The 123823-nt window shown below is 39.8% G+C and overlaps 5 protein-coding genes and 1 long non-coding RNA gene across 13 annotated transcripts; 3 read left to right on the top strand and 3 right to left on the bottom strand.

Annotated features, from left to right (window-relative positions):
* The first annotated feature begins 1209 nt into the window (after nucleotides 1–1209).
* Nucleotides 1210–26327, top strand: col9a1a (collagen, type IX, alpha 1a). The gene is made up of 32 exons (XM_031299910.2): nucleotides 1210–1431; nucleotides 2332–2406; nucleotides 3269–3307; nucleotides 3412–3474; nucleotides 6998–7051; nucleotides 7254–7289; nucleotides 7695–7718; nucleotides 8396–8449; nucleotides 8802–8855; nucleotides 9009–9041; nucleotides 10099–10155; nucleotides 10288–10341; nucleotides 10558–10611; nucleotides 10742–10795; nucleotides 11783–11836; nucleotides 11921–11974; nucleotides 12215–12268; nucleotides 12467–12520; nucleotides 12676–12729; nucleotides 12819–12863; nucleotides 13002–13055; nucleotides 13312–13365; nucleotides 14626–14679; nucleotides 17692–17763; nucleotides 19626–19661; nucleotides 19763–19807; nucleotides 20485–20517; nucleotides 22475–22621; nucleotides 22958–23012; nucleotides 23256–23444; nucleotides 24710–24787; nucleotides 25486–26327. The coding sequence occupies exons 1-32, from the start codon at nucleotides 1357–1359 to the stop codon at nucleotides 25689–25691; spliced, it is 2064 nt and encodes a 687-aa protein (XP_031155770.2). The 5' UTR covers nucleotides 1210–1356; the 3' UTR covers nucleotides 25692–26327.
* A 4645-nt stretch (nucleotides 26328–30972) lies between these two features.
* On the bottom strand, nucleotides 30973–46350 carry ptp4a1 (protein tyrosine phosphatase 4A1). Its single transcript, XM_031299914.2, has 6 exons — nucleotides 46149–46350; nucleotides 38822–39492; nucleotides 38421–38513; nucleotides 37235–37365; nucleotides 34388–34462; nucleotides 30973–32163 (listed from the first exon to the last, which is right to left on the bottom strand). Exons 2-6 carry the CDS (start codon nucleotides 38924–38926, stop codon nucleotides 32046–32048), a joined length of 522 nt encoding a protein of 173 aa, XP_031155774.1. The 5' UTR covers nucleotides 38927–39492; nucleotides 46149–46350; the 3' UTR covers nucleotides 30973–32045.
* Nucleotides 46351–52357: 6007 nt separating this feature from the next.
* On the top strand, nucleotides 52358–58128 carry lgsn (lengsin, lens protein with glutamine synthetase domain). Its single transcript, XM_031299912.2, has 4 exons — nucleotides 52358–52616; nucleotides 54016–54706; nucleotides 55435–55601; nucleotides 56868–58128. The coding sequence occupies exons 1-4, from the start codon at nucleotides 52593–52595 to the stop codon at nucleotides 58059–58061; spliced, it is 2076 nt and encodes a 691-aa protein (XP_031155772.1). The 5' UTR covers nucleotides 52358–52592; the 3' UTR covers nucleotides 58062–58128.
* A 595-nt stretch (nucleotides 58129–58723) lies between these two features.
* Nucleotides 58724–77353, bottom strand: LOC116049875 (protein FAM83B-like). 2 transcript variants are annotated; one of them, XM_031299921.2, is made up of 6 exons: nucleotides 77107–77353; nucleotides 76365–76860; nucleotides 69796–69960; nucleotides 64964–65088; nucleotides 58977–62880; nucleotides 58724–58780 (listed from the first exon to the last, which is right to left on the bottom strand). In XM_031299921.2, the coding sequence occupies exons 2-5, from the start codon at nucleotides 76806–76808 to the stop codon at nucleotides 60723–60725; spliced, it is 2892 nt and encodes a 963-aa protein (XP_031155781.2). In that variant the 5' UTR covers nucleotides 76809–76860; nucleotides 77107–77353; the 3' UTR covers nucleotides 58724–58780; nucleotides 58977–60722. The 2 variants fall into 2 exon arrangements, with proteins under 2 accessions (XP_031155781.2, XP_035856349.1); XM_036000456.1 differs by having other exon boundaries at nucleotides 76365–77353.
* On the top strand, nucleotides 63875–87176 carry LOC118494865. 2 transcript variants are annotated; one of them, XR_004897072.1, is made up of 3 exons: nucleotides 63875–64194; nucleotides 74464–74467; nucleotides 87166–87176. It is a non-coding gene; the product is annotated as an uncharacterized LOC118494865 (long non-coding RNA). The 2 variants fall into 2 exon arrangements; XR_004897071.1 differs by lacking the exon at nucleotides 87166–87176 and adding an exon at nucleotides 83184–83193.
* Nucleotides 78272–116694, bottom strand: myom2a (myomesin 2a). Of its 6 annotated transcripts, XM_031299915.2 has the most exons (39): nucleotides 116561–116694; nucleotides 115503–115625; nucleotides 113182–113274; nucleotides 112021–112159; nucleotides 110273–110427; nucleotides 109641–109733; nucleotides 107313–107401; nucleotides 107163–107201; nucleotides 103698–103862; nucleotides 103192–103353; nucleotides 100906–101047; nucleotides 99675–99874; nucleotides 99536–99589; nucleotides 97021–97148; nucleotides 95675–95858; nucleotides 94775–94792; nucleotides 93510–93684; nucleotides 92676–92797; nucleotides 92452–92469; nucleotides 91839–92026; nucleotides 91297–91423; nucleotides 90277–90455; nucleotides 90016–90130; nucleotides 89614–89773; nucleotides 87586–87692; nucleotides 87456–87500; nucleotides 87223–87359; nucleotides 86419–86563; nucleotides 85281–85340; nucleotides 84674–84741; nucleotides 84476–84589; nucleotides 83561–83648; nucleotides 83420–83458; nucleotides 82368–82473; nucleotides 81592–81755; nucleotides 81378–81414; nucleotides 81262–81284; nucleotides 80878–80933; nucleotides 78272–80036 (listed from the first exon to the last, which is right to left on the bottom strand). In XM_031299915.2, the coding sequence occupies exons 1-39, from the start codon at nucleotides 116677–116679 to the stop codon at nucleotides 79515–79517; spliced, it is 4698 nt and encodes a 1565-aa protein (XP_031155775.2). In that variant the 5' UTR covers nucleotides 116680–116694; the 3' UTR covers nucleotides 78272–79514. The 6 variants fall into 6 exon arrangements, with proteins under 6 accessions (XP_031155775.2, XP_031155776.2, XP_031155777.2 ...); XM_031299916.2 differs by lacking the exon at nucleotides 92452–92469; XM_031299917.2 differs by lacking the exon at nucleotides 94775–94792 and having other exon boundaries at nucleotides 79515–80036.
* Between the last annotated feature and the right edge of the window lie 7129 nt (nucleotides 116695–123823).

Here is a 123823-nt window from a genome sequence, read left to right as displayed (position 1 = left end):
TTCCCTCCAACTTGAGACTTGACTTATGGCGCTGACACACCAACCTGATAATCGGCCGTCGGACAGTCTGGCGAGGTCGGTGACTCAAGTCGGTTCGGTGTGTTCCGTGCCGTCATCCGTTGGAGCCGTCGGCCTTCATTTGGGCCGATTTGACATGTTGAATCGTAAGGCGGGCAGTCGGACTCAATGACCAATCTGATTGGTAGAGCGCTAACCTGGAAATGACGAGCGGGATTAGCCTAACGCCTTTCAAAATCTGATGAAAATCTTTTAAACTGACCTTTGTCGATCTGAAATGAAGACAGATTCAGCAACTGCATGGCCTATTTCTCGCTTAAAATGTTTTCAGAAACACGTTTTGAAAACGTGAACTATCTTTGTAAAATATGAGATAATATTCCGAACGAAGCCGCCATTATGCCCATTGTAAAATCTGGGAGCAGCTAGACCCATGTGAAGCGTTCGTCCAATCAGCTGCCGGTTTTAATTTTTTGAGCGACAATAAAGATTAGTGCCGCCGGCTGTTATGGAGACGTATTAAGTCTTACACACACGCAGAACGTACGCTCAAGTCTGCGTCGCTTCGGTGCGTTCCGAGGCACCTTTTAGACCTCGGGGAGCCGACTGATCAGTCCGACTGCCTTTCCTGCTAACGGTTGGCCGTCGGGTTGGTGTGTCAGAGCCTTTAGTAACATCTCTGTGATCTTGTCTGAACTACAGCTCCCATGAGGTTTTGACACCATGTATCTCCAGATGTGTTGATGTTGAATGTTTGTGATAAACTGAAGGATGAAGTGTTCCTTTATGTGTTGAGAAAACCCTCCACTTCTTAAGCTAAATAAAGTCTTTAAAAAGCCTCTTGGACCAACTGGAATTCTAAAAAAAATAGACTTAAAATGACTGAATACGCTAAATTGTACTATTGAATATAAACTCCCTAGCCCTCCTTTTCTCTTTTAACTCCCTTTTCTAAACATTTAAAGAGCAAAAATATGTTTTACAAAAAAAAAACCTAAGGTTTACATCCTGAAGCCAGGTAAAGAACAATATCAAACAATGTTCTGTCATGGTCAATATCCACTGTACTGACATGAATCATCAACATCAAACTTGATTTAATTTCACAGTAAAGGTTATTAGGCCTACACTCCACCCTGTTTGTGCAGAGGTACCCTCCTCCTCCTGCTGCAGCGGAGCCTCAGCTTCTCATGAATAATCAGGACTTTCTAACATCCTCCCCTTCCAGCAGGCGGTGGGGTTTCAGTCAGGGGGGAGACTGACAGGTGGACCGTCCGTGAGCCCCGTCTAATCTGGGAAAAAAGGACTTTTAGCGTCTTCCTCGGCCCTGGGAAGACCATGGCTCTCTTCAGGATCGGTCGATTGTCTCTGCTGGCGATTTTACTGCAAATTGTTCTGATTTGCTCGGCTCAGGTGAGAAATAGGTGCTCTTTCTTTCACTAGTATATTCCAGGAAACATTCCTATAGATGCTAGGTCCTATAGGTATTGATAGAGAAGTTAATGTACTTAACAGTTATGTATTTTCTATGTATCCTTATAATATACTAAATATAGAATTAGAGGTGTCTGTGTGGTCCTTAAAAGTAAGTTTATATGTAAACTTTATGTGATATTAATATGAATCTCTTATGGTATCATATTGTATATTCTTATTGGCACTTTAAGTTTATTTGTGTTGCTCAGTAATGAGTAGACTTCACTATACTTTTAGCACTGATTTTTCACCACATTATCTCTATGAAAACTCAGTGTGTGTTGCTGTAGTAGGACACTTGTACTTTTTCTAGGGACTCAAATATACTTAACTATATACTAAACAATTTATAGTTTCAGTATTTCATTTTCTTAGTATCTGATTACACATTGTTATTGTTAGAGCTATTTCTAAAGTCAGTATGGGGCATGTGAATGTTGAAATTGGGTAAATTAAAGGTGTTTTTTTCAGCAACATGTTTAAATATATGCATTCAAAAACAACATAATTTACAAACGACTTCAATTCTTTTATGAAGTTGATCTAAAACTGATCCAAACTGGGTTCCCGTGCACACACCTGGCACCAATAAGGTCCAGTCAGCAGCAGTCATCCGAACACATGCGGTTACTTAGGCGGTATAATGGGACGATAATAAGAAACCAGGTTTCATTTCATGACCTTTCCCCTCACATCGTCCTAACAATGAGACTCTGTGTGAGCTGCCCTTCACACCACCACCACCACCACCTCCAGCAGCCACAGCACGGGATGATATTTAGAGATGAATTTCAGTGAGAAAAAAAACTGATTTTTTTGTGTGTGTTTGTTTTACAGAGGGGCCCGGTCGGTCCCAGAGGCCCCCAGGGGCCGCCCGGAGCAGCAGGCGTGCCCGGAGTGGATGGCATTGATGTGAGTCGCCGTTTCAGTCATAAAATTCAGTCTTCAGATGGCGTTCAAAGCTGCTACGTCCGGGTTAATCAGCTCAGTAAAGCAGGTTTTTCATTGGTTGGCACGAGGAGTTTTAACAATGAAGTCCTTTGGAAATAAAAAGGTTGTTATGTAACTTTAATCCTGACGACGTACAGGTGTGTTACACTCCCAAAAACTGTTAATGAGTGAGCAAAAAGCTGTAACAGAGCAGCTGTTATTTAAACTACAGTAAGGTCATTTTCATGTTTTAATAAAATTGGTTTCCTGCAGCACTATGGGGATTAAAAACATTCTACAACTTCTTCAAGTTTACGAAATTCTTCCAAAACCTCACCCAACAAACTCAAATAAGTATCAAGATCACACAGAAATAAGGGCTGTTTTTCTTGGTCCCTGAATATGTAACAGCCAGGATTACTAAAATCATGAGTTCAAGTCCCCCCCTCCCCCAATGAACCAAAAACAAAAAGTTAGTTGTTCAATTCTGTGTTCTACATTTCCCCCCCTCAACATTAAGGTCTAAATGCTGCTTCAAAGCCCTCTTCACACATCTAGGAATACAATTTCAGTGGGGAATATCCTGAACCATTTAAAAAATAAAAAGATGTTGAGTAAAAAAAATATTGGAATCAGGTTATTTAAATTGTAGAATTTGTAGAAAAACCCCCCAAATTCCCAGAAAAACATACAAAGGGACTTGACCTGAGTGTCCTCAACGCGAGCTAACGCCCTGTGCAACAACTAAATAATCTTATGAAAATAAATAGATTTTTCCGTTAATGGATTAAGAAAAATTGGAAATGAATATCCTCATCTGAACACGTTCTTCATGTATCTTCAGGGCGACAGAGGAGAAGACTCCACAGTGACCGGCGCACCAGTGAGTGGGCTTTTAATTTCCCCTTTCACATGCAGAAATGTGTAATGGATGCTGACTTTGTACCCAAATCAACAGTGTTAAGTGAAGTGAACTTTTGCTTCCAGGGCGCTGATGGTGATAACGGCAAAGACGGAGTTCCTGGAGCTGCAGGCCTTCCAGGCGCAGATGTAAGTGAAACAACATGTTAGGCACAGACTGGTAGGTTTTGGCATGTGGCTGGTCGAGTGTTCATCCACCAGACACATTTTAGTGGCTCGTCTCTTTTCAAGAAACTGCTAAACAAAAGGTTCTGTTGAATTTTGAATCCACCAGCTGCTTCAATCCAGTGGCTGAGAGTCTTTTTCTTCCCTGCAGGTTAAACTCTCCAACAGGAGGATGTATTGAATCTCTGTAAGATCTGAGCTATTCAGATCTGCTGCTGTGTGAGCAGTTTGTCTTAGCTTCCACTGAGTGAAAAAAAACAACATGTTCCTTGGTTAAATCAATCTGGCTATTTAGGGGAGAGTCTCGAGTGGCTTCCTGACAGAAACAGGGGTCTTTTTGTGTGAGATGGAGGGGTGTGCAGAAAGGGATCAGCTGCCCAGGGACGGCTGACAGGAGAGAACCGTATGCAGGGAAAGGTGGTGCAGAATGGACTCAGTGTGTTTGCCGTCTGGCTGTGGTGACGGTGCTGAGAACAGACGGGCAGATTCAGAGCTTCATGTGGATTGAAACTGAGAATAAGGACCAGAATTTGTACCCAGCTTGCACAAGCATGCTTTGAGGGAAGAGATGGAGAGAGTTTGTACACTATACAGTAACATAACATACACCAGAATGCAAAGCAGTGAGGAGATTGTTCTGTTTTGGGTGTGAAAGGAGAAATCCACATGGCATCTACCATACTATCTGAGGGGTATGCTTTTTGGGGTTTTTTGTTATCATTTTTTGATTGTTTAGTTTTAGGTATGTTTGATTCCCTTTGCTTTCTGATTCCTTTGACCAGGTGGATCATTTTTGGGGGTTATTTATGGAGGAGGCAGATGAGGGGAGGAGCTAATGGAAGGAAGGCCACGCCTCCTACTGATATTGAGGAAGCAGTCAGAAAACATTCAGTGTTACAAATTTGGCCTTGCTTTAGAGTTAGAGACAAAAAAAACAAACCAACAAGTAATCCAAACCATACGACGACATGGATTGTTTTATTCCTACCCGATAATACGCCCCACGTTTTACGTCCAGAGAACGTAACGGTGGCGGTTTTAAACACATCGTTAACATTGTGAAATGGATGTTTGGTTATGTTTAGGCACAAAAAACTACTTGGTTATGTTTAGAAAAAGACTGTGGTTTGGGTTACAATCAGACTTTTATTCACATTCGGTTACGCAGGTGACTGGAACGTGGCGTAGCTCCTTTTGTTCCATAAAGTTTTTTCAACCTGGACCCCATCTCCCCATACATTTGTGTCTAATAGACGATGTGACCAAAAAATCCTTGAGATTGGTCCAGTATTGAGCGAGAACGCAGTCACCCAGCTAGCGCGAGCCGCGCTGCAATGCAACCTGATAGGGCAATTGTGCACCCTTGATTTTTGTCCACTAAAAGTGATTGTTTTTGCCACTGACAGGCTCGGATTGTTATTAAAAGTGTCTGACAGCATTATTGATCTCAGGAGGTGACTTCTTGAGAGGTGACAAACAACTTATGTGAGCGTTTTTTGGGGGAGGACAGTCATGTAAAGAAATGCACACAACTATCGCCTTATCCCACCCTCCTCCCCAGACTTCACATCATGTCACTCTAAAGTTATCAATGTATTGGAGAAAGGGATGCCAAATCCTGTTTATTAGCGAGAACCATAGTCTCTCTAAGTGAGAAAGTTTTACGATGAATGCAGTTGTTGTTGAGCAGGGAAAACTGATCAGAGACTCAAAGCACCACAAGAAATGGGTCAGGTTCTATTACTGTATGCAACATATTTGATCAAATTTGGAATACAATAGTCCAAAATGGAGTTAATTTAGGACATAACTGTGGAGAAGAGAAGAGTTGTTTCTTCAGTTTGGCATTTGGTAGGTAGATACATCTGGACAGATTTGATGTATGTATGTGTGACGATTTGGCGTAATGAAGTCTGTGGATGATCTTAAATTGAGACAGTGCCTAGAGTTGGTGGTAGCATTTGTGAATTATGGGTTATCCCAAAGATAACGATCTATCTCCGTATCTAGCTTGTGTTCCCATATTTCACATTTGTCCCATAGATGAACGCAGGCAAAGGAAAGTTTCATAACTTTATTAGAAGCATCATTCCAATCATTCATGTCTTGGTTTAAGAGGATAATTCTGTTTTCTTGTTTATGACTTATTTTCATAGTTTTGGCCATCATTTCAATCAGTAATTATGACATTCTTCTTACCAAATTAAATGCAGAGATCTGGGGATAAGAGCCATCAGACATGTTGTAATGAAACCTCCAGGTTAGCCAAACATATTTGCAAGAGAAAACAAAGTCTGTGGTAAACATCCATCCCAGTTTACAGACTGACCGGTATCATTGTACACACACAGTTTTGTGGCGTAACTTGGAATTATTAATAATGTTCTTTGTGCATGACATTTTTAGGTTTATTAGCAAAGTACAAACTGAGACCCGAACCAGGCCCATACCCAGGTCTTTAAGACCGGACCCGACTAAACCTTACTGCTGTTGTTAAACCCAAAGCCAACCTGAGATAAAAAAACTATATATTTCCTTTAATTCCTTTTATTACTGATTGGTAGTTTCCTATTACAGTTACACTCACGCTCTTCGTACTTCACATTCTATAATTGTGACACATGGACACAGAGGATTGCCTCAGTGAGAGAGACATTTTCTTATAAAATTACATTTGAACATAAACAAACAGAACCCGGCCAAAGCCTGGAGCTTTACCGGAACATGACCCAAAACCCAATACTTTGTCAGGATCTGTCAGCTTCAAGTCAAATAAGCGGTTTAGATAATCTGGCTAAACTGTTGGCTTGTTTACAACCTGTGTGATCGTTTGTGTTTCTTGCCCCATGGCTTTGTTGTAGCTTGTTTATTGCAGTGTCTCTAGAAATTAATTTGATGAGTACAATAATCAAAACCGACAGAAACAAAAAGGCCAAAACTACGAAAATAACACCCAATTTGTGATAAACAGAAGTTGTCCTATAATTTGCTGATGACATGTCAGGTCAGTTTAATGGTGACCTCATCATTCCCACTCGGTCCCTGATGTTTGGTTGTTTGGTTTTAACCCTTTGCAGGCAGAATGATAAGCTATATCCCGAGGGAAATTGCTATGCAGTAGTTGCGATACAAAGTGGGAAGAGTGCAAACAGTCTAATGTATTGTAGTGGGTATACTGTACTATATATATATATATATATATATACACATATATTGGCCAGAATCGGCCTTTGGGGGAGGGGGGACCCTTATCATAGTGGGGGGTCTGGGTGTCCTCCCCGAGGGAAGTTTTGAGCATCAATGACTTCATTTCCTGTATTCGGATACACTTTTATGCACCAAATAATACCTTTATTTAGCCTATGTGAAGAAGGAAAACACACAAAAACACAATTTAAAATATATCAAAAATATAGTTAGTTATTAGAATTTGTTTACATCATAATGTGTTGGATGTTTTGTAAATGATGATGTGTCATCTTTGTAGGGACCTGTTGGACCTCCTGGAGATGCAGGCTCAGTGGGCCCAAAAGGACCAAAAGTGAGTTTAATATCGCAACATTTTATTATATTAATCTTTCTGTTGAAATGTGAGCGCTAATTCTGACACTCTGTCGGCTGAGCTGCTGGCTAAATCTTTTGGCCAACCTATAAGCACATATATTGTTTTATATATTTACTTCCTGTTGTACTCCAATATTCTTTATGTCAGATTGAACATTTCTGCTCTTGTTTGTTTTCAGGGAGACCCTGGGGCACCTGGGCCTGCTGGAGAGCCCGTAAGTTATATATTAGCTTTATATTTATGTTTTAACAATACCCAGATTACATTGATCAGTAGCGCAGATTCTGTACAGAACTTTATCCACAGAGTTGTGTATAAATTAGCTACTTAGGTGTTAGGATACATAGTTAAGGATCAAATGCACAATAATATAATCTGTATTGATAATAAACTGCTCAGTAAAGAACTGATATGATCTGTAAAAAGCAGTCTTTGTTACATAAATCTGTATATATTGTAATACTGCTGACTATATAAGTCTATTTTGTTCATCTTATGCAACCACTTACACTACTTATACACTATGTTATTACAGCTGCGGTTTAAATAATAATACATGTATATCTAGGTTTGATCAGTCTCAGTCTGACGCTGTCAATGAATGATTTCTCTCTCACAGGGTGAAGGACCTGATGGGCTGGATGTGAGTATAAACACAATATCACACTTTATACACTATGCTGGTAACTGCATGCAACATTAATCCTATAAAAATAAATCATTATTTATTTGTTGATTATAATGTGAGTGTACATTTCTGTAATTTCAAATCCACGACTAAAGTTAAAGCTTCTATAGACATAACAATAGTAATACGTTTCCTCAGGGTTGTGTTTGGGCTGTCACATTAATACTAAACATTATGAATGTAGGACTTTTACTTGATTTCTACACTGCAGTACTGCTACTTTTACTTAAGTAAAAGATCTAAGTACTTCTTCCACCACTGAATATGGCTGTATTTATTACAAGTGTCACAGCACATGGACGAGTATTACATGCTTAATAAAGTCCTGGTTATGAAGATTTTTGAAAAGGTCATAAAAGATATAGTGATCTTCCTTGTAGATGGCAAACTGGACCTCTTACAACATGTTTCCTTCCTCTTTAACATTTTTTTTAAAAAACATTTTTAACTATTGTTTGGTGAGTGTTTGTTGGATCTGACTGTATGGACTTGGAAAATGCAATTGAATGGCCCATTGAGGTAAAAAAGTGTCTGAATCTGAAAAAAATGTAATATGTATAGGTTCAAAGGATACATTTGCTACAGCGTCAGAGGCTTTATTGCAACAGATTTTTTGGGCTGTTTGTTAACAGGGTCTTCCCGGTACAGACGGGCTTCCAGGTGAACTGGGCAAAGTTGGAGCACCAGTGAGTACACTTATCATTTTAATTATGTAAAGTTTGTCATCTTTATTTATACATATTCAAGTAAACAAATTTTAGCAATAACTCTGTTTCTAGATGTCCTGAGAACGTCAGCAAAAGAACAAAGATACAGATTTTTTTTCTGTTTGGGGTCGAGATGTCTAACATTCTAAATTTTATTTACATTTTTCTAATTTGTTTAAAATCTGCGGAAAATTGGCTGAAAATCTGCGGAAAATTCTGCATAATTCTGTGTCCACAGATTCCTTGTGGCCTTGTTGATAATGATAGCTGTTGATGCTGCATTACGATTTAGTATTGTCCATACTAATAAAGACTCTTTAATCTCTCACAGGGAGCGAGAGGCAAGAGAGGTCAAGTGGGTCTTCCTGGTGTTGCTGGGCCGCGGGTAAATATCACAGCTTCTGTAACATAAGTATTATTTTACTTTCATGGTGGCAGGGGCAGCTCTCGATAAGAACCGTTAGATGCATTAATGTAAAGGTCGGAATGGAGAAGAAAAGTTTATTTAGGCTCAACACACATTGTGTTTTTCTTCTAGGGTCCTCCAGGCGTGTATCAAGGCGAGGACCTGGTAAGTTTGATCCCAAAGTAGATTAATTTACCGTATTTCCACTAGGTTGACTGCTTTAGCCTGGCGGATGGGTCTGCGAGGGGGACTCTATCACCACCACAGCAAATTCCATTCTCAATTTAACACTTTCAAGTTTCAAATCCACATGAACCACTCTTTATGTACATCGTCGTGAATTGGACTGACCGCACAGCACTTACTTAAAAAGAAAATATGTCATTTTTAAAGCTAGTTAACCTGTTACTCCAGTTATTTCCTTATACAAGCAATGTAGCATTTAAAAGGCTATTGTGCTCACTCCACATACAACGCTATAGTACATAACTTCCAGCAAACTTCATGGAGAACAATGAGGGCAAAACAGCATCACCGATCTAGCCTGGAAATCCAGACCCAAATCTGAAAGATTAAGGGTCTGGCATTGAGTAATGAAAATGGCCCAACTCGAGGGGCGGCACCAAGCATGCATTTGAAAATATGACTGCACGCAATTAGGTAACACTACGACCAATCACAACAATACACGGGGTGACGTATCCAGAGCCCCATACGCTTAACTACCAGAGGCTCTGGCCCGCCTATATCAGATACACCGATGTGATTGGTGCAGCTCGGCTACAAGGGCATGGTTAATGAGCATCATTACTCAATGCCAGAGTGACTCGCTGAGCAAATTCAAATTGTGCTCTCGTGAGCACTCTGGATTTCCAGGGTATCACCAATCTGTTTTAACCGAATATTCTCGGTAATATATCTGCCTGTTTTACTGTCTCTGACCAACCGGTGGTATCGTGAGCATATGAAGCCTCGAGAAATGAACTCTTTTGGGAACCAATTTGCTGGAAAGCTTCAACGTTTCACGAGGCTTCATCTCACTATCACTGCCTTTTAGAAAAAAATAAATTTCATAATTATCAGTGATCAATTTGTTGTAAAGAGGCAAAACAAATACATTTATTCATTTGCTCTTAATGCTAGCTCAGAGGGTCACTGGACAGTGGAGCCCCCTGGTGGCAGGGCTCTTCCATGACCTCAAATAGGCTGTTGTGTTTTTCAGTGTCCTAACGCCTGCCCTGCTGGTCTCAATGGACATCCTGGTCTCTCCGGCATGAAAGTGAGTAAAATGTCACTGATGCTGCTATTGTTTTCTCTCACTTCAGCTGCTCGGTAACACTTTTTGCATGTTTTGCTAAATGCATTTTATAGATAAATTTAACTGTACATGTTCCTACCTGTCTGTCTGTAGGGCCACAAAGGAGCTAAAGGTGAATCTGGTGAGCCCGGAAGACAAGGACACAAGGTAACATCCTTTCCTCTCACACTGTGCAGCCGCTATATCTATTCCTGCAACAGATAACATGCAAAGACATTTTTTTCTATATTCTAAGTGTCTAGAATAAAATCTTTTAATTTAAATATATACAATATATATATATATATATATATATATATATATATATATATATATATATATTGTATATATAACAGGATGACAAAACTTACGGTTTTCTTTCAGGGAGAGGAGGGCGAACAAGGGCCCCTGGGTGAAGTTGGATCTCAAGGACTACCAGTAAACTATTTCACCATTCTCTCTCAACTCGCTGTCACAATAAAAGTTCTATCGACATGCTTCAAGCGAGTCAAACATATTAACATGGGACATTTCTGTCTCTTCTCCTCTGTCCGCTGAGTAATTTTAGGGCCCAGGTGGACCAAGAGGCCTCCAAGGAATAATTGGCTCCAAAGGTGACAGGGTAAGAGCTCACACGGTCAATCACACCGCAGACGAGTCTCATCGAGTCGTAAACAAAATAAATAAAGAAATGTCCATTATGTTTAAACCCACAAGAGATTTTTACAGAGTAAATAAAAACACAGCTATATATATATACACACTCCACAAAATGGCTAACTATCAATTATCCAATCAGGACAAGACACATTATGGCCGACCTAACAAACTTCCAACAAAGTCATTTCAAAATAAAAGCTCATTAAAACAATGCAACCATGCAGTCACGAAATATAGTCAGAGCGCATTAAAACCTAAGGAAATGTGAAAAAACTCATGAAACAGATACATAACTCTGTATTAATAGGTTACTGTAAAACTCTAATGCTCAACACTTATTCATTCTCTTCTGATGTAGTCATCAACAGTTACCAACTCTCTAATCTAATGACTGCATCTGCACTGAAATAAAAAACATGTACACATACTCTTTTGGATTGAGGTTGAATGTGTGTCTTGACGTACATTGACTACATTTTTATATCATTTAATTAAAATATGTTATAAAAAATAAGACTTCACTCGCTCAACTCACATAGAAAGTTAGAAAACTTTGAAGACTGGGCGCTGGATCCTTAATGTGGATGATGATATATAAAGGTGCTTTTTTATTGCCACACGGACGTTTCGGGCAGCACCCTTCCTCAGCGTGTCAAATTGAAAAATATCAATACACACTCAAAAATTGAGGTACGAGACCAGAACATTTTTTAATAGGCCAGAAATGGACCTTTTGACTAATCTGAGGGTACAAAATAAAAGAGAAGGGTATACAATTATCTTTCAAAAGGGTACATCTCCTGCGACAAGCATTTGTACTCTTTCAGGTACACAAGTATGAGTGTGTAGAAGTACTGTCCTAAGTACCTTTTATAATTTAAATATGCTAAAAATTCTTGAATTGATTCAACTTTTACTGACTACAACGATTTCCCGTCTCCACAAAAAGGGACCTCGTGGGAAACCTGGTGATGGAGGTCCTCAGGGAATCCAGGGACATCCAGTAAGTCTGCATCTATGTCTCACCTCTGTTGACCCCCTTCTTGTTATTTAGACATAAATACTGATAATATGACATTTATTTTAGGGTGATATGGGTCAAAGAGGAGCCATAGGTGAGCTCGGGCCAGCGGGAGCGCAGGTAAGATTTTTCAGATACACAAACCAGACCAAAAGTAACAACAGTGACACAATTTAGCAGCTGTAAACTTATGACTTGTGTACCAGTTTTTGCTGTTAAAATCCTGGAAATAAATCAACAGACTTAATGAAATTACTTGTTTTTAATGTCACTGGTCCTTTTGTTTCTCCGTCCAATGTTTTCTTTAGTATGTGTTATAAATTTAACTTGTTTCTGTTTCCTTCTTTGTTTTATTTAAAGGGCGATCGGGGTCCACCTGGAATCCGAGGAGTGCCAGGGCCAAAAGGAGAGCCTGTGAGCACCGCTTCATCTTATCAATCAATCAATCAATAAATACATCCCTCTTCCAACCTAACTACTGTCCTCCTGCGTTATACCTATCTCCAGATCCAGCCAACACATCTTATTCTTGTTTGAAGTGCTTCCTTCATTTAAAGAGAGACATATTTGTGTAATTATCTACGATAACCCCTTCATGTATCTGGCCAACAGGGCCTCCCTGGTCCAGATGGCCGTGAGGGAATACCCGGGCTGCCAGGATCAATTGTAACTATAATATCTATTTTTATTTTACATTTTTCACAGAAGTGTGATTTTTAGTTTTGATTGTGAAGTGTGCTTTTAGATAGAAAGTCCTCAGTCTAAATCTAAAGACAAGTCCTTAAAAAGAACTTGACAGTTTGTTTCTGTGGTTTTTTTAGGGTCTTACAGGGAAAAATGGGGCTCCAGGTGATGCTGGCCTACAAGGACTTCCTGTAAGTGTGACCTCTGAGCCCAAAGCGTCTCTGATTCATCATTAACAGCGTGAGATTTGTTGATGTTTGATATAATTTTCTTCATGTAGGGTTTGCCAGGCGCTTATGGCCATAAAGGAGTCAGTGGTGCAGTGGTATGATTACAATTTTATTCAGTAACACTATAAATAACGGATATTTCCACTACTACTACTATTACTACTATTACTGATGGCCAGATTGTACATTTCAAAATAAAATACACTGCACTGTTTTTCTCTTTTTGTCACCAGGGTAACCCAGGTGATCCAGGTGTTGTAGGAGTGATGGGGTCTCCAGGGAAACAAGTAAGTTTGAAGCAAGTTCAGACACATCTTTTGTGTTACAATAAAGTTAATTTAATTGTAAAACAAGAGCCTCGGAGTGAGTATGTTAAAGTACATTAAACTAACTGAGAAACACCAACCAGTTAACTGGTTTGAGGTATTTTAAGAACTGAGAAATTTCCTCAACTCATAAAATAATCAACAAAGCTTTTCTTGAAGTACAAGACAAAAGCCGATGCCATTGACTGAAATTATTTGATGTCTTATTTGTTTCCAGGGCGAGCGTGGCGAGCAGGGAGAGGTGGGACCAGTCGGACCCAGAGGAGGACCAGTGAGTCACCTGCATCTACATTTCACTTAAAGCTGAGAGACACAGTTTTCTCCCTGAGACAGGAAATATATGAGTCCCACCTTCCTTTTCTTGCACTTCCTGCCCCAGCACTTGTCACTCATCCCAAAAGCTTCCAAGGCAGATCTCTGTGTCCAGTAGGCCAAACATGGCACACTCACAGGACATGGCACAAGCCTTCCAAAAAAAATTAAATCACAGGCAGATTGTTAAACAAATGCACAGACTGATACTCGTTGCAGTTAGTTGTCATTATTGAATGTCAAAGGGTTGCATATTGTAGCCTGTGTAAACCTGGTCAAAGTCTGATTGAAGGAGGTTTCTAAGACCATGCAAAACATTTTTCTGAAGGGCCAAAGTGAAGGCTGAGTCAGATTCAATCACATCATTTATCTTTCATTTCCAAGATTGAAAGTAAAACCGACTTAAGCAGGAGGATCAACCAGATCAGTGAAAGAAGTACTCCACCTTCGTCTAATTCATTTTTACCCCTCCTGAACATCGACCAGAACACGTACAGTCTGCTGCACAGTTCAGTGTTTTACATCATGCATATTGCAGTTTTTTACATTTCTGCATCATCTAATACATAAAATATGAACGGAGTAACAAATTATGATGCCTATAACTGCCACAGAACGAAATTTAGCACACCTAGCACAGAAAACAGTGTGACATAAAAACTGCCACATAAAAGCCATAAAACATACTTACAGTTGCTCATAATGTGGCAAAGCTGTTTTTAAAATAATTTCCTGGTTATTGTCTACAATTAATTATTACATTACGGAAAATACTATTTAATATGGAATAAAACTATGTTTTACTAGTATGAAAATGAACAAAAAAGTCAAACTGCATTAGCACCTCAAAATCGCAAAATACTTCTTTACATTTTGCGGCATTTTACAGTGATGCCACACAACAAAAGAAACATTCTCCTTTCCTTCATCCCTTTATCCTGTCATCCCGTAATCCCTCACCCTTTGTCCCTCAAACCTCATCCTTTCATCCAGACCCTTAATCCAATTCTCTTACATCATCTTTTGTCTATTGTTATTGCCGTAGTCTTTGTTAGTGAAAATAACATTAAACATTCATATCTTCACAAAATTCATCAGCCATTTGTCTGGGCAGCGTAGTAAAGTTAAACAAAATATTTCTTTCCATTGAGCTATTATGCATTTAGGCATCTATTTGTGCTTTCTATCCAGATTTTACCTTTTTTTCTCTCTCTTTTAGGGTGCAAGAGGAGAGAGAGGGCCTGACGGGCCTGCAGGATCACCAGGACCCAGGGTAAGACCTGAGAGAGAGGCTGTTTAACATCAGGGATAAAATGTCATCCAAACCTTAACGATCCATCTCACCAAGTTTCTTCAGACTACATTTGTTTTTGCTGCATTAAAAGTTACAGTGGGAGAATGATGAACCTTCAACATCAGCTGGAAACACAGATAATAGAGTGTGATTCCCAGGAAAACAAAGTGAGAAAGAGTCAAACAGTGTTCAGTGTGATTATCCCAACAGTTTGTTGTGATGTGTACAGAATTAGGGAAAGGTCAGACCAGAATAGGAAGTTTGGGGTGTGTTTGTATGTCACAGGTCAAGTTTAGTTTGAGCGAGGCAAGATCAATTCCCGACTACCTGTGTGTCTTCAGTCCACGTGGCAGTAACACATAATAATACACACAATAATTATGGTGGATGGTGAGCAAGACAAAGAAAAACAGGCAACTTAAAGGAGAAGATAATTAGAAGAGGAGGTGCTCTGCATGAAAGGAAGCTTTCATTTCAGATGTATTTTAAAACCAGGTGTGAATATATAAAGCTGCTTCTTTTTTATCAAGTCGCAGTCTAGATAAAAACACTAACTATATTAAAAACTGTTAGTTAGCCTTTTGTTCATTTTGAATAAACAGAACACTTCCGATTCAAAATAACATTTTCCATAAAAAGAGAAACTTAAATAGCATAATATTAAATATAAATAAGTAAGTAATTATATTATAGACAGTAAAATAAAATAAATGTAATATATATATATATATATATTATTATTATAATTTTTTTTTTTCTCCATTTTAAAGCAATTACATGTTTGGCTTTTAACAGAGAAATTAATTAGGGTTATGTTTCCTTACATTTACAGGAAAATATTCAGGGTATATGCTGTATGTAATAGATAAAAGCCACATGTTAATGCTCAGTATTAAATAAATGGTTCCATATATAGCCTATTAAATCATCAGTCACAAGTGCATACTGTATGCTACATATCAACATTTTAAAAGTGCTGTAGGTAGGAATGCAAAGATCCAGGACTTAGCCAAAAAATGTGAACATCGACAACTTCTCAGTCCATTCCCCCTTTCTGCTAAAGCCCAAAACGGTCTCCTAAGCCCCTCTCCAAGGGAGAATGAATGCGTGTGCATGAGCAGTGATTGACACGCAGTTAAACAACGCCCCTGGCCCTGATTGGTGCATCTGAACAGGGAGATGTAGATTTTTGCTAATTGCATTACAGGATGTAGGTGGTGCCAGTGGAGCCTGATTTTTTTTTAAATTACCTGCTTCATGTAGTTCTACTCGAACATAGGGGCAGTTTCAGCAAATATGACAGAAAGTTAGTTTTATAAGTCTTACCTACTGCATCTTTAAGTACATCCTTCAATTTCCAGAACAAATAAAGAACAATAGGTTTAACCGTAATTTGATGCAAAGAAAAGTCTCAAAAACCTCTCAGAAAGAGCATGGCCCCAGTACAGAACCCTGTGGTACTCCAAACATTAAGTCACACATCTCTGTTAATTAGGTTTATGTTATGTTGAAAGAAAAAAAGTAAGAAAAATCAACAAATCAATTAAAAATTGTTGATTTTGAAGAAGGTGTGTGGTCAACATTTTGTAGACTAGTGATACTTCATGATGCTCATGAAGCCAAGACAAATGTGATTATTTACTGTAAAACCTTAAAAATAAGGGCTGTATGGACTGGAAACAGCTAATCAAAATTTTACATTCAATAAGTATGATCCTTTGCTAGATATAAAGAATTCTCAAACTTTCTGTTACACCTGCAGACATCAATCCTGACACGATTGTGTAAGAAAATTGTATATCTTAAGACCGCAAACACCAAATTTCTTTTCCCAGTGAAACCATAGCTAACAATTAATTATTATGACCTCAACGTTGGGTGAAAATTTCGCCGTTATTTTGTATTTAAAGCAGAAAAGGGGAACAACATCAGACCGTATTTGGTATTGAGGTAATCCAAAAGTAACTGTAATCAAGTAACGCTACTTTAATATTGTGATACTTGGACTAGGTTACTGATTACATTTTTTAACAGGTAATTAGTAATTTTATCGGAATACATTTTTTAAAGTAACCCTCCCAACCCTGGTCAAATCTATCCATAATGGTTTCTGAGTTTCTACTACCAAAGTTAAAAACCTTCTCTTATATTTGTGCTAATTAACTGTGAAGAAAACAACAGGATTATAGTAATACTCTTATGGGAATAGAAGAGAGCACGGATGAATCGAGAAACACTGAAAGATATATTTTGATGAAACTAATTTCAAAAGATAGTAATCTCTACGTGATTGACAGTCCAGGGCCGAAGTGCCAGTTGAACCTTTCTGCTTAGCTCTGCGCTGCTGTATAACTTGTCTCTATCAAACTAAGAGATCAGGGCTCTGAAATACAAAGCGAGCAATCAGTGTTCATAAATACTATCTCCTATCCTGAATGTATTATTCAACACGAGGATCATTCACCAACATAAACCTTGTATCTGGAAACTGAAGTCTCGTGCTAGGCTTTTATTAAAGAGTGGCAAATCTTTATGAACTTCTGTCCCTGCAGTTAAGTCTCTAATTCGCCGGTGAGCGGGTATGAATGGCCTCTTGTTACAGAAATCCGAAGGCCCAAGGGGTTTTTCTGCAGCTCAGGGGGGGATTCAGGGCAGGAAAAGAAGCTGAGAAGCCTTGAAAGAGCTCTCTGTTCCCCAGGAATGCCTGAAACCCATCGCCCACTGTACACTACAATCAGTACCACCACACACACCCAAAAACATGTGAGGGAGGGTGGATGGTTGGATGATTGGGTGGGGGGGGGGTCCTTCCAGCCTTACTGTTCAGATGATGTGAAGCTGAAAATGTTTTCATTTCTTCTGTGGATGTGGTCAGGTTAAGGTGGGGGAGGGGAGTTTTTAAGCCTCACATAGTCGGTCTTGTGTTATGATTCTGAGTCTACATTCTGTGCATTTAACAGTTTATTTTTTTGTGTGTATGTGTTTTAACAGGGAGTCAAAGGAGACCCAGGATTTCCTGGGCTTCCTGGCCCTGCTGGTTATCGTGGGGAGAAGGGCGACAGGGTGAGAGACACAAAATGACAGAAACACACAGATTAACTTTAACAGTGAAGCCAAAAAATCCGGAGTGAATACGTGCTTAGTCTCACATTGTGCCAGACCTATCTCCACAGTGCTGTGGAGTAAAGTCTGGCCACACCACAGATATTTTGGGGTAGGAGAAAAAATGCTCTGGGTTGTTTGCCTTTCTTTAAACCAATCGTCTTGGGCGGTGTTAAGCTTCGGATGGAGCGACGGTGGTTCTGCAAAATAGTCTCGGGAAGGAACTTTGGACCCTGCAAAAGAAAATGCCACATAAAATATTAAATGAAGTTAACTGTTCACACAATACAGTAATGTGAGCTATTTAAATTAGCTGGATACATGGTTAAACCTCATTAGCTCTTACCAGTGTATCACCGTGTATACTTTGTCCACAGCAATCATACCAATCGGTCCCAAAATGTCTCAGTTAGAGAGGAAATGCCGCAAACATATTCTATATATATTCTATATAAATCTTTACAATCATTCCCCAAAAGAACCAAACAGGCCTGTCTTGTTGCACAATCCAAATTTTCTTCAAAACTTGCCATTTTCAGTGTGTAGCTTGCTAGCTTGAAGTTTGTTGTTGCATTTTGTCAGTTCTATATAATGAGCTTGTTTTCAAATGTACCTTGGCTCAGATCACAGAAATACAGTTGACAACAAGAGGGTGTCGGGGAGGGTTGGGTGGAGATCACTGTTGTTGTGTGCTTGTTATCTATTAAATAGCAATAAAAAAGGTAGTTTTAGTCGTATGTATTGTTAAGCTTAAAGCGGCTACAAGTGATTTCATAATAGTTTCACAATAAAAAACAATTTATCGAAATATAATGTGAAAACAATGTGACAATGTAAAGTAGGCACTAGTAGTGATTAACCTACAGAGAATTATTAGCTGCAGCTCCTATCAGCTTTATGCAGCTTTAACATGAGTTTCAGCTCATTCTTTATCTGTCCGGTTCCAACTCTCACCTTTCTCAATAGCGTCGTTTTCAGAGAAAAAAAGCTGTAAAAAGCCAGTGTACTCTACCTGCTCAGCAGCAAACCGCGGAACAGAAAATAAAATCTGATTCATGGTTCTGCGGAGGCTCCATGAAGAGCTTTCGCCGTAGCCTACGTAAGTGGCCTGAAGTTTATACTTGTGCATTGGTGACATGTAGTTACATTTTTTGAGAGGTGCACGTCAGGCTTTGATTTAGGGTTGGTATATCCACGTACCTACATACGTACCCACTGCGTCGATTTAATGCAGAAGCATAAATTGGCATTAACTGGTGAATAAAGTGGAGCATTTAGAAACTAAAGAAACAGATACTTCTCTTTGTTGGTAGAGAGCAAAAACATCTAAAAGAGCTAAAATATAGGATTTTAGATCACGTGGACACAAACAGAAAGACTCCTAATAAATCATCGTTTTGCTCTGTAACAGCTGGATATGTAAAGAAGCAACTGTTTGCTAACATGTTCAACATATCAACTCAAAAGTTGATGACATGCCAATGTTGTGTTCACTACTTGTTTCTGCTGCCCCCATGTGGCCAAAAAAAAACAGTTTAAAGAATGAATTTGTCATTCCAAATATTGACACAAAACATCAGCCGTTTTCGAGTGTGAGGAGCCCAAAATGATCGAATCCAAGTGAGCAGTCTCATTTCTGAATGTATGAAATAAAAATTGAATCAGTTGGAACATGGCCAGATCAAATCTACACCAAAGTTATCACCAATTTTCTTTGACTTAACTGAATATTTAGAACATGTGAAAATGCCGTAATAGTTGTACTGTAAAAAAAATATGAAGTAGTTTCAGATAATCATTATTATTATCAACTTTTTTCTCAGGGTGCAGTAGGTCTCAATGGTCCAAAGGGAGACCAGGTATGTTACATGAATTGTAATATTACATCTAGCTATTAAAACTCAGATTACAGTGTGTTGAACATTAAGTGCCAAAAATCTGTCATGCATTTTTATTTCAGGGAGGTGCAGGTGCTGAAGGAACACCAGGAGATGCCGGAGACCTGGTGAGTGATTGACGACTGAAACACCTGCTTTTGACTGAAAGAAATCAGCCTATCAGTGTGAAACCTAGATCTGGAAAGTCTGAAAAAGTCTGGAGAAGTGAAGCCTCAAATGTGTTGTGAGCAATCATGTAACAACAACAATATCAATACAATATCAAATTATTAAGAGCTATATGCTGGTACTAAGATAAGATAGGATAGGATAGGATACAATACGATACGATACGATACGATACGATACGATACAATACGATCAGATATGATACGATACGATACAATACAATACGATACGATACGATACGATACGATACGATACGATACGATACGATACAATACGATACGATAACATAAACTTTATTGCTCCACAGACTGGAGAATTCTGCTTGGGCTAACACCCATTTTACAGCCATTACCAGTTAAAACATCCATACAAACATCCATACAGAGATGTTTTTGAACATACGACACATTCCTAAAAACACCACTAGGCAAAGACAGGGAAAACATACACACTTAAAAAAACACCAATCCTTCAGTAAATTAAGTAAATGAATTTATAGAAATAAAACCAAAGAGATCCTCACAATTCCGTCCTGACTGTGAGATGGAGAAAAAGTGTAGGAACATATCCATTTCCATGTTCATGTACAATTATTGACCTATCTTTTCCCTCACAGGGTGAACAAGGAGAACCAGGAGAGAAAGGATCGGTATGTTCACCTACACAAAACATCATATGTCTCAGAAGGTCCTTATTGTTTTACTGATATAATTCCCATTATTGTTTACGTCCTGCAACTGTTTAAGGAGCATAATCAGTTTCTTTACTGCAGTTTGTACTAGAGCCCGACCGATATATCGGCCGGCCGATATTAGGCATTTTCCAAACCATCGGTATTGGCATTTATAATGGCCAATAAAAAATAAATAAATAAATAAATTTAAATATTCATTCATCAGAATCATTTATAATGACAAATGATTGTGATATTTGAATATAAAAAAAAAAAAAAACGTGTTCTGAGTATTGGCATTGCATAGTTTGTCCATCAGAGGGCGCTCTACAATGTCCCTGTTGGCAATACACTTGATTTTTTTGTTGTTATTGTCTTTCTGTTCAAAGGACTTTAAGTTTCATATCTTAAGTTACACATTTCTGGATTTTTTTTTAAATATATATCGGCCGATATATCGTAATATCGGATTTTTGCAACTGTTTAAGGAGCATAATCAGTTTCTTTACTGCAGTTTGTACGTGAGCTTTAACAGTGAAGCGGCTGCAAGACATTTTGAGTCTGCCAAAAAAAGCTGATGCATCTTAATAAATGTATTGTCTGGATTTGGTAATTGTTTGGCAGCCAAACAAAAAAAAACAATTTCAAACAGCAGTAACTCCTAATCGACACATTTTCCTTCTGGTTTACAATCCCTCCTCTCCCTTCGACTTTTATATAAATAACTGCTGACTTTGTTGCTTTCTTACATGTTGTCCCTTATCGCACGAATAAATCAGATGTTTAAATTAGTTTCCCCACCTTTAAAAGGTGTTCTTGAGTTACCAGTGTGTACCCTACGTGTTGTAATAATCCTAAATAGAGGAATGCCAACTACGTCATGCCCTATGGTCCTGTGATAAGGTCCATGATAACCTATGTCGGATTGCAGGGACCAGGTTCCATTCAGCCCAAGATTATTTGTTCTAGGAGATGGATCAATCCTAAGTGGAATAGATAAGCACATAAGAAGTTGGGCCCAAAATGGGGCGACGCCTGCGAGCTAGTTCAGGCAGCCAACTCGAGCTGCACTGAGTACACACACGTGACATGCTTCACTCTCTGTATCATTTACCAAACACACCTCCTCAATTTGTCTATTTAAGCTGCACAAATTCCCCATCTCTGCCTTGTCAATGCTGCTGCTGCCTTGCACCTGTTTCGCTGCCCGCTGTTAGCCACCCCACCACCCCCCAGCATCCACCTGCAGGCTCCAGCCCGGGGGAAGCTACTTTGTTATCACTTCCCAATATCTCATGTAAACCCATACTGCGGGGAGTGATGAGGTCAGAGTCTGGCCGCCAAACACAATGTTCTGCTGTTATAATAAACATTTCAAACGTGAGTTGTCTGACTGAATTAGTTTAATGATAGCCAGACAGATTCTTTTAAGAGGATGGAAGAATGAAGGGCTGCCGTCAATCCAGGAGTGGGCTTGTGAGATGGCTAGGGTGGTGGTGTTTGAAAATATGTCATATAAACGGTTTGCCAGATTAGATGTCAATACTACAAAATGGGGAAAGTACTTGAGCTTTTCTGGAGGGCTCCTAAGAAGCTTTGTACTGTGGAGAAACGTGTATGATGGTCGCATGGTGTTGCCATTTATACATATGTTTATTTGGTTTATGGTTTATTGTCTATTGTGTTACTATTTTGTTGAATGGTCTTGAATCTTGTAGTTACTGTGTCATCTTTTCTTGCTTTTTGTCTGGGTGGGTGGTGATGACGAGGGCGGGGTTGTGCATGTTCGAGTTGTATGTTTTGTATGTTATATATATTTACATATATATATATATATATATATATATATATATCATAGTTAATATATAGTATAGGACATAAAAAAAAACAATCACTCTAAATATTAGTATCTACCTGCTGCTGCTGATTACAGACAGGCCCACCAGGAGAGACAGGAAATAAAGGACCAGAGGGCGGCCGAGGACAGCAGGGGAAAGAGGGCAAGGCTGGCCAACCGGGACCACGCGGCATGCAGGGCGACATGGGCGTACCAGGCCTGCCGGGGACGCAGGGACCAGCGGTGAGATGTTTCAGCTACGAACTATTGGGAGACCGTTTTTTTGCTGCTTATTGTCCAGCTTGTTCCCTCTACTGAAGGACAATCGCGGTTATTTTGAACCATCAAGTTATGGTAAAAGTAGGAAAATAAAGTGTTCAAAATGATCCTTCCTGCTGTTATTCGACAAAATTAGAGTTTTTTATGGGTGGTTTTTCCATAAGCATTAGTTTTATGGAATTAAATATATTTGGTGTGCTGAGGCAACACCCCAGGGCCACGTTTGCATGTGATGTTTGCTCATAAAATTGCTGCATGGACAAATGGCTCATCGCTATCAACAATCTTTGTTTTTTTCAGGGGAAATCACCAACAGATACACACATTAAACAAGTCTGCATGAGGGTAATGCAAGGTAAGTGTTTGTCACCTTCTTACCAAACTCATTCTGTTCGTGTTCTATCCTTTATACTGTTTTTAAATCTTTTTTTGACTGATGCTCACCTACTTTATCACTTAATATAAGTAGTAGGCAAAGTAAAGCAGTAGCTCCTTTAAAAGGTGTAAACAGCACGGACTGAATCTTTAAAGTTGCTCTGGACTGGAGTGTCAGCTTCTAAATATAAATGTCAAACATGTCCTCCTGTGTCTGTCACAGAGCAGCTGGCCCAGCTAGCAGCTAGCCTGAGCAGGCCTGACTCAGGCATCTCTGGGCTACAGGGTCCCCCCGGCCCACCTGGACCTCCAGGTCCCTCCGGAGAGAACGGTTTCCCCGGACACACCGGATCACGAGGCCTTCCCGGTCTGAAGGGTCCAGCTGGGCTTATGGGTCGCAAAGGACCCAAAGGTGAGACTCAGATCAGCAGTTCTACGACCGTATGGTTATGTGACTATAAGGTTATTAGAATGAATCCCCCCCACTGTCTTGGAACACCAAGAATAAATAAATCAACCAATGATAATTTACTGTTTAGGAGCAATATTTGTTTTCTTTTCTCCACCAAGTCACACACACAGAAGAAATTAAATGTATTATTGATTTCTTTGTCACAGTCTTCATAGTCTATATCGAATTATCGTGTGTAGTAGTAAGTGAGTGAGTAGCCCCAGAATTCAAGTTTGACTCCTCCCCTGACCCATATTCAAGAGGGAAATAGGAGGCTGTTGGTATGAAGGAGTACTTCTATCTGTATCTAAATGCTTGCTCTTGGGGGAATTGTTGGGTCTTAGTAAATTATAGAGTGTGGTATATACCTAATCCATCTGTAAAGTGTCCTGAAAGAACTCTTGTTATGATTTGATACTATAAATAATATTGAATTGAAATTGAAATTGAATTGTTACTCCTGACACGTGGACATCTGAGACGAGAGCCTGAGGGCAAGAACTGAAATTCAACCCTGATGTTAATGACAAAAATCATCGCAAATGTGAGATATACAGATTTTATATCTGTACTCAGATGATGTGATGTGAGAGATTGGTCCTGGGAGGGAAAAAGTTAATCTGCAGATAGAATGTGCAGATCTGATTCTGTGAAAGTCAAAACTGTACATCTGTTAGGTACATCTGTTAGGATTGCTCGAATATGGAAAATAATCATAATCACTATATATTGATAAAATCAATCATGTTGCATTTATTGAACTTAAAAAAACAAACAGTGAAACAGTTAAACAATTTAACAGTGAAAACACTTTTTTTTCCTCATTCCTAACACAAGACAAAATAAGAGTTTACTTGCAAAACGTAATGTGCAAATAATCGTTTTTCCTGTTTTTTGCGATCATTAGGAGCCCAAATCGTAACATTTTGATTAATTACACAGCCTTAACATCTGTAGACTAATCATCTGTAAATACTTGAATAAATTAATAATCTAAATTGTGTGGCTTTCTTCTGGCCAGGAGCTAAAGATGTCATGTTTTTTTATTTCATGTGTTCTTATTTATATCCTGTTCTGACCCACTTCCCCCTCAGGGACCAATCAGGTTCCTCTTAATGTTAATGAACGAACAGATGAGGTGTGAAGTCTGAGCTTGAACTCTAGCTAAATATGCCAACTTCAATTATGTGTAGACTCTTGGTGATGATTATGTTTTCTCTCTGCAGGTGACCAGGGCGACAAAGGGGACAGAGGACCCACAGCTAGAGGAGATAAAGGAGCACCAGGTGCCCCCGGTCTACCAGGTAAATGACTCAGTATGACTAAGAAATCTGGGAAACACTATACAATAAGGGTACATTAATTAGCATTACTTAATGCATTAATAAGCATTAATTAACCGTTAATTACAGTTAAATAAGTGCGCGATCACGGAAGGCTTGTATCATGTGGACGTGCTGACAGTGTTGTCGTTTCTTAGAATTCCTCATGGGGGAGACAGAAACTACGCACTATAGCTTTAACATGAATTAGTAAATATAAATCAGCCTATTTGTGAAAAAACCCACTGAGGATAGGCTTACTTGCCTAAAGGTAAGTTAGTCACTAAGGTAGCCATCCACAGATACAGTTCATAAGGATTCATTCTGCTAGATTTAAGTTTACCATTAAAACATGATTTATAAAAACATGCAAACAATTATTTAATAGCTTAGTATTCTGTACACTAAAAAGGTATGTATAAATGCTTTAGGCCGCAAACACGATAATGTAGGCCCAGTTTAATAGGCAACTCAATTTTATACAATATATGTAGTAAGGGGTCCCTGCTCCATCTCTCTTTCAGTTAAGGGGTCCTTGGCTTAAAAAACATTGAAGACCCCTGCACTAGTGTGAAAGAAGACATGTTATGGAAGAAAAATAGCCCTAAATCTCCCCAAAAATGGGGTTTTTTTTATGTCTCGCATTAACTTGTATTTTTTTCCTTTGACTCTTCTCTCAGGTGAACCCGGTCGACCGGCTTACGGCCAAAACGGTCGTGACGGAGAAAGGGGACCTCGTGGTGTTCCCGGTCTAGTCGGCAATCCCGGGCCCTCCGGTCCCGCCGGCATGACTGGTTACTGTGAGTCGTCACAGTGCGTCCTGTCCATTGTGGAGTCGCCAGTTTCTGTAAAGGACTCCAGCATGAAGGGCCCCAGTGACATGTGAAGAGGGCCCGAGCAGAAAACTGAGAGACTGGAAGAGAAACCATCACTCCATGGAAGATCTGTCCATGTTTGTTTTTTTGTTTGTTTTTAATTTGGTGAGCTCGTTTGGAAAGTCATTTTGGTCTCTTGAAGCCATCTTTGTGGTTATAAATTGACATGAAGGTGGACACTGAGCAGCAAACATCAGCTTTTGAAACTCCTTTACATAAAAAGTTTCATTTTACCTCACTTTTTGCCATCTCTGTACTATCAAATTAGAGGAATTAAGAACTCACTGTGTTTGTGCAAACCTACAGTACCAGCCACATTTCTATCCAAGCAACAAGACGAGTCTGAAAGTTATTCTGTATGTTTATGTAAATGTGTCAATATGCAAATTATACAGCTGGATGACGTACATTTTGTTTGTGAGTATCTTTGTTGTGTACCCACTTTAATCCACCCCGCTGTGCCTTTTCCTCCAAATGTAGGATATGTTTGATAATTTCATGTCATGACGACTGTTGTTTTTGTGATTGGAGGGTGGCGATGTGTGAAAACCTCTATGGCAGTTTTATATGACTTCTTATTTATTATATCAAGGTTCAAGGTGACATCTTCGAGTTGTACAAAGGAGGAAATAAACACATTTTGATAACCTCTTGCATGTTTTGTATGGACGAGCAAGGCCAAAAAAAAATCAACAGCTTTAAGACATTAACTAATGCATTCATTTTTTAAGGGCCAATGCCAAAATAAGTTGTCTTCAGACTTAAGTGGTCTTTAAATTTGACCATTTCCTTGGCAGTCAAGTATTAAAGCTTTAGTGCGTAACTTTTTTATAATAATGAACGTCCGTTACATTCAAGCCATTGCCAAATGAGTTGATACAAAGCTAATTAAGACTATCAGCTCCACACAACTCTCTCTATCTCTCAGTATGGCTCAGTATGTTCAGAAGATTGGGTAATCTGGTGACTTTCCAGAAGCTCGAATGAAGATAATTACCTCTTCTGAAGAGTGCGTGATCACGGAAGGTTTGCGTGATGTGTGTCATGTGGATGCAACGACAGTTTTGTTGTCATTACTTAGAATTCCTCATGAGGGCGACAGAAACTACGCACTATAGCTTAAAAGGTGCAATATGTAATACTGACAGCTAGCGTTTAAAATAGTTACTGCAGTCCCAATTCAAAATACTGGAGAGAGTCGTCTCCCCCGCCCCCTCCTCCCCAGACTTGAAGTCTACGGAGATTGCCAGGTTGAGAACGCAGCATCCATCAATGTTGCTAGACGCTTGTCTCACATAGCCAGACATTACTCCACAGCGCAGCGGAGTAGCTAACGTTAGATACTGGATATGTTGACAGTGATAAAAGCCCCTGCTCACGCGGAGCTCTGTACCCGACTGACAGCCACCCTATCTCGGCTTAAAAATACGGCAAAATCCGCTAAAAAGCACCACAGCCTCGCCGTCCTCTCTGCTGCCCGACTGACAGACACCCTTTCCTCACTATGAAGTCATATACAAAATATATTTTTTTTGTGTAATAATTTAATACAACAGCAATTCAATTTAATATATTTCATTAGATTTGATTCTCTCAAAAGATTCACATTCTGCCCACAATTTAATTTAATTGTAATCTTCCAAAATATATAAAAGAAAGAAAGTTAACTGATTCAGTCTGCAATAAATTATTAAATACATTTAAACCACTGCTTTAAAGGTTTAGTGCGTAACTTTTTGATATTAATAAACATCTGTTACATTCAAGCCACTGCCAAATGAGTTGCTACAAAGCTAATTAAGACTATCAGCTCCACACAACTCTGTCTGTATTTCTCAGTATGACTGTTCAGAAGATTGTGTCGTCCGGCGACTTTTGCGCGCAGAAACTCAAGTGAAGATAATTACCTCTTCTGAAGAGTCCATCATGTTTTTTTAATCCTCCGTGTCCTCCTTGGCTACTAGCAACTGTGTGGAGGAGGGCTGTCTTTCATATTTTTTAAGGGGGACAAATCTACCTCTTCTAAATATTGCTGAGGGACATATCCTCTGCATCCCCTTCCGAAATCTACGCCTATGGTCAGGGGCGGACTGGGACAAAATTCGGCCCTGGCAATTCCGTCCCTTACCGGCCCAATTTTAGACGGGGACATTATTTGCTTTGTAATTGCAAAAACCAGGCTCCCGTGAGATTATGGCACCAGCAGCATGAGGCGCACTTACAGGCTTTCATAATTAAATAATAGACACACTGGAGCAATTCATAAAACCTTCAAATAAACTACCATGGCACCATCTTAGAATAGAATGGAAATGCTTGCATATTTACATACAGTGCCTGACAAAAGTCTTGTCGCTTATCTAAGTTGTAGGAACAACAAATAATAACTTGACTTGTAGTTGATCAATTTGAATCAGAAATGGCTTACATGAAAGGCAGAGGCTTCTGGATTATGCTTATTATACCAAAATAAAGTTTTGTATCATTCATTGAGTTTTATCATTGAATTAGGACAGAAAGGTCAGACTTGGCTTGGACAAAAGTCTTGTCGTGTCTTTATATGATTCAACCAATCACAGATTAGAGTTTCACCTGTGACAAATACTGTAATTAACACATTCCTGGGTGTGTATAAAAAGAACTCCAGCACACCAGACCTTCATGTGAAGTGCAACCTGACCTCTCACAACATGCCAAAGATTTAACCACAGACCAAAGTGCTGATCATCAAGAGCCTGAAGACCAAGTCTGCTGCTGAGGTGGCAGACATCTTCAATGTATCCAAACGTCAAGTGGAAAGGATAAGAAAAAGATTTGAAGAAACTGGTGAAGTTCATGACAAGTCCAGGTCAGGCAGACACCGTAAGACAACTGTTCGAGAGGACCGTTTGTTGCTTCGACAGTCCAGGGCCAGCCCTTTTTCTGGGCTGGCCACCAGAAACCCCTGTATCTATAACAACAGTTTGTCGAATTCTCTCACGCAGTGGTCTCCATGGCCGAATTAGTGCTCACAAACCAGCATTAAACAGAAGACAACTAAAAAAGTGTGTTGCATTTGCAAAGGCCCACAGCTTGGTGAAAGGATGGACAGTGGAAAGTGGCAGAAGGTTGATTTTTCTGATGAATCATCCATTGAACTGCATCCCAATTGATGCAAATACTGCAGAAGACCTGTTGGAACCCGCATGGACCCAAGATTCACCCAGAAAACAGTCAAGTTTGGTGGAGGAAAAATCATGGTTTGGGGTTACATGCAGTATGGGGGTGTGCAAGAGATCTGCAGAGGGGATGGCAACATCAACAGCCTGAAGTATCAACAAATTATTGCTGCCCATTACATTCCAAACCACAAGAGAGGGCAAATTCTTCAGCAGGATGGCGCTCCTTGTCATACTTCAGCCTCCACATCAAAGTTCCTGAAAGCGAAGAAGGTCAAGGTGCTCCAGGATTGGCCAGCCCAGTCACCAGACATGAACATTATTGAGCATGTCTGGGGTAAGATAAAGGAGGAGGCTTGGAAGATGAAACCAACGAATCTTGATGAACTCTGGGAGTCCTGCAAGACTGCTTTCTTTGCTATTCCAGATGACTTCATCAATACGTTATTTGAGTCATTGCCGAGACGTATGGCTGTAGTCCTCCAAGCTCATTTTCTTTTTCCCAAGGCACCATGACTTTACGTATGCTCTGATGTTATTGTAGCATGTTTGTGTATTCACAAACAAGTATAATTTCTACCGTACATTACTGTATTTTTGTATGCGACAAGACTTTTGTCCAAGCCAAGTCTGACCTTTCTGTCCTAATTCAATGATAAAACTCAATGAATGATACAAAACTTTATTTTGGTATAATAAGCATAATCCAGAAGCCTTTGCCTTTCATGTAAGCCATTTCTGATTCTAATTGATCAACTACAAGTCAAGTTATTATTTGTTGTTCCTACAACTTAGATAAGAGACAAGACTTTTGTCAGGCACTGTACTTCAACCCCCAAAAAAAACAAACTACGAAGACATAGCGGACCAGACGCGAGCGTTTATACAGTCTGTTTATACAGTACAGTCTTATATATCGTTGTCAAACTAGTGTGAAAGGACAGTGTTGCCGCATTTTTTTCAGCGGCCCAAATCGGCCCAAGAGTGCATTGGCCCGTCTGGCATTTGCCAGTCCGCCTACGCCTACCAGGTTCATTAGATTGTCAGCTCACAGTTAGGGGGAAGCTGCTGCAGACTCTGTCACCAGAAAGTCATCAGGTCAAACTATACATCAGGATGCACAACAAGAAGAAGATAAAGGAGAAGAAAATGATGACTTTGGGGATGAAAATGCTGGAGGCTGTATGTAAAAAAATGACCACAGGGTGGCAGCCATACCTTTATTAAACTCAATTTAAATGTCATGATTTAAATGTCTCATTTTTGGTAGCCTGACATCGTCATACTCAGATTCTAGTCAGAATGTGAACATCCCGACCTCGCATGTTGTGGGCGGGGCTAAGTTCGGCTGGCATCCAGGCTACATTTTTGGTATCTTTTTACAAGAATCTTGACCTTTGAGCGGTTACCCTCATTTGTTTCTAACACTATTTTTTTTTTTATTTTCTGAATAAAACGTCTTGTTAATCCGATCTTGAGGCACATTTTAAAACCACAATGTGGATCAAACACCTGACACAAACAATGCCTGCTGTTCAAACCTGGTTTTAAAACATATTTTACCACAGGATGTCAGGAAGCTGATGTTTGAAGAGGTTTTTTTGTTTACTTATAAAACACATTACAAAGAAGATAGAGCACCGGGGTGAAAACAATGCACCACAGTGATTTATAGTATCTAAATGTGTGACTTGACAGAAATTACTCTTTAGGGTTTAACAACTGTGTGACTTCTACTTGTATTTTGACTAAACAAAAAGACGTAAAGAAAACTACATAAACTCTTTCATCTGTTGACATTAATCTCCCAAAATTCAATTTATTCAGTCTGGAAAAATCTTTTTCTTTTCTTCAGAATCTATTCAATTACAACGCTAAACCATTTACATGTTTTGCTTCCTATCATTTTGCAAAAGTACAGATTACTTTTTAAAAATGACATTTAAAAAGTGACAGCTGAGCAAACTTGACTGAGTCGATGCAGTTTAAAGCTCTGGGAAAAGATGGTAAGTGGACTTTGAATCAAGATTTTCTTTTTGTCCCAACTACTTATTTCCACAGTGAAGAATGAACTTCCATTCAGACATAACATAATGCATAACCCTTGAAAAATAACCACCCATTAACTCTTTTCTGTTGTTTTTCAGTGTATCATTTAATGTACTCTCACAAGTTGGTGAACAGGTACAACTTTGTCGCTCACGGTACTAAATCACACATCCATTGATAGTATAAATAGCCAACCTAATAATAATAGTACACATTTTCAAATACATAAAATCATCAAGTATCCAAGTCTTAAGTTACAGACATCAAATAAAAGGCATACAAAATATCGCTGACGTTGGAAGTCCAGTTTGAAGCAAAAAAAACTTAAAAAAAAAAAAAAAAAAATCACATTTTGGACATGGCAGTTAATTAGTAAACAGAAGGTTTAATAGAGAAAATAAGAAAAAGTAAAAAGTACGAGTTCCTAGACTTTCAATTGACAAATATTGCAACAATTAAGCATTTTATATTAAAAAATTGTTACTGAAAGGGCTTATGTGAGTGTAAGACTTCCTGCACAAGACAAAGGCAACGATTTTTTTGTTGTTCCGAGTAGAAAAATGAAAGACCTTTTCCAAATGCCAGCGGGGGTCGACTCCCGCCTCCATTGCCTTTGTTCCACTTCGATTGTAAGGCATTTATGGATGAACCATCTGATTTGAAGGAAGGCATACCTCTTTCTAGTCAGTCTTGAAACGGAACACTAAAATTGAAGGGGGTACATAATTTGCTCACGTGGAATTAAAAATGCTTTTTTTGTTTGTTTGCTTTTAGAACATTCTCAGGCGATGTTAACGCACTTGCCAATCCAAAATCTTTGGGCTTTTTGCAGAAAAACAATTAATCCAACATCTTACAATGATACACGACTCAGCGCTGCCCTTCCTAACGGTTTTTTTCTTTTTCTTTTTTCGGGCACATGAAGAGAAAACACGGTGATTCCGGTTCACACAACTCATTTTTCTTTTCTTTTCTTTTTTTTGACACTTGATATTGAATCTGGAAAGGGAAGAGGGCAGTTGAATTACTGAGCATGGTTTTCCAAAGTAAAGAACTTCAACACAATGACTTAGAAAACAAGCCTGCCAGGTAATAAGCTAGCGAGGTTGGATTGAACGGGAGGGGGGGGGGGGGGCTGGCGCGGCTCAGGGCTTGGCTCTACTGGATGCAGCAGTTATTGCGATGGCCGTTGGAATCTTTGAAGCGCAGGCGCATCTTAGGACGATATTTCTCCAGGTAGAACAGCTGTTTGCTGTTGAACGCTCCTCGACGCTTCCTGGAAGAAACAACGGGACACTCGTTCAGCTCAGGTCGACAAATCAGATCACAAGATCATTTAGTATCTCTGTAGCACTGTGACAAGTTACTTAATTAAAATGTAATGTGAGATACGAAAAGTATATAGTTATCCACCTTTTTTAGCCATTTTCTACATCATGATTATTGGTGTAAATAATGAGACAATATACATTTGTCTACTGTCAGAAATTATGTCCTGCCATTTTTTTAATCTATTGAGATATTATTACTTACATAATGACACAAAAAAGACACATTTTTAAACATTTGGACAATATTGCAAATCACTAAGCAGGACAACTTTGGCTATTTATATTATTGCTGAAGTACTTTGGTTTGTCAGGTTTTTAATTGCCTGAATTGGTCAAAAACAGACATTTTCATGTGGTTATTTAACCCATTTACAATACCTCAGTTGATTTCCCAGAATATGTAGTATATCAAGATATACTTCGCAAAATATCAAATTATATAAACTAGTGCAGAGCTCGTTGAAAACAGGCCGACTGCTTGGTATTACTGTTTGCAGCTTTCTCAAGAACCGCCCATCTAAACAACTTCACACTCGACACATGCCATGACATAGTTCCTAGCAATGCAAGAGAATATGCATAATTTTCTAACAGCTAGCTATTTGGGACCAGGCTATTTCCGAGATCAAAAGCGTGCAGAAAGTTACATCGCTGTTGCTGGAAATGCTTCGAGTTTGCTACAATGTGACATCTCCGCTTTCTCTTTCTTAATCTGTTCTTGAATGTTCTGTAGTGAGCGACGGAGAGCGAGCTGTACCCAGCATGCCGTTGGGCGGTTTAACAGTTAATAGGGGCCCCCCTCTGAAAAGATAATCCTTTGTTTTGATTACCAGAGGAGAAATTCAGGTGTTGAATACAGTGAAAGTGGTGGTAAACTGGTGGTGAAATACAGTGTGCACATAACGAGTCTGACCCTGACCCTTTTTAGTTAGATTGCAACATAAGAGGTTACCCATATCACTATCTTCTAATCCTAATATGTAGCCAGTTAACATTAAAATGCCCAAACGTCTGCATTTTCAACCTTACTCATGTAACTTTCTATGAACATCCAAAAATTACTTCAAAGCCAACATGTGGGACCTCAAACTATTTTGAGCTATGACGCATCACATACTTTAAAAGAGCACTATGTCCACTCCTCCTCCTACAGAATCACTCTCTGATATCTCAGCTATTTAAAGTGAGGATGACTCATCCCTCCCTGCTTCATGTACCACGCAAACCTTCAGTTTCTGTCAGAAATATGTCTTACAGAAAAGCAGGAAGATCTTGTTAAGTTAGTGGTCGGACAGAACACTGGTACGGCCAAATATTATCAGGCAGGTTGAGCTTTTCACAGGTATACTGGTATGTGTGCATGTGGCGCCAACAATACTGCGTGTCTGAGGGAGTGTAGGGTCTTTAATATGTAGTATGTCCACTAGTGAGCACTGACACAAGTTCATTTTTTTCAACTGTTACATGTACAGCTCAGTACACGTCCTGGTCACAATAACCAAATCCAATCGAATTTGAGAAATGTTTGTGTGTTTATGTTAAAAAACAAGAAGAATTTTGGGGCAATGTCCACGGTTGGATTGCAGCTAAGGACTTGTGTCTATTTGTTTTCTGTCTACCTCTAAACTGCCATATCTAGGAGGTGGAAGTTTCCCAAAAACAATCTTATAAATAATATAATATTTCCTGTCTTTTATTCTTTTAAAACTGTTCTTTTCTACGCTGTACAGGATTTTATACATCAAATAGTTTTATTTGCTGTTTGAAAAACCTGATGTTTTTTGTGGGGGTGTTCAGAAAAATCAAGCTCTACCGATTCAAAATCGATTCATAGAATTCCAAAAATCAATTCATATTTTTTTTATTGTATGTCTAGTGCTATCACATGGGAAAAGTAACTACATTTACATACTGTGAATCGTTTTTGAATCGAAAATCGATATCGAATCGTGACATTTTCTGAAACGTGCACAACTAGTTTTTTTATGACTGGCTTGTTTTGTTTGTTTTGTGCAGCACTTTGTAACATGGAGTTTGAAAAGTGCTCTATAAATAAAGATTATATATTATAAATAAATACAAAGAGTATTTGCAGGAATATCATCAGCCAGTATCAGCATTTTTAAATCATTCTGTTGAAAGCTTTTCACAGTCACGTGTCCCACTTACTGTCGAATGAACTGGACAGCATCTTCATATTTCATCCCACATTCAATCAAAGCGAGCGCGACCAGAACAGGAGCTCTGCAGGGAAGGACAAAGGAACCGAGTATGTCAGTTAAAAAATAACTTGCATTTTATTTACATTGCCTTGTTCATTTAAAAACTACTGTTCAGTGCTACTGGGAAGAGGAGAGAGGGACTTCTCTGCATAATCTGTCTGCCTCTCCTCCCTCTCCACCACTTCCACTACCTCCTACTACAACAGTTATGTACTGACTGTCCACTGGCCCACTGTTTACTGGCTATATTAGCCCATATGCACAACCCCTCCCTCCCTCCTTCCCCCAGCATGGACTGAGGTCTAACTTAATACTTGAACAATGGCTGTAACCCTATTACTTCAAAACTCTAACATTGACTGTTGACTTGTGTCTATCCTACTGTCTACTTTATTCCCTTATAATACCCATATTTAAGGCTTAATGCTTATAATGCCCATATTTAATGCTGTCTTTTTTAAACTTTATCCTTGCACTGCTATAGTTTTTATATTACCATGTTTACATTATTGTCTTATATTGTCCATATTTTATTTAATTTAATGCTGGTGTCTACACTTTATCCTTGCACTATTGGACCTATTTGCACTACCACCATGACACACACCCTCATACTGAATCACAGTCTCTGCCTCATGCTTATACATCTCTTAGTACATTCATGTGGATTTTTTATTTTATCATCCTGTTTATGATGTATGTGTATGTTGTGTGTGATGTCTTTAAGCTACTGGGACCTTGAATTTCCCCTTGGGGATCAATAAAGTATCTATCTATCTATCTTATCTATCTACTGTCTGGTTTCATCTATTATCAGAAAGAAATTTTAAGTTTTAAAACCTTCATATTTGTGATTAAAAGCCAGTATTTAAAACCGAGCTGTACGTTAGTTTGGGGAGTGCATATTCAGCTATTTCTGAACCTGAGGTCAGTTGAAAGCCGACGGGATGAAAACAGAACCTGTTTGGCAGGTTGTCTAAACTAAGCAAACACACGGGACACAATGAGAGTGAGTTCATGTTCGGCAACATAAAAGAAAATCTACTCGACGGCTGCTTTGTTTCATATTTTTTTGGTTTGTTTTTGATGACATACTTTGTTTTTCACAATTTTGAAACTCTGACTCAACAAAATATCACTGAATGAAGCAATCTACCAACTTCTTATCTAATCTTGACCATCTAATTTTACATGTCCTCTACATGTCTTCAAAATGACATTTGTGTTAAAGTAATGGCTTCTAATAACTGCATGAAACAGGCTTTTTTTCAAAATGGTATAGTATTCTAAGTATAAATTCTCTGATTCCAGCTTCATAAATGTGAATATTGTTCTAGTTTCTTCTCTCCTCTGTGACAGTAAACTGAATATCTTTGAGTTGTGGACAAAACGAGACATTTGAGGACGTCATCTTGGACTTTGGGAAACACTGATCCACAATTTTCTGACATTTTATAGACCAAACAACTAATCGATTAATCGAGAAAAATAATCTCAGAAAGATATTCAGTTTACAATGATATAAAACATGTTCATACTGTATATATCTACCATATTCATGAATCACTTTCAGATGAGATTTTAACACTATTTTAAAGAAAACTTCAATTAAGAAATATGACTGGAAAAATAGTCTTTCCTCAGAGGACCAAGGTTACAACGTAACCAAGCGCTTCATTGCAGCAGTAATCAAGGAAGCAGGCTGCTCTTGTATCCATTTATGACCATTTTAAGACGAGGGGAGAACATTTCTCCTCGCTTTAATATCATTAAAAGTAAAGTTAGGTTTTGCTTGCTGCTTCCGACTCATTTAAAAAAAGAGAGAAAGAGAGCGATCTACGCGAGTCAGCGCCACACTGAACTGCACGCTGCAGTCCGTGTGTGTGTGTGTGTGTGTCGGTGCGACACACACACACACACACACACACACACACACACACACACATTTCAGCAACAGGGCAATTCAAAGTGCTTTACATAAAACATTAAAGAGCAGATTTAAAAAAGAACATTAAAGAGCAGTTCAAAAATACCACTAGATAAAACGAGAATAAAATTGACAGTGCAGTATAAGAAATTAACAATTATTTAAAGAAAGGCAACATCAAAAAGAAAGGTCTTCAGCCTTAATTTGAAAGAGCTGAGAGTTGCAGCAGACTTCGTTCCAGATATGTGGAGCATAAAAACTGAACGCTGCTTCCCCCTGTTTAGTTCGGACTCTGGGGACAACAAGCAGACCTGTCCCAGACCACCTGAGAGGTCTGACCAACCAGGTCAGATTCCGTCTACTGTGCTGCTGCTCTGCACTTGTGACCGACATCACGAGACAATTTTTACCTCGACAAGAAGTCTCTTCACATTTTAATCTTGCAAGATCTCGTCACACCTCTATTATTTATGTATATCACCACTATGCATATGTACATTACTCTGTGCCTTACTGCTTTTTTGCATTCCTGGTTAGATGCTAAACTGCATTTTGTTGTCTCACAAAGTTGAATCTAATATAATCTAATGAGCAGCAAATTCTCACATTTGAGAAGCTGGAAAAATAATCTTTGACGTTTATTAATTGATAAATGACAAACAATTGATCATCAAAAGTGTAATTTATTCTCAATCCCCTACAAATTACTGGTTTCGGCACCGACTGGTTCAGTATCAGAGAATGTACAGAGCGGAGGAAATGTCAGAGTTTTATCTGCCACATCCCGACCAACAGAAATCACGTGTAAAATATGATCCCATATGATAAGAACATAATACTTTAATCCCTGTGACAGCGAGCGCTCACCTCCCTAGCCCTGCCACACAGTGGACAGCGATGCAGCAGCCAGGCTCCTCCCTGAACTTCAGCTTCAGCAGGTTCAGCCAATCATCCACGATCTGGTTGGAGGGAGGAGCTCCATCGTCAAACGGCCAATCCTGGAAGAGAAGAGGGGGGAAATGACGTCGCCTGCCCAGTTTCTTGGAAACCAAAACAAAAGAAGTGTGAGGGCGAAACGAGCTGCAGGGAAACAAAAATGTTGTCGTGGGGGGGGGGGGAGGAGTGGTCGGAAGGGGGTTTCTGTCTGTGTCAGTGTGTCGTTTGACAGTTTATGGATTTCTTTTAGTAGCTACACATTAGGCTATTGATAGAATTAGTTTCTGTAAAATATTAAACAAAACCTCTGGTTCGTGTGCCATTAAATTAATCTGTGAACAAAACAGTGGGGTGTTGCTGACTCTCTTAAAAAAAAAAGCAAAAAGCCACTGGTTGGACTATAATTCAATTTGTGCTGCAACAATTTGTTAATTCATCGTTTAATCAATCAACAGAAAATCATTTGACAACTGTTTTGATACTTGATTAGTCGTTTAGGGCATTTATGAAGCAAAACTGCAGAAACTTTGTAAAGATTTAGGATTTTTATCATTGTAAATTGAATATATTTTGATTTTTTTAATTGTTCATGGAACAAAACAAATGATCTGAAGAGGCCACACATATAGTCCAATAGTGCCAAATAATGCGTGCACTGAAATCAGCTGTACTGTTTCCCACACATAGACTAATTTGTGGCGGTGCGCCACACAATCAACACTGGCCGCCACATACTGCGTTTCGTTGTTAATTTTTTTTTTTTTACACAAATTGCTTTCTAATCTGTGGGAAACACTGGATTTACCACTAATGTTTTGAAATCCATTCACACTGGTCTCCCTTGGCTGCTCGTTGTTTTTAAAGCAAGGTTTTTGGCATTGTAAGTGTTAAAAAAAATCGGAGGATAAAGTCACAATGTTGGCAACAGGGAAAAGTTCTGTTATGCATCTTTATTAATGGAACATTTTACATAACACTGTAAGAAAACAGAAGGATAAAACTGAACAGGCGTGTTCAGGAAACACCGAGCTGAGAGGAAAAAGGGCACAAAAAAAAAAACACATTCAGTTTGGTTCGATGCACCAACAGTTAGGAAGGTTTTAGAGCTTGAACTCACCAGAACTTGGATTCCCTCTTTGACCACCAGGGTGGCATCATAGGTGGCCTCACAAACTCTCACGACGGTGGTAACTCCATATTTCTTCAGCTCCTGTAAAAATGCATTGCAGGATTTATTAGAAAGCTACTTCAAAATAAGCAAGCAATAACACTTGATTTAAAGTCTCAAATGTGACCTAAATTACAGTTTCTCTTCTGCCGAAACATTTCATTCCAGGACCTCTTATGTTTTTATTATCTTCCATTATTCAAAAATATTTCCCATCACATTATCTTTGTCTGATTGTGTCCCTAACATGAACATGCAGTTCAATTTTAAACTTGTCAACTAAACTTGTAAATGCCCCTTGGATCTGGCTGAGCAAATTTTAACTTTCAACCAATGACACTGAGGCTCACCTCGATGAACTTGTTCAGGGTGGCGTTGGTGGGATTGTGGGTAATGAGGAACCTCATGTTTTTGTAGGTGATCTCCACGGGGGCTGGTCTGTTCATACGAGCCATTGTGACAACGTAAAAAATGTTTATAACAAAACCAAAAAGTCTTTTGAGGAGAAAAACACTAATGTAAACAGTTAAACTCGGAGGGAATGTCAAACAAAAATGTCCAACGAGATTTTAGAAGCGGAAATCCTCTGTTCTTCTTCGAGGTTGGCAAAAAAAAAAAAAAATGAAGGCTGCGACAGGCAAATGTGGAAATTTAGGGAGTTGGCGGCCGAAAAAAAGGGCGGACAATCAGAAAACAACTCAAAACCCTTTCCTTTGGAATAAAAGAAAAGAAAAGGAAGAAAAAAACAAGGCTGGTTCCACCTTGATTCGGGCCAGGCGGAAGCCGACGAGGGCAGTGTGCAGCGAGTGGAGTTACCCCATCCAGGCCGAGTTGTCGCTGGTTCTGGGAGGCGTCCCGGTCCTGCCAACTTTCCGGGGTCCCTCCTGTGGCTCAAGTGCGTCGGATCGATGGCGAGTTTGGCTGTTCACTCGTCTGCATAGGCAGCGTGCTGAGCCTGGCAGTAGTCCCCACTGCCCTTCAGAAACTCCATAAATGTGTGACCCAGAACACCACAGAACTGCTGCAGGACACAGAGGGAGACAAGCAGGATGAAGAGGTTTTTATAAACACTGGTTTTAAAAAAGGGACACACAACACAAAGGGCTTCTGTTGAGGCTTGATGTGTTAACAACAAAGAACAGCCAATGGCATGCCTTGCATTTATTTTTCTTTTTTTCTCCACGTATATTTCTTGTTCCCATGAAAAACTATTAAGTTTGATGGCAGAAAGTGTTTTGGCAATCTCTGACTTTTTTGATAATCTATTAATTGGTTTGAGTGAAAATTCTCTGATTCCAGCTTTTTTAAATGTGAATATTTTCTAGTTTCTTCTCTCCTCTGTGACAGTAAACTAAATATATTTAAGTTGTGGACAAAACAAGACATTTGAGGACGTCACGTTGGACTCTGATTGACACTTTTCTCCATTTCTGTTATTTTATGGACCAAACAACTAATCGATTAATCAAGAAATAACGACAGATCAAACGATAATGAAAAGGATTGTTAAAGTGCCCATATTATGAAAAAATCACTTTTTCTGGGATTTGGGGTGTTATGTTGTGTCTCTGGTGCTTCCACACACATACAAACTTTGAAAAAAATCCATCCATGCTGTTTAGAGTGAGATACGGTTTCTGAATGTGTCCTGCCTTCAGTCTCTGGGTGAGCTGTTCAAAATCGGCACGGCTTGTGACGTCACAAGCCGAAACGAGCAGGCTAACCGCAACCATTAGCTCGTAGCGTTAGCATGCTAACGCTAGCATGCTACCTCGTTCTCAGTAGCAAAGCACTGCTACAACACCACACAAGTTCACCATAATCTACAAAAGAACTACTTACATGTGCGCCCTCATTTAGAAGTCTCCCAGCTAATCCTGCCTTGTAACTGACTGAAGTTGTAGAAACAGCCTTTCTTTTACTGTCTATGGAGCTAGCTAGCTGACATGATCTACATCTGAGCTACTGCACATGTGCAGTGCAATCAAAGATGGTACAGAAGAAGAAGAAGAAGAAAAGAGGTCTCACTCTGTAGCTAAAACAGAGACCAGCTGAAAAGAGGATCTGCAGCAGTGAGAGAGCACTGCAGTACAACAAAAATATGGTGTTTTTTGAAAATTAAACCATGTAAACCTATTCTGGTGCAACATTAAAATACAATAAAGAACCTGAAAATGAGCATAATATGGCTGCTTTAATTGCAGCCTAAGTCACAAGTTCCCGAAACTCATGGTGACATTTTCAAAATGTCTTATTTTGTTCGACCGACAGTCCCAAACCCAAAGATCATCCGTTTACCATCATAGACAAGTGAGAAAACCAGAAAATATTCACATTTGAGAACCTGGAACAAAGGGATTTTTGACGTTTAAAAATGTAATCAATATTGTTGCTGATCTGTTCATCAATCAGTCGACTTATTAGTGAGTCAGTTATCAACCGAAATACTAAAAATGGTCTTGTTACAGCTTTCTCAAACTCATGTCATAACAGACACACATATATGTGTGTGTGTGTGTATATATATATATATATATATATATCACACACACCGCAGACACCTTCCTGCAGACGTATGACTAACTGTAATCACTGTAACTGTAAATATTTGCCAGGATACTGAAACTGCATCTCCGGTCATATTTCAGACTCGAAGAATCTTTCCAGAGCTGCAACCGCGGCTTGTTGGCAGCGCGTGTTGGCTGCGTTGCCAACACGCGCACACAAATGACATCATCGCGTGTGTAACGCTCGGGAATGGTGTGCTATGTGTTTTCTAAGAGATTTGCCGCACGGTTTTCACGAAATCGGCAAAAAACTGCGCAAAATTGTCCCATAGACTTGAATGGGAAATCGTCGGGAAATCGCTTAACATCGCTCAAAACAAGCCCCCTTTGGGACAATGCTGTATCGCCATACTTTAATGTAGAAAAAAGATTAAAAGTTTAAACCGAAGACAAGACTTTGGCGTTTATTGGGCTGAATGGGCATTCTGATATCAAGCACGGTTTCTATGAAAACACAGTTTACGTATCGTCCTCTTTTCAGACCGTTTCAGATTTTCCAATGTGTGTGTATGGGGACGGAATCTTCATAGTTAGAGTGGACGACAGAGTGGGGAGCTGTGGTACGATTCTCTGAATTTTCTCCAAACAAATTGCTCTCTCCCCTACAGTTTTCATTCTTCATACATCATTGTTGGTCAAAATGTAGGAAATTTTGTGCCGGTCGCAGACATGTAACTATGGAATCCACCGGACCTAACCTTTTGGCTCTCCTTAAATCAACTGCCGATAGAAACAATGAAAAAAAATGGATCTGCAGTAATATACTCCGAATTATTTTCCAAACAAATTGCTCTCTCACATACAGTTTTCACTCTTCATGAATCATTTTTGGTCAAAATGTAGGAAATTTTGTGGCGGTCGCAGGCATGTAAGTATGGAATCCATCGGACGTCAACTTTTGGCTCTGTTCATACCAACTGCCAATAGAAACAATGAAAAAATTAATTATTTTGCTGGTTTCCTAGACATTTGCTTGGCAACCGTGATCTCCACCAATCAGAGACGTTGCTGTTACGCTTAGGATTGTGGGTAGTGTAGTACTTTAAAACACATACACACACACACACACACACACACACACATTTTCACGCACACACACGAAGACACGCACAGACACACACACACACAACACGCACACAAACACATTATCACACACGCACACACAGACACACACTCTCACACGCACACACACACACACACACACTCACACGCACACACACATACGCACACATTCTCTCTCTCACTCACACACACACACACACACACACACACACTCCGATTTTCCAATGTGTGTGTATGGGGCTGGAATGTTGAAGACCAGAAGGGGGGATACTGTCTCCCCCTCCCTCCTCTACTCCCGCACTGTGGAAATCAACATAGCAACAAGTTCTGACACACACACCTCTTATCATGGAGACTTCTGGAAGGGAGGGAGGGAGGGAAGAAGTAAGGGAGGGAGGGAGGAAGGGAAGGAGGGAGAGAGGGATGGATGGAGAGAGAGGGAGGGAGGAAGGAAGGAAGGAAAGAAGGATGGGAGGGAGGAAGGGAAAGAGGGAGAGAGAGGGAGGGAGAGAGAGAGTGAGGGAGGGAGGGAGAGAGAGGGAGAGAGCGGGAGGGAGGGAGAGAGAGGGAGAGAGAGAGAGAGGGAGGGAAGGACGGAGAGAGTGAGGGGGAGAGGGAGAGAGAGGGAGGGAAGGAGTGAGAGAGAGGAAGAGAGAGGCAGAGGAAGGGAGGGAGAGAGAGGGAAGGAGGGAGGGATGGAAGGAGGGAGAGAGAGGGAGAGACTATCACAAATTCTCAGTTTTTGAATTAAGAAAGGAACTTCAGAGGTATCATCATTAAATGGACATTTTTCACCTGTCAATCAAATTTGTGTCTCCCCCTCCCTCCTCTAAAACACACAGAAAAAAGAGAGGAGGAGAAGAGGAGAGGAAGAAAGGAAGTGAGGAGAGGAAAAAAGAAGAGAGGAGGAGAGGAAGGAAGGAAAAGCATTATTTGTCAGCTAACATGATGTCATGAATGACTAAATGACCAACTGACTGACTCCTAACTGACTTCAGGCCTCAACACCAAAAGCTGTTTTCCACCTGACTCCATGTAAATAATCAGTTATTTAAGCATTGTAAAACACACTTCATTCAAAGTCGACAGAAACCAAATGAATGATTGAAAAGCCGTTTTTGGTCTTCTCTACACTTTTCCAACCATCACAACTCAAGTGTTGGTTGAAATAAACACATAGTTTACCAATTTACATGTGAAAATATGTTGGCTCTATACACGCTAAAAGTACTGTTTTTGAAATGGAGTCTGGTGGGTTAAGCGCTAGCTACTTCATAGCTGTTTCTGGTAAACAGAAAGGTCTTAAATAGGTTTTAAAAAGGTCTATCTCTGAAGGGTTAAGACACTTAACACTTCACCGTTTAAACAAGCTATCGTCGCTAAACCCACCAGACTCCATGTAAATAAGCAGTCATTTTAGCATCGTAAACCCACCAGACTCCATGTAAATAATCAGTGCTTTAAGCATCCTGAACCCACCAGAATCCATGTAAATAATCAGTAATTTAAGCATTTGTGGTGTCTTGTAAGCCCATCCATCCATTCCCTATTGCTATTGTTAAACAATTGTATTCTCTCTCTCAGTGACAGTGTGACCTATGTATCTACTTAGCTAGTGTTATTCGGATGTGCACCAAGTAGGAGGCACACTGTCAAAATTTCTTTCTACACTTATATTTGTGTAAATGCTGATTCAGCGGCATTCACAATATTGTTATCCGATTTTTCCGTACGATTTCCGCTCGCCTACTACTTCTGCATACTTTAAGCTACAAAAACCATTCAAATATCAAAATGTTCAGCTCTTTAAGGACATTTGTGTTTGTATTCAACTTTTTCCTACCATTTATAGTTTTTAAAATATTAAGCTATTTATTTATTTATTTATATATATTTTTTTTTTTTCTTTTTACATTGAAAGTCAGTGGAGCAATCTTCAAATCCTCCTCAGGCTTCTTCCACTTCTAAATGCTACTCCTCCTACATACTTTCACCTTCAGATGTCTTTCAAACTTTAAACTAGTCACAAAACCTTCAGCTAATAGAACATTTTATTCAACTTTTTGATATATTTTACAGTTCAACCAGCAATTCAGTGTAGCAACAGCTTTAAAAAAAAACAAAAACTTAATTCACTAATTCCACTTTAGTTTGATACATTATTGCCACTATTCACATTTCAATGAATTTCATACTAAAACCATTCCAACTATTCTCACTACTTCACCTGCACAATTATGCCAGCAATCCAGTTTAGCTTTAGCAATTCAGCATTCACAAGCACTTTCTGGAGGAAATGCATTTCCTAGTAACACAAATCACACTGAAAATAGATGCAATTCACAGTGGTTTAGAACAATTTATGACATGAAGTCATATACTGCTGTGTGCAAAATTAGCATGTAAGCAAGGGCTTGGCGATATGACAATGTGCATCATCAAAATGATATAAAAATGTCCATCGCATTATATTTTTCAATATTGTGTCTATCGCAATGTTGAAAAACCAGTGGCTTAACTGCATTATTACAATATTTACTTAATTTGGACGCCACTTTACGTTCTGATTCTTGCATCTTATGTTCATTTCGCACTAAAGTTCTTAATAAAATATGAAAACACTTAATACTTTTTATTTGTCAAGTATCTAATTCACACAGGAACATACAAAACATATGCTTTATCATGTGGTTATTTCATATAGGCTAGTATTCCTTCTTTTTTTTAACTACCAGAAAACATGCTATATTGTGCTATATCGCGGTATGAAGTGACCTATATCGGGATAGAAGAGTTTGGCCATATCAAGGCCTGGCACTATCCACTGCTAGGGTGTGAGGGGTTTGATTCCTATACTAAAGAGGTGTAGAGGTGTTTTTGAAAAGAGCTTCCAACGAAATATGAGGGACTGGGATGAAAATGAAAAAATAAAAAGGGCAAAAATGAGTATGTTATATAAAGTCAAACTGCAGCCCCGTGTAATATCTTACCTAATGGCTGCTGCCGGTGTACAATAGGAAGGATGTGTCATTTCTGACATCTAGGTCATATCTGTGAAAGCTGAGCTTACCATGAGGCCCTCAGCGCAGCGGGGCTTTAACATACACTCTGTTATTATCACCATCATCATCATAAATCTGACTCACTGCCATTTAGATCCTAATGTTTTTGCCCTTTACACCCTTAAGAAGGATGTGCTTGAAAATGCCTACTTACTGGACATGTTCTTTTTTTTTTTTTTTTTTCAGTTTATGCTCCAAATACTAAAAACACTAAGCTGTTCAAGTAGGCTATGCTTTGTTAATCCGGTGGGTTTTTTTGGCTGAAAAACAGCATTTGGTAGAAAATCATTACATATAGTGAACAAAAGGGAGCGACTGAATGACAAAGAGGGATATGATATAAAAAGACAAAAGAGGTGAGAGGCATAAAAGTAGTCATTTAAATGGATGACATGTTGCATTATAGTATAAAGGCTTTAAAGTGTCCTTTGTGTGAGGTGAGTTGGGCGCCATCATTTAACGTTAGAGGCCTATAGGCACTGTCAGAAGCTGGGAGATGGACAATATATACATTGCTTTAAGGTGACAAATACGACGCCTCGTTAACGCTGCAGACAGGTACTCTGCGTGAGAAATCACAAAGAAAATGTCATTTATATTTTTGACTTATTTCACGTAAAAATGCGTCGATTTTATCCGAGAAAAACTTCCCAGTGACTAACGTTAGCCAGGACCAGCCTGTGCTGCGCATCCCGGCAGACAGCCGCTTCCTAGCCATGACGAACATCATGCAAACCGTTAACTACGCTTAAGTAACTGGGACAAATACCCGTTCAGTCAGTTCATGTTACAGTTAAGTAAAATATTTAATGTTAATCGTCTGAGTCAAGGAAATATTAAACCGGGTTTTGTGCCGAGAAGGCCGTGATTTTCACCGAAGAAAAACGTGAAGGCCAGTTGGTAACGTTAACGATATAACGTTCTGATTTACAACACAAACCGTTGGAATAAGAACAAAATGGCAGCCACAAAAACACGTTACTTACTGGGATATGCTTACTCATTGAAGATTGTAGCTTAATCATACAGCCGGTCCCCAGAAAAAGGTAAAAATATGAAACGGTTCTCCACCATACAGTGCGGTGCTGTTTCTCCGAGCGGAGCCGAAGTCTCCTGATCTGCTGCGACGACACCGTCAGGCTGGAGGGAAAGACGAAGCCGACTTCCTGTCAGAACTTTCAAAATAAAACACCGCCAGTGCAACAGTCTGCAAACTATCCTACTACTATCCACTACAACTAGCCTACTACCTGTGGTGGAAAGTAACTAGTTTCGACCCCACAGGGTTAAGTTAAAACTCGGAATACTTCTTCCACCACTGGCTGGGCTCCTATTAATTATGTTGACACATCAGCCATCTTCAAGAATCAAATTACCCATAACCAATTAAGAGTTTAACAGGTGTTTTATAGCCCTAACCCTAACCTTAACCATAACCATAACCACCATCATTTGGGACACTCAGTTTTTGGAAAATAATTTGGGACACTAAACTGCACGTAAACCCTCTATGTGTAGGTTGGGCCACAGTTTGAAAAGCACGGCCACCTCAAGTTTTATAGTGGGTTCGAGGGACATCCAGTAAATTTAGCTCAGATGATCTAAGAGCCCACTTTGACATAGGCCTATAAGGTTCGGAGGAGGTCAATGATATACTGGGGAGTTAAGTTATGCAGGGCTCTAAAAGTTAGCACCAGTACTTTAAAATGAACACAACATTTAATAGGAAGCCAGTGAAGTAAGGATATTGGTTCCCTGGCCAAAATGTGGACATTGCTGTCCTCAAATGTGTTTTGCCTTGCCCTTCAGATGCAGGTGTACTGCTGAGTCCTGACCTGAGGAGCTGGCTCTTCTATGTTGGGCCATGCACTTGTGGAGCGGTTGATTTGTTTCCACAATGTTTCAGCAACAAACATCTGTAGGACTAGGGTCAGTAGCAGCAGATCAACAAATGGGTAGTATATATCCAGGACGTTCCACTTCCGTGATTGCTCCGGTGCCGCCACAAAATTCCACCGGATGCAAGTCTTTTCGGCCGTATGTCCATTACCTTCCACTTTCTTTGTGTTGGAATTTTAACCTCTGGTGTATTTGTGAGGACTATGGTTAACAGCTCCTCAGATCTCTGCAGGGTAAATCCAGACAGCTAGCTAGACTATCTGTCCAATCTGAGTTTTCTGTTGCACGACTAAAACAACTTTTGAACGTACAATTGTTCCACCAAAACAAGTTCCTTCCCGAGGCTATTTTGCAGAGGCACCGGGGCTCCGTCCGGTGCTTAGCGCCACCCATGACAATTATGATTGGTTTAAAGTCATGCTAACAAACCAGAGGACGGAATGCTGTGTGGACTAGCCAGACCGTCCTCCGCAGTGCTGTGGGGAATGTTTGGCAATGCGAGAGCAACAAATGGGTAACCCAGGCAAGAGCAGCAAAGCACACACAGGGTGTAGAGAATAAGCTAAATAAAAATAAATATACAACAATAAAACCAACTTAAGAAATACATGAATCAAAGCATTACGCTTCCCTAAGATTACAATCTGTAATAATTGTCATAACAACATTGTACAAATGCTGGTAAGGCGCAGCCATTCACCGATTCTGCCCCCTGAAGAAAAGACAGCAGGGCAATGTCACCAGAAAGGTTTACAAGGTAGCTGCCCTCTTGGAAAGTCCTGCAGCTGTCTGTGTACATAATAAAAAGCAAAGGGGAAAGTACACAGCCCTGAGGAGAGCCTGCATTTAAGGTGATAATGTTGGACATGTGACCATTTACAAAAACTTGCTAAACTCTGTCGAAAAGTTTTAAAACAACTATAAAATCTGATCAGGTAAGTTAAAATAAGAGGCAAGTCGCTCAATTAAAATATGAGGCTGCATCTTATTAAAAGCTGAAGAAAAATCAGCAAATTAAAGTCTGGCATGGGATTTGGGGTTTTCACGACACACCTTAAGCCTTATTTTGAAGAGAACCCCATATAACTTCCGGTTCTTCCTGTAGTGAATTGTCACCAGCTTGACGCAGCTCTTTAAAACCCCACCCTGAAAATGTGAGGGGTTCTGCCGAGACATCTCTCTGCCTCCATGCTGCACAGGGCAGATGGTGGGGACTGCTGAGGCCCCCCTGCTCTTTAATATCCTGGAAACACACGTGGACTCCAGGAAACATCCAGAATTATAAAGAGATAACTGAAACAATGGCTCAAATTGTTTATCAATAAAATTTAAGTGGGCTTTTGCATCCACTTTGGCCAATCTAAATTTTAAATTGATAGAGTTTGATGAAAAATAGGGTGAAAAATAATGATAAGGCTTGTTGTGTTTTCAGCGTTTAAAGCGTCAGTTCACCCAATAATAAAATAAATAAAATTATAACCTTGTTGTACGCATCTGGTTAAGTTTTTATGATGTCATTTTTTACTGTTTTAGGAATCGGTGATGTAGATAAAATCTTAAATTATGATAAATTACATTTTCTATTGATTATAGCCTACATAGCCTACCATTTTATTATATATATATATATATATATATATATATATATATATATATATATATATATATACATAATTCACAATATACTTTTCTGGATAAATCAATTGAGAGACTGTTCATGGAGTTTTAAAAAAACTACTTGGCAGAAATGTCGGAAATAAAACACCTCGCAAATCATCAAATTTATGAAAAAAACTATCATAAAAAAAAACAAACAAACAAAGTATGATAAAGCAGCCCTGCCATGGCGGCCTATTACACCCAGAGATGGTACAGAGAGATAAACGATATCACATTTAAATTGTCTCACAAAAGTATGTCATCATACTGCCCAAGCCAACAACTAAAATGATATCCACCTCCTCTGCATTGCAGAAGTTGCACAAGAAGAACCATCCAATTTATCTCAAAAACTTCAATAAAACTGAAACTGTGCACTGTGTGAACTGAGCCTTCTACATCTACGTATATCATTAACCAGCACATTAAAGTTGATGCTGAGAAGATTGCTGATTTCTGAGGTGATTTAGTCCTAATTAAGTTCACTTTATCAGGACATTTCATGTTCTAATTCCCAAGTCGTCAGTGTCTAATTTCTGAGTCATTAATGCTGAGTCACAGGTCATCACTCTGATGGCCATGGCATTTATAGAACTCACTTCGGAGGCTGCAGTTAGTGATGCTGTTGAATTGTTTTGCATTTAGTCTCGCTTTGCCAGACCTTCCTCCACAGCGCTGCGGAGGAGGGTCTGGCTAGTCCACACAGCATTCCTGGATGGAAGAAAAACGTGCTCTGGTTTATTGGCATTTCTTTAAACCAATCACAATCGTCATGAGCGGCGCTAAGCATCGGATGGAGCAACGGTACCGCTGCAAAAAAGCCTCAAGAAGGAACTTGTTTTGGTGGAACATGTGTACGTTCAAAAGTTGTTTTAGTCGTGCAACAGAAACCTCATATTGGACAGAAAGTCTTAGCCTGGTCCTACCAGACTCTGGTACATTTCATTTGTACAGAGAGTCTGGCCACTCTCCATTGACAAGTTAACTTCCTTGAAGGCGGGTACTCTGTTGAAGTTTAAAACTATTGGATCTGCCCAGAGCCACTGGATCTGCCATAACCAATCGCTAACGTTTGGTCGTGACGTCGGCTTAGCATCGCTAAGCCTCGATAGCCTTTCGCTCGCATCTTTCTCCGCCTACAATTAAAACTAGCACACAACCTCAACGTCATCGTTCTCAGCCACTCCCTCTGTTCGCTGATTGGACCGCCAACTATTTGGCCGGAGAAAACCCAAGACTATACCGCAAACCCAGACGGTGTACTGAAAGAAAATGAAAATTGAGTGGAAGTATGTAGGAGGGCGGAGCCAGCTTAAGATAGCTGTCTGGATTTACCCTGCAGATATCTGAGGAGCAGTTAACCATAGACCTCAGAAATCCACCGGAGTTTAGAACACCAACACAAAGAAAGAAAAAAGTAACGGACATCTGGCCGAAAAGAGTGACATCCGGCGGAATTTCCGACGGCACTCTAGCAAATCCCGGAAATGGAACGACGTGGAAATATACTATATTGCATTATACGGACGTGTTTTTATAAAATTAGATAATAATAATTAATAAAGGCTGATTTAAAGTACTTCTTCCTGCCTCTATGTATTAATGCTCATGGGTAGCCTAAATGGATTCCATTCAGACCTTAACATTAAGTATTTTACTGTAAGATGTCAACAAGATTCAACAAGACATTTTCCACTGGCTATACCCAATGTTTAGATCTGTTGTGGTATTTATGCAAATTAGCACATACGTAATTAGATTATGCACCGTTTGCCCATGTTAACAAACAATTTCAAAAAAACTTGTAATACATTTTTTGTTTGTCTTGATGTAAGTAATCAACTCAGTAATTTTCATGGTGATATCTAAAGGCTAAAATCTTTACCCTATTCACGTGAGAAAAAGAATGAATAGGCGTAGAATAGGCTATATTTGGGTCTTTTTTGAAACTTTTTCAGGGCTTTTTTTTCCTTACTCAGGACATATTGAGGATACAAAATCAGTTGAGTTTGCTTGTGTTACAATTAGTTTAACCTTTTTTCATAAAACGACTGGACTACATGGGACAAAGGAGTTTTTACTCCAATTGCTCTTAAACCGGGGTACTCTAAATCTGTGACCTGAGGGGAGTGACTGATGGGAACAACAATCTTTGACATTGGTCCAGTATTAAGGAAGATCGCTGCAGTCGGCAGCAGCGAAAAGAGCCACAATGTAAGTTAATGGGGCAATTGTCCAGCTTGTATTTACCTTCACAAAAGTGCTCGTTTTGCCGCTGACAGGCTCAGATTAATATTCTAATGGTCTGACAACATTATGGAAAGGATTTCTAAGGAGGTTGACCTTTCTGTTAAAGAGTAGGATCCTTTTTTTAAACATAAAAACATCTGCGAAATTGCGTTCGCTAAACCCACCAGACTCCATGTAAATAAAACAGTAATTTTAGCGTCGTATAATACACTTAATTCAAAGTCGACAGAAACAAAATAAAACTATGAAAAGCCGTTTTGGGTCGTCTTTCCACTTTTCCAACCATCACTACTCTAGTTGTGGTTGAAATAAACACAATGTTTCCGATTTACTTGTGAAAATATGTTGGCTTTATACATGCTAAAAGTATTGCTTTTTTAAATGGAGTCTGGTGGGTTAGGGTTAGCAATCTCAGAGCAGTTTCTGGTTAAACAGAAAGGTCTCAAAGAGGTTTTAAAAAAGGTCTGTCTCTGTAGGGATCCTTTCCATAATGTTGTCAGACACCGATAATAATCGGAGCCTTTTAGTGCGAAAACAGCACTTTTAGTGGACAAAATTGACGCTGAACATTTGCCCCATAGGGTTACATTGCAGCCCGATCTGTGGCTGCCGGTTACAGCATACATGCTTAATAGGCTACTGGACCAATTTCAAAGATTGTTTTTCCCCATTAGTCACTTACACACAAAAACATAGAAAAAATAGGGTCCAGGTTGAAAAAAAACGGTAATTACCCTTTAATACATCAAACTTTCCACTTTTATTCCTATCTGTACCCTGTAAGCTTTTTACAGAGGGGTTTGTTCATATAGCCTATCATTCACAGCCTGATTTATGTAACATTTTATACCTAAAACGGTGGCGAAAATAGATTTTCTTATGGCTGTTGAAAGTATTTTCTGATTTATGGAGTGATAAAAAGAGATATCCAAAATTCCCTCAGTAAAAACATTTGTCAACAATATGTCAACAAAGCGAAAGAAGAATTTTGAACCAATGTTCAGATTTCTGTTCTGGAAATGTATGCAAATGAGCGCATATTTAACAAGATAATGCATAATTTGCATATTTAAACACAGAATTTCAGAAAACTTGTAATACAAAAGATTATTGTCTTTATGAATCAACTGGGGAAGTTTCATGGTGATGTCTATTTTAAATATTTTCCCTATTCACCCTCAACAAAACACTGTTGATTGGAGAGGGATTTCACTCAGACAGCAGCTGTTTAATGCACAGACCATCACTAACAGCAGCCATTGTCTGGTCCTCATGTGTTTTTATCTCTCTGGAATAAATACTTTTGCTCCCATATCTTTCTGGAAGCACAAACAGAGCTGCTTAGCTCTGCAGTTTCACTCTGCAATGACACAAAAGCAACTCTGAATTGTCCTCACGGGCAGCCAATGAGCTCAAAGCAGCAGCAGCTCAGTGTCCACCAGCTGCCGACTGCTGCCAGTTTTCAGCCGGACTCCCGTGGGTGTCGGGGGGCAAAAAGAATTTTCCAATCCGTCACCATTGTACCAATTGTCTATAAAAATTAATGTGCGAGTGAAGCTCTGCCTTCACAGGAGGGCTATCAAATTCCAAATCACAGTTAATGAAAGAGTCCAAACTAAGAAATGAATGACTCTGAAGATTTCAAGGTAACAACTCCACATCTAACCTTTTCATTTGTATTTTCAGCACAAAGGTGTGAATGGATACAGCAGCTTTGGCTTCAGATGCATCGCTATTATTTGACTTTGTCTGTGGATCTTGTATTTGTCTTTGAGCCATAATTGTATTCACTATTACAGATGTGATTCCTTACACTCTTTGGTAAATCTTCATATAAACTTAATTAGAGCTGCAAAGATTAATCGAGTAGGTGTCAACTATTCAATTAATTGCCAACTATTTTGATAATCAATTAATCAGTTTGAGTCATTTTTTTTTCTAGACAGAAAAGTTAAAAGTCTCTGATTCCAGCTTCTTAAATGTGAATAATTTCTAGTTTCTTCTCTCCTCTGTGACAGTAAACTGAATATCTTTGAATTGTGGACAAAACAAGACATTTGAGAACGTCATCTTGGACTTTGGGAAACACTGATTAACATTTTTTAACCATTTTCTGACATTTTATAGACCAAGCAACTAATTGATTAATCGAGAAAATAATCAACAGAAAAATTGTTAGTTGCAGCCAGGGGCGTTTCCAGGACTTGAGGAGCTTCGGGGCTTAGCCCGGACCAATTTAAATAAACTTAATGCAATGCAAAACAGCAATTGGCTTGCCCAGCTTGTTAATAGCCAGTGTATATTCATTTTAGCTGCCCAGTTTGTAGATGTTAGTTAGATGGCACCAACATTTGGCCTAATAATAACTGGCCTGGCAACCCAAAGGACAGGGTTTTGTTTCCAGATCTGTGTGGCGACTTATGACTTCAGACGGTCTGATAGACTCAGAGCCCCGTTTGAGACTCTGGTCTCTGAATGACACAAAGTTTAGCTAGGGAGGTGGAAAACCGAAACTACGGCAGAAATACACGGAGCTCAAACGCGCCACATCTGCCGCAGCATGTCGACAGCAGAGCGCGTCCTTTATAAACCTGAAGCTGCACAGACCACGGAAGGCGCGCTGCAGCAGCTCCGTGGTCTGTGCCGCTGCTCGTCTCTATTTTTACAGCGAGAGAGTGGACACTAAGCGACGCACAGGTCTGCTTCAGAGCTCCGTGTGTTTGAGTCTGAAGTGAACCATAGACTGTAATCGTTACACTCCTAAACTTTGTGTTAATGGCATCAATGTATTAGACTGATTTGGCTATGATTCCTCCAAAAATGTCACCTTTCACAACTTTCGTCACTTAGAGACGATTGCTAGGTGATGGCAACATATACGTCATGCTGGTCAGAAAAAAGAAAGAGAGAGAGAGAGGGTGAGAGATCCGGGGCTATTCATAAAATATTCACAAGCTGTAGCCGGGGACGCCCAGGCCTAACAACGCCTCTGGTTGCAGCCCTAACCTTGATCATTTCTTACCAGACCCATTGTGTGTTTCCCAGGAGGCCCAGAGTAGAAGCAAAGACCAAATAGACGGTACAAGGCTAAGCCTGGGTAACAGGAAGGGAGTGAGGGTGACTGGGAGACATGTACCTCCGGTGGACTGGGGCAGCGGAAGAGGAGGTCCATCCATCGTCCATTCTCCCATCAGCACCCCTTTACCTCCAGACACGCCCACTTTGATCTCCATCGGCCCCCTGTCCCACAGACACCCAGAGCGAGTTGATGATCCCGGAATGGACGAACCTTCCTTCAGGGAGGATTGGACCACAGATGCGTCCTCTCAAACCAGGGTGTCCCACCATGAGATGGGTGTCCCCCGGCAGACCATGGAGGAGCTGAAGACCATCCTGAGGGATAGTCATCTGCATAACATCCGGGGACGAGACGATGGGAAGCCAGGGAGTCCTTATACGTACCTCCATGGAAGCAGCAGCAGCGGTGGTGGTGAAAGGCCCGACGGACGGCAGGACGATGGAAACCCCAACAGGGTGTTCAGCACCTTCAAACCCCAGTCTGATGCTTCCAGAAGGGGGCCCAGGTCCAGAGATAGCACATCTATTCAGCAGCCTTCCGGTGTGGATTCATCCAGCGCACTCAGGTCTGATGCCAACACAAATAGGAAGCCTGGAGTTAAGGCTCACACATACGCAAGCGGACACTCCTGGGGAGAGACTGGAGCTTTTCATACAGGTTGGTGAAGCTTTGGTTTGAAAGACAACTTTATCCCTGATATAAATTAAGACACATCTTCTCTAACAAAGTCAAAATCTAGCAAATAGAGTGAATAGATAGGAGATAGTTTCAGATCTGTGAGGACAAACAGTCCTGCCTCCATCTGGAGTCATGTCTTGTTTTAAAATCTTGGCTTTGTCTCATTCTAGTTCCTGTTTTAACTTGGACTTGACTTGGACTCAATAATGGATGGATATTGACCTCTTTAACCTAATTTTGTTTTTATTTGTGGTCTACTACCAATTGATTTGTCAGTTTAGTAAAATTAACTTGGCACTGATCTTCAGCAGAACGATCTACATCTCTTTTCATATCTAAGAATCTCTTTATCGTTAGTTTTCAATTGGAACAACTTGGATCAATGGTTTATTGCCTATGTTAACATCGTTTTTCAATGGAATTCAGTTTTGTCTGCCTTGAGTATTATAGCTCAACCGATGCTGGGTAAAAATCAACTTGTCAGTGCTCTCTGGTGGACAAACTCTGTACTGGTTACACTGGTTCTAAATCAGAATCAGAATCATCTTTATTTGCCAGGTATGAGTTAAATTATCTCAAACCTAGTTTGGCATTTCTGCACTGCAATTTGCAACTTGTTATTAGTGCTTGACACAGATACCGATATATTTGCAAACAGTCAGTTGGGCAGATTTATTTTTGCAGATATTTCAAACTCTTTTCCACAGATAACGGAAACGAGACTATTGAGATCTTTGGGAATCAGAGGTTCGTTGCAGCCATGGAGCAGATCAAGCAGCAGATCGCCAGAGAAAACATCAACTTTGTTCGCTTTGAGGCCACTGACCTCCATGGGGTGTCCAGGTCCAAGACGGTGCCTGTCCGCTTCTTCCACGTAATCACCACATCTATCTATCTATCTATCTATCTATCTATCTATCTATCTCAGCTAGCAAGATATGGAAATAGGGGCCAGGAAATAGCAGAAATCTGTTTCTAAAACAAGTAACAAGTAAGAAGCTGAGACTTGGAGGTGATTAGCACAGCTTTGGTTAAAGATTGGAAGCAGGAACTAGCCTGGCCATGCTAGCAGCTCTGTGAGACTGTTCTTAGGCACAGCAGTGCTTTAAGCTAAATGCTAACGTCAGCATGCAAAAATGCTCACAATGACAATGCTAACATTCTAATGCCAAGCAGGTGTATGTGTACCAAGTTCACCATTTTAGTCGGTAGCATGTTAGCATGCTCACATTTGCCAATCATTACCACTGAACACAAACAACTACTAACGCTGATGGGAATGCTATTATTTGCAGGAATCATGTGAACCTCATGGTGGCGCTAGAACAAAAGTCAGGGGATCACAAAAGTCAGTAGGCTTTCTTCTCTGGGGACAATGAATGTCTGCACAAAATGTCATGGCAGTCCATCAAATAGTTGTTAAGATATTTTAGTCTGGACCGAAGTGGTGGACTGATTCATGGTTTTACGGGGAGCTTCGTGGTGGAACTATTTCTTGGCAAACAGCCAGCGTAGTGACTGTGGAGTCTGAAGTACCGGGAAGATAGTTTAAATGTGTCTCAAGAAATACTAACACCAAGTAACACCACTGCTTTGCACCTTGACCTCGAGCCAAACACCCCCAATAAGCTTTTTTCCCTTGTTATAACGTTGGTCGAGTTAGCGTTATCAGCTGGTTAGCTTAGTGCAGGCGCTAATGGATCCACGTTTGTATCTCGTAAATTACCCCACTAATAATGCCCGGAATGATACCAAAGTAGTACAAATTGTTTCTGTACTTATAAAACGAGGCATTAGAAAGTTTGTAACTACACCAGAAGTATATTTAAATAAAACTTGCCTCGGCTGCTACCACGCTATCGGCGCTATCGCGCAGTAGCAGCCGAGAGGAATATCCATCAGGCAAGTGTTATTTAAATATACTTCTGGTGTAGTTACAAACTTTCTAATGCCTCGTTTATGGGGGGTTGTTTGGCTCGAGGTCAAGTTCAAAGCAGCCTAGGGTGAAATTACTCCGAACCATCACTTTAACGCACAGACATCAAAGTTGTATTGACCTTCTCATCTAACTCTCAAAAAGAAAGTGGTATATTTCCCAAAATGTATAACTATTGATTCAATGTAAATGTTGCCTCCACAGGAGAAAGCGGTATATGGGGTACCGATGCCAAGAAGCTACTTAGAGCTGACCCTGAGCCCCAAGAGCAACGAAGTGGACAACGCCAGCACCGCCAACTTCAGCAGTGATGTCCTCCTGATCCCTGACCTTTCTACCTTCAGGGTCTTACCCTGGGCTGAGCAGACAGCCCGGGTCATCTGCGACCCCTGCACAGTGACAGGAAGCCCCCTTCGTACTTCACCTCGTCTCATCGCTAAGCAGCTCCTCGGTCAGCTTCAAAGCCTTGGATTCTCCCTGCACTCATCCTTCACCTATGAATGCTGCATCCTCGGGGCGCCGGACCGCATCGGACCAAAGACACTCCTGTTCCCGGCCACCACCCTGCTCGGCAACCATGACCTGCCTTTCTTCCAGCAGCTGGTGGACAGTATGTACTGCATGGGCGCAGACATTGACAGCATCGCCTCTGCAAGCGGCCCCGGCCAGATGGAAATCAACCTGAGGCCAGAGTTTGGGATTGCGGCAGCAGATAGCGCCTTCACCTTGCGCACCGGCATCAAAGAGATGGCTCGTAAACACAGCTACATTGCCAGCTTCTTCACTGATGATGGCCTGTACAATGCTGGGGTGCTTTCCCACAGCTTGTGGGATGCTAATGGGCGACGTAGCCTCTTCCATATCGGGGAGAGGGCGGGCGAGCTATCTGAGATTGGCAGGAAATGGCTGGCGGGGCTGCTCACCCACTCTGCTGCCCTGAGCTGCCTGATGTCGCCCGGCCTGGGCTGCCGGAGCCACATCGCCAAGATGATCAAAGACCCCAAACGAATGCTATACGCTACATGTGGCTTCAACGATAACAGCAGCTCCTTCAACATCAAGTGTCATGGCGGAAGGGAGACACACATTGACAACAAACTGGGCTCAGCCATGGCCAATCCTTACATTGTGCTGGCTGCTACTGTGGCCGCTGGACTGGACGGCATCAAACGAAACCTGAGCATTGAGAGCGCTCTGAACAAAGCCCCCAGTCAGCAGAAGGAGTTTGCCGTTCCTGTGAAGCTCGACGATGCTCTGGAGGCGTTGGGTGATGATCACGTCATCTGCAGCACCCTCGGAGAGCCGTTTGTTCAGTACTTCATCGCTATGAAAAAGTTTGAGATTGAGACCCAAGAACTAGATGACGAGAGGAACAAGTGCCTGGAGTATTTTATCTAAAAAGACCTCCCGTTTTGTAATATGTGAAACTTCTTCCTGCCACACAAATAAAAGCATGAAAACAGCTTGAATAGCTTTTTATTTTATATATTATGTTGATACCTTATTGTTATACAGATTTGTTTATTCAAATATTTTTCCATTATTTCAAAATAAAGGTATAAGTACACCCTCAATGTGCAAAGCAGTTTTGTGCAATTTTGTTTTGTGTATATATTTTTGAATTACTTTTAAGAACAATACACATGCAGCTGTTGCTCTTATAAGTGTGAACACAAGTACAATTAATAATAATAATAATAATAATATATATATATATATATATATATATATATATATATATATAATAATAAAAAAGGAAGTAGCCTGAACAATGAGTAAGTATGCCAGAGAAGAAATCTAAAATATGCTGTAACCCTAATGCTAAAAAAATTGACTCTCGTCATAATTCTTTTGGTGTGTAATGAACATTACAATGTATTGGGGCCGCTAGTATGGCTGCTGACTTTGAGTCATGTTTTCCTGTAGTCTGAGAGAAGGGTTACCCTTACATTTTATTGTATCAAGGCATTTCTCAGCAAAACATTCCATCTCTTCACAAAGAAAACAGACAAAGTGAAATCCTAAAAAGTGCTTTTGGCAAAAAAGTTGGTTTTCATACATAAGCATTGTTTCACATGTATGCTTTTATTTACAGTTTATATTCCAGATGTAAAAACCTGCAATCCGGGACGGCCTCTAGCTCACCCAGTGAGAGCGTTCGCCCCATGTTGGCTGAATCCTGCAGCGGCACGGGTTCGAATCCAACCTGCTGCCCTTTGCTGCGTGTCATCCCCCATCTCTCTCCCACTTCCCAGTCTATCCACTATCAATAAAGGGAAAATTCCCCAAAAAATAATCAAAAAAAAAAAAAACCTGCAATCCACATTTTCACGTGACTGTGAAAAATCACATAAATAGATAGAAAAAGTGTTGTTTCACCCAGTTTACAAAAAAGACTTTCGAACAATCTCACCTCAAGGTCCAATTAGTTGCTGTTCTGGAGCTTTTGATCATGATCTTCCTCAGCAGATGAAGTTTGCTTTCCCCAGAAAGGTTTTATTTTAACATATTACATGAAAACTGGGCAAACTCTATCTGCTGATTTTATCAAAGGCTCCAGAGCAGCTATAATAGACCTTGACTGTTTTCTAAACTGCTGGTTTCCAAGGTCAAGGATAAATCTTCACTCTCTTCAAAATACATATTGTTCTGACTTACCCCTTGTGGTACCTATCCATGCAGATAACTTCAGGTTTATGTGCCCAGATTTTGAGATATCTGTCTCTGAAAGTTCTGCTGCAACACCAAATCAATGGAGGTGAACAGGATTTTGATAGTGCTGCCATCTGCATTTAAAAACTAAATATACACATTTTCAACAGCAGTAACGATAAGACTTCAACAGACTTCACTGTGATCAGTTTTCAACGGAACTATATTTTCAGTAGAAAGAAGATCCAACGAAAGCTGTTCACGGTGACATATGTAAAGTCATTAACTTGGAGTCACATTGACTTTGTGACTTCTTAATATCATCATTAAGTCCCACTGAACTCTTGTAGCCATGTCAAAATCATCAAAAGACAAAATCAAGCCAAGTGAGAAAACTACATTTTACAAATAAGACAATGCAAAAACACATTAAAGGATGAGGTTGGCAATATTATATATATATTTTTTATTGTCAACAAATTCCTTGAAAAGACCAAAACCAACTCAAGACTTCCTTCTTTAATGCAGTCTTTGTAAAACGCTTTGTTTGGGTCTCGTAAGGCAGCAATGATCCCAGGTCTTTCCCTCCCCACTCCTCCCGGTACCTGCTGAAACGTTTTTTTCTTTTTGGCTGGCTGTTCACCAGGTCCTGGGACACCAGGCTCCATGTCAGTGATGGATGGTTTATTTTCCCTGCGGAATCTTTTTAATTCAACATTCGTCATAGCTATGCATCGCAGCTATTTGTTTATCAATTCGCGGGACTACTGTACACGGCTAAAAAAAAACTACAACAGCCATAATGAATATGGGCTACAGATATAACACTGCCCATCTGTGGGCAACACCAAAATAATCAGTATCTCATGTTTTATCAGGCTATAACTAATCAAAACTCAGGTTTGGCCTAATTTTTGGGACAAACAGGACAGGACTCTGGACAACTGCTTGTAATTCCTTACTGTCCCGAATTTTTCTGGACGTTCAGTCCCCCTACATTCACTGTTGGTATTGGTCTTTTCATGGCAAACTAAAAAGCCTCACCAGACTTATCCTTTAAGTTAACTTTCAAAAAGAACAAACACTTTCAATATAAAGACAGATGCCTTTTCACACGATTCAACTCACTTGATAACAAATTTTTCTGTGTCTGCAAGTGCTACTGTCATATTCATCCTGCTATAACTTCATCTGTAAACACCTTGACTTACCGGTATTATCATATCGACCCAGCTTCCTCCCTGATAAGATCTTAGCTACATTATCAAACCTATCAAAAGAAAAACGTAGCATACTGCAGAGATGACCACATACAGCATCTGTGTCTCTGTGTGGGAACCTAAATTAATCAATAAACAGAACATGGATTATTCTTCAGCACGGTGGCCTTCCTCTTTTCCTACAACTCTACTTGTTCTTTCCTATTAGATTTCCTACTCGCTGCATGAATCTTCCCAGTTTGTTGTCAGTGCCACTTTGTGTCTCATACATTGGATAACCAGAGTCATGATTGTTCGGGGAAGAGCCTCTGTCTTTCTCTGAGGGCAACATGCTTGCCCCTGTCATTGATTTATCCTGAGGAATACTGTCAGCGCTAAGATAATATTCAAATCGACTGTAGACTTTCTCTTTTCTGGGGTGATTGACAGTCGCTCCCTCGTTGTCTAGAGTGTTCCTTGAGCCTCGGTCCGGCTCTCCTGCTAGATTATTTTTTTTTTTGCTTGAACGCAGAGGAGACAGTCTTTGGAATGGAGATTTATGCTTCTCTGTCTCTGTTTGACTGCCGAGAGAGCTCTGCGACCTGGAGGTGCTCGGCGACTGACCTTTCTTTGTTGTTTGCTCTGGCGGAGGTGCCTGTGAATGGTCTGCTCTGAGTGGTTGGTTTGATCCTGAGGGATTCTGCGACGATCTCAGTGAGGCCTTTCTTTGGAGCGACTTCTCGTCTTTTTTAGATGCTTTCTTTTCGTCTGGGGAAAGCATCGAATATACTTTCATTCTCAAGGAATTCTTCCTCTGAAGGGGCGGTTCCTCCTGCTGTGTTTGTGTTTCCATGTGACTACTCTTAGCTTCGACGGCATGCTGAGGTCCTGTAAAAGTGTTTAAGAGTTTTGGGACAGTTTGTATCTCTTTGGATATTGATTTCATTCCTTCTCTTGGAGCAGCTGAGCCTGAGCTGTTGGCTGCCTTACCTACAGAACCACGTCTTCCTCTGGCTTGATCCTGGCGCTGTGATTCAGCCGGTACGCTGGTTTTAACAGTGTTCTCCTTTGGAACAGCTTCCTTGTCTTTGCGAATCTCCTCATTTTCATCTTTAAATGCAGCTAAGTCCGAACTGTTGACACGTGAACCCTCTTTCTCTTCAGGGATCTCAGTCAAAGACTCCATCGCTCTTGGGTGTTGGAGACCGCTAGGATGCAAATGAGATAGCTTAAGTGATGGATCGTTTAGTTTCATATCTAAATCGGCAGCTGAGGTTGTCCTGGAAAGGGGCTCGTGCCAGTCGTACGTCTGTGTTGTCTTTCGATCTTGAGCCATTGTGACGTCGTAGTGAGAGGCAGAGCGGTGGCCATCAGTGAAAGTTTGCTCTCTTTTGTTTCCTCCCTTATTTGGCTCACTCTCTCTGGGATTGGCTGTTTCCAGGCTGCAACCGTTTTCTGTATTTGGCTCTAATTCTGCCACGCTCTGGCACATGTCCAGACCTCTTAATAGAGGCACAAATTTAGGTCTTTCCGTAGTCGGATACATAGACCTCAAAGACTCTTGGCTCTGCCTGAGATTGCTGTACTCCTGCAGACTGAGCCTCTTCTGCCTCATTTCCTCCATCCTGGACTTTATGTCCCTCGACCTGTTGTGAATCAGCTGTGACTGATGCTCGTTTAAGCCTGTGTGGCTACTATACGGCGATGCCATAGGGGATAACGCATCGTATGATGCATCTAGAGGCATGTTGCTGTCATTAAAGTATGTGTCTATCTTCCACCTGTTGAGTGACGTTTCAGAGTTGAACGGTATCAGATTCTGGTCCGCTCCATAGCGAGTCTGGTGCCTAATGTGTTGCTGAGACATCCTGTTTGTTAGCAGCGAGTCACCGCCCCCCCTCACGTTAGGTCCTGTCTTCTCGGGAACAACAGGGACTCCGATGTTCTTGGTCCCCATCCTTAGCCGAGTCATGGAGTTTAAATTCTGCAGTTCTCCGCCATAGCTGTGTCCCCGCAGCAGATTCCCCCCCATGTCGAAACAGTGAGACTGATGCAGTCTCTCCTGCATGCTCAGGCCCCTGGTCATCATGGCGGCATTGTTAAACCTGTCATCCTGAGCACTCCTCATGCCATGCATTACTTTGGGTCTCGTGTGAATTTGGTGGAGGGAAAGCTGGCTGGAATTTGGTCTCTTCAGGCCCACAGTGTCTCTTAGGTACAGGACAGATGACTTCTCCCTGGACAGAACTACAGGAAGTGAGGAGCGAGCGTACAGTCTTCGAAACTCCTCGTCATAAGAGCCAACCAGCTGACCTGTGATCACCAGGACCATGCTGAGGTTGATCTTCTCAAACGACCATGTGTAGCTGAAAAAGAAAATGCCGACACGTTACAAAGCGTTCATGTTATGATGATTCTGCCCGCACTGTGTGTCATTTATTTGGAAATCCCTTTTTGCTATGTAGGATCGAGATTTGCTACTGACTGATTGATTAGTTGTCTATTATATATATATATATATATATATATATAGATAAAATAGACAACTAATCAATGATTTGATTAATCTTTGCAGCTCTAGGTCACACTGCACAGATATACACCTGGCTGAGATCCAATTACAATGCAAGCCTCGAGATGCGTTCTGCGTGCATTTACACCTGGCATTCACAAGTGTTTTTCCTTATCCAGATAGGACATCCAGAAACAGGTCACAAGTTTAAACAAGATGTAAATGTGATCAATAGTGTGCTGGAGTTATGGTTGCATCTCAGTTTGACGTTGACAGCTTTTTCCCTACCAGAATCATCTACGGAGAGCCTGTTCACTCCCTATTAAACCCTTCTTATATACAGTCTATGATTAAACCCCATTGTATCGAATTTGGTTGCAGTTCCACCAGAGTTAAACTGGGGGGTGATCGCTGTTGAGTGCAAAATGAATAGGAGTCTATGGAGCTAGACGGCTAAATTAGTCTCTTTCGCTTGATTGTCGTTTTCAAGATTTGAATCTCAGATTTGATTGTAGTTTTTGCAAGTTCAACATGGATTATAGGTCGAAAGTTGAATGAACGAGTACTTATGTCCTTTCGATTTCTTACAGGTTGAGTCCTTATTGCCCATAAGCTAGCATTCTGCTAATGAATGCTGATTGGTCAGTGAAGGACTGATTACGACCAGAGATCCCACTTGATGGCATCTGAAGCGGAACCAGAATGCCAGAACTCGTCTACGGGCATTCTCTGAGAATGTTAAGGTGGACTCTTTCTAGCCCGTGTATTGACAGGGAGAGTCTAACCTGTCAGCTGTGTTGTCGATGCCTCGAGAGAAAAAAGGAAGTGACTCAGAGCTGGCCGTAAAGCAGTATCTCTGGCCGTACGATGTGTATGACGTCATTGACATTTTAAAAGGCTTTTTAGAACAAAAAAAGCGACTTTAAAAAATCTAACACCCAGCAGTATGTATTTTCTTAGCCTCCCCTTTCGAATGCAACATTCAAATTACTAGACAAAAAATGATATCCTGAGACAAGTGGATTTTGAGGAGTATAGCTCCATAGACCGCCATTCATTCTGCACTTGCCCGTGAGCGCCCTCATATGGAACCAGAGTGGGACTGCAACCAGTTCAGAAGCCGGAAGTTTCCCGAGAGTGGAAGTTCTCCTCTTATTAGACATTCTCTGTCCCTGCTGTCTGCTGTCTTCATACTGAACTCTGCACACCGACACCCCACACACATACCCACCAACCCCCCCTGGACTGAACCAACTACAATTACCTGCACTGTGAATCATTCCTCTTGCACTACTGTACATATTGTATAATCGCTGTACATGTTGTATAAGCCCTCCAACACTCACAATTTGCACCACTGTACATACTGTATAGTTATTCATTCTGTATTACCAGTCATAGCCTGTTCATAGCCTGTACATACCTGTAGTAATAATCACCCATATAGACACATATCTATATACTTAAATATCATTCATACCTTGCACTCTGTATATACTGTAGCGTATGTTATTTACTCATACTGTAGCACATGTTATTTAATTTGTTATTTAATCACTGCTTAAGCACTTCTGGGTAGACACTAACTACATTGCGTTGCTCTGTACTTGTGACATGTGCAATGACAATAAAGTTGAATCTAATCTAATGAATCTAATCTATTTTGATTTAATTGTAGGGGAATACATGTGAAAATGAATACACCCTTCAGCACGACCAGACAGGCCTTAACACACAAGGGGGAAAAAATCCAGGAAGACCCAGGAAAAGCTGGAGAAGGTCTGTGGAGGTGGAACAACATAATCCTGGAAGGAAGCAGAGAAGACCACCCAACACCGAACCAGCTGGAGAAAGTTCATCAATGACCTATGCTCCCCAAAGAGCAACATAGGTTAAATGATGACGTGTAAAAAAGGGTAAAGGCAGGACTGACTCACCTGTATGTTCCATACATCACTGTTCTGCAGTCCACCATAAGGAATCTTTGCTCCAAATCTCCATGGAACTTCACCCCGGACTGACACTGATACTGCTGACCCTGAACCGTCCGAACACGAAGGTTCTTAAGCAAACAAAAAGCATAATTTCACCTAAATTATTTGGAATGTTTTTTGGAAACATTGGAATCTCTGCTGGAATTTAAAATACAGTTATTCCAGGGTTTGGCTAAACACTGTGCCTTTGTACTTACTGACTAACCAGTTAGGTTAGGTTTAAGAATTTAAAATGGATCCAAAAAATACAGCCCATCAATCTAAGACAACAAATACATGTACCGGTTTAGAAATCTCCAGCTAATTCTGGCTGCGTATCAGATGATTCCTCTTTTGCCCTTTGGGATTTTATTTTATTTATACTTCAGCTGTAATTATTTCTTCTAAAAAAATCCTAGTTAAACTTTCTGACCTTGTGTTCTTTTACTCCTGCACTGGAAAATAACATAGAACATAGTACAAGTCTGATTTTAAATACCTTGGTATAATTTTAGACTCTAATTTAACTTTTAAAAATCATGTTAAAAAGGTGGCTAATACCATCAGATATAATCTGGCTAACTTTAGACACATAAGGCCATATCTAACCACAGAGGCAGCCAAACCTTTTATGCATGCCATGATCTTTTCCCACATATCATACTGTTTCACAAGCTGGTCCCAAGCAAACATGACAACTCTTAAACCAACAGAAACCCTCTATAAGCAAACTTTAAAAACACTAGATCAAAAACATCTCTATCTCTATCACGACTACCATATCACTACTAAATACAACTTATTTAATTTTGGCAGTTTTTTACATTATCTAGATGCCTGCCTCATTTTCAAAATATGACATGGGCTTGCACCTCCACCACTGGGTGAATGTATACAACAGAAGAACAGCAGCATCTATCATTTAAAATCACACTCAAGAGATGGATTAAAAACAATCAAAACTGCAATCATCAATAGCTGGTTTACCTCATCCTTTTGTATTGTACTTATTTGTTATTTTTTTTTGTCCATCTCTCTTTTCTCTTCTTTCTTAATTTGCTTTCTATCTTTCTTGCATTCTTTTTAATTAATGTAATATGATGATGTGTTAACCTGCCAAGGGACTACAGATAAAAATTAGCTTTTTTGCTGGCACATTTACATTTTGAGTGTAAACAAAAAATGTCAATTGATGTGCATTGTCCCTTTTAAATAAACAAATAAATACAAATAAAAATACAAGTGACATTTCCATTTTAAAGTTGAGCAGTAGTTTTTTTTCTTCCATTTTCCATTACTTTACTTTGAGTAAAGTTAACATAAGGACATCTGCAGGTCCTGATGCTATCTGTGGGCGTACACTGTGTCACTGTGCTGACCAGCTCTTTCAAATGTGTGTTGAACGAGGCCGGATACCCACAATCTGGAAAACAACAACCGTCATACTTTACCTATTCCAAAATCTAAGAAAACTAAGGAACTAAGTGACTTCTGAACAGTTGCTTTTACATCCCATCCAGATTTTTTTAAAAGTTCATAAAAGATATAGTCGTCTCGTCTCCCTTATAGATGGCAAATTGGACCCCCTTACAATTTGCTTACCAAGCTGTTAAGGGTATTGAGGATGCAAAACCTTACATCCTGGACAAGGTGCATAAGCACCTGGAGAAACCAAAGTTTCTCACAAGGAGTTTATTTGCGGATTTTTCTTATGCTTTTAATAAAATGCAGCCTCTTAAATTGACCGCCTTGCTTCTTATTTTAAATTACCAGATCAGCTTTAATTGCTGCTTTTTAGATTTTGTTACTGACAGAGTAGTCTATGTCCTTGACATTCCACTTCTGTGGTTGCTCCGTTGCCGACAGAAAATCTGCCGGATTTCACTCATTTAGGCCAGATATCCGTTGCCTTGGGCTTCCTTTGTGTTGGCATTTTAAACTTCGGTCGATTTATGAGGACTACGGTTAAACTTTTCTCAGATCTCTGCAGGGTAAATCCAGACAGCTAGCTAGACTATCTGCTCAATCTGAGTTTTCTGTTGCAACTTTTGAACGTACACAGGTTCGACCAAAACAAGTTCCTTCCTGAGGCTATTTTGCAGAGGCACCGCGGCTTTTCCCGGTACTTAGCACCGCCCAAGACGATTGTGATTGGTTTAAAAAAATGGCAATAAACCAGAGCACGTTTTCCTCCCATCCCGGAATGCTGTGTGGACTAGCCAGACCTTCCTCCGGTGCACTTTGGAGGAGGGTCTGGCAAAGCGAAACTACTGACAGAGTGCAACAGGTTCGAGTGCATGAACAAATGCCCAGTATCAGGCTTTCAAGTACAGGTTCACCACAAGGTTGTGTCCTGTCACCTTTGCTTTTTATAATATACACAGACAGTAGCCGAACATCTTAGGAGGACAGTTATATTGTAAATTTCTCTGATGACACTGCTCTCCTGTCCCTTCTTGAAGGCTTAGGCTCTGACCATGGCAATGCCTTAACTGCTTTTATTAAAAGGTGCAATGAGAACTTCCTGGATCTTTATGTGTTAAAAACCAAGGAGTTAATCATTGATTTTAGGCGTATTAAGGACACACCAAAAGTAAGCATTATTTATAATAAAAATGTCAAAATTGTTGACCTTGGCACTGTGTTCAACTCTCAGCTGAAGTTCAATGTAAACACAGATCGGATTGTCAAGTGGAGTCAATAAAGAATTTATTTAATGCCTAAGCTTTTTTATTTTAATGTCTGTGATACTATTTTATCTACCAGATTTATCAATCTTTTGTTGAATGTCTTCTAACGTTCTCTTTTATCTGCTGGTTTAGTGGGTTGTCAGTGAAGGACAAGAACAGCCTAAACGGCAAAGTGAAGCCCCAGGATTATTGGAGTTCAACAGAGGGACTTGGGCCCCCTTTGGGAGAAACAGGTGGCTGAGAAAGTAAAGAAAATGATCAGCCAACCAGACCACATCCTCTCTACCGAGTTCTCTGTAATGCCTTCGGGTGGGCGGTATAATGTGCTTCTGAAGAGAACTAACCGCTATTTCAAGTCTGTTGTTGTCGTTGTCCTGTCCCCATATCTTTTTAATATGTTTCCTCTGGCATCTTTAACACTTTAACTGTTGTTTAGTGAGTGTTCGTTGGAACTGACTGTATGGACTGGGAGGCTGCAAATGAATTGTCCATTGGGATTAATAGTGTCTGAACACACACACACACACACACACACACACACACACGTCTCCTTATATATCCTTGCCACAACTCTTTAGGTTCAGTCATGTTTTCTTGCCAAAAATGTCAATGAGAATTATTGTTATTCTGACACACACACACACACACACACACACACACACACCCTTTGTGATGCCCGACAAGATAAAACCTGTGTGTCAGTTTCTCTGGTATTTCGGCTGGCTGGTATTTTATTGTGGCTAGTGGCTAAGCAATTTCATCACAAAGCCGACGACTTGTTTTAGGACTGTTTAAACATCGTCCTGATGCTGCTCAACAGGAAAATCCAGCCACGCTAACAGATCTGTCCTACGGCTGGTGCAGTTGTCTCGTATGATAATGAAACGCCTGCAGCGGGGAAACGCTGGCAAATGACAGCGTTTTCACGAGGGTGTGGAGCAAATGTCAGACTTAATCCACTAAATGCTTCTGCCAATAGAAGAAAGGTCATGCCACAGGCAAAGCTTCCTCTGGAAGGAAACATCGGTGGAATACAAATCTACAAACATACGGCTGAAGGAGTGAGAAGATCATGGGTCGTTTTTTCCCCCGAAAAAATGTCAGAAAATGTCCAAATCAGATCATATTTAACAAGTTGTTGTGTTCATTGTCTACTTTTGTGTGTGGTGGGGTGCCTTGATAGCTCACATGGTAGAGCGTGCGCCCCATGCACAGAGGCCCAGTCCTCACTGCAGCGGCTGCAAGTTCAATTCCAACCTGCAGCCCTTTGCTGTATGTCATTCCCCCCCCCTCCTCTCTCTCTCTCTCTCTCTCCCCTTTCATGTCTAAGCTCTCCTATCAAATAAAGGCCAAAAAAAACAAAAAAAAACTTTTGTATGTGGTACACATTTTCTAAATCAGTTTTTTGTAGGCTGCCTACATCAGAGAACATGGGAATCAACAAGCCATTAAGATTTAGCTCCCCTTCCTATTTACATGCAGACTCATTAGAATATACCGCCCCCCCCCCATCTAGGGGCTGCTGTGGCTGTGACCAATTGTCTACCAATCGGAAGTTCGGAGGTTTGATCCCCTGCTGTCTACATGTCGAAGGGTTCTTGGAGATACTGAACCCCAAATTGCTCCCAATGCTGCGCCATCGGTGTGTGAATGTGTGTGAATTGTTCATCTGATAAGCAGCCTCGGCCACCAGTGTGTAAATGTATGTGTGTGTGTGTGTGTGTGTGTGTGTGTGTATGTGAATGGGTTAAATGGTGCCTGTAGTGCGTAAAGTGCTTTGAGTGGTCGTAAAAAACTAGAAAAGCGCTTAATAAATGCAGTCAATTTACCCATCTGAGTATCTCAGAAAATAAAATATTGTTTCATTAAAGTAGAATAAGGCTTAAAGGGCTCCACTTGTTTTCCAAATGTAGATTTGTTTTGCTAAAGTATCTGCCAACATGGTGGCTAATCCAACGTTAAGCCTCTGTGTGCTTTGTTTATGCTTGCCTGCAGTCTCAACATGTTATCATATATGTTCTCAAACCCAAAAAATAAATAATAGTCCCAATATTTGAAATGGTGATACCACCTTTTCACATCTGATGGTAAATGGATATTTCTCACCTTGAGGTCTTGAATGTTGATGCCCAGCCTGTGTGACATGGTGAGGAAACTCTTGAACTGGGCTTCATCCAGGAGGATGTAGACTACCACTCCCCTCAACGTGGCAGTGATGATCTCTTTGAAAATATCGACATCAGTGAACACGTCCATCGCTATGGCAATAAACTGGAGACAAAATAAACAGTGGAAACACTTTGAATACGGAAAACAACTTCACATTTATTCAGTCTTAAAGATTAAAAAAAAAAAAAAAAAAAAAAAAAACAATGTCTGAGGAGTCAAAATTAAGACTTTTCCACATGTTGATCTCCCGAACAGAAAAAGCCGTTTGAGATGAATGAGGATTAATAAAACATATACTGGTAGTTTAACCCTCTAATATGGATCTTAAGACTTAATATTTTCTCTCTTTATTTTTGCAAGATTTGGATTTTAAGACATTTCAAGACATATTAAAAAAAATATTCTGGTGCCGTGGAAAAGTCACACGAATGCTTCAAATGTTAACCCAGTTAACCCACCCTTTCTGGCCTGATTTAAATCTTTCAGAGGTAAATTATACACCGGACACATCAGTGCATGTTGTATCAAATATATGTTCTGTAAATGACATTGGTGATTTTAGACCCTTTTTAGGGGGGCTCAATGCTCTTTTTGTGCTTCAAGTTAGAGTTTGCAAACTTGTCGGTTAGTGACAGAGGACAAACAATTACAGGTTCAAAGGGCTTGAAACAGGTTTAACATCCTGTGTCACTGTCACCGATGCTATGCACCTCTAACCCAGTCAAGGAAAGGGTTAACAGAAACGTAGTTTTGGCCAATCGGAGCAGGTTGTGCCAGACTCCCGCCTTTGGCTGAGTCTCTATCTGATCTGTCAGAGGGAGAGCAGGAGTGCGGTTGTGAAGTTTAACGTTGGTAGTCCCCAGAGAAGAAGTTGGTCATTTCATGGTGCAGGATAGAACCCAAATTGAAACGTAAGCAACTAAAATGGCTGAATGTTGGAACATTATGTCAAATTGGTTGTTATTACTGTGACTTATAAAGTGTCAGTTTAGTTCCATCATAGTGTTAATAGTGTCAAAAAACTTTAGCTGACGTTGTTGTTCAGTAGCTAGCTCAGAGATTATCGGCTAATTAAATTACTGATTTAGCAGGGGGGGGGTTAACACTTTTGCAAGGCACTGCATCCGTGTCACATTCTCATTAGGGGCTGAGCCCCCCTAAAGGTCTGATCCTGGAAGACGGTGAATATCTGTGGAATGGAAGTCCATTTCCTGCACACTCACAAAGACACACACATGTTCTGAATGATTAGTTTCAGCTCTGGAGACAGCGAGCCGGTTGTCGTCACAACATGTGGAGCTAAACATCGAGAACATTCAAGCTGAGACATGTTAGCTGCTTAATGTCATGTGTAGGAAAGTAAAACAGGGCCTTCATGTTAACCTTTTCCATGAAAAACTCCTTTTACATGAGTGAATTAACTTTTTGTCTCTGAGCAGAGTGTGTGTGTGTGTGTGTGTGTGTGTGTGTGTGTGTGTGTGTGTGTGTGTGTGTGTGTGCGTCGTGCATGTGTGGAGTAATATGCACTCTGTTGTTTGAATGTTAAGATATATGTACCTCATGCTGTTGGAAGATGTTTTATCATTTGTTCTTGTAACTGGAGTAACGAAATAATAATTTGCCTCGGGTGCTTTTCCTGCAACTCAGTATTTTGCCAGCTGAAAGTCCCTGTTGTAAGTTTAGTAGCTGCTGAATTGCATGTTTCCTTCACACAATTACTGTTGCTGCAATTTATCTTTAGACTGGACTAACGCTGTCTTTACAGATCTCCCTAAGAAATCAATCAGACAGCTGCAGCTGATTCAGAACGCTGCTGCTCGAGTCCTCTAGCCTGACGTTGTCATTCTCAGATTCTAGTCAGAACATGAGTCTGATCCTGCTCCATTGGGCTATGATTATGGGGCGTGTTTCAACCGAACCAGGAAATAAAATGCCTCTGCACTCAATTGGATAGACCTACAACCAATCAGAGCAACAGAGTTGTTAACGAATTCAACCCAAGTGCTCTTTGGTGACGTGGTTGATTATGTTACTGTTGATCATCTGTCCATCATTGTATAAAGCCCGCCCTGACAATTTGATTGGTCCGAACAGCTCTGGTCCGAGCATAGTTGCTCCACAACGGATCAAGTCCAGACCGAACTTCCCGACCTCAAATATTGTGGGCGGTGCTAAGTTCAGCTGGCATCCAGGCTACGAGTCACGAGTCCTCACTAAGACCAAGAAAGTGTTATCCCATCACTCCAGTTCTGAGGTCTTTACACTGGCTTCCTGTCCCTCAAAGAATTTAGTTCAAAATACTATTGTTACGGTTCATAACGCACTGAATGGTTTATTTCTGATCTGCTGCTACATTATGAACCATCCAGACCTCTCAGGTTGTCTGGGGCAGGTCTGCGTTCTGTCCCCAGAGTCAGAACTAAACATGGAGGAAGCAGCGTTCAGTTTTTATTCACCACATATCTGGAACCAGCTCCCAGAAACCTGCAGATCCGCTGCAACTCTCAGTTCTTTTAAATCAAGGTTGAAGACTTCTTTTTGATGCTGCCTTTTTGAAAGTAATTGTTCATTTCTTACACTGCACTAACTTTTATTCTTGTATTTCATACCTGTCTTATTCTATTTTTAGCTGTTTTTATCTTCTCTTTGAAAGATGTTTTTAATTGTTTTTAACTGATCTTTAATGTGTTATGTGAAGCACTTTGAATTGCCTCGTTGAAATGTGCTATACAAATAAAGCTGCCTATAATAAAGGCAGTATATATGCAGTATATATATAGATATATATCTATATATATATAATGTATGTTATTTTTTAGTTTTTGTTATATTTGACCTGTTGCCTCTTTTAGGTTTACATTTAACAGTTAAAAACCAGCAAGCAAAATCTTCAACTGCCAGTTTAGCAAGTGATTAGTGTTTTATCACAATGAGTAAGAGCGTCTGCGGGACAGAGCAGGTCTTGCCTTTAGGAGAGCGGGAGGCTGCGTTGTAACACGTGTAATACAACACACGTCTGCTCCTGAGTTCCACAGATTGAGTCAGATGAAGAGCATCTATTCAGCTTTTGTGATAAGTTTCTGCATGTTTCATTTGAACGGAGCGATCATCTTCGTGAACGTAATTGTCTCAGAACAATTATGAGATCATATAATTCTTTAAAAATGACTCTTAAAAAGAAACTGCTGCCATTTGATCCGTCATCATAAAGGCCGTTAACCTCCCCTAAACGTGGACTATTCTGCAGGAATGGAACAAAAAAATTTGGCCACAAAATTAGATATTTAACTTCTATGCATATCTTTGCATTCAGAGCACATTAGAAAGAAACTGAGGAGGACCATGACAAATGCATGTATAAAAGTGGATAAAATAAATATGAAAACTGCCCACAAAACGAGATGTTTTCACCTAATTTGTGGAAGTCAATGAGACCGTTGGGCATGTGCTTTACTCTTGATCAGAGTTTCAAAGTCTGGGGTGAAAGTAGACAGAGTAAAGTGTGATTTATGGTCCTGCGGAGGCTCCATGAAGAGCGTCGATCTCTTAGCAGGGCGATTAGCTTTGGAGCGAAACCGACTCTAGAGTCATAGTGAGAGAAACAAAGTGTCTCCCCTTTTCTGACCATGGTGGGAAATCTGTAGCAGGAAAAGTTAACCCTCTCCTTGATTTCATGTTTATGGAGAAGGAGAACCAGGAAATGAGTTGGGGGGGAAATGTAGTATATATCCTTGACGTTCCACTTCCGGGATTGCTCTGGTGCCGCAGGAAATTCTACTGGATGCATGTTTTTTCATTTTCACCGATGTCCGTTTCCTTCCGCTTTCTTAATGTTGTAATTTTAAACTCCGGTGGATTTTTGAGGACTATGGTTAACTGCTCCTCAGATCTCTGCAGGGTAAATCCAGACAGATAGCTAGACTATCTGTCCAATCTGAATTTTCTCTCGCACAACTATTTTACAGCGGCTCCGTGCAGAGCTTAGCACCGCTCATGACAATTGTGATTGGTTTAAAGAAATGCCAATAAACCAGAGCACATTTTTCTCCCATCCTGAAATGCTGTGTGGACTAGCCAGACCCTCCTCCGCTCTGCACGTGTGGATGGTGTGGCAAAGCGAGACTAGGGGAAATGCAACACTACCAAGCCACAGCCGAGCGACGTGCGTCGCCGCGACATATTGTTACATTTTTTCAAGAGGTGCACGTCAGGCTACGGCGTTTTACGCAGAAGTATAAACCACGTTTTACTCTCAAATCATGCTCCATGTTCAACCTGTTTCTCTGCTTTGACTTGAGCTGGACCAAAGTAGAGAAGCCACTTTCACACAGATAGGCCGCATGTCCTTTTAAAAAATTATTTATTTATGTATTGACGAGCTGTTCGCGACCCAAAAGTGGGTCCCACTAGTTGAGAATCACTGCTCTAAACTATTTGAATTATTTGCATCAGAATTGAATTCACAGCAAGCAATCCAACAAGCAAGTAAAATTATTCACGGGCACCTTTCAAGACTTTAGGCCGCGACTTCTCAATACTCACAGGACAGAATCACTTCCAAACTAGCGTAGTCATTAGTACTCATTAAATCAGAACCTATTACAGGGTAGTCGTGAAACTGCAGTAAACTGCAGGAGACGTCTTTTATGTTATTAAAATTAAGAGAATGAATGACAAAGTTTCTTGTTCATTACAGACGGACAAAATCCTTTCCCCCAGCCAGGAGACCAGGGTTATTGTCCTGCGTGTCAGTGGTGTAGTCCAGTTTTTTGTAGAGTGTACTGTATACTGTAATTTTTCCCTCTCAGCTTCATGCTCGCCTGTCCCAGATTTTCTGTAGTTTCTGTAACGTTAACGTTTGCTGCAGTGTCAATCAAAGCGGCAGTAGCTTCAGGGGCAGGCTTACGTAAACACTGAAAAAGTGAAGTTTAAATTTCCTTTTGTTTTATATGTCTCCTTTAGTGTTTCACATTAGTTACTTTCAAATTTGCGCAGAGAATGACCATCAAGCAACTGTGTTGTTGTGACGGGGTGAATGTATTAATTAAAGTGTGAAAGTTCTGTCACAAAACAATCATTGTTACGTATCCTACTTTTGTAAGTGGGTATGCGGAAATCCTTGAGCTTTCCTAGCGGGTATATATGGCGTATACGTGCGTATCACATAGACTACACCACTGCCGTGTGTCACTTAAACGCACATCTTTTAACCCCACCCACCATCTTTTCCTATCCTTGGCAAAATGGTTTTACCCTGCACGTTAAAAAGTTGTGCCAAAGGGATATCCACAGTGTCAAAAAGTGACACCAAGGGGTCCTGACCAAGCATCTGTATTTGAGTTTGGAGTGACAGTATGTTGTACTATACTACAAATCTACTCAGTGCAAAGTATCTAAAATTGGCTCCACATTGACAGTGATAAAAACAGCATAATACTTCTATAATAATATTGGACTTTGAACCTTTGATACTTTAAGTACATTTCATCATTTCTGATAACATTTATGTCCTTAGTTCCAGACTTTTACCTGAAAAGTGGTATTTTGTAGATGGTATTTCTACTTTTACTTAAAGGGGAACTACGCCCATTTCCAAAATTCATATACGTTATTCTTATGGTTCAATATATTATTGGTAAACATTAACAACTCTCTCCCAAATCCAAAAACTAGAGGACTAAAACTAAAATATGTGATGTCATCAAGTAAAGTGGGGAACTTCTCCAGGACAATGAATTTGGAAAGATGTTATAGATGAAAACCAGGGGAATGTTTTGAGTATATGGGTACATTTTCTGTTTCACAACTGAAAACACTGCAATAGAATTAAGCATATTTGGGTAAATAAAAAAGTAAAAGTCTCCCATTCATTACCTATGGAGCAGCTCCTGACCTTATATTGAATGACAACAGAAGTTTGAAAGAGAGAGAGAGAGAGAGAGAGAGAGAGAGAGAGAGAGAGAATAGTTCATGTTCACAAATATTGGTTGAACTTTTTTCGGCCTTGCAAATAACATGTTGGAATTCTTAATTTAGAAGTTCTCCTTTAATAAGGATCTGCATACTAAAAGTCCTACAGAGGATTGTGTATGCAGAGACATATGTAGTGTGATGTGCAATTTTCTCTGCGAATAGCAACGCCTTTCATTGTGTGTTTGTGCTGTAGATTGACTGCTATTGTCCTTAGTGTTTCCAGTGTGTAAATATGTGTGCACCAAACGGTATTTGGTGTTTTAAGCCCCCAACATTGTCTTCCAGGCAGCGCTGCCTGGAAGGCACTAGGATTAGCCAATGGTTAGGGTTAGGGTTAGGGTTAAGGTTAGGTGCCTTGAAGTCGACGGTCGCAGCGCTGCCTTGAAGTCGACTTTGGGGGCTTAAAACACCATAGAGCACACCAAACACAGTAATATTAATCTCTGCACATGTATCCCCCTGATGATTAAGATGACTCTGAGTTGCACCTTTACAGTTTTTTTTTAAAGCATTCAACAGTACTATGTTCTCACCTTCCTCGCCTCCTGTATCTGCTTGCGAACCACTTCTTTAATTGTCGGAGTGTTTTGTCTGGGCGGGTGGAACAGCAGGCTGATGCTGGTGTCCATGTCCTCCAGCGACACCTCCGGCCAGCCCAGGTCCAGGTCGGGCACCTCCTCGTCCGACTCGGTTGGGAAGTAGGTGGAGGGTCTGACCTCGTCTGTGGCCCGTTTCCCCTCAGAGGAGTCTTCCTCCTCCACCACTGGTAACTCGGCATTTTCCAAAATGAACAGGATCTCCTTCTCTGATAGAAAGTGGTTTATCTGCTCGGCTCGGAGGAACTCCTCGTATGCCTCTTTGCCTCCACAGAGGAGGGCATAAATGGCCAGGCGGTAGGATTCTTTGTAATGTGGCTGGATGTAAACCACATTGTCTTCTTCTTTCAGTGAAGACAGGCAGGACAGATTGGACTCCATTAGGTGCCAGATCCCCTCTAGAGTCTCTATGCGCAACAGGCCTCTCCTTTACCTTCAGTGGGACAAATTGTGTGACTGTTAAACATGCTGTTCAGACTAAAAACTAAACTATGATGAAGCAACAGATACTCATTGAGTGAGAACAAGCAGTTCACTTTGTGACAAAATCAAAAACCTGTCCACCAGGTGTGAATCACCACAACTAGTCTAGGTAAACAGTACAAGGCATGTGGTGACTTCTTCAGTTAGCAATCCTTTAACATTATGATGAAAAACAAAAGTTCATAAACAGACTTACTTCATGACTGGTAAATGAAATGAAATCCTGTGCAGCGCCCTGCACCTTAAAGAAACAGCTTAAAACAGAAACAAAGTTAAACTCTTCAGTCAGCCTTTGTGTCTGTACTCTCTGCAGCAGAACTAAGGTGTGGATCTGAACTGTCTTTATGCAAACGAACAGCTTGTTGTACCTGCCCTGTTGGTTCCACTGACAGCTCACATATTGTGCCAAGCCCCACCCATCTCAGCTCACCTGGGTTTCAGCAGCAGGAGCAGGTTTGTTTACCTAAGCAGCTAAATATGAGCCTGGACACAACACAATATGTGCACATTTTTATTCAGTGCTGCAGCATGTTACTTCCTGAAATGCATTGCAAGTTTGTAATATCCTGCCACAAAGCTTGATTGTGTCCAGTCAGTTGTACTAAATATGTTTGAATGGTCTTTGATGCTTTTAGGTTGTAGAAAGTCCTCTTTACAAATGTGTAATTTTATTTAGTTTTCTACATGGAGAAAACACTGTACAATGGTTCAACCAGACTGACAACTGGAAGGGCAGAAAGAGACAAAGACCCTCTGAACAACAGCTGAATAAGAAGAGAAGAAATTCATCATTCATTGGAAAAAGAAACTAGAAGTTTAGCATCAAAATGTGTGCAGATTCCTGTTCCAGTGTCAAGTGCACAATAATGCAGCCTATAACAAGCTGGAGTAAACAGGCAATGGGTTGCTTTAGCAAAGCTTTTCTTTGAACTTCACAACAGAAACAGGTCAGTCTAGGGTTAGCAAGATCAGCTGAACACACTAAGGACTGACAGATCACAGTTTAAACCTCTTCAATCTAATCACTGAGTAGGCCCAAAGAAACACACAACAAATCAATATTTAGATTTACATTGCACCGCTTCAATAAGGATCAAGGGTCACTTACGCTTTTCTGGACTGGAAAACAAGTTCAACATCCAAGTTCCAACAGGATTCTCCCATCATGCCCCACAGCATTGACTAAATGGAAGTTTGAATATTTGGGACTAAAACTATTTCACGTCTTGTAAAAGGTTTTGTGTCTGAATTATTCTGTTTAATCACTGTTCAAAAAAATATTATTGAAGGAAAGAAGAAAAACAACATAACAGCTAATTCATAAGATTCAGAAGAGATTAATCACAAAGACGGATCAGACGGAGGTTGATAAGTAAAGTTTATTGCCATCACAAAGCATTGGGGGGGAAATACAACATGTCACAGACAGACAGACCTCTCTGGCATAGAGACCAGGGCAGGAAGTGAATATTTTTCATTCACAGGATCACTAACTGGATTCATTAGGATCTCCAAATGATGACAGCTACCTGGGATCAAAGTAGCTGTTGATAGAGGAGGAAAACGTCACCTACCCAGAGCAAAAACTAAAGAATAATCTGGTATCTGGTGTTAATTTCCCACCCAGGTACTGACAACATAACCCCAGCTCTGCACCTGCCCACTCCCAGGTCATCCAGCTTAAAGGGTTATTCCAGTTTATAACAACTTTGGTCTTATTTTCGTAGAGGTAAACCCCTAAATTCCGGGAACACGGTGACATCGCTAGAGACGCGGGAAGAAACACGATTAGACAGGTTAGTAAACTATCCTATGTTAGTACCCTAATCCAAACCACTTTATTTGGAGGTAAATCTTAAAGTTTATCACACCTGAAACGCTGGTAATAATTCCACATTGTACACGAAACCAGAAAGTCAGTCTGGACGTTTACGACAAACAGTTTGGGTGATCATTTTACCGTTAGCCTTATTTTCTTTTTTACTTATTTTCTTTTCCAAATAAGTTTGTCTAACCTGGAGGTTTGTTACAACCTGTCTGACTGCTCGCGTTTCTCGACTTATACGTCCTCTTTATAATGACGTCACTGATAGAAATAAAATTACGCAATTTTGACCCAAGTTGTAATAAACGGGAATTATCCTTTAACATCCACAACAAAAATGTATACAGGCATTCCACTAACGTTGCATAGTGGAAGGTGCAGCTTTTAAAACATTGAACATAACTATCTACCCTGGTTTTTTAATTTTTTTTCTTTGTTTTTTTGCGTCTTTTTTCTACCTGTGTCAAAAGCACAGCGACCAGTTGAATGATGAAGGAAACTGAAAAGGAAATCGACTATGTTAGTAGCCACTGTAAAAGTCCCTCTTTTGTATCTATACTGTATATATCCTGCAACTGGCTCTCAGAAATGATAGAGAACGCAAAAAACCTTCACTTCAACTGGTTAGAAGCCCGTCCTTTGTAAGTGGTTGTCAGGAAGTTAACTTTTAACAGTGACAACATCTACATAAACTTTAACACCTCATTGTTTCACACTCATGCTATGAATCAGCGTTGCTAACAGCAAACATTCCCCCCTTTAGACGTCACCACCATGGTTTACTTCCTCGGTGGGGTCGGAGACTTCATGAATCTGGGTGGGGTGGGCGACTTGGCGCTGCGAGATGGGGTTGGAGACTTCGGGGTCGGGGTTGGAGATTTGGGGACTGGGGTGGAAGCGGGAGTAGAGGCTTGGCTCCTCATGGATGCCGGGGTCTGGGCCTTAGGAGGGACAGGGGTTGGGGTCTTGGAGGGGGGAGCTGGGGACTTTGGCGGCACAGGCGTGGATACAGGTGTAGCGGCAGGCGTTTTGGGGTGTCCCAGTTTGGGCTCAGGGATCTGCTCGCCCTGCTTGTAGACGCTGACGGTGATCTCGACGAACTCGCCACCGTACTTGTTCCGCACGTTGATGCTGTACTTGCCGGAGTCTTCCGGAGTGACTTTGGTGATGACGAGGCTTGCGAACTTGCCGCCCTCGAATGTGACCTTGGTGTGCTCGGTGGAGGCGACCTCCTGCTCATTCTTGAACCAGGTGACCTCAGGGGTCGGCTCGCCCCACACGGTGCAGGTCAGGCTCAGAGACTGGAGAGGGTCGAGAGTCAACTCAAGTCAAAATGTGTTCAAAATGTAAGTTTGCTTAAGTACTGTTTTAAAAACAATAAAGGGGCCAGTTAAACAAAACTATAATAAACCACTTATCCCTAGAGCACTGGTTCCCAACATGGGGATCAGGACCCCGAGGGGTCGTAAGAGAAATCTGAGGGGTCCCAAGATGTGTAACAGAAAGGAAAGTTTAGAAAATATATTTCTGCTGCAGAAAAGTTTATCAAATGTAGGCTTTTTCTTGTGAATTATTGGATTTTTTTTTAACTTTAAGCCTATAAAAAGTATAAAAATAAATTGGGAAACGTTTATCCTCGTCCTTGGAGAAGCAGTTTGTTCCGTAACAAGCTTGTAAGTGGACCTTGAGTTGGGATCGACTACTTTTTAAGATCAAGTATTTTGTTGCTTATTTTTCATGCCAACACAAAATCCGATAACTGCTACGCATGAAATCATAAAAGCTTCTTTTCCATGACAGCTGAGCAAACTCCATCTGCTGATAAAGACTTTGCTTAATGGTAAGTGGATCTTGAGTTTGAATTGTTTTGTCGAAAAATATTTGTAAACCTATAAAACCTAAAGTACCTGCATGGCTGGATGCCAAACAAGAGCAAGTGACAGCCCACAGAGCTCATTTTGTTACATTTTGTTCCAGCACTGGCTTCATAAAGGAATGCTGTCAGGGCAGTACAGCTTGTCGACCCCCTTATTACTGCGTGCTTGTAATGATGCAAACAAAACCCCTAAATTATGGTCCAACAATGTCACCTTAAATATTATTAACAGTGTTAATTTACGTCAACATTCTCAACACCCTCACCTTTGCTTCCATAATAGTGACGACGTCAGGCAGGCCGCCGACCACTCTGCCACGATCTGAGAGAGAGCAAAATGGAGGTTATTAATGTACTGATGACAAAAACAAACTCACCCTGTATATCACCCCGTTTGCATTGTGAAGTCATCTAAGACTCTGCCTGTCACAGTGTTAACAAGGCTGAGAGCAAAAGAAGAAAGAGGAGGAATGTAAAGCCGAAACTCATTGAACTTTGAACATTAATTCATATTTCGCCCCGAAGGCAAATAACTTGTCTTCGGTTCTTTAAAAACATGACGTGATTCATGAAATGAAATAAAATCGTAAATATGTCTGATGGAATAAAATACATGTGTGTGTCAGGTTAATAAATTATATTATACTCACTCTTCTCTGCAAATGCAGCTGCCCTGAAAGGTAAAGGAATATTGATATTATTAATATCATTTGAATACAGTTTAAAGATACATGTTCACAAACTAATGTCGTGTCAAATAACTTACTTAAGTCTCAGGTACTCTTCATAGGCATCGGTGTATGCTGCAAAAAGAAGAATAAGGTTTGACTTTACTTTTCAAAGCCACCAAGAGTTTTATAATAGCCCAGAATAAAGAAAAGTAAAATACAAGTTACATAGTTACATACATAAATAACTTAGAAACATTTAAACAAATCTAGAAATGGAAACTAATGGCTACAGAGTAATAGGATGTTTACCCTGTCCAGAGAGGTCGAAGGATCTGGTGTGGGTCTGCACGCCGTCTGAGATCTCGATGGAGTAGTTACCCTTCTCCTTGTCAGATGGATCACAGATCTGCATCCAGGCCATCTCCGCCGTGCCTCCGATCCTCATCTTCTCAGAGGAGGCAATCTTACTCTCCCTGCAGGGTTCACATCACAGGAGTCACTTCTCAATTCATACTGATGATGCGAGATCAAAGGCTGAAATGTCTACAGGGCAATGGCTGTGGGATTCAGTGCTTTTCTCAGTCAAGAGTTTTCACTGCAGCTTAATTAAGAAGCGCAACATTACCTAAACACAACCTTTACATGATCAATCATCTGAGTTATTGTGCTATTGACAGCTGACAGGAAACGCACGTTCTGGTGTGAGTAAATGGCGAGAAGCTGGAACGAGGACGTACATTGTTCGTTCATTGTGATTCAGTGTTGTTTAAAGTTTTGAAATACCACGACTGTGTACAACGTCTGAGGGAGTGCAGCACATACAGTACTGTACCGCACAGTGTGTGTTTGTCTGTTGTAACCATACTTTCCAGCCTTGAGACTTCGAAATAGTTAATCAATGTTAATACATGAGAAGCTGAATATGTTTTGGTCACTATATGTGTACATATGTCTGGTGACTACATTATAATCTGCATTTAAACAAAACAACAGTGACACAAAACAGAGCTAGATGGCAGGCAAAATGTTGTTACGTCTCAGCTGTAAATTAGATTATTCTGTAACAATAACTAATTAAACTGTACTTGTGTTTCCAGACGGTCTTCATCTCTTCTGTGTAGTAGTTCATGTAGCACTGCAGCCTGATGCCCTCTGGTGTGCACTGCAGCACCAGCTCAGAGGCAGACGCACCTGACGGCAACAAACACACATGAACTCACTGTCAAGGGAAATAATCAACTGAAAATAAAGATTGTTCTGTGCTACTTTAAGAGTATACACTATGCACTCGCAATGGTTTCGTCCTTTGACACAGCTCCTACTTATGTCCATGTTAAAACGCATTTAGCTTGGAGTGTTTTTTGTACATTCTGGGGTGTTTCTGCTCTTTCATTTACCATAATTTTTTTGCAGTTTTTTTTCCAAGCACTTCTACCCTGGAAGAAGCAATTTGTTTCCCGGTCAAACTACTTAACTGATTGGTTTTCGAATAGTTATCCAAAGAGTCCCTAAGGCCCTGATCAGACCGAGTGGGTGTTAGCAGCCTGGGATGGCTTGTTTTCACGGAGAGAAAGCGTTTTGCTCGCTGCTTTTGCGTTGCTGAGCGCCTCAAATGTTTTTTGCAGGAGTGCCCTGAACGCCACAAATTACAAAAAACTACAACTCAGATTGGAAAAAACTTCTGTCATTTAACTTCAAAGTAAAATAACAGTTGACTGAGGATGGTTGATTCAATGGTTGCCTAACAAAAAGATGCAGCTGGTCTTCAACAAAAAAGGCTGGCTAGGGCGCCTAGTGTTATGCAACCTGCAAACGCACTCTGTCTGAGCACGGCTCTAGGCTGCCTTTTCTCACAGTTGGGCTTTTGTTGAAAGGTTAATCACATTTTTTTGGGAGGGGAGACGATCAGACTTTAATGTAAATCAAGATACAGCTGCATGTACTGTAGCAGAGAGGTAGAACTGGATTCACTGCAAATCCTGAGGACACACTTTCCAGTAAATATTGTCAGGAATCACGCTTGCATAGTTCATACTTCGGTACCAATTAAACACATTCATCACATCCTGTCATACACACTCAACAACACAAGGAAACTAAGTTTGAGCTGATGTATAATTCAGCGGATCAAACTCACCAGCATTCTGGGCGAGGGCATTGATGATGTCGTCAAACACTGCAAATCAAAGTAGGAAAACAGGAAATACATTATAACATGTTTATTTAAATAATAATTAACATTAAAGTGAGTCACTCCTTCTGAACAAAGAGAACGTACCTTTGCCTGAAATGTCAAACAAAGATGTGTCCTTTCCTCTGTCGTCACTGAGCACGGCCTTGTAAACGCCTTGATCTTTTCTGGAGAACTGGAAAAAACAAATAATATTGTATCAACCAGCAGCAGTAACAGAAAAGAATTCTGTCTATTTTTAACACACAAAAACTGTAAGCCTTGGTAAGATGTGGTTATGTAATTGTAATGATGTTCTCCTAAAAAATCTCAATGAAAATCCATGGTAGAGTCTTGGTTTTTGTGCTTCATGTTGATTTTAGTTTTTGCGACCACAATATAGAGACAGCAGCTGATTGTTAAATCATGCATTTTACATTTTGTTTTTTATTTCATTGGCTCTAGATTTATGTATTGCATATGTTTATGTTTGTAAACTATTTCAGGTAAACAATGCATTATCTGTTGAGTTAAAGCTTCAGCCCAACATTTACTAATAACTCTATAACGTGAGACAGGTGCGTCAAAGGGGGACGAGTAGGTCAAAAGTTGCAATGAAACTGTGTAACTTGCAAAGATAAATGTAATAGCTGGCAACGTTTTGGTTCTGGGCCTTTTTCTGGCAAAAAACAAAATAAAGGTTGCTAGAGCGACACAATGTTTTCATTTTTTCAGTTTTGATTAAATGCAAATCAACTTCAATCACTTATATTGTATGCTAAATGCTCTCTCAGAGTTACATTTCTGCTTTAAACCCTTGGTTATGAGTCTGTCAAAATGATAATTTGTGTGTAAATAAGCAAGTAAATAAGCTCCCAGAACCAGATGGATTAAATGGAGTAAAAGTACTGAGACAATAAAATGCAGTTAAGTGCAGAGTAACATATAGAATAAGTGTGAAATAAATAAGGTGAGATGTATACAGTAATGAATGTATTTTGGTGTGGATGCTGCAGTAGTTACCATAGGGATGGGAAGAGCGCAGGCTCCGGACATAACATTGGGAGGAGTTTCTGGAACAATCTCATCATCCTCTTTGTACCAATGGAAAGACGTCTCCTTCTTCACATTGGCCACCTGACACACAAACACAAGGATTAGTTTTATTGAGAGGAAAAGAAGTGAGAAGAAAGGTGAATGGGTGGAGGATTTAATTGTTACCTTGCAGGCGAGCATAACAGTGCAATCCTCAGTGACAGTGAAGTACAGATACTCAGAGAAATGTGGACCTAAAAGGACAATGGAATTATGTACATTAGGCTTTTATCAGTCCAAGAACGACAATGAATATATTAATAAGATAAAAAACACTGCTAATGCAGTACAATCCTCCTGAATGAGTTCTTTTAAATCATATCAATATTTACTCATTTTTACCTCCCACAGGTAGTGTTTTTTTTTTTTTTTTTTTTGTCTGTCAGGGTGTAGCACGGGTCAAGGAAGAATTCATTAAAATATCAGCGGATCCGAATGACAGGGCAGATAGACAAATTATTTTTCACTTTTGTTAACATTGCGATACAGGGCACGAGCCCTGACAGAGATCTGCGCTGTCCAAGTGCCCTTCTAGTTAAATATGCATTTGAGTCGGCATTCAAATACAAAAAGACTTCACTGCCATCTGTTAACAGTTTTTTGAGCCATCCTGCTAACAAAACATTAGACTGAAAATTACACTCTTAGACACACACTTCAGTTTGTGTAAGTGGTGTTTGCCACATAGTGACAGCCTCAGTGAAGTGTTTCAGGTCATTGTGTGTGTTGTTACCTTGCTTCCTGATGTGCTCCTTCCTCTGAAACTCGGCCTCCTTCAGAGCAGCTTTGAACACTGGAACAAGAAAACACAACAGAGTCATGATCAATAAACATGTTCAGTGGTGAAAGAAGTACTCCGATAGCAGTACCTCAGGGTAAAGTTACTCCACTACAAGTAAAAGTCTTCTTGCATTCAAAAACTTACTCAAGTAGAATTGTAAAAGTATTAGCAGCAAAATGTATTTAAAGTATCATAAGTAAAAGTACTCATTTTGCAACAGAATCCCTGTCAGTGTGACATTATATTATAGGAATTATTGTTACACAGGCATTAATGTGTAAGCAGCATTTTACGTTTTAGCTAGTCACAATTTAGGAATTCTTAACTACTTGTAATACTGTTGGGTACTTTAATCTATAGTAATGAATCTGTAATGCACCATGAGTATATATTATGTATGTAAAATCTATCTTCAAAGTGACTACAGCTGTCAGATAAATGTAGTGGAGTAGAAGTATAAAGTAGCAGAAAATGGACATACAGTACTTGCCTAAATGTACTTAGTTACTTTCCACAGGTGACATGTTCAGCATTAATTTAACATTCTGCTTCTGCCAAATCATTTAAAGATTAAACAAAAACATGCCAAAAGAAGGCTGAAAAACAAACAGCTGATGCAGTATTTTGAAGGTGCAACTATGAGTTTTTTTTTTTGCCCCCCATCCAAAAGCTACTTTTCTCAGATTGAAAAACCTCTGGCACAGCGAATACACCATTAAGTTATATGCATGATGGTTTATTTACTTCTTCTGATGAGGCTTCCTCTAAAACTACTTTGCTTAAGTAAAGTAAAAGTAAAACTATTAACACATGGGCTAGTTTAAGAAAAAACCTTAGCATGCTAAGAAAAACAACTGTTCACTTGGGGAGTACGATAAAGCTACTCCTATAAGAGAATTAAATGGTATATTAACTTAAAATGAATTTGGACACAGAAAATAAAAATGTTCTCAAAGATGTTAATTCCATATAAATCATACTTAAACTCTTTTTTCACATTTTAATATACTGTACGATTATGTTTATCTGATGAATGACTGAATGAATCAGCAAATTTGTGACAGTTATGTGAGGAGGAAGAGAGCCTCACCGTCTCCCACCATGACCAGAGAGCTCTGGGCTTTGGCCTTGCCATCGTGGATCTGGACGGTGTAAGTGCCCTCGTTGGCTCTGGTGAAATGATCCACCGTCATCTGGATGACCCCTGTGGCCACATCGTGACTGATCTTGATTCCCTGAGAGGAAAAGGGGATTTATATGCACACTACATTAAGAAATTATGCTTAAATCTGTCACAGCTTTAAAGTGCTCATATTATGCTCATTTTCAGGTTCATAATTGTATTTAGATGTTGTACTAGAATAGGTTTATGTGGTTTAATTTTCAGAAAACACCATGTATTTGTTGTACTGCACATTGCTGCAGCTCCTCTTTTCACCCTGTGTGTTGAGCTCTCTGTTTTAGCTACAGAGTGAGACATCTCACTTCTGTTCCATCTTTGTTGGGAGTCGCACATGCGCAGTAAGTACTGCTAGCTAGTCAGTTGCAGAGTATGAGGGAGTGCCACACTAGCAGCTAGGCGAGCATTATAACGTGTGTTACAGTGACGTACGTTTGTCTCTGAAGTAAAGGCTGGACTACAATAGAGCTGTTTGGAGCAGTTTGTGAACAGTGTTTTCTGTTGGAGATGGTAAGTCCCTTTGGGGTGGACTTTGGGCTTTTTCACTTTGTCAACCTATAACGTGCACATAAAGATATATAACACTATAAAGGAAAGGGAAAAAGCCAAAAAGCATAATATGAGCACTTTAAGAGCAATATTATGCCAACCCTATAGACCTCAAAAAACAGCTGGAATTGTATAATGTTGAAGTCTCAAACAGTGATTTAATACCTCCCCAGATGTGACCTCCTTGTCGTTAACGATGAACCTGTAGGATACAGAGGAGGACAGTTTGACGGCCTGCAGCCAGAAGCGTACGTGACCCTTCTCCAAAACCTCATAGTTCAGACCGTGTTTCAGAGGAACAACTGCACAGAAACAAACGACACACAAAAATGAGATCCTTATGACACAGTGTCCATTAAAGTGATACAGGAGGTCTGCTGCTAATGCACAATACTCACTTGGATGTCTGATGGCATAGCTGAGCTCCAGCATGGTGTTCAGGGCTGCAGAACGGATTCAAGACAACAAACATGAGCAACGGACAAACCTCAACAACAAAGCCTAACGAGAAGTACTGAAAAGACCCACCGTCCTCAGTCAGAGTGTGGCTGGCAGAGACTCCTTCGGTGTCCGTGACGACCACAGAGTATGCGCCCAGATCGTCTTTATCAGGGCTGGAGAAAGTCAGTCTGGAACTGAGAAACAAATCACAGAAGCCAATTAATATCCATTAAGGTTAACAATAGCCATCAACTCTACAGGGATTAAACTGGGAAAACCTTTTGAGAAGCCGCTGTTGTTTTCACTTGTTTTTACAATTAAATAAAAATCTTTTTTTATTTCAAAACAAGTTTACAGGCTTTTCTTACTGCAATTGTAAAGCATATTGAAAATGTTATGATATCGAAAAGTTGTTTAGTTTAAGATAAGCATTTCACTGTACATTTGTCACATTTTTGTTGCCTTATTTCAAGGATCTGTAATTCCCTCTCTATTTTCTGATAATTTCCCAGGAGGCATCCTGAAAAAAAGAACTATGAAATTTAACACTAATTATGTGTCAAATAGAAAAGGTGTTCAGTAAGTACACATTCAGTCAATTAATTCCTATTAAATGTGAAGCTAACATGACCTCAAGTCTTTTAGTGAGTTTTACAGGCCCGCATCAGCGGAGGAAGAAGTACACAGATCTTTTACTTATGTACTTATGTACTTAAGTAGCAATGCTAGTAGCAAAGTGTAGAAAGGTCAAATTCATGCATTCATAATTGTACTTTTATTTAACTTTTGAGTAAAAGAACAACAGTATTAGCATCTAAAAAAAATCAAACGTGTCTGTATCAGTGTATCTATCCAAACCGGCAGCGACAGATGCCGCCCACAAAGAGCCTGGGTCTGTCTGAGGTTTCTGCCTAAAAGGAAGGTTTTCCTCGCCACTGTTGTACCAAACGATTGCTCGTGGGACAGTGTTGGGTCTTTGTAAATTATAGGGTGTTCTAGACCTACTTTTTTTTTTTAAGATTATTTTTTGGGCTTTTCCGCCTTTAATTTGACAGGACAGCTAGGTGAGAAAAGGGGAGAGAGAGGGGGAAGACATGCAGGAATTCGTCACAGGTCAGATTTGAACCCTGGACCTCTGCGCCGAGGCATAAACCTCTCAGTACACGTGCGCCTGCTCTACCCACTGGGCCAACCTGGCCACAAGGTCTAGACCTACTCTATCTGTAAAGTGTCTTGTTATGATTTGATACTATAAATAAAATGTAATTGAAATTGAATTGTAATGCATTGAAACCATGTAAATGCAGAATGGCCCATTCTTAGAATAATGTAAATTATATTATTGGATTATAAGTATTTGATGCATTAATGTGTTCATCACTTTAATGTTGCAGTTGGTAAAAAGATAATCTAGAGTTCAGATGTTAAACATCACCTGAATGCAAATAGTGTCTCCTTTCTTTAACTTATGACTTCTTATATTTGATGGTGAACACTGAAAACAGGAAACAAAGAAACCTTTTTCTGTTCAGCAGCACAAGGTCATTGTGAGTCAGCTGACAGAGCGAACCAGACGAAGCCTCGAGGGAGGAACACACTGTTTGCTCTGCTCGGTTTCCTGAATGAGTGCCTCTTTGCAGTAATTCTTCTTTAAAAGGTCCCATATTGTAAAAAGTGAGATTTCCATGTCTTTTTTGTTTATAAAGCAGGTCGAGGTGCTGTATAAAAACTGTGAAAGTATCAAAACACTGCACACAGAAATGCGCACAGTCCGTTTTAAGAAACTGTGCCTTTAAAAGAGCCGTTAGGACTTCTGTACAGTTGTGATGTTGTAACTACACTAAATATATGTAGAAACTGCCGTTACAGTCGTTCCCCGGCTGCAATGACGGTGCAGAGACTCAGAGAGTGCAGTGTTTCAAACAGAGGGTGATACAGGTATATTCAGATGGACAGTATGAGAAAAAGAACGTGTTTCTTTAACATTAAAGCATGTAGCATCTAGTAGAAACCGTGAAATACAAGTATGAATCTGAAAATGAGCATAATATGGGACCTTTAAAGATAATCGTTCGTTCTGTGACTAAAGAAATAAAAGCTGGGCTCTGAGCTTACGTTCTGCCCTTGCTTGTGGCGGCCACCCTGGGGCACTCGCCGATGGCTTTGTAGTTCTTCGACCACACAAAGTTGGACGTCTCACAGATCTCACAGGCCTCAAAAGACAGGAAGACGTCTCCAGTTTCCTCGTCCACGCCAGCTACAATCTCCTGAGTGCCTGTGAACATGAATAACACGGTTGTCTGAGAAACTACACGGAAAATTTTCTAAATATATCTTAAATATACAGTAACATTCAAATCCACATTCAGCAAGAGTGCATTCTGAGGTAATTTGGGTATGTCTTTGCACCTTAGTTTGTTGAGCCAAGATCCAGGATTTTCATATTATTCACTTAAATGATTTAATTTATACGCAAATCAAGTTGTGGTATAAATGAGCGTGTTACGTTGTTGTTACCTGGAAGAGCTTTGGCACAGATCGGCTCAGACAACTTGGAAGGTTTTCCAACACCTGCCGCATTGACAGAACGAACTCTGAACACGTAGGTTTCACCTTCTTTCAGACCAGTCACCTGCAGGAAACCATGGAAACACCTTTACATGAACAGTGTGACACGACTATACTAACTTAAACCCAAGTTTATAATTCAAACTTTCAATAAAGGCCAAACAGTTTAAGTTATAGGATAATTTCTTAGGTGGACGGTTGGTCTCCTACCTTCAGGTAACGGTGGTTGACAGCTTCCTGAGTCAGAGTAACAAACTCTGATGAGCCCTTCTTGGCCATGTCCACCAAATATCCAGTGACGGCACTGGCTCCGGTGTAGACTGGAGCCTTCCACAGGAGGACGAGGGACTGACATCTGACCTCACTGAAGCTCAGGTCGTAGGCCGGGCCTGAAGGTCAGGTAAAATAAACATGAGCAGGACAAAAGAGAAAAGAAGTCTGTTTTGGAGTTCTGTCTGTAGTTTGGCTGCATATTGTGGTCTGTGATACGGGTTAAACATTTAGGTGATATTATTGTTCTGCCTTCAGTTGGAGGTTGAGATATTTCTATAACCTTCTGGCTTATAAAAGCTTTTCAAAGCGTCTTTGTATGTTCTATATGCGTGTATAGTTAACACTATACTCGACAGCAGCTAACGTTAGCCTACCACTAGCTAGTAGCTGGATTAAACACAGTTACAATGCTGACAGCTAACGCTGAACGTGTAAAGTGTGTCTGTATTTCACTGTAGAGGATTCCGACCCCGGGATGTAACAATCTGCAGATGCTGTTGTCGGAAAAACACAGGCTGTGCGTTCAATGAAACTGGTAATTTACAGCCTCGTGGTGCATTCAAAGTTGTTGTTAAATTCAAATGTGTGACCAGATTAAATATATAATAAACAAATCTTAAAATCAAGTTCATAAAGTCACTTTCTTTGCATTCATTTGATTCCCAATCAAGATACACTGGTAAGAATGGCTTTCCATTGTTAATATCTACTTAAATCATGGGATTAATCGCGATTAACTATAGAAATTTAACGATTAATCGCGATTAAGAAAATGTAATCGTTTGACAGCCCTAATATATATATATATATATATATATATATATATATATATATATATATATATATATATATATATATATATATACATACATATACACACACACACACACACAGTTTAGTTTTGACTTTAATTGCTCTTGTATGGTTTCTATGAACCAGCAGTGATGGCTCTCCCACCTGGCTCTTCCATGGTCCAAGCTTCACATTTCATCGGAGCGCTGGGAGCAGAGGGCACGCCGACACCGGCCATGTTAGCGGCCTGGACCTTGAACTCGTAGAAGGTTCCCTCGGTCAGATTGTCAACCTGAAGATACAGAAAGATTCAATGAATAACTGGTCCGATACCAGAGGTGGAAGGAGTATTATGATCCTTTATGAAGTAAAAGTATGAATACCACACTGTTAAAATACTTTACTAGTCCTGCATTTAAAACCTTACTTGAGTAAACATATTTAAGTATTAAAGTATGAACAGTATTCATTTTGCAGTAAATGTTCCCTGTCAGTGTTTTGCTATTATATCGGACGTTTCTGGATTAATATTCCTGCTGTGTTAATGTCTATGTTGCATTTTAATGCTGTAGATGTTAAAGGTTGTGCTAATTTTAACTCTCATTACATTCAGATCTGTAAAAGTTCTTGATTCAAGTTCCCCAAACAAACACACATGCATTATTTTCTTTTATTGTATGATTTTGCGTCTGATTGATGCCACTCACAGTGCAGATTCTCTCCGTGACGGCCACCAGGTTGACCTCCTTCCAAACCAAAGAGTCGGCGTTTCTCTTGTCGATGTAGTAAGCGTTGACTTTGGAGCCGCCACAGTGTTTGGGTTTCTTCCAGGCCAAAGTCATGGAGGAGCCGTCACAGCTCAGCAGGGTGATGCCGAAGGGAGCGCTGGGAGTCGCTGAATCACATAAAATATTGAATTTTTAATATGAGATAAGATAAGAAGATAAGATACTTAACTGGCACCCTTATAGAGAGTTGTAAAAAGTATTTTAATGAGAAAATACATCAGAGTTTGATTATTTCGGTTCACTGTGAGCTGTGCTCATGCATTCGTTTTTTCAAACTAGATTAATATAACCTCAACAACAATAGTGTAATTTCAAAAACACATCTAGCTTTTGTAGCGAATAACTGCACAGCAGATTTATATACAAGTGTTTTTGTGGTCTTTCTGGCACCACGCAGTGCATTTTGTTACTACTGTGTGGTGAAAATACGCAGTTTTGTGATTAAAATCCATAATGCAAAGTGAAAGTGGACAAAGTGGGAGCTGGGGGTAAGTCAGGGGGGAGAAAATCTACACAACTATTTCATACATACCATATTCCACCCCTTTGCCTGGACAGAATAATGAAATGAGCATAAACTTTGATGACGTTTCTGACACTGTGGTAGTCTTATCACCTCTTGTTTTCAGGTACATACTGTATTTACCAATGCACTCATGAGTTTTTCATATGGATCCAACATTTTCTATACAACCTACTGGCTTTATTATGTTACACTGATTTAACAGTTCATTATGAACGTGATGCTGCTCTCACCGAGGGCTGGCTCCACAGTGATGGAAGAGGACTCCTGAGACTCCTCACTGAGGCCATACACGTTGACTGCTTGGACACGGAACGTGTAGCTCTCCCCGGGGATCAGGCCGTGGACCACAAACCTGAGACACATTTAATTTTCATTTGAATCACATACAATTAAAAGTTGTTGCCATGATGATCTTCAGTGCCTGATAGTTAGGGGTGTAAATCACAAGTTTTATTTTTTTTTAAAGATTTTTTCGGGGCATTTCAGACTTTAATGGAAAGAACAGCAAGATATGAAGGGGGCGAGAGAGGGGATGACATGCAGGAAATTTTGTCAGGACGGACTCGAACCCTGGACCTTCTGCGTCGAGGCATACACCTCCATATATGTGCACCTGCTCTACCCACTGAGCCAACCCGGCCACGTAAGTCACAAGTTTTATCACAATACGATATTGAAAGGATTCGTTGACCAATGATATATTTACTGATATCACAAAGTCGGAATAAATGCAATAGCTTTGTGAAGTTGGATATACAGTAGATCACAATAAATCACTGCAGTATTATATCAGAGCACAGCCACAAAACGGTTGATTGCCAACACTGTTAACAAGAACTAAAAAGAGTCAAAGTCACTGCCCGCATTTGAGTTATGCAGAAAATTGTATTTTATTTGTTTTATTTAGTTTGTGGTAGAAAGATAGATATAAGTGGCTTAAAAACTCAGACTCATGACCTGGTTTCTCATTCTCTTTTTTCACAGGAGACGTTTTGCTATGTAACGTCTTGTAAAACCTCTTTTACTTTTGAACCACAGCAGGACTCTGTTAGTAGAACACTTACCTGGTGTGTTTAAAGGGTTTGTGGTTACAGGGGAACCACTCCTTGGATCCTGCAATGCGGCCATCGATGTAGTAACCCATGAGGTTTTTCAGATATTTGGGAGCATCCCACTGCACAAACACAGACGACTTGGTGTTTCTGGTGGCAACAACCTGACCGGGAGCAGACGGGACGCCTGACCAGGGGGGAATAGAATTATTATTAAATACCAGTCATGATACAATCAATTATATTAATGGTTTAATTTTGAAGTATGTCTTCTACCTTTAATTTATGTGTTAAAAAATGGATCAACATTTAAGAGTTACATTTCAAAATTATTTGTAATATACAAAAAACTACTTTCAACATTTCAAGTGAAGTGGAAAAAAAAGGAACATCTGTATGCAGATATGTACCAGAGGGGGCTTGCTTTACCACATCAGTGTGACTCAGAAACACATCAGGAATTTACATTTCCTGACTTTTTCAAACACTTTTTCACACCATCTACACTTTCTGGATCAATGTGCTGATTCCCATCCATATGCTTTTCACTTCACGTACTGCAGGTCTGATTTGCACATTTGTATCTACCACATACTAAAGGTTACAAAATGACTGCCACTTAAAAAAAACATGCAATGGTTTGTCTTTGTGGTGTTTTCAATGAAAAGTGAGCGATCATTGTACAAGAACAGAGTGAGTTTGAGTCTTTGAAAGTGGGTTCAACACAACATGTGGTGGTTGTTTTAAAGATCATGTGGAATGACATAATGTGATATTAGAAGGGGTTTGATCAGAGGGATGTGATAGAGATTTGATTAAGAGGAGGTTTAACTTGGCCTCTTCATAAAATGTAAGCACTTTTTTTGTAAACTTCATACACCCTCGAGTTCAGAAAATTTCTGCTTTGATGCTTCAATGGGAAAAGAAGAAGGTTTTGATATAAAAGTACAAGTATAAGCATGTTTTATATATACTATATTTGACATATACAATTCATGCAGGGTACAAGCTGACAACATCGGAGCTAAACTACGAGAGACACCAGATTTAATGGAGAAAGCATGTCTGAAATATATGATAAAGTCTGGTTCTAAAGTTTAAATAGGCCACAATACAAAGAACTGTATACAAATAGTATGTACAAATAGTGTGCTCTGCTAATCACTCATGGTTAGAACACACACACACACACACAGTGGACAAGTGAACTAATTTGTGACGTTACAGCAGCACGAAACAGTGCTTTTAAAAATGTGTTTCCATTAAACTGTACATACCAATTGGCAGCTCCGTACCTGGAACAAACAGTGATTCGCTTTTAACAAAAGGTTAATATCATGTGTTTGTGTTTGCCGATGCATTTGTGTGTTTTCAGTTCAGGATGTTTTTGGGTGTGGTGTTTATACTGATAAAAAAAGACACTGTTTTAGAGGCATTTCCATTTTAACAAGAACTAAATTCTGGGTGAGAACATTAGGCTGTACGGGGAGACACTGAATTGCTACAATTTCGGGAAATAAAAATTGACAAATGTGACACATCCCCCAATTTTGCACTTAAAAGCAACCCAATATTTCAACATTTCTTCCCAGCACACTGTAGATTTGTTTTCACTTAAATATGGATTTTGTTTCATAGTCAATATATTTTGTTGTGAAGAAATGTAACATATTTCATTTGTTACACTAATGACTGTGATCAATTTTAAATTTCCTCCTTAGACAAAAAGTTTGTTAATCTTTTATACACACCACAATGTTTCAGCCTAAAGTCCTTTTCTTTTAAAATTTCATTTCACCACATTTCTTCTTTGCCATGTGTATTAAACAAATGACTGACACGTAAATATGCCTTCACTCAAGACCATTTAAGACCCCTTTCCATGCAGCTTTTGGCTGTCATCACAGTTCAACAGTGAGATGGAAGAATAATATGGGATTTGGGGCCACCATTGGGCACTTTAAAACAATTAGGGAGTGTACAATTAAAGATATTTAAATATTTCTAGAAAATGTGACTTATTAGCAGTGTTAAAACAAATAGAATATATAAAAGCATCAGCTCTTACTTTTCTTTTTCTGTGTGCACGTTTGTATGTATGTGTATTTATGTGTATTGTACTTTGTAGTATACATGACAGTGTGTCTGAGAGTCTGTGCACTGATCCCAGCCCTTACCATCCTCATCCACCTTTTGGATGGGCTCAGAGGGCTCGGAGGCCTCGCTGGAACCGTACAAGTTGACCGAATACACTCGGAACTGGTACTTTTGCCCGTCTTGCAAATCAAAAACCGGGTAACGAGGGGAGTGCAGTTTGACTGCCGTGTTGATCCGCTGCCATGCTCCAGTGCCTGCTAAGCACTGTGGAAGAGTCGAGGAGGAGGGGGGGACATGAGAAGGTACAGCCATTGGTGCATAGTTGGGGCTCAATTAAGTCATAAAGTTTGGCCATACTCTGAATAAAGTATAACATTGATATGAAGTGTGTGTGTGTGTGTGTGTGTGTGTGTGTGTGTGTGTGTGTGTGTGTGTGTGTGTGTCAGAATAACAATAATTCTCATTGACATTTTTGGCAAGAAAACATGACTGAACCTAAAGAGTTGTGACAAGGATATATAAGGAGACAAGGGTACATTTTCAACAGTACATTTTACTTAAAAATTCAATTATTATAAATAACTATGAATAAAAACACTACAAGAAATACAAGATAAATATATTAAATGTGAACTGAGATAAGTAAGGATTAAACTATACACTACATGAAAAATTGTTTGCATATCTGCCATTTACGCAGATACGTATATATCTGTCCCAATATTGATCCTGCCAATATATAACTTGTGCTACCTTATTATCTACATTTCTAATATACAAATTAAATGTCAATTATTTATGGGAAATTGTTTGTGACCTTCACATGGAGTTTTATTTTGGCCATATTTGTTTTTTGCATTTACTGCAAACAAGTGGAGCCCCAACAATGCATGTGACACATGGTGAGCTTTTAGTGCTCCAATGTTCATGTGCTTAGAATTTAACATAAGCATAAAAAAAACACATGTAGCCTCTTAAACTCTGATGGACTCAGCTGTAAATCCATCATTGCATACTCATGTTGTGTAGCAAAAAACAGCTGTTCAAACCTACATATCCTTTTCTAATGAAGGTCTAAAAAGTGTAATGTATCAGGATGAATTCTGGGGAAATGTGTGTGTCAAATGATGCGTAAGACATCTGTAATATTTACATTTTGATATAATTGGAGCAGCCATAAAAAAATATACGAAAGTTTCAAAATTAACATTATATAGCTTCACTGAAGAGTTGGGACGAGCAGAACTGCATGTAATGCTGTCATGCAGTTTGGAAAAAAATATACATAAAAATCTTAATGGGACACTGATAGGGAAAACCCTGAGTTTAAGAGGTCAATGTCTTCTTTATCTCTTCAGTACAGTACAGAGCTTAACAGCGGGCTACATTGATGGAAACGGATGGCCAGAGGTGAAGGGACACACACCTTCTCGATGACGTACCACAGCGGAGCTCGTCCGCGAGGACTGGGAGGCTTCCAGCTCAGCACGACATACGATTTGAAAATCTCCGATGCGTGCACATCGGTGGGCTCCCCCGGGATCGTTACATAGCCTAGATTGGGAGTGAACGGTGTTGAGGCCTAAAGTACATACAGCAGCACCTGTTGCAGAAGTCCCACATTGTGTATGTATTTTTTGAATATGTATATGTCATAATGATATATTATATAAATGGATTTAGTTAGAGAGCTAAATCCCTAGTTGGTTGACATGGGCATATATTTTTTTTAATTTGAATAAAGAGTTGGAGTCCTGTCCCCCTTTCGTTCTCTCGTCTTTCTAAAAAACTGAATATTTTGGTCATTATTCTCATCTACTAACAACGTATCCACTGCCATTAAAGAGCTGTCGAAACCTCATGGGAGGGATGACTGTGGCATGCAAACGAAACAAATCATCTTCTAGCTTTGTAAAGATAAAAAGATGTTCAAATCTTAGAAGCTGGAGGAGAAGAAGATACTCATTCATCTCAGAATATGGACAGATGGCACCGATATCAATCACGATTATTTTGGTCAATACTAATATCACAATTATTTAACATGATTACTCATTGACTTTGGAAAGATGGTGCATTTATTGAACTTGGAAAAAAAAAAAAAAACACGTCTTTTTAACAGTGGATTTTCTTAATCTTTAAAAATTAAAATTCAACTGAAAAACAATAATAGAATAAATAATATATATTTAAACAAATAAGAAAAAAATAAATTAGATTAAAATAAATTAGATTAAATATGTTGTAGTGCACTGTTACAACCTACGGAGAACTACGGAGAGAGAGAGACGTGAACTCTTCTGAACTCTAAGGAAGTTTGTAAAATAGTGAAGTGAATTGCAGCAAAATGTGGGACTTCTACAGTGGACTACTGTGTAAAATGACACCAACGGGTTTTTTAGTTTTTGTGTTAAAGGTTTGCGTTAAAGTAGAGAAAGAGAAACGTCGGCACTTTAAGCGGTTTAATAGAAAAAAATATTAAGAAACACTTCAGTCGATTAAAGTATGAATGGAAGAGTTGAAGTTAAATCAAAGATGGGACAACAGTGAGGAGCGGAGGAGACGGGGGAAATGGTTTGTTTTGTGTGGCATTAAAATGAAGAAGTTAAAGCAGATGACAGATTAGTTTTGATATGAAAGTGCAGATACATTTTAGACCAGCGTGATGTGTTTAGAGGTTTTAACATTTGAGAGAAGCTTGTTTGGTGTCAGAGTGTAGAAAAGTCCTATTTTCTTTACAGACATTCTATAGAATAGTGGTTCTCAACCTGTGGGGGTCGCAAGAAAATTTCTGGGGATCGCCAGATAGTTGGGGAGAAATTAAATGAAATAACATATTCTACACTGGGGAATGGCTTTTACATTACTGTGTGAGTTTGGTATATTTCATGTGGTATATTCAGAGCTACATTTCTAAATCAGGAGGTCCTGAAACACAGAAAGGGGTCTGAAGGTGGGTTGGGGGAGAGAACAAATCAGAAACACATCCACAGAGCCTGGAGCACACTGGACAAGGCTATGTGCTAGCTGCTAAAACTAAAACTAAACTGTCATTAAAGCAAAGCATTTGTTTACATTTATTAATCAGAGCATTCACAAAAATTCGCTCCAAATCCACAGCGGGAGGCGTGTAGAAACAGCTGTTTACTGGTTAGCAGCTCTCTGTTGTTGTCGAGGGGGGTGGGGGAGTCGCAAACACCAACTTCATTATTCTAGGGGGTCGTGACTCAAAAAAGTTGAGAACCACTGCTATAGAATAAAGAAATAATTACGGAACCAAGGAGCATTTATATGAGTAAAGGAAAAAGATTAGGTGATGTAAAAAATGAATTCAGAATTCTATGAAAAATGTGAGCAGGATTGACAGATAATAGATTTTTCCACTGGTGGAAGAAATACCCAGATCTTTTACTTAAGTAAAAGTAGTAATACTACAGTGTACAAATACTCTAGCAAAAGTCCTGCATTCAAATTTACCTTACGTAGGGCTGCACAATATATAGTCTTTTTTATCGTCATTGCAATATCATATCGCAATAGACACTCTGAGATTTTTTGTGTTAGTTCAAAGAAAATATCAGTAAAAAACTGCAGATTAAAATGTAACTGTCACCCAAAAGTGAAAGTACTCAGGATGCAGAATGACCCATTTCAGAATCATAGTATATTATATCACTGGATCATAATATTTAATGGTTAATGGTGCAGCCTGCATAAGGATGTTGATATGATAGCTGATGATAGCATTTTGAGGTGGATAAGAACATGTTTGTTTAAATAATTTTTTTTATTAACTGCATTTTTATGTAGAGTGAAACTCCTCTTTTAAGATGTTGGATGTAATGTTGCTGATGAGTTTGGAAAGAGGGACACACACAAGGGGTTTAGAAGGATTAAAAGCAAATCTCTGAACCCAGATCAGTCTTTGTATACTACCGTACCTTCCAGGTCATCATCCTTGATCACTATGTCGTATTTCCCTTCGATTTTAATCACTGTTGCAGGAAACGACAACAACAGACCCGTTAGGTAACAGTCGTACCCCGCCGGTTTGTATTTCGTATTTACCTTCATCGGTACCTTGCAGCCTCTCGCTCTCGGCAGCGTCGAGGGCAGTCACTTTGTCCGACTTGCGGGACGGCCTGCTGATGCCGGCGCTGTTCACAGCCCTGACCCGGAAGTGGTAGGAGTGGCCCACTTTCAGGCCGTGCACCGGGTATTTACAAACCTTCACGGGGGCATCGTTGCACTGGACCCAGGTGTCGCTGCCAGATTCACACCTACACAGAGAACACATCGACAGTATAATAACACAACATGACACCCAAAAAAATTTATTTTCACTCATAAATAAAAGAAAATATTGACATTTTTTTCCAACTTGCCACTGCTTAAAGGAAAGAGTGATTATATATACAATATGTTATTATTTTCACACATTGCACATATTCTTTGTGCTGTATACAATCGCATCTTTAGTCAATTTTTAGCAAATTCCGTCCTCTTCGTTTTAAACACTGCATAGCTATTTTCATTTTAAAACAAATATTTTTTTAAACATATTTTTAATTGAAAATGTTATATTTATAATTCTTTCTTCTTATTATTTTGCAGTACTTCTGTTTTGTTTGTTCTTTCTCTTACTATGTTTATGGTTCTATGAAATTACTTTTATTTTAAAAAAAAACCCTACTAGGCAATAAACAATAAAGTTTTTTTTTAATTCTAATAAAAAAAATTTGCAGAGAACTTGCTGAAAACAAAAATGTTGAGATAAAACCACCTAAAACTAAAAAAAATGGTGAGTAGCTGTATTTTGTTTTACTTCATAATCCGTCAATCCCGTCTTTGATCAATCTTTTAATCTATGAAATGTCACAGAAGTCTGGTTAGCAGTTACCAATAACATCTTTAAATATTTTGTAGCTGCAACCTGAGAACATTTGACAATTTAATTAGACAATCAATCGATTGGCAAATTTTTTTTTTAGATTCTGTTGATTAAATTATCAATAAATCATCAGATTGAACAGTAAAACTTCGAGCTAAAAAAAGAGGCTAAAGGCTCCGTAGAGCTGCTGGTGATCACTGTTGGTGATTATAAGCAACCACTTTTATATAACACTCCGTCATTTGATCTAAAGTTGATATAAAGTATACTGATGAGCGCAGCTTTAAATAAATACGACATCATCATACCTTTAAAAATGTCCTTGGCCTAAAGGGCAGTTATTTGTAATTTGTCTGTTTTCATGTTAGTGTGTTGTGCTATAAAAAGAAAGCCTGAGGAGTTTTCAGGGCGCAGACTGACCGATCCACAAAGTATCCGGTGATTGCCATCTCGTTGACGGTGTTGGGGGGTTTCCAGGCAACCAGGACGTAGTCCGCGTTGATGTCGTATGCCTTTACGCTTAATGGTGCACCAGGTGCTCCGGGCGCAGAGGGGGCAGCATCTAGGGAAAAAGGAAGTAAGGACATAAGGTAGGAAGGAGTGACGATAGAAGACAGGAAGAGGGATGCAGATAGAAAGTTGGATAGAGAGACAATTCTCAACTTGGAAACATTAATGGCATACTATGTAACTTTTCCCTCTTCGGTTCCCCTACAGGTTGGCTCATTGGAACTACAGCTCGTAGTAGTTCCAATGAGACAACCTGTAGGGGGACCGAAGAGGGAAAAGTTACATGGTATGCCTTTAAAATCCCATCCCTCCTTATCTTCTGTTCATACTTCTATCGTTAACACTACTGAAAAGAAATTCTTCAGTAGTTGATGCAGCTTTCAGTAGAAGAAAACACAGCTTTCAAAAGGTGAAGAAAATGTTTTACAGAAAAAGGAAGGAGGAATTTGGGAGGAAATTAATCATAAATAGGCTTCCTTCTATCTATTTATATGTCATTATGTCACAGATCTATATATTTAAGCTTCCATTTCTACACGTCTGTTTGAAGTGTGTACTTGTTGAATATAATAAGTATAAATAACAATATAATAATTACTCCTTTAACTTGCATCAAAACTTAAACCAGATATCTCATAGCAATTATTTAGAGAATTGCAGAAACCCTAGTCTATATCCTTGACGTTCCACTTCTGGGATTGCTCCGTTGTCGACGGAAATTTCGCTGGATTTCACTCATTTAGGCCGGATATACGTTGCCTTGGACTTCCTTTGTGTTGGCATTTTAAACTCCGCTGGGTTTATGAGGACTATGGTTAACTGCTCCTCAGATCTCTGCAGGGTAAATCCAGACAGCTAGCTAGACTATCTGTCCAATCTGAGTTTTCTGTTGCACGACTAAAACAACTTTTGAACGCACACATGTTCCACCAAAACAAGTTCCTTCCCGAGGATATTTTGCAGCGGCAACGTGGCTTTTCCCAGTGCTTAGCACCGCCCAAGACAATTGTGATTGGTTTAAAGATATGCCAATAAACCAGAGCATGTTTTTCTCCCATCCCGGACTGCTGTGTGGACCAGCTAGACCCTCCTCCGCAGCGCTGTGGAGGAAGGTCTGGCACAGCGAGGGTTTGACTCATCCTGAGATCAGGTTTGGTGAGAACTGAGTGAACTTTAACGGAGTCTGTTTAATGTCGTTTATAACTGATTTGACATTTGTAAAGGTTTGAGATTTTGCTTGAGTCCTAAAACCTTGACTACTAATCCATCCATCCAGTTATTCCTCCAGCTGTTCGTCAACAAACAGACCATGTCATCATACATAATCATTCAAACCAGACCATCGAGTTTAGTTCTTTAAAATATAAGAGAGATCAGACATGCTGAAGTTTGTCACAGTCTCTGGTGCTAAATAAGAACTGATTTAAAGCAGTTTCTTTTGTGAACCAAAAAGGAAACAACCTGATAACCACAATTTTAAAAGTGGAATCAGTTTACTCCTGATATTTATTTTATACTGTGTTTTATATAGTGTTTATTTAACAGAGGTAACACTTTTAATGCCACGGATATCTCTAAAAGCTCATTTTCATCTCTCTTTTTCTACAGGTTTGGTTCCAGGATTGGTGTTTCAGCATTTCCTCATTAACCAATTAATTTTCATCATATTTTCTTGAGATAATGTTTAAATTCCTCCATGGGTGGATCAATGCTCATTTAAGCCACTTAATCTTTAAGTATTCATTTGTGCAATAGATTAGTTTATTTGAAAAGGGATAGGGGAAATTAATAAAAAAAAACCATGGTAAAAAAAATGGCTGGAATTAGCAAAGAGGCTTTTTTTTAACCAGTAGTCCCTAATCAAGGTGTCACAAAAGGCTTCCTAAAATACATCCGAGCAAAAACAAAAACATGTCATGCTGTTTAAACATTGGAAAAGGACACACAGTTGTTAACAAGCAGGACATACAGATAGCAGCAGCAAAGAGAGTTTAGTGCTGACATGTGTATGTATTAATCATCCATGGTTTTAATTGGTTACTGAAAGATCTATAAATGTTTAGTTGTTTGATGCGAATTGGAATTCACTGAATTGGAAAAAAAAGAAATCAAGCAGATTTCCAAGAAAATGTGACCCAATTTGATGATGCTTTATAACTGTTAAAAAGCTACATGATGCAGAGAGATTGATCCTACCTGAAACAAACAGATAGGCGCTATGTTCGGTGGTGCCGTCCTTTGTGAAGATGCGGAGGGTGTAGAGGCCCTCGTCGTCCTTGGCCAGGTGAGGCAGTGTCAGACGGGCCGCACCTCCACCCACCAACATCTCCGCCAGCTTGCTTGGTTTCAGCAGTTTATCTGTCAGCAAACAGGATGAAAGGCACAGTAAGAAGTGACCAAGATACACAGTTAACACACAACCTGTTTGACTCTGAGGAAGCTACGGAGAAATATAAATAAATAGATACGTAGAACACAAATATACAAATAAATATAAATAGCAAAAGACTAAGCTAGAATAAAGGAAAACTGAGTTGAACTAAATCAAATTAAAAGAAGATAAATAAAAATGCTGATGTGTCTTTGAGCAAGACATCACCTCTATTCCTGGACGATTCGGATTCATTTTATCGTCATTTAAGCATGATAAAAACACGAAGGAACAACATTTGTTCACACTCACGAGATAATGAATGTCTTACCGTCTCTGTACCACTGGGCAAGGGGGGGGAGGTTGGGGAGGTCGGGGACGACCACCAGGGTACACACCAGACTGATGGAGCCGCCCTCCACACCAAAGCTCACGGAGAACCGATCGAGCATGCTGACCTCCAGCTTACTGGGATGGATCTCAGTCAGATGGGGCACTGGGCAAGAAGTGAAACATCACTGTTAACAACCATTAACACTGCATAACATATTCATTGAGAATGGCCTATTTTAAAGGTAAACATTAGAGGATGTAGATGTGTAGGGTTTTAAATGATACCGTACAGTCTGCATTCCAATCTGAAGGTAAAAATACCTTTAAAACCAGCCAAGAATACCAAAGATCCCAACATCAGTGGACTTATGTTTTTAAGGAAATACCTCCTCATAATGGAAAACGACCAAAAATTGATTTCATATTGCTTAAAATTCATTACATGCAAGTACAATTAGGGGATAAAGGTGCATCTTCATGGACCCGTGGGAATTGTTAAACCTCTGTTTAGGAACTGCTGTCTTACGCAATTGGTCCTCATAGTGTGGTCCAGGGGGCACAAGAGATTATTGAGAGGGTCCCATCGGGGTCCCAGGTAAATGTAGAATAGTTAAAAGAATAGCCCCGGTTCATCGGTCGGCCTCGAATGCCACAAATGTCAACATTTGCTTTATAGTCGGTATATCATGTGCAACATTGTGCGACAATGGATGTTGTACTTTTTAAGAACATAAAGGAAGGAAACCAAAGAATATAATACAGTCAAATCCTAAAAACTTCATCAGGAAAATAATTTTTTTTAATTCTAAAATAAAAAATAAAGTTTTTTATTTTACTTAGTGTAGGTGAGGTTGAGGAGAAGAAAGTATCAATAAAGTAAGTTTAAGTGATCAAAAGTGTGCTGGATTCTTTGGTTTCTTTACATTTGAGAGTGTTTGTTCCCGCTCACCTGTCACTTAAACCTCAACATTGTCATAATTTCAGGAAAATGAAAGCATAAATGTGTCTTGTCACCCTGTTCCGGCATTTAAAAAATGTCACTGATTTGCTAAAAGAGAGTAACGTAACGGTAGCCTGGCTCCACCCTCCTACGTACTTCCGCTCAATTTTAATTTTCCTCCGTCTGGGTTTCCTCCGGTCAAATCTTTACCGGTCCAAATCAACGACCAGAGGGAGTGGCTGAGAACGATGATGTTGAGGTTGTGCGCTAATTTGGGTTGTAGTTCCGTAATGGCGGCGGAGAAAGATGCGAGCGAAGCCATTCAGTCCGTTGTGGAAACGCTGCCAAATATCCAGAAATTAAAGCCTGAGCAAGAACAATCTTTGCTGAGTTGTGTTGGTGGCCATGATGTTGTGGCCCTCCACCCCACGGGGTTCGGAAAAAGTTTGATTTTCCAGCTCACTCCGTTAGTGGTGAAGGAGTTGGCTAAGGCTATCGCTAGCGATGCTAAGCTGACGTCACGACCAGACGTAAGCGATTGGTTATGGCAGATCCAGAGTGGCTCTGGGCAGATCCAATAGTTTTAAACTTCAACAGAGTACCCGCCTTCAAGGAAGTTAAAGGGGTGGTTCAGAATTTTGGACATAGGACCTCATTTCCAAGTTAGCCAGTGTGTTATTTATCAGTGGAGACTGAAAACACTTTCCATCCAGTCCTTCCAGTTGCAGAGTTCGCTGGTGCTAGGCTAGCGCAAGTCAACAGTATCTGCTAGCCTGCCACTAAAAACAGTCTTACCCACTCCACAGTACACCCGAGGCAAATAAATTATAACGCCAGACTATCGATGTTAATGTCTGTTGATAGAATAATGTTAGAAATAAAACTACCCTTGCATCTCAAAGATCGCATTACATTTTGAGGGATTAGTTTCTCAGCAGCGGCAGAATTTTACTTTGCTCCGGTTAGTAGTACTGCGCCAAAAAGTAAACAGAGAAGCGCACTACAGTCGGGACACCTAGTAGTAGCCTAGTACATTGGTATTGAAGCATTGGATTGGAAACTAAGGACTAGGCAACATGGTGATTCAGTGTGCATTTAGACATTGTAAAAATAAACCAAACAGATGGGCACCACAAAGTTTCCACAAATTTCCATTGGGAGATCCAGAAAGGAACCAACTGTGGCTTCTTGCTGCTGGCTTGGACATCAAGGCGGAGACTCTACTCATGTGGCAAATGTGTAGTGTTCATTTTAGTGACCACAAGTCACTGACAACGAATGCGGTTCCACCTGTCTTTCCAGATGCACCAACAGCTACTGATGAACAGGTAATAACTTGTGGTAGGCTACTCTAGCTAATAAAGCTAGCCCCTTTCATAACGTTAGCCTAGCTGCTACTGATAGATTGAGACTGACAACGTTAGTGGAGATAACGTTACAGTTCAATGCATTGTGGAAAGTGACAACGTTAGCTACACTCTTGGTAGATACCTGGCTGGGCTAACCGCTAACTTTAGGTAATTGCTGACAGAAAAGTCATGTAAGCTCGGACAGTTTACATGCAAATTGCAAGGTAAATAAACTTGTGTGATTGTCATGGAAACCGGCTTTCTCAGTAGCCTAGGTAATATCACTCCGCCGCTGCTGTAGCCTATGCTACCAACTACAGGGAACAAAGTATAACTATTGCAATGCGATGCAGGGGTAGTTTTATTTCTAACATAATTCTATCAACACAGACATTTACATCGATAGTCTGGCGTTATAATTTATTTGCCTCCTGTGTACTGTGGAGTCGGTAAGACTGTTTTTAGTGGCAGGCTAGCAGATACTGTTGACTTGCGCTAGCCTAGCACCAGCAAACTCTGCAACTGGAAGGACTGGATGGAAAGTGTTGAAAACGGTCTCCACTGATAAATAACACACTGGCTAACTTGGAAATTAGGTCCTATGTCCAAAATTCTGAACCACCCCTTTAACACTTGTCAATGGAGAGTGGCCAGACTCTCTGTACAAATGAAATGTATGAGAGTCTGGTAGGACCAGGCTAACATAACGGCTCGTCCAATTAAAAACAAAAACTGGACTTCCAAAAGTCTATTGAATGTGTTTCAACATGTTCTAAACGGTGATCTTTAAACAGCAACAGGTCAAAACAGGAGACATTGTGGACTTGGGGCAGACAGAATCATTGTATAATAATGGTGGAGGAAATGATTTGCTTAATTTAAACATGAATTCATTTCTGAACCAAAAACACATTTAGTAAAAGTATCTGAATGTTTAACTAGATCATCAGGGGCTGAACTACTTAGTGTGAGGTTTCTTGTCTGCGTCTGGACGAGGACAACAGCTTCTAACAATAGTTTCCACTGCTTATCAGGCCTCTCACATGCTCTGCTATTTGTAGCCAATTGATCCCACGTGGTTGAACTGGTTGTGTCTGGGCCTGATTCCAACAAAAAATTAAAAAGCCCCCCTCCAGCTAGATCCTCAGCCACTGCCCCCTCTCTCCCCCCTCACCTAAACCAAGCTGGCAGGACTCCCCGGATCCTGCTGCTCCTGTGAAGGGAAAGGAAATTATGATTACAGAGAGGAACATGAGCTAAATAATGGTACAATATGATAACGATAATAATGACAGAGACAGAGAGGGTAAGAGAATGAACTCACTCTTTACAGTAACTGTAGCCTTGCTGGTAGCCGTGCCATGAGCGTTGGTGGCCACAGCACTGTACTCAGCAGTATCACTCACAGCACACCTACAAGACCAGACAGGAAGGAAGGATGTCATAACGTGATTTAAACAACTGTATAAATGCTTATCCATAGCTTTGCCATATTCAATAAATATTCTATATTTATATGTTCAGTATTACAATACAATGATTTGAATGTCTTTATGTGCATTCAATAAACTTACTGATGTGGTTTACATCATATTTTTGTAAACTTCAAATAGCATTTTCTTACTTGAGATATTTAATTTTCAATTCAAATTAATATATCAGATGTTAATAGAAACTCTAGTCCGGCAAAGGCCAATTTTCCCAAACGGACATGAATAATGTTTACATTTGATGGAACGATCAAGCCAATGCAAAATATATAGTATCGACAGAGACCGTAAATACATAATTTGTAAAGTTTGCATCTTTACTAAAGGGAGCACAGTCTTTTACTGCCATGTCTTTCATATATTATAATTACATATTGTTTCCTGTGAATCATAATGTAGATTAAAGAATTTTGTTTAGTCCTGTACCCTCTCAGGCTACATATAGACCCAAGAGCCACAACACTAATCAGAGGTAGGACAGGCTCAGATGTGTCCTGAGAGGTGAAACCGAAGGGGGAAAAAAGCTCTAACCTATGCTGTCACTGTAAAAATTGGAGGATGAAAATACGATTTTGATGATTTAGAACATGTCCCTCCCATCCACAAAGAAAGAATATTTTGCCATAATAATGGGTGGCATATCCATATTTTACTTGACAGACAAAAAGGGTTTAAGCAAGGGAGGCAACAACAGGCCCGTTTTAAAGTTTTGTCAAACATTAGTACAAGGGCAGCTGTAAACTCCCCAAGTCAATGCTTGCCTACGGCACATGAAACCATGTACTGCATCTTTTAAAAAATGACCTCACATGTTGGGAGAGTGCTGAAAAGAAGGTGTACCGTGGCAGGAGTCTGCTGGGCGGGTGAGAATAGAAGGAAGAAATGTGACCTCCACCCTGAACTGGACTATTTTAAAAGATGATCCATTTTCTCAGCTGTGGGGGACATAAGAGACTGTGCTCTGCTTCTAATAGAGCTTTTCACTTGGACTCTGAATGAGAAAACCCTTCATTTTTACAAAGTCAGGGACATAAGGTCTCCTCGCTGACAATGTATTGACTGACGACCGGAGATATTCAATGCCTCAGAGAGAGAGAGAGAGAGAGAGAGAGAGAGAGAGAGAGAGAGAGAGAGAGAGAGAGAGAGAGAGAGAGAGAGAGCGAGCAGTGGGAGGAATTCATGGCTCGAATGACGCAAAGGTCAGCACTTATACATGAACAGCTGAGAAGTCTTGAAGATGACATACAGGCCAGCAGGCCGGGCCGTTCCCCTCAATCTAACAGTCCTCCCTCTCCCTCTCGAGCCACCCGTCTTTTAAGTTGTGACACTGAAAGTCTAGGTAAAGCACTAAAGATTCAAAGAGGAGACAATTATATTATATCTTGCAATAGTTAACTCTAAGCCCCTTCTGCTGCTTTGCTTTCCATCACCACAGGTTTTTTTTACAATTTACAAATTTAAAGGATCCATACATTTTGTGTACTGTAAAACTGCACAAGACAAGGTTGTGTGTTGATGCACTTGTATCTCCAAATGGCATCAAGAGGTACAGACAGTGTAGGAATGAGTCTCTTCCTGTGTTAATATGATTTATTGCAAGTGTATGACACTATTGTATGTCTTGCAGTGTGTGGTAGGCAGTAAAAATGGGTGTTTTTTTTACAGTAAAACTTGGGAAAGTCCAGTTTTTAGTGCAGCTGGCCTTTTTAATTGAAGTTGCACTCTGTTAGATCTGCACTACAATTTCACAATTATTTAGCCTTTTGAAACTTTTTTCTTTTATACTATTTATTCTTCATATCTGTGTCTTTTATTTTAACTGTTTTTAGTTCAACTGTATACTTTTTGATTGTGCTTACCTGTGTCTTTTTAACAGTTTTTAAAATCTAACTTTATTCTTCTTCTTTTTTTAAACTTCATTGTGTAAAGCACCTTTAAATCAAGTTTAAAAAGTTGCATAAAAACACTTAATCAAGAAAGGTGATTGTGAGTGTGGGTTATAATACTGACTGTACTGGGATGGGTGATTATATGGTAATGGGTTGTTTGGTGCAAAATGTAAAAAAAACATTTGGCAGGTACATCCTTGCCTCTTCAAATCAAAGTGTGTTTTTTTGAAGAAAATTCAGAGTATTCTCTGCTGAGTTGTGTTTGTGCCGTACCTGCTAATAATCAAACTGTGGACTCCATACTTGTTTTCAATCTTGTACTTTCCTGGAGCGGTCAGTGGGTCGACTGGCACTCCGCCTTTATACCTGCAAACAGCCAGCAGTCAGTGAGTGTTGTTCACACCTACACGCTCTCTCGTTTGGTAAAATAAGCATGTGTGTGGGGATACATGACTCACTGATTGTCCATCTGACAAGTGATGGCTATACTGGGAGGCTATGCTGAACATTAAAGATCAAAGGGATTAAGGAATGCCTTTTTCGGGGGAGATCAAAGCATCCATGCTGTATTTCATCCCAGCATAATATAAAACAACTAAACTAGATATAAGTCTACCACAATTAGGTATAAACCTGGTAAAGAAAACACAAGAACAATCATTAACAGTAAAACATATGGTAACTAATTAAGTTAATTTGGAACGTTGTTTGGTGTGTTTTGTAGCTCGTCTTCTATATGTAAATTGTTCTGTTATTTGAATAATTGAAAAAAGTAACATCAGCTCTTATAAACTAAGTGCTACCGCTTCATGTAACACACACATACTTTAAATGTGCCTTTGCTTATTCTGACATAAATGAAGTCAAATCTAAGACCCACTGCCGTGAAATGTGAATATTCTGACCATTTGACAATGGGCCTTGGGTTGCCCTGCACAGTGCAGAACAGTTTGACGGGAGTCTTCTCCCACACGGTGTGGGGCCGCAGGGCAACCAGGAAGTCCGGCAACTTTGGGATGTCCTCCAACACATCCGTCTTCTTGTACATCATGTTCCTAACCTGAAGAGAGTGAGTGTATATAGCACAGTGAAGAAGACATCGTTATAATAACCCTTCTATGCTAACATGTTGTCATCATCATCAACATTTCCCTGCTCACATCACCATCATCAACAGATCTGGAATCTGCCCGGACCAGAAGGATTAAAGAGGTGAGGTTAGCAGGCAGAAGTTAGTCCTGCAGTCAACAACAACTTTAAACTTCAGCATCATCCGTCTGCATTCTTACAGCAAGATGAGGCAGGGCAAAACACATTCATTTATATAAGCACCATCCATACAGAGTGGGGATATCCCAGTACTCCATAATGTTTTGAATTAATATACTGTTAATACAGAATATAAATATATGATAAAAATGGACATATATAATGCTATATGATATATTAGAGTTCATGTTAGCTGATCAGTTAATTATATTTTCACTACATACCAATAATGAGCTTAATCAACTCAATAATCGGGACGTTACATGCTTGATCAGCATTGCTATGTATAGACTATGCAAAAAATTATGGATTGCAGCTTTTAACAGAATAAAGGAAACAAACATGCAGTAAAAACAAATAAAGAGATACAAATTATATAATTTAAAAGCCAATTGGAAAACAAAAACGTTATAGGCCTGCTTTTGAAGGTGGTCAAGGTGTGGGTGCATCTTAGATCAACTGGCAGTTTGTTCTACAGATACAGGAAATAACTAACTATAAGGGGTGGGGGAAAGAATCGATTCTTAGATGCAACGCAATTCTCTCTTGAAAGACTATGTCTCGATGCAGAAAAAAAAATCCTCAGAAATTAAAAACCCAATTCTCGAAATTGTGATTGTCTGTAACAAGTATGGGCTGTACGTTACTTGCGGCTGAACCAGCGCTATTGAAAGAGAGACTCTCTAAACATTGGGCTGAACAAATTTGATGGTGATACGTAACGGACGCAAACATGTGCGTCATGTTTACGTTCTAAGCTAGGCTACTTCTTGGTGAGAATGGGTTAAGGTTAATTATGGATCATTACAAATGCGCTACGTAGTAGCTAGTCACACAGTGAGAAAAAACAAATCATGTATAGAAATCAACATTTTTGATGCGTCAAGATGCAATCGCATTGCAGCCCTCTGAATCGAATCGTGAGGTGCCTAGAGTTTCCCACCCTTTTATTCTCATATTAAAAACAGCAAGCAACCATTTCATGATGACCTGAGAGGTCCGTATCCTTCAGTACAAGCATGTCAAAGATCTACAGTCTCCTGCTGTAAAGCTGCAGAATCTAGGGATTCATCATGCTGTAACTCAATTTCTATTCTATGACACATTAACAGGCGGTGCGTGATGAGTTCTATTTACTTGAAATTCTAGCAGCAACAGGTTGAAGTGAGAGAAAAGAGCTTTAGACTTATTTTGGTATGAATTAGCAGCCAATACAGTTATCTCAATGTTGTGCCTATGGAACTGGAGAACATTATGACATATCCAATCATAATCTGGTCAGTGCAATGTTTCAACAAGACAGGGTGGTCTGTAAGTGTCATACGCATATGGGTGATAGGAAATTTACGAGATTTTCTGTGTCATTTCACTCCAAGCTGCTTACCTCTCTCTGAATAGCAATACTGTCCACTTGGGCCTTGGTGGTCATCCTCATCCTGTGGAGCTCCTCCTGAATAACAGTCAGTCCTTTCCCAACTTTCGTGCTCACCCGCTGGTACTCCTCAGTCCCCTCATCAGCAGTCCTACAGTAACAACACACAACTTAAATTGATCCACTACTAATCTAGGAACCAGCTATATACATATATTTAATAATTTCAGTGTGACTACAGTAGATGTCAATCACGAGTTAGATTGGTTACACTTTACTTGAAGGTATCTACATAAGAGTGACATGACACTGTCATGAAAGTGTCTTAAACATTATAAACAAGTCATAAACGTTTATGACATATTGGTCATGGTTATGGTTAAGAGTTAGAGTTAGGGTTAGGGTTACTGTGTCATGACAGTGTCATATGTTCATGACAGTGTCATGTCACTCTTATGTAGATACCTTCAAGTAAAGTTTTACCGTTCAATTTTTTATTTTATTTTATACAGACTTCATAGAAAATAACTTCTGAAACATTGAAACTTTTTACTTATTTTTTGTGTGCTTTTCATGGGCACTAAAATAATTCATTTCAATCCCTTTGACCTAATCATGGCAGTTTTGATCTCACAATTAAAAATAAAGTAGTAAGTAAACTTGGAATTGGAAGAATACAGTTCATCTGCAAATTAGATTCAACTTCTTGGGATTTAAAAATACTAGTATAGAGAGCAAGCGGTACCCAGCATGCCGTTCTACAGTGTAATAGTTAATAGAGTTGCCCTCTCAATACACTACACAGTGTGTACATAACTAACTACTAACGAATGTGTCCTGTGGATCTCAAGAGCTTGCGCGATACACTCGCCAAGTGTGAAGCTGATCGGATGAACTGTTGTCGATTCGAAAAAATTGAAAGACAGACAAAGAGAGACAGAGTCTCCTCCCTCAGGAGGCTTTGGCTTTGCCAGGCTGCCGTTGTAAATAAGAATATGTTCTTAATGACTGGTTAAATAAAGGTTAAATAAAAAGTAAGAATCACTGAAAAAATTGCTAATAACACTGAGTAAATGTGCTGTCGTGACTGGAGTCAGCTAGTAGAGACTGTAGTTCAGTATAACCTTACATCTAAAATAGCCTGACATATGACAGCAGCCAATGGGAACTCACCTCTGCCGGAACGCAGGTATGGTATAAGCTGGTTCTGCCATAGCCACTGTGGCCTGGGCCTGCACTTGGCTCACCGATTTAGAGCTTGATGTCCTGTCGGGAAGATGTCCATCGTCATAAAACAGGCATTGAAAGAATATTACACCATAATGGACTTTTGGGTTTTAGTTTTGCAGAAGCAGGTTGCTGCGCTGAAATGTCCCAAGATCCACCTGAGGTTTTTCTTAAGTTTTAAGTAATTAGTAAAAATTGGTGGCAAATTTTCACAAATGAAGGTCTCCTTCTCTGTAATATGTTTTGTCTTTAATACGGATGAACAGAAATATGTTGCCAATCCATCTTAAACTTCTACACTATTCCTCCTCCTGTACCCATTGTTGGAGACCCATTTATCTCCTTTGCATTGCCAATATAATGCAATCTGCACTATCTATACAATATCTTGATGAATCCATTCTTATTATATCAACATATTTGATTTACAAAGATGAAACAGAAATACATCTTGGCCATCTTAAACAAATAGTCAACGTTTGCTCAGAATAGCAACCACAAAGTAATATTTGCTTCGCTGCCACGTCCTCATTCACTGTGCACTTTCAAATCTATTGTGAAAAGATTGATAGTAATTAGTGTCTGATACACATGAAGCGAATTTGACCAATGAACATCAGGGACATGGACAAAGACTCTTTTTAAAGGATAAATTAAGTTGGTCAAATTGACAGAAAATTGACATTCTGTATAAAAACTAACACTTAGCCCTCCATGTTTTTCTTTTTAAATGTCTCTCATGGGATACTTCATGATAAACCTGGTCAGAAACCTGATATCAGTACCTACAGCCCTGACCACTGGCCTCAGATGTAGGTCAGGTTCAGGAGAGTGGCACGCAGCCTCTGACATAAGGCAGGGGCTGAACTTGGCTTGAAGTGGACGTTTGAGGCACTCTTATGTTCTGCCTTCATCACTAGTGACAACAAAGCTAGCGCAGCCTTCAACTTAAGTATCAAGTTATGCATGTTAATGTTGTATAGCAGAGCTGGACTAAGAGCCAGGTAGGGAACAATACTTTCAAAAAGTGTTCTACAGCAATCTAGTAAAATACATGATTATGACCTGAGTAATAAAACCAGCCAAAAGCTGAAGAGCCTCATTAGCAATAGCATTATCTGTAGCTCTGTCACGGGATGTAGTTCCAGAGCTTCTGGACCCCACAGGGAAAAGACTCACTGGTGACCATTTTGAAATGTGCCAGAGTTCTTCCGTGTTTTCACTTGTTTGATTTTTGCAGGTCTGCATCTTCAAGCTAGGGACCTTTGACACTGGATATGCAATATTTTCAGGTACCTTCCTAGTGCTTTAGATTGAACGTGTAGTCTTTTAAGTCAACGTTCGGCAGAGGAACAAAAAGCATCACACACAGGGATAAATATGGATTCCCAATGAATACTACTAAGTTATGTAACATTAGGTCCAAGTAACATGTTCAAAACTGGATCAGCCTCTCATTCTTTACTGTGTTTTTGTTATGGTCTCCATGCTTTTACTGTGTTCTTTTTTTGTTATCTTTCATTGTACAGCGCTTAGGTAATCTGTTGTTTTTAAATGTGCGTTATAAAAAAAGTTCGCGAACTCGGTCACTATGCAGTCTCACTCTCTCTAAAAATCTTGTAACATTGGTGTCTTAAGTTTGAGTCATGAAATAATGTATGGTCTATGACTCCAAATGGCAGTGAGAGGTAAGGGGTAACGATTTCCTAGACCTGTTTTTGCATCCAGAAACACAAAAACATAACACCACAAAGTCTGCTTTTACAACATTTGAGATTTACAATCAATAAAAGCTGCCGCCTTGGTAGCCAAATAGTTAAAGTGCATGCCACATAACATGCCAGTTCAATTCCAGCTGGGAGTCTTTGTTTCGCATCATATTTCCTCTCTCTGTCAACTGTCCCATAAAAAATGTAATCTTTGAAAACTAAAAATAAAGCTGAAACGAAGGACAAATACTTCTCATATGAATCCAAATATAACTCTGTCTCCCACTTAATGTGTATTGCCACTTTTGTCTTCATAAAAGCTCAGTTTTTATTGTGTAAGTTATGGGTTCTTTAAATTGAAATGTTTGCCAGCAGTCACAATTGAGGAGGATGCGCTCCGTCTCTATCTGACATCCGAGGGCAAATGGATGGCCACCTAGGAAGCAGACGCATATGCAGCAGGAATATAAAGACCACCTGTCAGCAGTGGCTCTAGGCATATCTGTTGCTCTACCTGACAAAGCAGCCAAAAGTAGCAGGTGAATTCAACCTTCATACCTTACTGCTGTTTGCTGCTTGGCACACACACATTTAGTGTGGTCATAAGCGTAATCTGTTTTAACTTGGCTCACACGCTTCTTCTTATACCAAGGTGTGACTTTGGAAGGCATGACTGGAACACTTCAAGGAGACATGGCCACGAGCACCAGGGGGAGGGGGAGACCAAACATGTGTTAGCCATGAAAGCAAACAAGGGACAAGTCTGTCCCTTTAACATTATTTTTACTGCAGCCATTATGAAGTCTCTGTGATTCACATTTTTTTTGCTACATGTGCTGTCATCTTTTAAATGTACACCTCAGTAGTACAATCTCTTTCTTTGCTTTTCTCAAGATTAATTTATGTAGTCATATTAAACATGATAAATTACCAGTGCTAAAACAAATACATTTAGAGAATACATAAATATCATAAGAACATCTTTATCTCAGAGGCACACATGTCAAAGTCCAATATTTAAGAGGCATCAGGACAGTTCCAACATACACCAGAGATCAGCACTTCAAATGTTTCACCTTACAACCTCACACAGCTCAGCTATGAATAGCTTGCAGCAGTCTGCCTATTCCATGATTGGAGAAATGAAGGAAATAGAGTAATTACCAGCAGTGCACAGTCCCCTCTCTATTTAATTAAAACCATCATGCAGGAAATGAGATTAATCAGACTCTACAGACTTTTTTTTTTAAATGGAACAAGACTAACTAACTAGACCAGCTGTCAAATACAAACGTCTGGCTAATTATGTTTCCATTATGTATAATCAATTCTTTCAACAGAGGCACATTTTACCTGAGTTTTTTTAAGCTTATACAACTTGGGACAAGAGGGTCAGCAACCTCTTAATGCCCTGGTATGTAAGGAAGTACTGCTCAGGGAGATTACAACAGACTGCTGCTGCTTCCCCACACAGGAGACAGATTAACTACAACCATTCATTATAGCAACACATTTCACTCATTCCACACTCGATAACTTCTCCTACTACTCTGAACTTTGCAAAAGTTATCTCTCCTAATTAGCCTAGTGAGCAAATATCAGGAAAAGTGACTTACCCAGAGAGATTAAAACAGCGCAAAGCGGTGGAAGACCAGCCTGATGCCGCTTGGGAAGCACTTGCTGATGGTAACAAAAATATTACCCTCTCACCCGGGGAATGCTGTTCCCCTTCCATCCCATGTATGGACGCACTTAAGACTATATATAGCATTTACCCCCAAATTTTGTTCTCATTCTGCACTTTGGAGATGAAGAGTGTGCATCCGTACCGGCAATTTTATTGAATTATTTAGAGGTATGTTGCCCCTCCTGCATTTATTAAATTTAAAGTTTTTTTTACAGAGACGTTTAGTGAAAGGTTAAAAGAAGATTTTAAATGTCTGTTTAATGCTTACGCGGGCTGAATTTCTAAAATGATAATACTGTTTCCACACAACAAAAACTCATTTTGGAAGTCCTTAAATCAATGTTTGAATGGCACACTGCCAGTCCTCTCATTGTTGGCATGAAGACTGATTTCCTTTTCTAACAAGATTAATAAAGAGGCACCTCACCTTTAGATTTCACAAATATTCATAACACCAAGAACAAGAAAGACATTTTTGAGACAATTTGCTGGCAAATCCCAACACTGAAAGCCTTACGAGACCTTTTTAGGTTTCTCGAGACAGCCTGTCCTCCTTGGCTCAACACTTGTGGGCAGCAGTCAGGCTATTTTTAACAGCCAGTCCTTCGATACAGTGATACACCCGATTCTTACTGTACAAGAACCCTCGCAGCTATTTTCATTCACACAAGTCCATTTAAAAATAAAATGACTGAAGACACAGAGAAAGAAACTCATGAGGCGATTTGGTGAAACTCAGATGTGATAAAAAAAAACATCAGTGTGAATTCAAAAGACGTAGCAGGCCTTGGGTTTATTGACCATTTGACCTACAGTTGTTGCCATGTGGCTTCACTGAAAAGGTCGCCTCCCCTTCTCTGTTTAGAGGAGACTGGCCTACAGCTTTGCTAACATTTTAAGGATATTTATTAAAAAACATGAACTCATTACACCTTTAAAACATGTATTACATTATAAACATGTCTACCCCAAAGCACCAAAGTGCAGGATTTAAAAATGTCACTTTGTCTACCACTCCTAGTGGTAGTATCATTAGACACTGTGGCAGACATCTGTGCACATCAACATACTGACACCACATGTAAAGACGGGTAAAGTGGCTAAGGCTAAATCTACCCTACTACATTTTCATTTTTCATTTTTAGCTCCAGCAGCCAAACTAATCACCATCCATATTAATAAGTCTGACAACACGTATCACATGACCATTCACATAGACTGGGCATGTGTGTGCCGGTGTTAACAGGAAGCAGATTGTCAGATGTTACTCTGTGGTTGAAAATCATTAATGTATAAGTTGAAAATACAGAAAAAAACTTTCGAGAAAGAACAACAATGGTAAAAAGTAGGACATGGGATTTATTTGCTTCGGCCAGCGACAAGGCGGAACTGTTACTGAAAGGTATATAAGCTACCTAACCGATAAGACTGAAGTCTGTTTGTGTCCCTCCAGACTAAAACGCAACCCCGGAGTTTTCAAACCAAAATGGGAAATCCATTTTGGGGCCTCTTCTGTGTAATACCCACATGCTTCCACTGGCTCAGATAATGGAAAACAACAAAATAAGTTACCGTAGTTATGCAGACGACACACAAATTTACATAACCATATCACCAGGGGACTATGGTCCAATGCAAACACTCAGTAAGGGCATTGAATAATTCAACGATTGGATATGACTAAACTTTCTTAAATTAAACGAAGACAAAACTGATGTAGTTGTTTTTGGAGCCAAAGAGGAACAATTAAAAGTCAGCGCTTAGCTTCAGTTGGCAATGTTAAAAACAACAGACAAAGCCAGAAATCTTGGTGTAGTTATGGACTTGGACCTGAATTTCAACAACCACATTAAGGTAATTACAAAGTCATCCTACTATCGCCTTAAGAATATATCAAGGGTTAAAGGACTTATGTCTCAGCAGGATTTGGAAAATGTTTAGCTTTTATCTTCAGTAGACTTGACTACTGCAACACTTGCTTTACAGGTCTCCCTAAAAATCAATCAGACAGCTGCAGCTGATTCAGAACGCTGCTGCTCGAGTCCTCACTAAGACTAAGAAAGTGGATCACATCACTCCCGTTGTAAGGTCTTTCGTTGGCATCTGTCCCTCAAAGACTTGTTTGTGAAATACTACTGTTGGTTTATAAAGCACTGAATGGTTTAGGGACAAAATACATTTCTGATCTGCTGCTACATTATGAACCATCCAGACCTCTCAGGTTGTCTGGGGCAGGTCTGCTTTGTGTCCCCAGAGTCAGAACTAAACATGGAGGAAGCAGCGTTCAGTTTTCATTCACTACATATGTGGAACCATCCCAGAAAACTGCAGATCCGCTGCAACTCTGTTCTTTTACATCAAGGCTGAAGACTTTTCTTTTTGATGCTGCCTTTTTTTAAGTAACGCACGTAAACGTAGCAATATATATTTGTTTTTAAACCAAAACGTGGTAGTGTAGATGAAGCCTGAAGGAGGACACAGGAGGTCCATTTTAGCCAGTGTAAACATACATTTTACTTATTATTTTCACTTGACCAGAGGAGATGCAGTTTGGGAAGGGTTAGGTGGAGTTATGAGAAACTAAAATTGAAAGAAAGGAAAAGTAAAAGTTTAAAAATTAAAAGAGGTGAAACAAGAAACTGCCTTCAAAATCAATTGGGCAACTTAAAACAATTGTAGACATGAGGAAGAGAAACCCATGCTAGATCAGTGACTGTTGGACTGGCACTTACTGCGAGGTCCTGATGAACTGAGTCCAGAGGATCATCTACCTCCCACCTCTATACAAGATGCCACTCCTTCAAAGAAAAAACAAACTTACTTTACAATCGATTCTTCCACACATGCAATATAAAACAAGACCTGTGTTTTTTAATACATTCCTCTTACTGTAATGCTATATTATATTATATTTTATATATATATATATATATATATATATATATATATATATATATATATATATATATATATATATATATATATATATATCTGGTGCAGGATACTCTACATAAACCAGGGGTATCAAACTCAATTTCACTAAGGGCCACACTGGAAAAAAAGAATCACATCAAGGGCCAGACATGTAGAGTTTACTGACATGCTTTTAGACATGCTTTTATTTAGAGAAAAGTCAAATATCTTTGACTGTATTATTGCCTGTCTTATAAAGTCTTCTCAATTACAGTTTGGTTGACAAATTCCTAAAAAAGTCAGCAAAGAAGTTCCTTAGCCATCATTAAAAAAAAAAAAAAAAAAGACGAAAAAGGTCGAACAAAGCCACAAAAACACCGAAAGAAACGCCAAAAACATCAGAAAAAATGTGGCAAACACGTAACAAAAAGATGTGGGCAAAAGTGACAAAAACTTTTTTTTAAAGCGGCAAAACGTTGAAAAAGTGACAAAAACTAGGTGGGCCAAAATTTATTGGGATCCTAAATTGATACGCGGGCCGGATCAAAGTCTGCGAGGGGCCGGATTTGGCCCGCAGGCCTTGAGTTTGACGCATGCGACATAAACACTTTCCTCCACTAATACCTTTGGATTATCCTAATACGTTAAACAATGATAATTTTATAATAATATTGTTAGAGGGCAATTCCTATCAGATGTACACATCAGTGTTTGCACAGTACTTTACATATATACATACAACATTACACCAAGTGTATTAAAGTGGTAAAATTATGCACCGACACTTAATATAAAGAAACAAATCTAAGATCACTTCAGAGGCCGAGATAAACTGACTTAGTCCATACTTGCGTTGGTGGAATGCAACTAAGTACATTAATTGAAGTACTGTACTGAAGTACGTTATTTGTACTTGCATATTTCAATTTTATTCAACTTTGTACTTCTACTCCACTGCACGTCTGAGGGAAATATTGCACTTTACTACATTTATTTTGACAAAATGAGTTACTAGTTACTTGTCAGATTCAGATTGAAACAAAATATAAATCAACTAATAAATGATAATGTATTATTATACTGTTTTCATAGGCTGAGTAGTAGCAGTAACCATGACCAGTAATCTAAGCTCCATGTTTTAAATCAGTGGACAGCCCCTTTAAATCCAGTTTGGTGTTATTCTCTGCTAAATGCTGCCACCTGGTGTCTACTTTTTGGAAGTTGCGGTGGACCATCAGCTTATAAATAAATCCTTTGTTGCCATCATTATGATTTGGTTCCTCTCTCTTACTCATGAAGATCATAGAAAACATGGAAATTGGCCAGGACTTGACCCTTATGATCGTCAGAATTTTAGTGATAATGATAAACATTATTTAAACTGCTCCTCTCATAAAACAAATACAACGGTGACAAAATGGAACAATTGAGGAATTTAATGTATGTTTAAATGACATTGAGAGTAAACATTTCCTAAAATGATATACATAATGATAGACATGTTTGTTTACAACCTTTTTTAAATGTGAGTTTTCAAAGCTTTGAGCATCACAAAACATTTATCTCCATTGTACTGGCAGAGAGGCAGAGAGCAGTGTGGTGCATTGGGTGCATAGTTAGTGTTGCTTTACCCTTTGACCCATGCTCTCTCAGGCATTTTCTTTTTACTGCAGTGCAGACCATGCTCACAGCACGCAGAACCTCTCTAACACTAACTGATATGTGCTTAACATGAGGACATATGGCTGCAAAAAAAGTGATCATGTTGAATCTGTACTCCAAAAACATTATCAGCATCAACTAATTGCCGTTTTTTTTAGGTCACTTTACTTTTTCCACCCCCTGTATTTATGCCGGTTGACACATATGTGTGTTTGTGTTTGTGTGTGTGAGTCTGAGAGATATCCCGCTGGATTCCAGTCTCCTTCCTCTCTCTGGCCCCAGTGCACAGCATGTTTATAGTGGGAATAAAAGAGATTATTAGAGCATGATAATATGATGAGCAGTAAGTTCACAAGTTTGAGGGGCCTCACAATTGCACAACCACATTTTCTTGGACTTTTAGACAGCTCCATCCACTCCAAACATGCTTGATAACTTTTGTTTTTCTATATTGTTTGTGACTCAAGTAATGAGGAGACATTCCAATATATTGTAATTTGATAATGAATAGGTCAATCAATTTTCTTTGTCCCAGTTGCAGTTGTTAGGATGGTTTGTCATTTGGTCCATTCATCTGTCCGACACTTTGATCATGAGCAAGCTATCTTCACTTCTAAAGGCCGGATTTCCATGGTACTTGGTCTGGATATTCATGGCCCTACAAAAAGGATGACTGCAAATAACTTGGGTGGCCGCTTGATATTTTCTTTGACACACTGTCAGGCCAAAATTCCCTCTAATGACACTTTAGCTCGAACAAAATATCCCAAAAACTATTGGCCTGATTTCCACAAGAGATTCCTATTGATCTTTGTGACTCCCTGACCTCTCTCTCGAGTGCCACCATCAGATAAACTGTTCCACTTGTACACCAAAAATATCACAATCCACTGAGAGGATTGCAATCACATTTACTGAGCACATTCAGGTTTCCCAGAGGATGAGAACCATCCAATTATGTACATTGTATATATCTTTATAATCTAAATGGTAAATTGCCATCAAATTGACTGAGCAAATTCATGTTTTCAAGAGGATGAACACTTATATTTAAAATAAAATAAACACTGCTGACACACTTCTATGGATCCCCACAGCTAGGGCTGCAACTAACTAACTTATTTTCAATATAATTTAATGCAGCATTTCTTTTTTCAATTAACTGATTACTTGTGTCAGAAAATAGTAAAACATTGTCCATCACAACTTTGTGGAGCCCAAGTTGAGGACCAACACTCCCAAAACTCAAAGATACTTAAAGTTGTAAAACAGAAAAGCAAATCCACACATTTGAGAAGCTGAATTTTTCACGTTTAAAAACTAAAATTACAGCTCATAGGTTTCATAGGTTAAAACTCAGGAGTTTGACCTTGACTCATCCTCAATTATTATTTTTGTTGCCTAAGCATCAATTAATTACTTAAATAACATTTTATTGGGTTTGTGTGTCAGTAGTCTTCACTACAAATGTGAAGGTCACTAAAGAAAGTCAGTCTGAAGCAGCCATGACACCAGGCAGGATAGTCTGATCAGAGGGGAGTGAATGAATGCTGAGCCCTCCTTCTTCTCGCTCGGGGGGGGGGGGGCTGTTCTTTTCATTCATGCCCTCACTGACTCGCTGACTCGTGGTTGCAACCGGCAGAAGACGGGACAGAGGAGGGGGATTGTGGGCAGGATAGAGGGAAGTCCTAAATCACAGCGCTTCAGGGCGGAAAAAAGGAGGACGTCAGAGGCTTTGCACGTCATTGAGTCAGCAGACATGGGACGTGACGTAACTGAGCTGCAGGGGGTGGGGGAGAGAGGAGGGATCAACTCTGACTAAAGCGATGCTGAGAGGTATTGCATCAGGCCTCATCAGCAATTCAAAGATGGGCTTCAAACCATCGGTTAACTAAAAGGGGACTTTTACAGTTTAGAAAACAGAACATCATTTCTATAATGCATTTAAATAATATTACTGAGGACAACACATGCAGTACATCAGCACATTTGAGAGGATGGAGGGATGCTTATTGTCTCACTGACATCTAGCTGGATTCTATAGCAGGGCTGAGGTCAACCTGGGCTTTCAACGTTTTAGAAAACAGTAAGTGCTGATTTTATTGATAACCTCAAAGTCTAACAAAATAGTTACTCACACAAGTTAGTAGGGATCAAGACCACGGATACAGAGAAAAGAAACACTGCCACTGCTATGGATAAAAATACTGCCACTAACAGTAGTAAAAAAAAAAAGCAAAACAGAGTAATATACAATCTGTCTCCTTTGCCACTGGTTCTCAGTTTTGCTCTAGGGGCCCACAGTCTTCTAATCAGTCACTGATTTACACGTAATTGACTTTCTGGCAGAACAGAAAGTCACCTACAAATGTTAAGTGCACTGTTTTGGCAGTAAGTAGCATGTCTTTGTTGTGTTTGCTTTCGTCAGAGCTTTTGTGCAACCGTTCACATACTTTTTTACTTTTTCCCAGTTGTGAGTAGCTCCTATATTTCTGTTATATGGGACAAAAAGGTTACTATAAAAAGGTAGCCAATTTTGTGGGCTTGATGGCAAATTAAAAAAAATAACTTTTCATTGTGAACATACAACAAAATATGGCTCCAGTTAGTATCAAGT

This window comes from Sander lucioperca, chromosome 4 (assembly GCF_008315115.2).
Source record: "Sander lucioperca isolate FBNREF2018 chromosome 4, SLUC_FBN_1.2, whole genome shotgun sequence".
Taxonomy (NCBI): Eukaryota; Metazoa; Chordata; class Actinopteri; order Perciformes; family Percidae; genus Sander; species Sander lucioperca.
The sequence above is the reverse complement of the archived record's forward strand: the minus strand, read 5'-3'. Positions and strand labels throughout refer to the sequence as shown.

Bases quoted from the DNA above. Each gene is read 5' to 3' on its own strand.
- col9a1a (XM_031299910.2), top strand. From the start codon at position 1,357: ATGGCTCTCTTCAGGATCGGTCGATTGTCTCTGCTGGCGATTTTACTG. The intron at 7,052-7,253 runs GTGAGTTTAATA...GTTTGTTTTCAG, and splicing joins TGGGCCCAAAAGGACCAAAA to GGAGACCCTGGGGCACCTGG. The intron at 19,808-20,484 runs GTGAGTGATTGA...TTTCCCTCACAG, and splicing joins CAGGAGATGCCGGAGACCTG to GGTGAACAAGGAGAACCAGG.
- ptp4a1 (XM_031299914.2), bottom strand. From the start codon at position 38,926: ATGGCTCGTATGAACAGACCAGCCCCCGTGGAGATCACCTACAAAAAC. The intron at 38,514-38,821 runs GTGAGCCTCAGT...GCATTTTTACAG, and splicing joins CCCTGAACAAGTTCATCGAG to GAGCTGAAGAAATATGGAGT. The intron at 37,366-38,420 runs GTGAGTTCAAGC...CTTCTCTTCCAG, and splicing joins AAGAGGGAATCCAAGTTCTG to GATTGGCCGTTTGACGATGG.
- lgsn (XM_031299912.2), top strand. From the start codon at position 52,593: ATGAATGACTCTGAAGATTTCAAG. The intron at 52,617-54,015 runs GTAACAACTCCA...TGTGTTTCCCAG, and splicing joins ATGACTCTGAAGATTTCAAG to GAGGCCCAGAGTAGAAGCAA. The intron at 55,602-56,867 runs GTAATCACCACA...TTGCCTCCACAG, and splicing joins TGCCTGTCCGCTTCTTCCAC to GAGAAAGCGGTATATGGGGT.
- LOC116049875 (XM_036000456.1), bottom strand. From the start codon at position 76,808: ATGGAGTCCAATCTGTCCTGCCTGTCTTCACTGAAAGAAGAAGACAAT. The intron at 65,089-69,795 runs GTGAGAAATATC...TGTTTGCTTAAG, and splicing joins TCAACATTCAAGACCTCAAG to AACCTTCGTGTTCGGACGGT. The intron at 62,881-64,963 runs GTGAGTCAGTCC...TTTCTTTTTCAG, and splicing joins GTGATGTATGGAACATACAG to CTACACATGGTCGTTTGAGA.
- myom2a (XM_031299915.2), bottom strand. From the start codon at position 116,679: ATGGAAGGGGAACAGCATTCCCCGGGTGAGAGGGTAATATTTTTGTTA. The intron at 113,275-115,502 runs GTATGAAGGTTG...TCTTCCCGACAG, and splicing joins AAGCAGCAAACAGCAGTAAG to GACATCAAGCTCTAAATCGG. The intron at 90,456-91,296 runs GTGGGAGAGCCA...CCTGACCTTCAG, and splicing joins TTGGACCATGGAAGAGCCAG to GCCCGGCCTACGACCTGAGC.